The 144,179-nt window shown below is 45.1% G+C and overlaps 1 protein-coding gene across 2 annotated transcripts; it reads right to left on the bottom strand.

The window, feature by feature from the left end:
* Positions 1–2,523: 2,523 nt before the first annotated feature.
* Positions 2,524–102,694, bottom strand: ca9 (carbonic anhydrase IX). Of its 2 annotated transcripts, XM_078225987.1 has the most exons (12): positions 102,418–102,694; positions 72,575–72,604; positions 71,014–71,181; positions 65,596–65,738; positions 61,382–61,474; positions 56,163–56,229; positions 46,886–47,043; positions 41,050–41,179; positions 30,858–30,902; positions 13,457–13,480; positions 10,216–10,306; positions 2,524–2,975 (listed from the first exon to the last, which is right to left on the bottom strand). In XM_078225987.1, the coding sequence occupies exons 1-12, from the start codon at positions 102,521–102,523 to the stop codon at positions 2,915–2,917; spliced, it is 1,116 nt and encodes a 371-aa protein (XP_078082113.1). In that variant the 5' UTR covers positions 102,524–102,694; the 3' UTR covers positions 2,524–2,914. The 2 variants fall into 2 exon arrangements, with proteins under 2 accessions (XP_078082113.1, XP_078082171.1); XM_078226045.1 differs by lacking the exon at positions 13,457–13,480 and having other exon boundaries at positions 2,814–2,975.
* Between the last annotated feature and the right edge of the window lie 41,485 nt (positions 102,695–144,179).

Raw genomic sequence — 144,179 nt, forward strand, 5'->3', positions numbered from 1 at the left:
TCCATGTCAAATAAATTGTGGAAGCACCATGATTAATTAAATCTACTCCTAAGTCAAGCAATCACCCTGATTTCCAACTCCAAAATATTACATTTAAACTCCTGAACCCAATCCATCCTCAACTTTTCTGAACTTACCAATGTAACATTCTCCAGCCTTGTTTTGACCCGTACCCACCTGTCAAAGAACAAAGAAGAACAAAGAACAAAGAACAATACAGCACAGAAACAGGCCCTTTGGCCCTCCAAGCCCGTGCCACTCCCTGGTCCAAACTAGACCATTCTTTTGTATCCCTCCATTCCCACTCCGTTCATATGGCTATCTAGATAAGTCTTAAACGTTCCCCGTGTGTCCGCCTCCACCACCTTGCCTGGCAGCGCATTCCAGGCCCCCACCACCCTCTGTGTAAAATATGTCCTTCTGATATCTGTGTTAAACCTCCCCCCCTTCAGCTTGAACCTATGACCCCTCGTGAACGTCACCACCGACCTGGGGAAAAGCTTCCCACCGTTCACCCTATCTATGCCTTTCATAATTTTATACACCTCTATTAAGTCTCCCCTCATCCTCCGTCTTTCCAGGGAGAACAACCCCAGTTTACCCAATCTCTCCTCATAACTAAGCCCCTCCATACCAGGCAACATCCTGGTAAACCTCCTCTGTACTCTCTCCAAAGCCTTTTCGCAGCCAGGTCTGGCCTACTCAACTCCAGATCTCATTGTGAGATCTTGGGCAAAAGACATGGATTTCAGAGGCAAGGAGAATCTAACCGCCCTTGACATCAAGGTAGCATTTGACAAAAAGTGTGGCATCAAGGACCCCCCAAAAAACTGGAGTCAATGGGAGTCAAAAGGAAAAACTCTCCTCTGGTTGGAATCATACCTGGCACAAAGAAAGATGGTTGTGGCTGTTGGAAGCCAATAAATTCAGCCTGTGGCCGTTACTACAGCAGATCCTCAGGGATTCATCAACGACTCCAACAGAAGGTCAGAAGTGGAAATGTTCGCTGACGAATGCATAGTTCTATTTACAAGTCCTCAGATACTGAATAAGGTAATGCCCGCTTACAAAAAGACCTGTATAAAACTCAGTGGCAAGTAACATTTGCACCACACAAGTGTCAGGCAATGACTATCTCCAACGAGAAAATATAATCATCGCACCGATCCACTCCCCCCGCCCACTCTCCCACCATCCCCTTGACATTCAATGCCACGACCATCTCTGAATCCTCCACTATCAACATCCTGGGTTACAATTGACCAGAAACAGCAGCGAGTAACACACGTCCTGACTCCTCAAGCCTGTCGACTCTACAAGGCAAAAGTCAGGAGTGTGATGGAATACTCTCCACTTGCCTGGATGAATGCAGCTCCAACTACACTCAAGAGACTCGACAACATTCAAAGCAAAGCAGCCCACTTGATTGAAATCCCATTCACTCCCTCCATCATTGGTGCACAATGGCAGCAGTGTGCTCATCTACAAGATACATTGCAACACCTTGTCAAGCCTCCTTCAACAGTACATTATAAACCAATGACTTCGATCACCTTGAAAGACAAGTACAAGGGAGTACTAAATTCCAAATGTCACGTATCAGCCTGACTTGGAACAATGTCGCTGTTACTTCATTGACATTGTCAAATTCTTGAAATTCCTTTCCTGTAGACTGCTGTGGTTTGTGAAGGCAGCCCACTATCAACTTCTGAAGCATAGTTAGGGACAGAAAATAAATATTAGCCTTGCCATTGACACCACATGCCATTATTGAACTAAAAAAACCTCAAACTCCCTCCTTTAAATCATTCATTATATCACTTCTCCCTCTCTCTTTTTAAGCCCATTTTCATAATGAGGCCTGTGGTCAATCCTTCTAAAGATTGCCTCCTTGGAGTCTATTTCTGTGTCTAGTCAAATGTGTGAAGCCCTTTGTGACGTGTTGTCTTTGGTGGCGCTGTTGCTTTGGTGCCCTGAGGGACAGGGTCTTCCCTCTTGAATCATGATTATAATTTTCCTTTACTCCATAGATGCTGCCTCATTGCTGTCATTTTCAAAAGATCTACCCATGCCAACCTGCTACTTCTTCCAGCCTAGGACCTTACATCGTCAGTTCAAAGCTAAAATTAGTGCGACTTTAGTGGTAGTTATTGTGGGTGCAGACACAATGGACTGAAGGGCCTTTTCTGCGCTGTATGATCCTACGGCCGAAATTGTTATCACTGTTTGCACCGGCGGCATTTTCCCATCCCACTGCAGGGAACCGAGATTTGGCTGGGTGCCAAATTCTCCAACCCCGCTGCAGCGGGAGCGTGGCGTGAATGGCCGGTAAGACACACCCTGTAGTACAAGCAAATTTTTATGATCACGATTTTCCGCTCTGTCACAATATTACACTGAAGAGCCCATTTGTATAATCACGATCAGTGAATATGCCCAAGCGTTCTTCAACAATATTTCTTTTCCCACCACCAGCAAATGCGTGTGTGACATCCTGTGTCATATAATAGTGCAGATAATGTTACATAACCTGATATTTAATGTAGAAAAAAACCCATAAATAATTCATTTAAAGTTAACTGTGTTGTACAACTGATCAAAATTGTTTACCATCCATTTGGCATCTGAAAGATCATTCACCTCAGTGGAACGATTTTACTTTCCAGCACTGCTCCACTCTTTAGTGGCATTTTTTATTTTTTAACATTGCGCTCTGATCACACGTTACAATGAAGTATTTATTAATGCTTTTTACTAATACTGCACAGAATTATTGTTATTGAGAAGCAGTTTCAAACTGCACAGAGTCTCGTGAATTTCAGATAATAAACAGGCAATTTGTTCTCGAGGAATCAATAACTTCTGCTCTAATACCCATATTCATTTCCAACTGGTAAACTTCTTCGCTGCCGACTCATGCCTCCATTGTAGCAGCCGGTTTATAAATTACCTTCTGTCCTCTTTCAGTGCTTGATCTAGAAGAGGGAAGAAGAACAGAGTTCATAACAGGAAGAGAAAAATTGAGGGGGGCTTTTACAAAGGTTCGCCAAATTGAAAATCTGGCTTATACTCAAATTTTGAGTGCAAACTTTTAATTTCATTGCTCTTTCATAAGCAATGCTTCCAACAGATGAAGTGATGGTGACGATATCATTGGACTAGGGGCGGCAAGGGGAATAATCTAACTTCCTAACTCACAGTCCACAATCAGTAAGGATAGGCAACAACACCTCCTCCACGATCACCCTCAACACTGGTGTCCCACAAGGCTGTGTTCTTAGCCCCCTACTATACTCCTTATATACCTATGACTGTGTGGCCAAATTCCCCTCCAATTCGATTTTCAAGTTTGCTGACGACACCACCGTAGTAGGTCGGATCTCAAACAATGGCGAGATAGAGTACAGGAATGAGATAGTGAATCTGGTGAACTGGTGCAGCAACAATAATCTCTCCCTCAATGTCAACAAAATGAAGGAGATTGTCATCGATAAGTGTGTGGTGATCCATTTTGGCAGATCCAATGGGATGAAGCAGCAGTATAATATGAAGGGTACCATTCTTAGCAGTGTAGAGGATCAGAAGGACCTTGGGGTCCGGGTCCATAGGACTCTTAAATCGGCCTCGCAGGTGGAGGATGCGGTCAAGAAGGCGTACGGCGTACTGGCCTTCATTAATCGAGGGATTGAGTTTAGGAGTCGGGAGATAATGCTGCAGCTTTATAGGACCCTGGTTAGACCCCACTTGGAGTACTGCGCGCAGTTCTGGTCACCTCATTACAGGAAAGATGTTGAAGCCATTGAAAGGGTGCAGAGGAGATTTACAAGGATGTTGCCTGGATTGGGGGGCATGCCTTATGAGGATAGGTTGAGGGAGCTTGGTCTCTTCTCCCTGGAGAGACGAAGGATGAGAGGTGACCTGATAGAGGTTTACAAGATGTTGAGAGGTCTGGATAGGGTAGACTCTCAGAGGCTATTTCCAAGGGCTGAAATGGTTGCTACGAGAGGACACAGGTTTAAGGTGCTGGGGGGTAGGTACAGAGGAGATGTCAGGGGTAAGTTTTTCACTCAGAGGGTGGTGGGTGAGTGGAATCGGCTGACGTCGGTGGTGGTGGAGGCAAACTCGTTGGGGTCTTTTAAGAGACTTCTGGATGAGTACATGGGATTTAATGGGATTGAGGGCTATAGATAGGCCTAGAGGTGGGGATGTGATCGGCGCAACTTGTGGGCCGAAGGGCCTGTTTGTGCTGTGGCTTTCTATGTTCTATGTTCTATGTTCAGGAAGCATAAAGGAGAACATTCCCCTGTCTACATCAATGGGGACAAAGTAGAAAGGGTCAAGAGCTTCATGTTTTTAGGTGTCCAGATCACCAACAACCTGTCCTTGTCCCCCCATGTTGACACTATAGTTAAGAAAGCCCACCAAAGCCTCTACTTTCTCAGAAGACTAAGGAAATTTGGCACGTCAGCTACGACTCTCACAAACTTTTACAGATGCACCATAGAAAGCATTCTTTCTGGTTGTATCACAGCTTGGTATGGCTTCTGCTCTGCCCAAGACCGCAAGGAACTACAAAAGGTCGTGAATGTAGCCCAATCCATCACGCAAACCAGCTTCCCATCCATTGACTCTGTCTACACTTCCTGCTGCCTCGGCAAAGCAGCCAGCATAATTAAGGACTCCACGCAGCCCCGACATTCTCTCTTCCACCTTCTTCCTTCGGGAAAAAGATACAAAAGTCTGAGGTCACGTACCAACCGACTCAAGAACAGCTTCTTCCCTGCTGCCATCAGACTTTTGAATGGACCTACTTTGCATTAAGTTGATCTTTCTCTACACCCTAGCTATAACTGTAACACTACATTCTGCACTCTTTCGTTTCCTTCTTTATGAACGGTATGTTTTGTCTGTATAGCGTGCAAGAAACAATACTTTTCACTGTATGTTAATACATGTGACAATAATAAATTAAATTTAAAAAAAATTGGCGGCACAGTGGTTAGCACTGCTGCGTCACAGCGGCAGGGACCTGGGTTCGATTCCTGGCTTGGGTCATTGTCTGTGTGGAGTTTGCATATTCTTCTTTATTTGCATAAAGCTCGGCACAACATCGTGGGCCGAAGGGCCTGTTCTGTGCTGTACTGTTCTATGTTCTCCCCGTGTCTGCGTGGGTTTCCTCCAGGTGCTCCGGTTTCCTCCCACAATCCAAAGATGTGCAGGTTAGGTGCATTGGTCATGCTAAATTCTCCCTCAGTGTACCCGAATAGGTGCCGGACTGTGGCAACTGGGGGATTTTCACAGTAACTTCATTACAGGTGTGAACGTAAGACTACTTGTGACTAATAAATAAAGGGGATAATAAGGGGATCTTATAGATACGTTGGCTGAGTGCTGGGTAGGACTACAGCTCGCTTCAAATCAGCAACAGGCCGCAAAACATTCCTGCAGATTTTACCTATCCAGCTGGGAGGTGCTGTATGCCTGTATCTGGCAGAGCAGAGCAGAGATACAACATGCCAACATCGCCTTAAGGCCCCACTAATTTTCAGCAATACAGTAACTGGCTTTTGGATTGCCCTTCCTCTGAGAGGAAAGTGTGTGGTCACCAGACTGCATCCCCCCCTAGTGCCAGCATTCAGCATTGCACACTAAACTCAGCTGGCTGCACTGGGCAGTGCATAAAGAGACCAAATCCGAGTCCTGAACCCAAACTTGCTGGAAGCAAGACCAATGGTGCAATCCTTTGGGAGTCGGTCTCCCAATTGGCCACCTCCACACTCACTGTCCTATGAAGGATGGTGGACAGGCTCCTGATGCTCCAGGTCCAATTTGAAGCCTCAGCAGTTTAAAAAAATTTATTATTTCACGGGATGTGGGCATCGCTAGCTAAGCCAGCATTTTGTATGATGTTGGTGAGCCGCCTTCTTGAACCATCACAGTCCACATGGTGCGGGTAAACCCACAGTGCTGTGAGGGACAGAGTTGATTTGATTTTGGGGTCCATATCCACAGATCTCTAAAGGTTGCCACTCAAGTGGATAGAGCTGTGAAGAAGGCATATAGTGTGTTAGCTTTTATTAACAGGGGGTTGGAGTTTAAGAGCCGTGGGGTTATGCTGCAACTGTACAGGACCTTGGTGAGACCGCATTTGGAATATTGCGTGCAGTTCTGGTCACCTCACTATAGGAAGGATGTGGAAGCGCTGGAAAGAGTGCAGAGGAGATTTACCAGGATGCTGCCTGGTTTGGAGTGTCGGTCTTATGAGGAAAGGTTGAGGGAGCTGGGGCTGTTCTCTCTGGAGCGGAGGAGATTGAGGGGAGACTTAATAGAGGTTTATAAAATGATGAAGGGGATAGATCGAGTGAACGTTCAAAGACTATTTCCTCGGGTGGATGGAGCTATTACGAGGGGGCATAACTATAGGGTTCATGGTGGGAGATATAGGAAGGATATCAGAGGTAGGTTCTTCACGCAGAGAGTGGTTGGGGTGTGGAATGGACTGCCTGCAGTGATAGTGGAGTCAGACACTTTAGGAACATTTAAGCGGTTATTGGATAGGCACATGGAGCACACCAGGATGGTAGGGAGTGGGATAGCTTGATCTTGGTTTCAGATGAAGGTCGGCACAACATCGTGGGCCGAAGGGCCTGTTCTGTGCTGTACTGTTCTATGTTCTATTATTGTCACATATAGCGGTATACAGTGAAAAGTATTGTTTCTTGTGCGCTATATAGACAAAGCACACTATTCATAGAGAAGGAAAGGAGAGGGTGCACAATGTAGTGTTACAGTCATGGCTGGGGTGTAGAGAAAGATCAACTTAATGGAGATTAAATTAAAGCATTGCTACAGAGCTTAAAATAATTAGAATAGAGCTTTAATAGCATAGAACACGAGTAAAAGATAGAATTATAGAGAATGCTGGGCACAGCTCGCAAGAAGTCCCCATGCTCCAGCGCCATCTTGAATCTTGAAAACAGAAAATGCTTGAGATATGAAGGAAAGGAGAGTGTGTAGAATATAGTGTTGAAAAATGTTAGATTACAGTTGTAAGAGCATAGAACAATTGTAAAAAAATAGAATTAGAGGGTATGCTGGGGCACAGCTCGCAAGAAGTCCCCATGCTCCAGCGCCATCTTGGATTCCAGGAGTAGTGGTTGTTACTGAGACAAGCCATGGAACCTGAAGGTACATCCATTTGAGGCATCATCATTGCTGTGGATGGAGAGGGCCAAAGCTAGTAGGCTCCTCAGAGGGGAGGGGATGTAGGCATTGGCAGCAAGGGCACGGGGGGGGGATAGCTGTCAGTAGCCACCCTCTGCCCCATGCCCTTTTCCTCAATCATGAACAGATTTGTGTCCCTAGATCATGCACCCCCTCCAGCTGACATGCAACATGCACAGTCTTACCAGGCATGTAGACTGCTTGTTCACATTAGGTGATAACACAAGTACCAGGGGATTTAAGATTTGAGGCAAGAGATACAACGAGTGAGGAACAGTCATTTTACACAGCGTGTGGTATAATAACCCGGAGCTTCAGCCTGGGATATCCAGGAGAAAATGTGCGTGAATAGACTTGGGATAAGAACAGAGTCAGCTCTGATGCTCCTCGTTGTTTGATGACCTGGCTCACAAAATTATTTGACTATTCATTCATGGGATGCAGGTGTCGCTGTCTAGGCCAGCATCTATTGCCTGTCCTTAATTACCCTTGGGAAGGTGCCTTCAACCGCTGCAGTCCCTGTGGTGTAGGTACACCTACAGTGCTGGTAGGGAGGGAGTTCCAGAATTTTGAGCCAGCAACATTGAAGGAATGATGATAGAATTCCGAGTCAGTGAGTGACTCGAAGAGGAATTTCCATGTGGCAGCGCCCACATGATTCCGCTGTTCTTGTCCTTCTAGGTTGCGGTGGTGGTGGGTTTGGAAGGGGCTGTGGAAGAAGGTGTGGTGAGTTCCTGCAGTGCATCTGGAGAATGGTACACACTGCTGCTCCTGTGGAGGAGGGGTTGCATGTTTGTGAATGGGATGCCAATCAAGCGGGCTGCGTTGTCCTGGGTGGTGTCAAGTTTCCCGAGTGTTGTTGGAGCTGCCTTTTTCCAGGCAAGTGGAAAGTATCCCATCACATGCCTGACTTGTGCCTTTTAAATGGTGTGAAAGAACTAGCAGCTCCTTCTAGGAGGTTGATCTCTACTTCAGAGACTTTGGGGAGAATGGGTAGCCACAGCGGGATGTTTAGTTCACTTAATTTAATTATATTTCTCTATTGTGATGGAAAGATAGAATTCTATGGATGGACGACTATACCAGCATAATAGGTGGAATTTTCCTGCAGGCTTTGGGACTAAATGAGGGTTTTAGAAATGTTGAAACCTCTTCAGCAAATTTGCTGGCACTTCATGGGGTGCAGATGCTCAAACCTTAAGGACCTCAGCTTTTGCCATTGTTTACTTGACAGCAGTGTACTGTGCACCAGTCTGGTACAACTCTTCTCTTACCAGTCCTGTAGAAACCCAGCTCAACACAACAATTTGTATCATCTTGGATACCCTCTGATCAACTCAACTCCCCTTGTTCCCAGCCTGCTACAGCCTGCTACCTCACATAGAAGTAGGGAGGATGCAACAAGAAAGCTCCTGGAGAAAGTTGACATCAACCCAAGCCTGCCGCTACGCAAGGAACCTTAACAATCCAGTTGCTGCTCTCCTCCCATCTTAGCGTGTATGGCCAAGACCACAGTGCCAATGAATAAGAACAGGAATGGAACCAACACGCCACCATCAAATTCCACTTCCTCATCACAGATCTCACAGCCCACCACCCAACTGCCACACTAACATTGGACAATCCTCAACCACTTCCGCACTGGCCAAGGCCTTTGTGCAGCAAATTGGCACAAGTGGGGCCTTGCAGGGAGCCCGGATTGCAGCTGTGGTGCAGCCCAATCAGTAACTTACATCATTGAAAACTGTCCACTGACTAACTTCAGCAGCCGTCTCAGAGAGCTCCATTTAGCCACTGCAGAAGCTATTACCTGGCTTGGTAATTACTGTAAGAAGTCTCACAACACCAGGTTAAAGTCCAACAGGTTTATTTGGTAGCAAGTGGATTTTGCTACCAAATAAACCTGTTGGACTTTAACCTGGTGTTGTGAGACTTCTTACTGTGTTTACCCCAGTCCAACGCTGGCATCTCCACATCATTGGCAATTACCGCACATTGAAAAAGAAGAGGCATGTTTGTGGAGACTGCCTCCTAATTACCCGCCTCCGAATTGGCTATCCAATCACAAATGGTGAGTGTGTCTCTGATGCTTTTGGTCTAAACAGAGGGCCAGCAGATGTAGCTTCAGCAGCCGCACTCACAGACAAAGGCAGTGGGAAAATCCTCCGCTTGAATTGTTGGAGCAGTGGAAGTGTTCTTTGATGCTCATAACCTGTTCTTAGGTGGATGGAGCCTTTGGCTCCCCCTGGATTTCCACACAATGCAGCCTCCCTCAAGCTGGTGTTGTTGGGGGGAGGGTGGCCTGCTCCCATGCCAACAAGCACAGAAAATCATTCCGAACTCGGGCCTTAATTACATCAATTGATGTCACTGCTGCACTATTTTCCTGGGATTGGGAAAATTCATCCCAAAGGTTCCAAAAAGAGGCTGAAATTCAAGACAGATTTAGAAAATTGTATGCAAGTCTAAGATTGTTCCCCTGGAATCCACTGCCTGGGGAGATAGTGGAAGCAGATACGATAGTGACTTTTAAGCCGCGTCCTGACAAATACATGAATAGGATGGGAATGGAGGGATATGGTCCCCGGAAGGGTAGGGGGCTTTAGTTCAGTTGGGCAGCATGGTCGGTGCAGGCTTGGAGGGCCGAAGGGCCTGTTCCTGTGCTGTAATTTTCTTTGTTCTTTGAAACAGGATCAAGAAAATTACCCCGGTTCCGGTGTGAATTTATTTCGTGTAATAAACTTGACCTGAAGCTTAGCCTGAATTGCATTGTCTGACAATGCAGTATTTTCTTATCCATCATAAACACGAGTCTGGGATGAGTCAGGGTTTTCTTTCTCTGCTGCTTCAAATAGATATACATTTTTCAAAAATGTTACATAATTGTACCACTCTGCGCAATCCGAGTTGATACATTGTTTAATAAAAATGTTACGTTGCTGTTACAGATCTCTACTTATTTCTGATGTAAAGTGTTCTCATCATTCTTACCTTTGTCTTTTCCTTTGCCTTATCGCATAAATTACAAAGGCCAAAACAGTACAACCAAACAAGATCCCAAATATAACAGCCAGCGTATCACCTACAGGTACATAATGAATGTATTGGTTAGAACACTCATCTAAAAAAGGTGAAAGGTCCTCAGTTTCCTTGGGGCCAGTGGAGTTCTTGTGGAGGAAGCTGCCTTTTCAATCTCCTGACCTTGATCAAGCTTAAGTTTAAAGTTTATTTATTAGTGTCACAAGTAAGGCTTACATTAACGCTGCAATGAAGTTACTGTGAAAATCCCCTAGTCGCCACACTCCGGCGCCTGTTCGGGTGCATTGAGAGAGAATTTAGCATGGTCAATGCATCCAACCAGCATGTCTTTCTGAATGTGGGAGGAAACTGGAGCACCCAGAGGAAACCCACGCAGACATGGGGAGAATGCGCAGACTCCACACAGACAGTGACCCAAGCCGGGAATCGAACCTGAGTTCCTGGCGCTGTGCCGGCCGCATTCTGCATGATTCCCATTCACATTCTGCTTCTGAGTAAAATATGGCTCAACAATGCAATGTGGAACAGGGAACATGGTGGCCAATAACATCCAGTCCCTGAAAGTTAAATTACAAGAAGAGATTGCACAACTAGTGTTATATTCCCCTGGAATTTGGAAGGTTAAGTGACCATTTGAATAAAGCTTTCAAGATATTAAAAGGGCAAACAAACAGGGTTGAAACACTACTTCTGCAGGTTGGAGAGTCTAGGACTAGGGGCCATAGTCTAAAAAATAAAGCCAGACCTTTCAGGAGGGAAATTAGGAAACACTTCCTACACACAAAGGGTTGTAGAAGTCTCTTTTGAAAAACAACAATTGATCTTGGGTCAATTACTTATTTTAACTCTGAGATTGATAGATATTTCTTAATCAATTGTATTAAGGGATATGGGGGAAAGGCCCACATGAAGTTAGGTTCTCAGCCATGACCTCACTGAATAGCTGAGCAGGTTCAAGGTGCTTAGTAAGTAACCTGCTCCTGTGCTCCTACCTTTCTTTCCCTCAAACACAGTCCCTATCCCATACTCCCATCCCAAGCCCCATGTAAATTTCTTTACCAAGATATCCTCCTTTTTCTCTTCCATTAGTTCTGCCTCGAGCAGCAGCTTTCTCCAAGTCTCATTCTGCTGGCACTAAAAGAATTGTTTAACACCAGTTTTCAATAAAGGTTGCAGCTGCTTGGGGTAGTTGATGTGCCACACCACTCTCTATCGGTTTAGGATGGTATCAGGGATATGGATGTTTATGAAGATCTTGTCTGATTGAAGAAGGCAGCTCATAAGCCTGAAGTATCAGGCACCTTAAAATGGGAACAGGGCAGGAACCAAGTGAATAGTTCAACCACTTCAATCTGCCAAAAGGTTGTGGACCTGAAAGGTTAACTGTTTCTCTCTCCCAATGCGGTCATCCCTGGGAAATAATTCCAGCATTTTCCACTTTTAGTTTGCTTTCTGCAGTACCTTGCTTTTCTATCAAATTTAATATCTTTGTCCTTATTGGGTACTCTTCTCTCTGCCTCTACAATTCTCTTGCCCTTTCCAAACCTTCTCAATCCATCCTGTCCCACACCCTTTGGCTCTGGTCTTTCATTGGTGGCCATTTGGTAACAGAGCCTTCAGTAGACTCAGGTCCACTTGCTGGGACACTCTCTCTCTAAACCCCACCACCTTTCCTTTTCCACTTCTCTCTTTTCCTTTATGAAGTTCCATAAAGCCCATCTTTTAAAATCAGGTTAATCACCCTCATTTCTACCTCCGGGACTTGATGTCCCTATTTCCATTTTTGAATTGCTTTGGATGGTTTATGTTAAATGCACTATATAAATGTCAGCATTTGTTATTGGAAGAAACTTAGAGATGGCCATTACATTTCCCTGTGGTCATTTGAACAAACAATTCCTTCTTAATACACACAAAATGCTGGAAAATCTCAGCAGGCCTGACAGCATCTGTGGAGAGAGAATAGAGCCAACGTTTCAAGTCAGGACGACACTTCATCAGACCCTATGTCAACCTGACTCGAAACGTTGGCTCTATTCTCCCTCAGTAAGAAGTTTAACAACACCAGGTTAAAGTCCAACAGGTTTATTTGGTAGCAAAAGCCACACAAGCTTCCGGAGCCTTAAGCCCCTTCTTCAGGTGAATGGGAATTCTGTTCACAAACAAGGCATATAAAGACACAAACTCAATTTACATGAATAAATGGTTGGAATGCGAATACTTCCAGCTAGTCAAGTCTTTAAGATACAAACAATGTGAGTGGAGAGAGCATCAAGACAGGCTAAAGAGATGTGTATCATCTCCAGACAGGACAGTCAGTGAGACTCTGCAGGTCCAGGCAAGCTGTGGGGATTACAGATGGATATTGGGTTCATGTCACACTATCTGTAATCCCCACAGCTTGCCTGGACCTGCAGAGTCTCACTGACTGTCCTGTCTGGAGACGATACACATCTCTTTAGCCTGTCTTGATGCTCTCTCCACTCACATTGTTTGTATCTTAAAGACATGATTAGCTGGAAGTATTCGCATTCCAACCATTATTCATGTAAATTGAGTCTGTGTCTTTATATGCCCGGTTTGTGAACAGAATTCCCACTCACCTGAAGAAGGGGCTTAAGGCTCCGAAAGCTTGTGTGGCTTTAGCTACCAAATAAACCTGTTGGACTTTAACCTGGCGTTGTTAAACTTCTTATTGTGTTTACCCCAGTCCAACGCCGGCATCTCCACATCTACTCTCTCTCCACAGACGCTGTCAGACCTGCTGAGATTTTCCAGCATTTTCTGTTTTTGTGTGTATTAAGGAGGATAACTCAAATAACCAGATGGAAATGTAATGACCATTCTAAATTTCCTGTGTTTTTTTTTCCACATTCCAGCATCCGCCGTGTTTTGCTTTTATCTCGTCCCTCTTATTGTGCAGCCCAGTTTAAGGTTTCATCCTTTTCATCAAGTGTTGGCGCAGTCTTTCAGGTTGATGATGAAGATACTGTATAAAATTTGGATCATTTAACTATTAGCTCATTGAATAAACATTATCTGTCCTAACAAGAATTAATGAGACATCTGTTAATATTAGCTTTTAGTCAAATCAGAACTTGCAACATGGAGTAGAATCACAAGGACCGAAGGATTGTTTGCTAGCAATAAAAAAAGTCTTGGGAAGAAAAGCAGAACATTTAAAAATACTCACCCAAAGTGAAATGGCCACTATCGACTGAATTGAAAAAGGAAGAAAGAAACAGAAGTTACACATTGCCGAATTACACATGATAATATGCCACTTAATACTAAAAAGCACTGCCAAGACATAATTTATCAAGCTTTTATCTTGGAAAATAAAATACCCTTTTAACGCACCAATTTTGGAAGAAGTAAAGTCCCAATCTTGCCAGCTAATGACAGTTATAAATAACTACTGTGCTTGGGAACTGAGAGTACATTGTGGACTGAGTAAATGATGGCATCAAATAACAAGCTTAAAGTTCCACCCCTGTTGGAAATCAGAAAAATAAACAGTGTTTTCAGGCCAAGCTTTGGCCTGCTCCTATCTTCTATGTTTCAGACCCACAGTTTTGGTTCAGTAACTTGATACCCTTAAAGGTAAATTTTCCAGTTGGTCTACCAAGTTGTCAGATATTAATAGCAATGTTTTGAGAATTTTATGTTTAATTATTTGTGATGTGGGCTATTTATATAAATAAGTATACACATATTATGACTGACTCTCACTGGGTAAATGTATGACAGTGTGGGACTGAGCTATACAGATAAATAAGACCCCAAATTTTCTCACTGGCCTCTGTTGACCTAGTTCTTCACAGCTATGTTTGTTGTGGGGCTTCTAGAAGTGTGAAAGTACAGTACACACACACAAAAAAAACGTCCTCAAGCTTTCCCATTCTCGGTTATCGTCCAGGAATCCCTGACTCAACTTTGACACTTGGCTCCATCTCAGATTGTTTGGTTGGGATTTACAAACACAATCAAGTGTACAGTTCTAGCCACCCTATAACTAGAAAGAGTGCAGAAAAGATTTACTAGGATGCTACCGGGACTTGATGGTTTGAGTTATAAGGAGGGGCTGGATAGACTGGGACTTTATTCCCCTGGAGCGTAGAAGGCTGAGGGGTGATCTTATAGAAGTCGATAAAATAATGAGGGGCACAGATCAGCTAGATAGTCAACATCATTTCCCAAAGGTAGGGGAGTCTAAAATTAGAGGGCATAGGTTTAAGGTGCGAGGGGAGAGATACAAAAGGGTCCAGAGGGGCAATTTTTTCGCTCAGGGTGGTGAGTGTCTGAAACAAGCTGCCAGAGGTAGTAGTAGAGGCAGGTACAATTTTGTCTTTTAAAAAGCATTTCGACAGTTACATGGATAAGATGGGTATAGAGGGATATGGGCCAAACATGGGCAATCGGGACTAGCTTAGTGGTTAAAAAAAAGGCAGCATGAACAAGTTGGGCCGAAGGCCCTGTTTCCATGCTGTAAACCTCTAACTCTATGAATATGAATGAACCTGATCAGTGTAATATGTGGAGAGGTGTTGTGTTGGATCTCTGCTCACTTTATGTCACTTTATGGGAATTATGCTTAGAACCCAAGGACGTAGGTGAGGTCCTAAATGAATACTTTGCATCAGTGTTCACAAAGGAGAGGGACACGTTGATTGGTAGTGTCTCAGAGGGATGTGTAGATCCGTTAGAACAAATCGCAATTACAAGGGAGGAAGTGTTAGGTGTTTTAGGAAGCATTAAAGCAGACAAATCCCCAGGGCCAGATGGCATCTGTCCTAGATTACTGAGAGAGACAAGAGATGAAATTGCTGGGCCTCTAACTGAAATCTTTGTTTCTTCATTGGACACAGGTGAGGTCCCCGAGGATTGGAGGATAGCAAATGTGGTCCCGTTATTTAAGAAGGGTAGGAAGGATAACCCGGGTAATTATAGGCCAGTGAGCTTGACGTCCGTGGTAGGGAAATTGTTGGAGAAGATTCTTAGAGATAGGACCTATACACATTTAGAACTGGATAGTCTCATTAGTGATAGACAACTTGGTTTTGTACGAGGGAGGTCATGCCTCACAAATTTGGTTGAGTTTTTTGAGGAGGTGACGAAAATGATTGACGAGGGAAGGGCCGTGGATGTCGTCTACATGAATTTTAGTAAAGCATTTGACAAGGTCCCTCATGGCAGGCTGGTGCAAAAGGTTAAATCTCATGGGATCAAAGGTGAACTAGCTAGATGGGTACAGAACTGGCTTGGCCATAGAAGACAGAGAGTAGCAGTGGAGGGGTCTTTTTCTGATTGGAGGTCTGTGACTAGTGGTGTTCCGCAGGGCTCTGTACTGGGACCTCTGCTGTTTGTGATATATATAAATGATTTGGAAGAAGATGTAGCTGGTCTGATTAGTAAGTTTGCGGACGACACAAAGATTGCTGGAGTTGCGGATAGTGATGAACATTGTCAGAGAATACAGCAGGATATAGATAGCCTGGAAAATTGTCGGAGAAGTGGCAGATGGAATTTAATCCAAATAAATGCGAAGTAATGCATTTTGGTAGATCTAATGCAGGGGGGAGCTATACAATAAATGGCAGAACCATCAGGAGTATAGACACACAGAAGGATCTGGGTGTGCAAGTCCACAGAACCTTAAAGGTGGCAGCACAGGTGGAAAAGGTGGTGAAGAAGGCATATGGCATGCTTGCCTTTATTGGACGGGACATAGAGTATAAAAGTTGGCAAATGATGTTGCAGTTATATAGAACGTTGGTTAGGCCACATTTGGAATACTGCGTCCAGTTCTGGTCGCCACACTACCAGAAGGACGTGAAGGCTTTGGAGAGAGTGCAGAAAAGGTTTACCAGGATGTTGCCTTGTATGGAGGGTATTAGCTATGAGGTGAGATCGAGTAAACTCGGGTTGTTCTCCCTGGAAAGACGGAGGTTGAGGAGCGATCTAATAGAAGTTTATAAAATTATGAAGGGCATAGATAGGGTGAACAGTTGGAAGCTTTTTCCCAGGTCAGAAATGACAAACACAAGGGGTCACAAGTTCAAGGTAAGGGGGGCAAGGTTCAATACAGATATGAGGGGGACGTATTTTACACAGAGGGTGGTGGGGGCCTGGAATGCACTGCCAAGCAAGGTGGTTGAGGCAGACACGCTAGGATAATTTAAGACTTATCTAGATAGCCACATGAACAGACTGGGAATAGAGGGATACAAACGGATGGTCTAGTTAGGAACACATGATCGGTGTAGGCTTGGAGGGCCGAAGGGCCTGTGCCTGTGCTGTATTGTTCTTTGTTTCTTTGTTTCACTCAATTTGCCACTGGTGGCCAACCCTTTTATACAAAATAAAGGTGGGTTCAGGCATTTGATTTAACTATGAATTTGAATGTGGGGTATCCTGTAATTTAGTTATGCAGAACATCCATGCACAACCATGTGCATTCAATATGGATATTAGGTAGCAGGGCCATTTAAGACCTTAGGTCGTTCCTGTCAGTTTGAGAGTCATCACAGGCCCAGGTAAGGATCGAATGCTCAGAGTTATTGAGTCATTTCCAATAATGGAAGAGCTAGAACCTCAAGGGACAATGGCTTCTCACAGGCGGAGGATCCATTGGGAAGAGGACTTGTTTTTCCTTTAAGCATGACTGAGGAAGACAACCCCTAGTCAGGATGTACATTAAAATTGAAAATGGGAGGCTTGTCTGGGCAGAAAAGCACAAAACTGCATGGCATGGAGAACTGTGCAAAGGATCCACTCTTTGGTAGATCACCAGCACTAATCCAGGCTTGTTAGATAATGGTACTTATGTCATAAACACAACCAGGTTTGCATTTCTTCCTTTCCATAACCATTATTTTTCATTTTTTGTCTTTTTTATTTGTTAATTTTACAATGTTTTTGGATATAGGTCAGCCCTTTCAAGCGTTTATGGTTTTTGAACCTTCAAAAGGCCTGGATGATTGACACTTATTACCTTGTAGTCCAGACCTATTCTCTCATAGGAGGAAATGATCAATGGATTCCTTTTTTTAAAAAAAGAGCTTTGTTGTTGAACATTCCACTTTACATTGTGATGTTCATTGGTTGTAGACTGTGGGTCAATGGTCATGGAAGTGCCAGCAATTGGCACTGGGGCATGAGGGGACAGTGCGTGGGTTGAAGGGTACAACCTGGCAGAGTTTGTATTAGGGGACATGCAGGGTAGTGTAATGGTGCAGTTGGCTTGGGGGCATGAAGTAGACCTTTTGAACTTACCTTTTAAGAGGTCCCCTAATGCAAATTATGGTTCATGACTCCTCCAAGGGGATATGAGCCCTCTGGAGCACTAATTCAAGAGCTACTTCATAACTCCATGAAGAGTGGGGAGGAGTAGAAGATACCCATTTCTGCAATGGAGTCAGCCAGATTGGGAGTGCTGGACATAAGCTTCTGATAAGAAACAGCCTACATCCTTTCAAGGCACTCCCAAAAATTGCACAGCCTGGGAATAGGGTCTGCTATCCCAGAATCGGAACACCCACCCCATCCCACTGCTCCTGTTTAATACCCAGGGTCTGATAATCTAAATCCCAGGGTACTAAAGAAAGTGGCCATGGAAATAGTGGAGACATTATATATTGGTTATCATCTTCCAAAATTCTGTTGATTCTGGAACAGTCCCGGCAGATTGGAGGGTGGCAAATGTAACCCTGCTATTTAAAAAATAAAGGGAGAAAACGGAATTACAGACTGGTTAGCCTAACATCAATAGCAGGGAAAATGCTAGAATCCATTATAAAGGATGTGATAAGAACATAAGAACATAAGAAATAGGAGCAGGAGTAGGCCATCTCGCCCCTCGAGCCTGCCCCGCCATTCAATAAGATCATGGCTGATCTGACGTGGATCAGTACCACTTACCCGTCTGATCCCCATAACCCTTAATTCCCTTACCGATCAGGAATCCATCCATCCGCGCTTTAAACATATTCAGCGAGGTAGCCTCCACCACCTCAGTGGGCAGAGAATTCCAGAGATTCACCACCCTCTGGGAGAAGAAGTTCCTCCTCAACTCTGTCTTAAACCGACCCCCCTTTATTTTGAGGCTGTGTCCTCTAGTTTTAACTTCCTTACTAAGTGGAAAGAATCTCTCCGCCTCCACCCTATCCAGCCCCCGCATTATCTTATAAGTCTCCATAAGATCCCCCCTCATCCTTCTAAACTCCAACGAGTACAAACCCAATCTCCTCAGCCTCTCCTCATAATCCAAACCCCTCATCTCCGGTATCAACCTGGTGAACCTTCTCTGCACTCCCTCCAATGCCAATATATCCTTCCTCATATAAGGGGACCAATACTGCACACAGTATTCCAGCTGCGGCCTCACCAATGCCCTGTACAGGTGCATCAAGACATCCCTGCTTTTATATTCTATCCCCTACGCAATATAGGCCAACATCCCATTTGCCTTCTTGATCACCTGTTGTACCTGCAGACTGGGCTTTTGCGTCTCATGCACAAGGACCCCCAGGTCCCTTTGCACGGTAGCATGTTTTAATTTGTTTCCATTGAGATAGTAATCCCATTTGTTATTATTTCCTCCAAAGTGTATAACCTCGCATTTATCAACGTTATACTCCATTTGCCATATCCTCGCCCACTCACTCAGCCTGTCCAAATCTCTCTGCAGATCTTCTCCGTCCTCCACACGATTCACTTTTCCACTTATCTTTGTGTCGTCTGCAAACTTTGTTACCCTACACTCCGTCCCCTCCTCCAGATCATCTATATAAATGGTAAATAGTTGCGGCCCGAGTACCGATCCCTGCGGCACGCCACTAGTTACCTTCCTCCAACCGGAAAAACACCCATTTATTCCGACTCTTTGCTTCCTGTCGGATAGCCAGTCCCCAATCCACTTTAACACACTACCCCCAACTCCGTGTGCCCTAATCTTCTTCAGTAGCCTTTTATGGGGCACCTTATCAAACGCCTTTTGGAAATCCAAAAACACCGCATCCACCGGTTCTCCTCCATCAACCGCCCTAGTCACATCTTCATAAAAATCCAACATGTTCGTCAAGCACGACTTTCCCCTCATGAATCCATGCTGCGTCTGATTGATCGAACCATTTCTATCCAGATGCCCTGCTATCTCCTCTTTAATAATGGATTCCAGCATTTTCCCTACTACAGACGTTAAGCTGACCGACCTATAGTTACCCGCCTTTTGTCTCCTTCCTTTTTTAAACAGCGGCGTAACATTAGCCGTTTTCCAATCAACCGGCACTACCCCAGAATGCAACGAGTTTTGATAAATAATCACTAACGCATCCACTATTACCTCTGACATTTCTTTCAATACCCTGGGATGCATTCCATCCGGACCCGGGGACTTATCCACCTTCAGTCCCATTAGTCTACCCAGCACTGCCTCTCTGGTAACATTAATTGTATTAAGTATTTCTCCTGCTGCCAACCCTCTATCGTTAATATTTGGCAAACTATTTGTGTCCTCCACCGTGAAGACCGACACAAAAAACTTATTTAAAGACTCAGCCATATCCTCATTTCCCACTATTAACTCCCCCCTCTCGTCCTCCAAGGGTCCAACATTCACTCTAGCCACTCTATTCCTTTTTATATATTTATAAAAACTTTTACTATCATTTTTTATATTAATTGCTAGCCTAGCTTCATAGTCTATCCTTCCTTTCTTTATCGCTTTCTTAGTCTCTCTTTGTTGTTTCTTAAATTTTTCCCAATCACTTGTTTCTCCACTATTTTTGGCCACTCTGTACGCAGCTGTTTTTATTTTAATACTCTCCTTTATTTCCTTCGTTATCCACGGCTGGTTCTCCCTTTTCTTACGATCCTTGTTTTTTGCTGGAATATATTTTTGCTGAGAACTGAAAAGGATCTCCTTAAAAATCCTCCACTGTTCCTCAGCTATCCTACCTGCCAGCCTGCTCTCCCAGTCTACCTTAGCCAATTCATCCCTCATCCTATCATATTTCCCTCTGTTCAAACAGAGGACACTGGTTTGGGACCAAACTTTCTCCTCTTCCATCTGAATCAGAAATTCGACCATATTGTGGTCACTAGACCCAAGAGGGTCCTTCACAATAAGATCCTTAATTCTACCTACCTCGTTACACAATACCAGATCCAAAATAGCTCGTTCCCTCGTCGGTTCCGTAACATGCTGTTCAAGGAAACTATCCCGACAGCATTCTAAGAACTCTTCCTCCATTCCACCCTTACCGACTTGAGTCTGCCAGTCAATGTGCATGTTGAAGTCCCCCATGATTATTGCCGTTCCGTTTTTACACGCATCCCTTATCTGCTTGTTTATAGCCCTCCCTACCTCAACATTATTATTTGGGGGCCTATATACCACACCTACTAGTGTCTTTCTCCCTCTACTATTCCTCATCTCTACCCATAATGATTCCACGTTTTGTTCCTCAGAGCCTATGTCATCCCTCAGTACTACCCTGATATTATCTCTTATTAATAGCGCGACCCCACCACCTTTTCCTTCCTGTCTATTCTTCCTAAACGCCTGATACCCCTGGATATTCATCTCCCAGTCCTGGTCACCTTTCAGCCACGTTTCTGTAATGGCCACTAGATCGTACCCACTTGTGCTGATTTGCACCATCAACTCATTTACCTTGTTCCGAATGCTTCGTGCATTCAGGCAAAGTGTCCTTATTCCAGCTTTTATCTGGACCCGCTTTGATGAGTCGCGAACACCCTCTCCCTCTACTCCCTTATCTAAATTACCGCCTTCATTCACTTGCACCCTCTCCTCTACCATTAATTTTGTAATTCCCCTTACCCCTGCATCCTCCACCCCATCAATTAGTTCCTTGATCCTAGTCAACTCTTCTAGCTCCCCTCCCCCCAACCTATCTAGTTTAAATTCTCCCCAGTAACCTTAGCCAACCTACCGGCCAGGATATTGGTCCCCGTGTGATTCAAGTTCCACCCGTTTTTTGTATACAGATCACCCCTGCCCCTAAAGAGGTCCCAATGGTCCAGGAACCTGAATCCCTGCCCCCTGCACCAGTCCCTCAGCCACAAATTCATCTTCCACCTCACTCCATTCCTGCCCTCACCTTCCCGTGGCGCAGGCAGTAATCCTGAGATTACTACCTTTGCTTTCCTCTTTCTCAGCTGTCTCCCTAATTCCCTGTACTCCCTTTTCATGACCCCTTCTCCCTTCCTACCCACATCAGCGGTACCAATATGTACCGCTACCTCAGGCTCCTCTCCCTCCCACCTCAGGATTTCCGGGACGCGACTAGCGACATCCTGGATCCCGGCCCCAGGGAGGCAGACCACCATGCGAGAATCCCGCCTACCTCCGCAGAAACGCCTGTCGGTCCCCTTCACCATCGAGTCCCCGATTAATAGCGCCTTCCTCCTCTTTTCCTTAGCCCTCTGAGTTACAGGGCTGGACTCCACTGCGGAGACACGGCCACTGCTGCTTCCCCAGGCGGGCTGTCCCCCCCAGCAGTACTCAAGCAGGAGTACTTGTTGTGCAGGGGCAAATCCACTGGGGTGCTCTCAACCACCCTAGCCTTACCCTTCCTGGCCATCACCCACTTGGCCTCCTCCCGTTGCCCTGGTGTGACCACCTGATGATAGCTCTTGTCTATCACCTCCTCATTCTCCCTCATCAGCCTAAGATCCTCGAGCTGCAGTTCCAGCTCCCTAACACGGTCCCTCAGGAACCGCAGCTCGACACACCCCTCACAGATGTGAATGTCCGGGAGGCCAGATGCCTCCAGGACCTCCCACATCCTACACTGGGAACAACACACTGGTTTCACACTCATAACAGGACACTTAGAAAAGATCAAAGGGATTTGACAAAGTCAACATGGATTTAAGAAAGGGAAATTGTGTTTGACAAACCTACTGGAGTCTTGAGGATGTAACTAGCAGAATAGATAAGGGAGAACCAATGGGTGTGGTGTACTTGGATTTTCAGAAAGAAGTCCCACTAAGAGGTTAGTGTGCAAAATCAAACCACGTGGGATTGGAGTAATATATTGGCATAGCTTAAGAATTGGTTAGCAGACAGGAAATAGGCAGTAGGAATTTATGAGTCTGTCTCAAAGTGGTGGGCAGTGCCTAGTGGGATCAGTGCTTGGGTCCCACCTATTCACAATATATGTCAATGATTTGAGTCATAGAGGTTTACAGGTTGGAAACAGGCCCTTCGGCCTAACTTGTCCATGCCGCCCTTTTTTGTTTAAGCCCCTAAACTAATCCCAATTGCCTGCATTTGGCCCATATCCCTCTATACCCATCTTACCCATGTAACTGTCTAAATGCGTTTTAAAAGACAAAATTGTACCCGCCTCTACTACTATCTCTGGCAGCTTGTTCCAGACACTCACCACCCTCTGTGTGAAAAAATTGCCCCTCTGGACCCTTTTGTATCTCTCCCCTCTCACCTTAAACCTTAAATTTGGGTGAGGGAACCAGATGTAATATTTCCAAGTTTGCCGATGACATGAATCTTGGTGGGAATGTGAGTGGTGTGGAGGATGTTAAGAGGTTTCAGGGTGATGTAGACAATTAGTTGATTGAGTGCACAAATATATGGCAGGTGCAGTCTAACATGGTTAAGTGTGAAGTTATCTACTTCGGAAGGAGAAATAGAATGGCAGACTATTATTGTGGTGTTAGTGTATCTTTAAGAGATTTTTAAAAAGTCATGTTCTCTGCAGCTCTCACAGCCTCAGTTCTCATTGTTGCTGGGCTGTCTGTCGAAGTCCTTTCATTGCTACTTCAGTGGCTTCAATGGGGTTCGTTCATTTTTACTCTGGGATCTTTTGTTAGGAGGAAGACTGGTTGGTAGGTCGTGTGTTCTGGGCAGTTTTATTTCCTTCCTGGTGAATTTAAGATTTCACTTTCTGTTTGGCTGACAGCAGTTTAGTTTTAGAAGGGACATCAAGCTGAAAATAAGTGTTTCTCTCTCTCCCTGGTTTTGGAAGTTCTGCTGGTTAGCTGAATGCAAGGCCTCTTTGGCTTCCTGGAGTGGAAAATCTGCTGTTAGCAGCTAAGTTGCCCAGAGAATCTCTTTCTCTGCCTGGTGTTCCAGGAAGCTGTTCTGACTTCAAACTGTTTTGGGTGTATCCAGAAGGCTGCTAGAAGTTACAGGGCTGAGAAGTCAGGGTTTCAATTCTCCAACCAGTTCCAGTATCAAGAGTGTTAGTCTTTGCTGTGTTAAACCTGTGGAAAGATCTATGGGAAGTTTTCATAGAACAAGTATTTTCATAGAATCCCTACAGTACAGAAGGCGGCCATTTGGCCCATCGAGTCTGTACCGACCATAATCCCACCCAGGCCCTATTCCCACAACCCCACACATTTACCCTGCTAATCCCCTGACACTGGGGTCAATTTAGCATGGCCAATCAACCTCACCCGCACATCTTTGGACTGTGGGAAGAAACTGGAGCACCCAGAGGAAACCCATGCAGTCACAGAGAGAATGTGCAAACGCCGCACAGACAGTGATCCAAGCCGGAAATTGAACCCGGGTCCCTGGCGCTGTGAGGCAGCTAACCGCTATGCCACCGTGCTGCCCTATTAGTCCTATTCAAATTTATAGGTTTCTATGAGATCCCTCCTCATTCTTCTTAACTCCAGTGAATGCAATCATAACCAATTTAATCTCTTCTCATATGTCAGTCCTGCCATCCCAGGCATCAGTCTGGTAAACCTTCTCTGCACTCCCTCTAGAGCAAGAACATCCTTTCTCAGATAAGTAAACCAAACTGCACACAAAATCCAAATTTGAGTGCAGGAGCAGGAATGTCTTGCTGCAATTATGCAGGGCCTTGGTGAGGCCATACTTGGGATTTTGCGTTAGAAACGATGATGTCTTACTGCAGCTGTGCAGGGTGTTGGTGTGACGACACCTGGAGTATTGTGTGCAGTTTTTATTGTATAATCTAAGAAAGGATATATTTGACATACAGGGAGTGCAGCAACGATTCACCAGACTGATCCCTGGGGTGGCAAGATTGTCATATGAGGAGAGATTGGGTTGCTTGGGTCTGTATTCACTGGAATTTAGAAGAATGGGAGGAGATCTAATTGAAATATGTAAAATTCTGACAGGGTTGGACAGACTAGATGCAAGGATGTTGTTTCCTTTGGCTGGGGTTTCTAAAAGACGGGATCATAGTCTCAGGATATGGGGCAGGCCAATTCGGACTGAGAATAGGAGAAAGTTCTTCACTCAGGAGGGTGGTGAACCAATGGAATTCTCTAGTACAGAAGGCTGTGCAGGCCAAATCACTGAATACAGTCAAGGAGGAAATAGATTTCTAGACTCTAAGGGTGGCAAGGGGCACGAGGAGAGTGCTGGAGTATGATGTTGAGATAACAAATCAGCCATGATTGTGTTGAATAGTGGAGCAGCTCAGAGGGCCGAATAGCCTATTCTTGCTCCAATTTTCTATGTTTAGCCTGTCTCAAGTGAAAATCCAGGCCAGCATTTCAGGATCTGTGCTCAGCACCAGTGGGGACATTGGCGTACATGGAATTGACACTGGAGTTGCTGTTTAGCAGAGAGTGACATTCAACCCACTTTCTTAATCCCCTCGAGAATGGTTTCAGGTATGGGCTCCGTTATACCGCTGACAGGCAGTTGGAAACTGGTCCCTCTGGAGCACTAATTCAAGAGCTACTTCAGGTTTCTGAGGCTTGATGCAGGACAGCCAATGCAGTAAATCCTGGAACAGCACTGTGGGTGTACCTACATCACAGACTGCAGCAGTTCAACGAGGTGGCTCACCACAATCTTCCCAGAGGCAGTTAAGGATGGGCAATAAATGCTGGCCTAGCCAATGACACCCACATGTCATGAATGAATGAAAAACACCCACCACAATGCTTTATGTCATTCAATATGTACTTTGTAGGAGTGGTAGATTAGGGACCAGAATAAGCTGATACAAAGGTCAGTCACAATGTGAAGGAGATATACAAAAGGAGGAATGGATTTTGTTGATATTTTCTGACAAATGTTGTTCAAAGTAAAGCTAGCTAATCCCATGTAGCTAGGAGATTATTTTTCCATCTGTTTCATATTCAACTTTGTCTACATTCTTTATTTCTTACTTATAGGCACCATACTGCTCCCACAATGGGAGTGCTTCTTGTGCATGTGAAAGTCTGCACCAGGAACTGTGCATAATTCTTTTAATGAATTGACCACAGAAAGTCGCCGACGTCGGTTGGAGTCAGTGTAGCAGCCGTTTCAAACTATTTGCGTAGGCAGTGTATCCATAGCAGAGCATGTCTGGTTCACTATCTAAATGCAGGCTGGGCGAGATCCTACACAGTCATCACCCTACTTCAATAAGAGTTGACAAAAGGCAGAAGAGATAGGGGAAGGGGGAGAAAATCTGGGGGTTAAAAAAGACTTTACAAATCCCTTTGGCGAAGTCTGTAGAATATGATAAACCAATTTATCTAAACTGAGGGCGGTGAGCAGTTACAGGAAAACCTCTGGGAATTTTTAAAACTGTAATTAAGAAGTATTTCAGGACAGCAGCCTATCAGTCTCATATCGTTCGACTGAATGCACTACTGGGTCATTGAAATCGAATCATATCTCATGACCTGATGTCTCGTGCCCAATCAGAAATGACAGCATGTCTAATTTTCAGAGTTCCAGTTTGAAAGGGTTGTAAAACTGCACCTTGCACGATAACAGCCAACAGTAAAATTCTTTACAGAAGTTATAATCAATTATTAAAGCTGACATCAAGGCTGCAGAAACCACCAAACTAAACGTCTCGACCTCATTACATTGTTGATACCAATAGAAGTATCGCTATACTCAGCTTACCAAAAACACGATAAGGACATTGCTCTGACAGTGATGTATACTATCTAAATCAGCCCAGGTTTGCATTTAAAACAATAACATTCACTGAAGATCTACTTGTAGTGAATATGGTTTTCTTGCTAGATGTATTTTGAACATTACTTGGAGTTGTAATAAATTGTGTCGACAAAGTGATTCCAGCTTCAATTCTAACCTGAACTGAGTGCTGAATTTGCTTATGTGTTTGCAATGCAGCACCTGCCCTCAGTAGATTAGTGAGGGAGAAAATTAGTCAAAAATGATTTTGTAATAAATTCTATCAGTGACATAGTCAATAAAACATAGCTGACTTAAGAGATGATTCAGATAAAATAACTGAACATATTTCAGAAGGGTGGAAGTCCTGAAAGAGTGTGGGCAGCTATGCCAGAATTAAATCTTAAGAATCATAGAATCCTTCCAGTGCAGTAAGTGGCCATTGGGCTCATCAAGCCTGCACCGTCAACAATCCCACACAGGCTCTATCCCAGTTACCCTGCTAATCCCTCTGACAGTAAGGGGCAATTTAGCCTGGCCAATCCACATACCATGTACATCTTTGGACTGTGGGAGGAAACCGGAGCACCGAAAGGAAACCCATGCAGACACGGGGAGAATGTGCAGTCACCCGAAGCCAGCAATGAACCCAGGTCCCTGGCGCTGTGAGACAGCAGTGCTAACTACTGTGCCAACACAGTAAGAAGTTTAACAACACCAGGTTAAAGTCCAACAGGTTTATTTGGTAGCAAAAGCCACACGTGGCTTTTGCTACCAAATAAACCTGTTGGACTTTAACCCGGTGTTGCTAAACTTCTTACTGTGTTTACCCCAGTCCAACGCCGGCATCTCCACATCATAACTACTGTGCCACCCATGGCACCTTCCTGTGCCTTCAAGCATTGGCCCTGCTAGAGTCTGGGCAATATCCATAAGTAACTAAGCTCCTAATCTTCACAAGTCTGGGTTGCTCTCCCTTTCCACTACCCGACTCACAGTGCACCCCTCACACCTCTGAGACCAGTAAGCCTCATCTGTCTGAGCCTTTAATGCTACTCCAGGTCCAATAAAGGTGGAGGAAGTGGGAAATCCTGGTGGAAAGTCCTGACATCAGCTCCCTCCCCTTCATATCAGTGCTCTCCTAAGAAGTGAGCTTTTCCTAACTAAGAGCACGACCTGCCCTAGCTGGGTCCCAATTTTCAATCTGCCCAGTGGAGTATAGCGAAAGTCCAATGGGACAACCAAGGGGTAGTTGGTCCCAATATACTTTTTACTCACCAATTTTCAAAGTAAGACAATTGTGGAAAATGCAATTCAATTATAATTAATATTGTGCTTCACATTCCTGAAGGTTCTTTGAACTAAAATCCTCTGACTTGATGCATCTGATTCACCAGATTCTGAGTCTGCTAAAACATACCGGATTATTGCATTGAGGCTGGCAGGAGCTTTGAAAACTGATGATGATCAGTTTGAATGTTCAAAACATTTCACCCAGCAATAGCAATTCTTGTGCGGATGAGAATACTGGCAGAATGGGTTAGATTTTCTAATCCAGTCTGAATCCCACAGATCAAAGGCAGAACCTGCCCCAATGACCAATGCCCCTGACACATCATTCCCGTCTATAAAATTGAAATGGCTCGCTGGCGGTGTTCCAACAGGGTCATCTGCCTTTCAGTGAGAAGGGAAAAGGCCATTGGCTGGCTATGGTCACCTGCCGAGGAGTCATGTGACTGGCAGGCCCCAAAGCTGCAGGGAATCGTTTGTTTCACATTGCTTTCACAAACATGCCTCGTCTGGAGCTCCTCCTAAAGCTCCACCACCATGTTAGCAATGCCAGGAACATCACATCATTTAAACACGCCCAACTAAATTGGGATGGAAAAATTCTAGACTGGCCAATATCTCAGGAGCGGCAGTCGATACTGGAGATCCAGCAGGTGGCTACTTGGCCCTGCCCTAGCCCCACCTCTATGGAAAACTCTCATTCAACCCGTCAACCCTTGTACACCAACCTATTTCTCCATGGTTAATTAATTATGACTTAATGTATAGGTCTCAGCCCAAGGCTGAGAAAAAATGCCGACAGTAAACTTCTAACTGCTCCAACATCATAAAACTTTCAAACTCGTTTGATCTTGAGGCAAAGTCCAAGGTACATTTTACTGCCACAATTAGCTGAAATGAATAGGATGTCATATAAGTTATGGCACAGTAAACCAACTATATCATTTATAACAAAAAGGACTGAATGTGCCCAGCTCTTTCCTCATCCCTTTGACCTTGTACCTGAACACACAACTCCTAAGACATGTGAATACTTCTGCAAACAAATGACTGCCATCTCCATGCTGGATATATATTCCAAAAGAGTTAATTGCCATTAGGCTCCCTTTCATGGTAAATTTTAAGATTAGATGGCCAATTATTCAAATTGGTTTTTGGTTCAGTTGATAGAATTTTAATCTCCGACTCAGAGCAGCGAAGGTTGAAGTTTCTTGTTACTGTGATTCAGGTGATCCACATTAGACACGTTCAAACAAGAGCAGAGAATTTTCCCAGCATCCTGTTTAATATTCCCCCCCTAGTCAACTCCATAAAAAGATTATCTGGTCATTTAGCCAACTGCTGTGCACAAACGGCTGCTTTATTTCCCTGCGTAACAATAGTCAACGTTTCAAAAATAAGATTGTTTTAGTTGGATGATTGCTGTTTGGATGATTTGGAGGTATGTGCTAAAGGAGCTTTAAGAAGATAACTTGCTTCATAGGATCATAGAAATATAACAGCGTATGGAGTCCATTCAGTCCATTGTGTTCGTGCCAGCTTTCTGCAAAAGTTACTTCCACTTTCCATCCCTTACCCTGTAAATATTTTCTCTTCCCCAATTCTTTGTTGAAAGCACAATACAATCTCTCTCTATCTCACTCTCAAGCAGTGCATTTCAGGTCTTAACCACTCACTGCATAAAAAAAGATTTTCCATATGGCACTATTAGTTCTTCTGCCAATCATCTTACATCAAGGTCCTCTGGTTCTTGACCTTGCCACCAAAGGAAACAGTTTTCTCCAACTCTGTCCTTATTCCTGATGCTTGTCAATACCTCTTTCAGATCTCCCCACGGCCCTCTCTGAGGAGAACAATCAAAGTTTCTCCGATCTATCCATGTAACTAAAATCCCTCATCCCTGGAACCATTCTTGACCCTTGCTAAAACCTTCACATCCTTCCTGAAGTGTGGTGCCTAGAATTATTTTTTATTCATTTCAGAAGATGTGGGTGTCACTGGCTGGGTCAGCATTTACTGCCCATTCCCAATTGCCATTGAGAAAGTTAGTGGTAAGCTGCCCTTTTGAATTGCTGCAGTCTGTGTGGTGCAGGTACACCCACACTGCTGGTAGGGAGGGAGTTCCAGGATTTTGATCCAGCGACAGTGAAGGAATAGTGACATATTTCCAACTCTGGATGGTGAGTGGGGAACTTCCATCACTCAAATCCCTTCAGCCAGGATGACTTGCTCCCCTTACCTATTGATCTGCAACACATTTGTGGTGAAATTGGGTGGGTGGTGGTGTTCCCATATGTTTGCTGTCCTTGTCCTTCTAGGTGAAAGCAGTTGTTGGATTGGATTCTCCTACATAAGGAGCCTACGCGAGTTCCAGCAGTGCATCTTGCAGATGGCACACATGACTGCCACTGCATGTCGGTGGTGGAGGGAGTGAGTGTTTGTGGATGGGGTGCCGAGCAAGCGGGCTGCTTTGTTCTGAATGGTGTCAAGCTTCGAGTGTCATTGGGGTTGTACTAATCCTGTAGTTGCTGGACTTATCCTTGTACCCTCTTTTGACCAAAGGCATTGCATTTTTTAATTTGTCTGCATATCTGTAATTAATAATGTGCTCAGGGACGCAACCACATGTAAAGGTGCGGGGCAGATAAACTGAGATAATTTTGCAACTTGGAGACATTCTTGCCATAACACACGCGTGTGCCATGCTGCCCTTGTTCCCTTCCCTTCTTAGAGTATTTATATATTTGTGGGCTGGTTTAATTCACCCTAAAGGTGAAAGATGTATCAATAAAATAACTGGTTTTTTATAACAATTTTGACATTTTATGTGGATAAATTACATATTTATTACGTCAAAAATAAAAACAATGACCTGATCTTTTTATTACTCAAATACAGCGCAAATTCTGCAAATCATACACACCCTGTGGAGCCTCACAATCCCCTACTTCTAAAATGCACGCAATCTCTAACTCTTTGCAGTTGAATAAATTCATACTGCCCGTTAAAATTCATTCATGCGCCATTTTTCTTAATGTTTTTGGATGAACAAAAGGTACGCAAATTGACATTGGTATTCTAATTGACTGCAACTGGATAAAAACTCCTCGGTAAATCAAAACGTTTGACCTCAGTTCATTTTGAAGGTAACAAACTTGATGTGATATGTGGATCAGAGCAGAACAAAAAAATACTTGTCAGTAGTCAACTTAAAGACACTGTCATTATTTCAACAGAGATGATTGGCAGCGCAAAAAGAATATTCACGAGTTAAAACAGCAATGCATTTTTCTTACAGATTATACTCGCACACAGGAAAAAAACCCCAGAAAAATCCAAATGCTGCACAGACTAACAATGACTATTTCTGTTTTAGATTGACCAATTGATCTAGAAATTACCGTACCTGATTTGTTGGCTTCAGCTGGTGCATTAGAATCTTCCTTCGGAACTGGGGGCAAAAGAAGTTAGTATGTTATTCGAAGAGTGGGATGGTGCTTTCAACTTTCGAATTTGCACAGTCAAATTTGATTCAATTTGCTGAATATTTAATCTATTAAACATTCACAATGTCATTAATCTGCAATTATATCAGCACAGGTTCCATTTGGAGCCCTAGCCACTGTCATGTTTTCTTTCGACTAGTCTTGATAGACTAGGATCAGTGAAGCAAACTCTTAACAGGCAGACTTTCCTGACTCCATGCATTTGGTTTAAGACAAAATCGACGCAGATTAGACTTTGGTCCATATGTGACCTTATCAAGCCTATTATCTTCATCACTTCTCTGTTATGTCATCAAAAAACTCAATCAAATTGGTTGAACATAATTTGCTGTTAACAAATCCATGTTGGCTTTCCTTAAATGATCCACACCTTATCAAGCGACTGTTTAGTTGTATCCTGAATTTCCATTGCTAAAAAAAACTTTTTCACACCAAGGAATCTTCCCAATAGTGAATGGGCTCCCCGCAGAGGTTAACACCCAACAATTGCCTGGAAGCAGGTCAGGACATCCTTTAAATCCAGCCGCCCCCACCTCCCCCTTCCCATAGCTACAGGGGCCTAGTGGAACAAAGCCTCTGCCACAAACCAACCTGTGGAGCGGCTCCTCCTCTATAATGACCATCAATTAAGTCTCCATTTTAATGATTAAATCCCTCAGCAAGAGTGGACTCAATCCATGCTATGCCCAGTGAAAATGCAACTTTAAAGAAATGGCATCCTTCTGGCAATCCTATCCATTCTAACATTCCTCTGGCAACCCTGCCAGCTCTGCTCCTGTGGGGACCTGATAACTGTCATAACCATTTGGCAACCCCATTTGAGGCAGGTTCCCAGGTGCAGGTGAAAGACATGCTGCCAGCTCACCTGAGACATACTGATAAGGCTTAACCCGAGGACCTCCTTAGCTCAATGGCAGGAAATTGGACAGCTGCAGAGTCTACAGTGCTAACTTTAGATCGGATATCACCAAAGCAGAAAGGCCCAGTTAAGGTCCTTATATTTGGGCTTCCTGTGGTTGATGAGACTATTTAAGTCATTGTGCACTCAGTGGGGAACAGACGCAGCTCTCCTACCAGGTGAAGGCCAGTCAGAACCTGCTGGGAAGAAGAGAGGGCACAAAAGGTCTGATGTTGTTAAGCCAAGGGTACAAGGATGCTCTTCTGGAAGATTTTGGGGGGGGGGGGGCGATTCTCCCATTGCGACACGCACGTTTTTTTGGCGGATCGGGTCGGAAGATGCGCGTGTCAGCCACTTCGTGGGTTCCTCGAGAGCGTTTATGACCCGCGCGCATCTCCCAACTGGACAAAAATGGCGCCGCTGGGACAGCGCTGAAAACCGGTGTACCGCTGCTTTGCATTACTTACCATAGTTTAGCATTGCCATTATCAGGATCGACACGACAATCTCCGCCCACGTTAACGTCTCCCACTCTCTTTGCTGTGATGTCACTTTGGCACCAGAGTAGGTTTATAAAAGTCTCAACCTGGTGAGGCAGCCTTGAACTGCCGTGAGGAGGTAAGTGCTGCTAGCAGAGCGCGGGGGATGTTGCAAGAGATGCTTGGTGGGCTTCCTCCTGCTGTCTTCTGGTGCTGGCCCGTGGACCAGTGATATCTGGAGTGGCGGAGGGGTGGGTCTTCTATTTTCTCAGAGTTCTCTGGGTGAGAGTCCGTGAAGGATTCCTGCTCAGCCTTCCCCTCCAGGGCAGTGCTGTAACTCAGCGTGGGAGGGTCCCTGAAGGATTCCTGCTCAGCCTTCCCCTCCAGCGCAATGTGCAGTGACATTATCTTGCCACAGGGTGTGGTCAGGGACTGCACTGAGTGCTGGTGTTCCGGGGTGGGGGAGGAGTGCACCATGTGCTGACTGAGGCCTAACCAGATGAAGCAGCTGCTGCTCCAGGCCGGGGTGCAGAGGTTCAGACATGGACTGCAGGGAATCTGCTGTCACTGGGTGCACATCTGGTGCTGATTTGCAGTCTGTCCCTGCCCAGTGACACGGACCAGCAACACACGCCTGTAACGGATGCTGCAGTTGCACACATGGCAATGGCTCAAGGGTGCGCAGTGCCCACGGCTGCTCACCGACCTGCAGAATCTGTGCCAGCATTTGTCATGATGGGAATCGCACACAACCTATGGGCAGGGCAGTACATAAACTTCGATGTGGGCCGTGCACAGCAGGAGGCCCGGGCTCAAGGCTTCGCTGCCATTGCTGGGATTCCCAATGTCCAGGGAGCAGTGGACAGGACACACATCGCCTTGTGGGCCCCACATGCAGGACCGCAGCAATTTGTGAACAGGAAGGGGCTCCACTCCCTCAATGTGCAGATGTGTGACCATCTCATGCAGATCATGCAGGTCGATGCACGCCACCCAGGGAGTGTCCATGACAGCTTTGTCCTCAGGCAGTCGGACATCCCTGGGCTCTTTGAGGACCAGCCCAGGCTCCCGGGATGGCTACTGGGTGACAAAGGTTACCCGCTAAGGTCATGACTGATGATGCCTGTGCGGAGGCCCGAGACCGAGGCGGAGATCCGCTACAACGAGGTCCATGCAGCCACCCGGTCCGTCATAGAGCGGTACATCAGCCTGCTGAAGATATGGTTCCGCTGCTTGGACCGCTCTGAGGGGACCCTCCAGTATGGCCCTGTGCATGCTTCACGCATCATCATAGTTTGCTGCCCTCTGCACAACATCGGTCAGGGAGGTCAGCTGGAGCAGGAGGAGGAGGAGGAGGAAGAGGAGGAGCGGCTTTTGGGCGAGGGGGACGTCACAGTATATGAGGAGCCGGAGGAAAGAGGTTGGGTGGCGATGGCAGGTGTCCGGCAGGGAAGGGCAGCGAGGGACGCTTTGATTGCAGCCCGCTTCACCTAGCTGGTGCTGTGCAGTGAGGGGCTGCAACCACCACACATCCACCACACCGCTGGAGCAAGTGCAGCCGCTATTCCCCCTCCAAACTGACCTGGGTCCTCAAACAACCACATCACCCTTCCCCAGCTCCTCTCATCCCACCACCCTATTCCCCAGAAACATCCAAACTGTTAATGGGCCTGGGCTGGCAATGTTGTGAGTCTTGGTTGAAGGCTGGAGGATGATGACGACTCGCTGTTGTGCTCACTGGGATCCTGCCCCTGGTGCCACTCAAGTCTGACTCCTACCTGTACTCCGAATGCACGCTGTCACCCTGGCCCACGGAGCTGTAAGGGCTGGGGACACATATTTGTTGGCCAATTGGGGGAGGAGAGGTGGGGGGGGGGGGGGGGGGGCACTTGCACCAAGGGTCTGGTGGATGTTGGGGGAGGTAGGGCAGGCACTCTGTAACATGTGGCTGAGATTCCAAGGCACAACAGCGGCACGGGGCGGCACGGTAGCACAGTGGTTAGCACTGCTGCTTCACAGCTCCAGGTTCCCGGGTTCGATTCCTGGCTCGGGTCACTGTCTGTGTGGAGTTTGCACATTCTCCTCGTGTCTGCGTGGGTTTCCTCCGCGTGCTCCGGTTTCCTCCCACAGTCCAAAGATGTGCGGCTTAGGTTGATTGGCCAGGTTAAAAATTGCCCCTTAGAGTCCTGAGATGCATAGGTTAGAGGGATTAGCGGGTAAAATATGTGGGGGTAGGGCCTGGGTGGGATTGTGGTCGGTGCAGACTCGATGGGCCGAATGGCCTCCTTCTGCACTGTAGGGATTCTATGATTCTAACAGACAGCACCTCTATGCATGGGAATGGGGGCCACTCAGCCCTGTGTGGGAGGGGGGGGGGGGCAGAATCAGAGACACATTAGTTACAGATGTGAGGTGCAGATAAAAGTTTATTGTGCTCTTAATGTTAGTGATGAATAAACCCTGACTACACCTTCACCTGTGCCCTCTTAGTGAGCTACAACTTTCTAACTTTGTGCAGTCTACTGCTTCTTCTAGGTGCTACCCCAGGATGCACATCGGAGGTGAGGTGTCCAGCTGTGATGCACACCCCGTTCCTGTGATGCCCTTGGTGGACGTCCCTTGGGTGGCTGGGACCTGGAGAGCCCCAGCTCACTTGCGGATGGCACTGTTTTGGTGCCACCCTGTTCATCTTGCTGGCCCAGTATGAGAAAAGGGGGAAATTGGAAGGTCTCAGGACGTCTGGGATCTCCTGGGTGGAAGGCCCCGGCATGGGCTCGAGACCTTTCTCCTCCCGGGTGCCCAGAGGCCCCGGGGACACTCCACAGGACGCCAGTGTAGCTGGACTGAACTCCAAAAGCTCCGGCGTCACCTGGCTCTACCAGTCCTGGAGGCCCAGATGCATCTGCCCCATGATCTGTGATCCCTCAGCCCTGGCCCTCTGAGACTCCAAGCTCCAGAGCCCCTCTGCTACAGCATTCTGTGAGTGAGCCAAGCTCTGGAGCCCCTCAGCAGTAACCCTCTAAGCTTGGGCTAGGTTGTCGAGGCTCACAGCCATGGCCTGCTGTGTCTCCAGAATGCCAGCGGGAGTCCTAGCCATGGCCAGCAGTGTCTCCCACACGCCCCCGACACCCATGGCCATCGAACACTGACTCCTGGATGCCGGAAACACCCTCGCCCGTGGCCTGTTGTGTCTCCAGGATGGCCTGGACTCTGTCACCCATGAGGACAGACCCCTGAGCCAGACTTTCCACTGCGGTCACCACCCTTGGCCTGGTTTACACGCTGTGTCGGCACCACCTCCTGCAACAGCACTCTGTTGGACTCCCCTTGCAGTTGCAGCATGGTTGCTGATAGCCCTTCCACAACTCCCCAGGTTTCCTGATGCATCTCCACCAACCTTGGGAGGAACAAACACAGAGGCCCAGCAGCTGACTTGGGGACAGCTGAATCCTGACCTCCAGTTGACCTGCGTGTGCCCGAGCCCTCAGATGTGCCGTCTCCACCTGATGTGCATCAGTGTCACCAGTTCGTGACCCAGGAGCCTCAACACTAAAAAGGTACCCACCGTGGGAGGTAAAACATTCTACACAGCATCGCACTTACTTCGGGAGAGGACCTAGTTGAGGGCTACGTTGATGCTCATTTGCATGCTGGACGCTGACCTGACTGCCCGTCACCATTCAGGATGACCCATCGCCCCCTGCCAGCTCCATGGCACGCTCTTCAACGCTGGTCAGCTGCCACAGGTCAGGCCCACCACCACCAGTCTGTGCAGTTTCCTGCTTGTTATGCAGGCTTTTCTCCTGTGGGACCATAAGGTGGATAGCTAGCATTAATGTATTGAAATGCATGGTGTGCAATGCCTGTGTCTCGGGCGTTGCGCTGGCAGTTTCGGGTAAATGGGTCATCACTGAAGGGTGCTCGTTGAGGAGTGAGGGAAAGGGGGTTAGATTCTGTTCCTGGGAGAAGGGTGCCTTGTTGCCTGCCCTTCAGGTGTCTAAGCAGGGTTTGAGATCCGTGCCAAGTATGTGCGGGGTTCCAAGTGGGATGCTCACTCACTCTTGCTGATTGAACAAAGAATAACAAAGAAAATTACAGCACGGGAACAGGCCCTTCGGCCCTCCAAGCCTGCACCGACCATGCTGCCCGACTTAACTAAAACCCCCTACCCTTCCGGGGACCAAAGGAACAAAGAAAAAAGGCCATACAGTTTTTTGCGACACTGCCAGCCAGAGCACGGTGTCAGGCTCCTGGCATTCACCGCTTCTGCCACCTCCTCCCACAATGCCGTGGCGGCTGCACCCCTTGGGCGAGGCCCTGGCCGGGGAAAATCCGCTCACGCCTCTCCTCCACGGCATCAAGCAGGCGCTCCTGGTCGGCCTCAGTGAATCTTGGTGCTGCTTTCCTCAAAGACATCTTTGTGGCGTGACTGGCTGTGTGTCCATTCCTGCAGCTTATACACAGCTCTGGGTTATTAGGGGAGTGCAGGTGCAGTGACTTTGGCCAGTCAGCAACAAATCCTTGAGAAATTTTAAAGGCTGCTTTCATGGAGTGTCATGCATCCCTCGCGCTGCTATTCAATAAGCTGCTGTGTCCGGGGGGAATGCTATACTCACAACTCCCATTCAAGCGAGGGAATGATCACGAGCTGGTGTTGTGCATGTCAGCACAATGCAAGTTCTCTGTAGGGCAGCAGTGAGGTCAGTATGTTCAAGGGATGGGGGTACCTGCATTATCTGGATCCACGGGGACATGGGGTGAGCGGGCAGCCATGTCTGTGTGTGGGGGGGGCAGCGATGTCTGTATGGGGGCCAGCAATGTCTATATGGGGAAGGCAGCGAGGAAGCCAGCGATGCCTGTGGGGTTGAAGAGCAGTGATCTGGATGCTGGGAGGTCCTTTCAGTGATCACCCAGAGATGTGCGCATGTGCGGGTTTCTGCTCAGGCCACCGATGTCAGGCTCTTTGGACACCCCCCCCCCCCCCCCGTTCCAGAACCCCTCCCTCACATCGACCTCCATCCTTACAGGCATCCAAGGGCTGCTCAATTTTCCAAAGACTGACATCCACTTCCAGGCCACTTTCCACAGGGAGTCGACAGGTGACATGTTGATGAGGCCTAGCCATTAAAATTGTTGGAGTTTCATTCACAGTGATGGCCAGGCAGCAAATTGACTTGCCACTTTCCACTGGAAAAATCACAGAGTCAAAAAGATGTACCCAAGAGTGTTTTTCCCTCACCCTTAAAATTTAATTGTAGAAGTAACTGCATCTCATCCTGTTAGGTTGGTGTAGAATAGGAAATGGAAAACTGCAGAGTCTAGAACCAGTCACTGTGTTTGACACAGGAAAATACACATTGTCAGGTTTTTATGATGCTGATTAAAAGTTTGATTTTTTTTTTTAGGAGGATGATTCGATTTTGAATTGCTGGGAAAACTATTACATTGCCTTATTAAAACTTGCTAAAATTCTTTTCTGCTAGATTCCAAATTCTTGTTGTAATACTTTCAGTAAGCATGGTGCCTCGGACACAATAAATGTATCGCAAAGTATATTAAACAAATAGTATTAAAAAAAGCAAGCAGCAAGTTTCAAAAATAGTGATATGTCATACAATTGTAAGCATTTTAAAAAGCATTTTATGCTTTAAAAACCATTTTGCTTAAATATTTCTTCAAATTTCTGTTTCACAATTCTTCTCAGTAAATCAGGCCAACGGAAATATGTGTTATTAACTTAACTGGATAGGATCCATCTATCAATTTAGAAAAAGGATTGTTTTCAAAAACAAAAAGCAGATGTAAAGATCCATATCAATGAGAGGTGCATTTTGAAGGTGAACCGCCCATTATAAAACTGTAATGGTGAATCATTTTGAACCTTGTACAATTATATAGGCGGTAAATGAAAAGGGCATGGAATGGACGACTCTGAAATGTTACAAATATCTGGAAAAGGGGTTGGAATATTTCAAGGAGACTCGAGTTACTCATCCATCTTACAGTCTCCCCTTGCTCAACACACTCTTCTGGTCAAGAATCCTGTACAGAATCAAGATCAAGCGAGTTCCCTTTTGCCATGTAGTGACGACTAGCTTCAATATATATTTTGGACCGGATACATGGGGGTCAGCATCGCACTTGGCCCAGTATGCTTCAGCATTCAATATAATTGCAAGAAGCTAGGCAGGTTCATGTTAACGGAATGAAACGTACTGTAGCTTATGAGCAAGGCTTGTTGCAGCAATACTTCACTCCCAATGGGGCTCAATTACCCAGCGGAGGCAAGGGAGCCTGCCTCCAATCTGATCCCCAGGGCTAGAATACACGGGCAGAGGATGTCTATGGGGTCTTAGTGCATTTTCTTTGAAAGGCAAGGACACCTACTGGTTCATAGGAGATTCCTGGTCTATCTACAGGAGTTTCCCTTATTATGAAAATTGTGAAATATCCAGTGTCAAATTCAAAATGTTAGGCCCAATTTTAAATTTCCCGTGATTTGCAGAAAAGGGGACGTTAAAATGGCGATAGCCAGGAATGACATTTTAGCAAGTGTGTGTTTAGGCATTCAGCAAGGCCCACTTCCCAAACACCAAGGACCTCATCAAGTTTCTAATGTGTGGCGTCGATCAGACCCGGATTCTAATTTAACTTGGAATGGCGAGGTCAACATCTGGTCTGCCAGGAATACTTGGCACCATGAGAAGCTAAGAAGGCAAGGCACAACTTTTTTTTAAAATATGACTTCAGACAGCAGAAAACTGGTGCAATATAAAGCAAAGCAAACAGAGGCTTCCTGTAAATGAAGGCGATTTCGCAAGATGAAAAAGAAATGCCACTGAAATCTGGCAGCTGCTGTGCGAGTAAATAGTTATCAGTGATAGCAAATCCATGAAGTGTCACCGTTTCCTTTTATAGTTTAGGAGCCTAACCCAAAAATTGCAAAATATGTTTTTTTAAAAAAAGTGTAATGTTGGGATAAAGAGCACAGTTAATTCCCCAGTCTGTTGCCATAGTGCATAAATCAGACAACACTCCCAGTTAGTCAAGGTCAGCTTCCTTATAAGCATTATAAAAACGATAGATTCTGAGTTATATGAAGTGCAGGAATCATGAGGTCATTCAGACCTTAACCTGTACTAAATGATCAAGAAAGGGGCGTGGAAATGATATAATGCCTTATCATGGAAAGAAAATTTGAATTAATCATTTTTATTTCAATTACCCTTTATTACTATTAATGCCTTTATCATTTTTAGCTACTGACTAAACAAAGGTCCCATTAAGGGCCATATCTGATAACTGGCAATATTACTAATTGATTACATGTTAAATGATAAATGTTCAGTAATTATAACAGTGGAAATATTCTTACTGACACTCATCGACCGAAGGCATTTGTCCAGCATAGCACCAAAGGATTGAGTTTATTTGCCTTCCAAAGGCCTCCTTCTGACCGTAAACATTCTTGGATTCATTCTCTGAACTCTTGAACCAAGGTTGAAAGGGTAGCTTAAATCATATAGGCCAGAGGAACAAAGTCCAATTCCTGGTCCGTGCTAAGCATGTTTATCTCAATCACTGCAATAATTGAGGTTCTGGGCTTGGCTTCATCAACCCTGAGATAAGGAAGGAAAATTCAGCCAGAGTTTCCATGGAAAATTGGGACCGTCAACTGGAAGTATCCCGAAGCCCTACCAGCCTAATAAAATAATACCTGTAGAAGTCTTCAGCTCCCACTGCTGTCTTTCTGTCCCCAAAAAGTTTTAAAGTTGGGGGAAGGTTAGGGCATTCAAAATGTTCAGTTTGAATCCTGTCAAAATAATAAGCTGATATATCAATCTTCCAAGTGATAAAGGATCCAAAATGGGCTCCTGTTTTTAGTAACCGTTAGATTAGTTTATAACCCATCCTCCCCCACAATACCCGGGTCAACAAATTCTTTCTTGTGCATTCTGTTACATATGAGATTTATAGGACTGTTGTGTTTTGGGAATATGGGTAAGATTTTTCGGATGGAGGGGTTTCCCGCCCCGTCTTCTGAAGTTGATAGGGAATGCATCCTTGTCGATCACAACAGCTTCACACCCATTAATGCTTTGAGGACAATTAGCTGGAAACAAGCCTTCATCCCCTCACCCGGGCAGAGGTCGTGCTGGATAATCTGATTGGCTGGCAGCTCGGTAGTCTCAGCAGCGCCAATAGCAGCAGTGGCCAGGGTTGGGACTACAATCAGTCCCCAGATGCTAAGTTCCAGAGGCCAGGACCAGTAAATGCCAGGGTCTTATGGCAGGGAGGGGAAATTAAGCATGGGGGTGGTGGGAGGGCGCAATGTTGAAGGACACCACATTGGGCCTTGGGCATGCCAAAAGGGTGATCTGTAGGGTTCCCCCCCCCCCATCTCTGAATCCCTCCTAGTGTCAAAATTGAGGTTGGGGTGCAATTTGTGATGCATTGTAGCATTTGTTTTGACTGAAACATCTAAATGAGCACATTCATAAAATCTCCCCTCAGTGAGTCAGGGACAAATGTAGATTGGCAGTTGGGAGGAAATCCTTTATCACCAGTGACTAATTTCCATATCTAATATTTTCAGCTGATTCTTCCTCCCAGAAACCCGAGTGAGTGAGCGAGTCTCATTTGATATGGAAATGATCAGCAAACAGAAAGGGTGAAGAGCGAAAAGGTGTAATCATTAGCTAGTTGCTTATTTACCTATCCTCCGGGATGATGATAATGGTGAAAAGGAAGCAAACACAATCCTGCTGTTGAGTGGCTGAACATGCCTAAAATTAGAATCCAACGTGCCATGCGCTGTCTTTAAACTGTTCTCCAATTTGCCCAGCTAAAGAAAGGACAGAATGGACCTTCAGTAATCATGCTCAGATAAACTGACAGAAAATACAGTTGCAATTTGTGTGTAGAAACAATAAATCATCATCACTGTAATGGATTCTTGCTCAACAAGCGAATATTCTTTAGGAAAGGAAATCTGCTGCCCTTACCGGGTGTGGCCTATATGTGACTCCAGATCCACAGCAGTGTGGTTCATGCTTAAGTGTGTTCCGAAATGGCCTAGCAAGCCACTCAGTCTAAGGGAAATTAGGGATGGACAGTAAGTGCTGGCCCAGCAAGTGACACCCATATCCCATGCAAAAAAAAAATCCAACATCATTGTCCAAAAGGAGCCAGGTTTGTAAAGTTGGGTATGTGACTACATCATCAGATCATGGGGGTAATCCCAACCTCCAAAACTGCTAGGTTGGGAGTCAGGTGAGAGGTGAAAATGATTAAAAATCTCAAACTCAATTTAAACCCGAGTACAATGACACCTGGGTTTAACAGAGGCAGAGCAGTCGTCGGGCAGCCTCATATTCAACCTGCTTTACAGGTTTAATCCTGGCCAACTGAGTTTACCTGCCCTCATGGTCAGTGAAAATGAGGAGAAAGGCAAAGTGCCTTTCCAGCAGTGCTTGATGGCCTAGTGGTATTATTGCTAGACTCCAGAAACTCAGCTAATGTTCTGGGGACAAGGCAGATGGTGAAATTTGAATTCAATAAAAAATATCTGGAATTAAGAATCCATTGATGACCGTGAAACCATTGTCGAAAAACCCCATCTGGTTCACTAATGTCCTTTCGGGAAGGAAATCTGGCGTCCTTACCTGGTCTGGTCTACATTTGACTCCGGAGCCACAGCAATGTGGTTGACTCTCAACTGCCCTCAGGCAATTAGGGAAGGGGAATAAATGCTGGTCAGTGATGCCCATGTCCCACAAATGAACAAAATGGGAGAAGCAGGCATACTTCCTCATAGACACTCATTCAGCCTCATCTGGAGTAATGCACCCAGTTAAGGGCACGACACTTCAGGGAGGTGGTGAAAACATTCGAGAGGGTGCAGAGAAGATTCATGGGAAGGGTTCCAAGGATGAGGAACTTCAGTAACGTGTACAGACTGGAGAAACTGGAACTGTTTTCTTTGGAAGAAAGGTTTGATGGAAATATTCAAAATTCTCAGGTGCCTTGACAGAGCAGATAGGGAGAAACTGTTCCCATCAGTGGAAGGATCCAGAACCAAAGGGCACAGATTTAAGGTGATTGGAAAAAGAAGAAATGTGACATGAGCAAAACCTTATTTACGTAGCAATGATTTAGGATCTGGAATTCACTGCCCGACAGTGTGCTGGAGCCAGATTCAGCTCTGGCTTTTACCCGAAATCATTACCTGTAGAGGCAAGTTTTACAGGGATACAGAGAAACAGCAGGGGAGTGGCACTGAATTGCTCTAGCATTGAGTCAGACATATCAGGCCAAATGCCCTCCTTCTGTGCTGTAACCATTCTACTGGTACAAAATCCTGGAACTCCCTCCCTAATGTGGGTGTACCTACACCTCAGGGACTGCAGCGGTTCAAGAAGGCAGTTAACCACCACCCTCTCAAGGGTAACCAGAGATGGGCAATAAATACTGGCCTATCCAATGACGCCCACATCCTGTAAATTAGTAATTAAAAAACAACTATTGTGAACCTCACAGTAGTGGAATGTATCACTCACCTGATGAAGGAGAAGCGCTCCGAAAGCTCGTGATTCCAAATAATCCTGTTGGACTTTAACCTGGGTGTTGTGAGACTTCTTACTGTGCCCACCCCAGTCCAACGCCGGAGGCTCCACATCACAGCAGTGGAATGGTTCTTCCTTTAAGCTTTACCTCCTGTTGGTGGGTACCTGTGCCCATCAGGGGTATTGCCTCAATTGTGCTCCTGCTCTATCCTTCCCCGCCAATCTCTCTAACCCCCACAACACTCCTCCTTGGGGTTTCCCAGTCAGGCCCTCCCAAAATCCCTAAAGTCCTGGAAACATCTGCTCGTAGTCCCAGCAGCATTGGCCATTCCTCTCTTCTGATGCTGTTTGCACTGCAGGTTCCAGGGTGGAAGTCCCTCTATGATGAGGGTGGAAATCCCACTCTAACCCAAGTAAGGGTTGCTCCCAGTGTAATATCCCTGCGGGACAGCTGGATTTCTAGTTGGTCTGGTGCCAAGTGATTTGCAAAAGGCGCTATAGGAATACAAGTATCCCCTTCTTTATGGCAAAAAGTCAGGATTGGGGATGGCTGTGATGCCCGGGGTGGATTACGACAGACAGATTCACATGCGAAGACTGGCTAATAAAAGGCTTTAATACAAACTGAAGTTATGTGGACTTGGTGGGCCAGGTTCTCCAGTCTCACCAATGGCGAGCCCTGTTGTGAGTGAGAACGCAAAACTCAGCAACACTGGAAAATCACAGCTGTGAAACAAGGACAGAAGATTTCAGCCATAGAGCTGAAACGTTCAAAGAAATCTTGGAACAGAATTATATGGGGCACTGTGGTCCTCCTGGCTAAAAGGTGAATGGGGAGACTGCCCGGGGGAAAGAACGCCTTCCCCTGGAGAGCTGCAAGCCAATCCGATTCACCAGCCACTTTGCAGCGCAAACAGCTAATCGAGAGCTGCCTGCAAGCAGAGACTGGCAGCTCCCCATGTACTGGTAGCACTACCGGGAGTGGTGGCCACTGCCGGTACTGCACCCAGGCAAAAAAGAGATGACGTCCAATGGATTGGACCTTTCTAAATGTTCGTGGCGGGGGGGTGGGGGGGTGGGGGGGGGGGGGTGGTGAGACTGATTTTTGAGAAGCTAATGGGCGAGTGTAACCTGGAGGGAGTTACAAATTGGGAGGGGGGTTCACTCCAAGGGATCCAGATAAGGAGGTTCCCCCACTTGCTAACCACCAGCCCACTCTGTGTAGGCTGGCCACTTGATGTGGGCCTCTCTTACCACCAGTTAAATATTGGCACCATCAGGATTGCCCACTTGAGACCTCAATGGACCCATTGACAGTGGACTGGCTGACACCACACGCACTGCTGGTATAACTAGGTGCATTGACCCGAACAGGCACCGGACTGTGGTGACTAGGGGAATTTCACAGTAACTTCATTGCAGTGTTAATGGAAGCTTTACTTGTGACTAATAAATAAACTAAAAAAAAATAAAGTTTATTTATCAGTCACAAGTTAGGCTTACATTAAACACTGCAATGAAGTTACTGCACATCTTTCAGAATGTGGGAGGAAACCGGAGCACCCGGAGGAAACCCACGCAGACACGGGGAGGATGTGCAAACTCCACACAGACAGTGACCCAAGCCAGGAATCGAACCCAGGTCCCTGGCGCTGTGAGGCAGCAGTGTTAAGTAGCATTGTATTCAAATTAATTATCATTGTTGCCAAGTTGTTTAAAATAATACTTTACAGCATAGATAGAAAATAAAGACAACAGCAAGTGCTGTTGAAGCACTCAGAGCAGGAGTAAGCCATTCGGCCCCACGTTCTGTTCCTTTCTCAATGTGGAAACACACCACTGTTTTTTTAAGCATGAGCAGGCAGGGGTGAAACCATGATCATGCAGGGGACGAGATTAGTCCATTGCACGGGGTAGGGGTGCGGAGTGTGCTGACACCTGCGATCGTGGTTTGCTCAGGATAGGGTAGAGTAAAGGATCAGGGTAGGTTAAACCGAGGCTTTACCTGATGCAATTTTTCAAAGTCATCTCAGTCTTTAGGCTAAGATGAAGCATCAGATCAAGTCCAAGATAGGACACAATGTCTCATCCTGTCAGCTTGGATCCTGTTTGTCCCTCACGTGCGGACCATGAATTGTATTCAATTTGAACTTGGTTTTTTTGGTTGGAATAAAAGTACCGAAAGGTATCAAAAAAAGAGAGGCAGGAACTCATGGCAGATCACTCGACTGCTAAATGCATGTGTTAACGCATAGTTTTCCATTCAGTATTGTCTGAAGATAAACACTCGACTTTTGAGCTATTTCACTGTAACAAATCCTACCTCCAAAGGGCAGCACAGTGGTTAGCACTGCTGCCTCACAGCGCCAGGGACCCAGGTTCGATAGCCGGCTTGGGTCACTGTCTGTGTGGAGTTTGCACATTCTCCCCGTGTCTGCATGGGTTTCCTCCAGGTGCACCGGTTTCCTCCCACAGTCCAAAGATGTGCGGGTTAGGTGGGTTGGCCGTGCGAAATTGCCCTTTGTCAGGGGGACTAGCTAGGGTAAATGCATGGGGTTATGGGGGTAGGGCCTGAGTGGGATTGTAGTCGGTGTAGATTCAATGGGCTGTTTGTGATTTATATAAATGATCTGGAAGAAGGAGTAACTGGGGTGATCAGTAAGTTTGCGGACGACACAAAACTGGCAGGACTTGCAGATAGTGAGGAACATTGTCAGAGGCTACAGAAGGATATAGATAGGCTGGAAATTTGGGCAAGGAAATGGCAGATGGAGTTCAATCCTGATAAATGCGAAGTGATGCATTTTGGTGGGAATAATGTAGGGAGGAGCTACACTATAAATGGAAGAACCATAAAGGGTGTAGAGACGCAGAGGGACCTGGGTGTGCAAGTCCACAGATCTTTGAAGGTGACGTCACAGGTGGAGAAGGTGGTGAAGAAGGCATATGGCATGCTTGCCTTTATAGGACGGGGCATAGAGTATAAGAGTTGGGGTCTGATGTTGCAGATGTATAGAACGTTGGTTCGGCCGCATTTGGAATACTGCGTCCAGTTCTGGTCGCCACACTACCAGAAGGACGTGGAGGCTTTGGAGAGAGTACAGAGGAGGTTTACCAGGATGTTGCCTGGTATGGAGGGGCTTGGTTATGAGGAGAGATTGGGGAAACTGGGGTTGTTCTCCTTGGAAAGACGGAGGATGAGGGGAGACTTAATAGAGGTGTATAAAATTATGAAAGGCATAGATAGGGTGAACGGTGGGAAGCTTTTCCCCGGGTCGGTGGTGACGTTCACGAGGGGTCATAGGTTCAAGGTGAAGGGGGGGAGGTTTAACACAGATATCAGAAGGACATATTTCACACAGAGGGTCGTGGGGGCCTGGAATGTGTTGCCGGGCAAGGTGGTGGAGGCGGACACACTGGGAACGTTTAAGACTTATCTAGACAGCTATATGAACGGAGTGGGAATGGAGGGATACAAAAGAGTGGTCTAGTTTGGACCAGGGAGCGGCGCGGGCTAATTGTTCCTTGTTTCTCGTGGAAGTGGAAATGACTAGGGTTGGGAAGCATTTTCCGATCAGGGCCATTGTGATCTCCTGGACTCGTTTCGATCGCCTCAGGGGGTCGGAGAGGAATTTCCCAGATTTTTTTTCCCCATATTGGCCCTGGGGTTTTTCACTCTGGGTTTTCGCCTCTCCCTGGAGATCACATGGTCTGGAATGGGGGGGTGGGGGTGAGTTAATAGGTTGTAATGAACAAAGCATCGTAGCTGTGGGGGACAGCTCGGTGGATAGGATATTGGTATGTAGATAGGCTGGAAAATTGGGCGGGGATCCTGGATTCAGGATTCAATCCTGGACCGGGGAGCGGCGCGGGCTTGGAGGGCCGAAGGGCCTGTTCCTGTGCTGTATTGTTCTTTGTTCTTTGTTCTTTGGCCTCCTTCTGCACTGTAGGGATTCTATAAATTGCCCATTAAGTTGTACACGTACCTGTGCTTGGGAAATCTGGACAGTCTCATTGAATACAGTCCAGGTAACAGTCTGAAAGCAGGGTGGCGTTGTCAAAGATCCATCATAGCGAAAATAGCGATACAGCTGATCCGGTAACAATGTGCTGATGTCAAACCCAGGAATGTATACATGAGCATCTAAAATGGAACAAAAGCAACACAGTCTTACCAAAGGTAGGGACTTATTGCAATAGACAGTGGGTCTGTCTTCACAAGCAAATTTCAATGATTACTTGACCATCCACCCAAATTAATCAAAGTGTTTTAAAGTTACTCACATCAAATGGACTTTTATCTATTCAAAACAAATCTAAAATATAATTTTAAAGAATGCCACGATGGTTACTTTTTAAAAAAAAATAAATGGTTTGCGTGGAACAAACATGTAATAGAGATTTTAAAAATCCAATCTGGTGTGATACCCAATTGTCAGTTAGGTGTGCTAACATCTTTCATCTGAAATGCTAGATTTATAAGCAGAGTGTGGCAAGTGCTGAATGGCAAAATACATCTCCTGAGATGTAAGTGCGGCTGTATCCTCAGAGCTCCTGTTCATGTGCTTTGGCCAGGAATATTGCACACAGTTAGATTCCCAAGGGGAGCAGGGAGGGGAGTGGAACAAAAAGGAGGAAAGTAAACAATGAGAAAGGAAAGGTTTGAGAAGAGGAGAAGTGGCAGCTCGAAAATAGAGGGGGAGCTCGCTTTCTCTACAAGAATGGAGACAGAATCAGAGGCCAGTCACTTGAATTCCCTGGCTAAAGGCCAAGGTGGGCAAAGAGCCAGGAACAAATTCCAGCCAGACCTCTTGGTGAGGGAAGCTGCACCACAGGGGGACAAGGAGTTGGAAAAATGGTTGCAAAAATGTTAGGAGACATGGCAAGGAAAAGCCATTGAGATTGGAATAATATATCCAGATAGCAATGTCAATGCTCTACATTACCATAACAACAACTTAGATGTAATGAATCAACCGAGGCACTGCACAGCAGTGTTATAAAACTAATGACACCGAGCTACATGAGGAGATGTCAGGGCAGAAGCTCAAAAAAAAGGTCAAAAATGGTTTTAAGGTGCATCTTAAAGAAGGAAAGCCAGGTTGAGAGTGGAGAGATGGAGGGAGTAGGTTTTAGATATTTGGGCCTTGGCAACTGAAGGTACAATTTGGAATGCTCAAGAGGCCAGAATTAGAGGAGTGCAGATATCTCCGAGGGTTGTGGGTCTGAAGGAGATTACAGAGATAGGAAGGGACAAGGGATGGAGGGATTTGACAATGTGCTTGTGAATTTTAAAATGGAGGTGTTTCTCAAGAAGCCCAGTGTAGATCAACAAGCATAGGGGGAAATTAGAGTTTTGATGACATCAACTTAATGGAGGGTAAAATGTAGGAGGCTGGCCAAGAGTGTTGGAATAGTCATGTCTAGAGGGGATAAAGGTGCGGATGAGGGTGCGAGCAGCAGTTAAACTGAGGCAGGGACAAAGTTGGGCAAGCAGGTGGAAATGGGCGGCCTGGGTGATGGTGTGGATGTGTGTTCAGCAACTCATCTTACAGTCAAACATTATCTGACAGTTGCCAGGGTGAGAGATGGAGCTGGTGGTTAGGGAGCACTTGTTGTGGGATTGAAAACAGTGGAGGGTTGAGGGAACTGCTCGTGAGGTGGAGCTGGGCATACATGAGGAAACAGATGTGTTTTAGGAACACCTGTTAATTTGGACTACAGCCATATTTAGCTGGCAGGAATGTATCGAATTTCTGTTTAATTTTCTTAAGTCTGTTTCAGTTCATGAACAAAGCATACAACCAGAACCTGAACCTGAAAAAATTCAGTTGATCTTTCTGGAAATTGAATGTCTTTATCTCATGGCTATTGATGTCCAAGATAACATGTTGTTGGTCACATTATCACTGCTGCAATGCAGGCAGTTTCCATCAGCATTCTAAACCACAATGCATTTAAAACAGCTTTGACACATAGGCAGTGGGGCATGAGTGATATTATCAAAAACATATATGTTTGACTTGGCAACTGTATCAGTTCACTGGTGCATAGACAAAAAAAGTGCCAAGTTTGGAACCCCCTTTGTAAATCTACTCCCTCTGACAGACATCCATTTTGAATTGCTTTGCCAACTTAACTCAACACCAACAAGCACAATGGACACCTGGCAAGGGTGAAACCATAATCAGGCAGGGGAGGCGACTAGTCCATTGCACTTGGGGTGTGCTGATGCCTGCGATCACGGTTTTCCTGTGCTAGGGTAGAGCAAGCGATCAGGGTAGCCAGTGAGGTTAAACAGAGGCATTTACCTGTTCCATTTTTTAAATGATGTGAGACTTCTTACCATTTAAAGCCATCTTGGCCTCTTGGCTAAGATGAAGCCCAGATCAAGTCTGGGAGGGGGTGTAATGCTTCATCCTGTTGGCTTGGATATTGACCGAGCCAAAGATGGGATGTATGTTCTTGTCTTGTCAGTTTGGATCTGGTTTGACCCTCGTGTGGGGACTCTGAATGCACTTCAATGGCTTTTCTGATTAGGAATAAAGTAGCAAAAGCTACGGGGAAAAAAAAGACAAGCACTGCTTCTTCAACCAGTTCAGAAATTGTGCTTTCACAGTCTCTACTTGGGCAGGGTTTGACAGCACACGTCGGGTTTTTGTGTGCACTGTCCTAGGATGCAAGCTATGCGTTAAATTTACCCTCCGACTCATTTAGGGCCTTGGAAATTGATAGATTTCCTTCCTTTTTGAGATACTAACACGTACACACTTGCACAGGCTCATGTAGATTCTGTGGGAAAGAGCAACCATTGCATCAAAACAGGTAGAAGCAGCCAGTCCCAGACACAAACACAGTGCAGGCATTGCCAAATAGTTTGTAATTTCAGCATAATGGTCCCGAATTTCCATGGGGGCTCTCCTGATCTCAGTGCAACGCGGGTGAGAGATCAGCAGGAACTCCAGACAAGTAACACGAAAAACAAGTTAAGGTGGAAATTCAAGACTTTAACCTGGAAATTGATTTTTAAAAATTTGATGCCGCTTAATGGCACTTATGAGAAATATGTGCATGTGCTGGGCTATTCAAAAAAAGGAATTTTTATAGATTTACAAATGGTGGAAGTTTAAAAATCTGACATGCTAATACTGAAAAGATATAGGAAAGATTCACAGTAGGAAACAAATCCCATTGGAAAACTCAACACCACAGCTTGAAGAACAATGGGCTAATTCTCTGCTTTGAGATATGGAGCTGAATTATTGTCTCCCCAGCCTACGGAGACGGAATTGGATATTGGATATGGGAACCCCTGAAAACACTGGCACCAGGCAGCGCATCAACTTCAAGGCATGAGTCCTTGCATCAGCAATACTCATCAGGGCAAGATGAGGGTGGGACAGGAATAGCACTCTCCTCCCCACTGAGGCCAACTCAATTTGTTCGAAAGTTTAAGAGCTTGTTGGAGGGGGGAGTGTGGAATATTTAAAAAGGTGCATTGGTTTCAGAATCCTGGCAGTCTCGGAACAGCTGAGGAGAAGTGGGTACACAGTGGGGAGCCACTCAAGGCCACCCCAAGGAATCGCGCCAGCCCCATAAGAGGGTCAGCAGGGCAAAGAGGCACGTCCTTGGCACTACAGAGATGGCAGGAGAGTGGACACTCAACTCTCGGGGATTGAATGAGGTAATCTTCCCCCCCTCCCGGCATCACAGGAGCAGGAGAGAAGGAGAGCGGCCATTCACAATAGAACAAAGAACAAAGAAAATTACAACATAAGAACAGGTCCTTTGGCCCTCCAAGCTTGCACCGACCAAACTAAAACCCCTATCCTTCCAGGGACCATATCCCTCTATTCCCATCCTATTCATGTATTTGTCAAGTCGCCCCTTAAAAGTCACTACCGTATCCGCTTCCACTACCTCCCCCGGCAGTGAGTTCCAGGCATCCACCACTCTATGTAAAAAATCTGCCTCGTACGTTTCCTTTAAACCTTGTCCCTCGTACCTTAAATCTGTGTCCCCTAGTAATTGACTCTTCCACCCTGGGAAAAAGCTTCTGACTATCCACTCTGTCCATGCCTCTCATAATCTTGTAGACTTCTTTCAGGTCTCCCCTCAACCTCAGTCGTTCCAGTGAGAACAAACTAAGTTTCTCCAATAGAATAGCCACCCGTCCAAAAAGACTGTGGTTGGCAATGGGGGCACAGCTCTCAGATTGGGTCAGTAGCACTGAAAGACAATGTCCTCTGCAAGAAGGGAAGAACCCTGGGAATGCAGAGGGGCTCAGGAGATGAAAGGGAGGCAGGAAGGACCCAAAGGCCATATCCTCAATACAGCATCTGTCACTGAAGATGGAGTTAGCTGGAGATGATCGAGACCCAGTGCCACATCATCGATTGTCATAATTCCATCTGGTTCACTAATGTCCATTAGGGAAGGAAATCTGCCGTCCTTACCTGCTCTGGCCTACTTGTGCCTCCAAAGCCACAGCAATGTGGTTAACTACCCTCAAACAAACTCGCAAACCACCAAGTTCAAGGGCAATTCAGGATGGGCAACAAATGCTGGCCTTGCCACACATCCCAGGAAAGAGAAAAAAGCCCTCTGGAAATGTAGCATGTTTGCAGAAAACACTGGTTTTGAACAACAATAAGTGCTGGACACTTCTCGACCAAGCAGCTAGTCTATGCATTTGAGCTCCTGTGGGATCGGTTTAACAAAGTGTGGTTCCAGTTGAGCTGAAGAGATAAGACAGTGTCATGCAGCCTATCTGAAGCAGTTAGATGAGCACTTGAAACACCATAACATACAAGGCTGCGGACCAAGTGATGGAAAATAGGATTGGAATAGACTGGCGCAGACATGATGGGCTGAAGAGTAGCAGCAAGTTAATTTCTCTTGACTGTTGCATGAATCTATTGATGTTTTTCACTCTCTGTAGTTGTTTCAAGTTGTAAGAATCTACAGCAAACAGTGTGGCACAGGCTGACTTGCTAACTTCAAGGTTTTTGCACAATACCACTTGCTCCCAGACATGGTGCACTAGGTTGCTAGCACCAGTGGGGGGGCGGGGGCGGAGTGGGGGGGGGGGGGGGGCGGTATAGTGCAGCCAAGTGGCTCGGAGGGGACTGGATAGCACCAGTGGGGGAGGGGGGGGGGTATAGTGCAGCCAAGTGGCTCGGAGGGGACTGGACTCAGTTTTGACTTTGTCCAGCCTGAGATAGATCTGAAGAACCTTCTTCAAGAAAAAGAGTTAGAGAGAGGAGGAAAGCGGCACCTGAGAGGGGATTAGGTCTGAGGATATCACCGCCTTCAATGAGTTCCACCTGGTTACTGACCAGGACTCAGCAATGGCCCTTCCCTTTTGTTTTATTGTTTCATGGGATATGGGTGTCACTGGCGAGGCCAATATTTATTGCCCATCCTAGTTGCCCTCACGAAGGTGGCGGTGAGCCGCCGTCTTGAACCGCTGCAGTCCATGTGGTGTAGGTACACCCACCTTGCTGTTAGGGAGGGAATTTCAGGATTTTGACCCAGCGACTGTGAAGGAACGGTGATATATTTCCAAGTCAGGATGGTGAGTGACTTGGAGGGGAACATCCAGATGTTGTTCTCATGCATCTGCTCCCTTGGTCTTTCTAGGCGAGGGGTTGTGGGTTTGGAAAGTGTTGTCTAAGGAGCCTTAGTGAGTTGCTGCAGTGCATCTTGTAGATGGTACACAGCTGCTGCTGTGCATCACTGATGGAGGGAGTAAGTGTTGAAGGGGTGAATGGGGTGCCAAACTTTGTCCTGGATAGTGTCGAGCTTTTGTTGTTGGAGCTGCACTCATCCAAGCAAGTGGAGAGTATTCCATCACAGTGCTGACTTGTGCTTATAGATTGTGGACAGGCTTGAGAGTCAGAAGGGGAGTTACTCAGTGCAGCATGCCCAGCCTCTAACCTGCTGTTGTAGCTGCAGTATTTATATGGTTAATCCTGCAATGTACTCTCCATAGGCCGAGGGCATGCCGATGCGCTTTAACTAAGTGCATTGTCCAATGGTGTGACACCTTTTTACTGTAATAGAAAAGGAAAGGTTGTGCAGTCTGTTTGCAGGGTTGCTGTCACAGTTATAGTGGATTAGCTGGCAATGTGTGCAGGCTGAGAAATGTGGGCAGTAAGTTTGCAGCAGTCTTAATTCTGCAAAGGTGCAATGAAGCAGATGACTGTTTGTGTGAGGCTGGATCAATAGAGATTGTTAGGTGAGTAATGAGAGTGTGAGAAATGAGCAATGACGGAGGCTCATGGTGCGATATGGCATTTAATATATTCACTGACCTCGACAACTGTGTGAAGTCATTGAACTTCTTGTGATGTCACACCCAGGCCTGTCAGGATGTACACCTTGCATTGACTTCCACAACTACCTACTCACACTCCTTCCCAACATCTGTTTGATGGCCTCCTGTGGATATAGGCCACTGTTACTCCTTTCCACCTGCTCCCCGAAAGCCTGCAGTGCATTCTCCAAGAACCTTGGAGCCTGCTCACTCTCCCCCATTGTGCCAGTCTTCACTGTTGCCCAGGCCAGATTTTCTCAAACCATGACTGTCAGCACCTGCCTGAACCACGCTACACCTCCTCAGTTTACCTATCACCACACCAGGTCCACAGCAGATGCTATTTCCTTGGCCCTACACTCAACCCTGGAGCACCCAGATAACAAAGGCACCTATGTCAGACTCCTATTTATTGACTACAGCTCAGCCTTCAACATTATTCCCACAAAACTCATCTCCAAACTCCGTGGCCTGGGCCTCGGCACCTCACTCTGCGACTCGATCCTGAACTTCCTAACTCACAGACCACAATCAGTAAGGATAGGCAACAACACCACCTCCATGATCATCCTCAACACCGGTGCCCCACAAGGCTGTGTTCTCAGCCCCCTACTATACTCCTTATACACCCGACTGTGCGGCCAAATTCCCCTCCAATTCGATTTTCAAGTTTGCTGATGACACCAATGTAGTGGGTTGGATCTCAAACAATGATGAGACAGAGTACAGGAATGAGATAGTGAATCTGGTGAACTGGTGTGGCAACAATAATCTCTCCCTCAATGTCAAAAAAACGAAGGAGATGGTCATCGACTTCAGGAAGCATAAAGGAGAACATGCCCCTGTCTACATCAATGGGGACAAAGTAGAAAGGGTCAAGAACTTCAAGGTTTTAGGTGTCCAGATCACCAACAACCTGTCCTGGTCCCCCCATGCCGACACTATAGTTAAGAAAGCCCACCAATGCCTCTACTTTCTCAGAACACTGAGGAAATTTGGCATGTCAGGTACGACTCTCACCAACTTTTACAGATGCACCACAGAAAGCATTCTTTCTGGTTGTATCACAGCTTGGTATGACGCCTGCTCTGCCCAAGACCGCAAGGAACTACAAATGGTTGTGAATGCAGCCCAATCCATCACGCAAACCAGCCTCCCATCCATTCTGCACTTCCCGTTGCCTTGGCAAAACAGCCAGCATAATTAAGGACCCCACGCACCCCGGACATTCTCTCTTCCACCTCCTTCCTTCGGGAAAAAGATACAAAAGTTTGAGGTCACGTACCAACCGACTCAACAGCTTTTTCCCTGCTGCTGTCAGACTTTTGAATGGACCTACCTTGGATTAAGTTGATCTTTCTCTACACCCTAGCTATGACTGTAACACTACATTCTGCACTCTCTCCTTTCCCTCTCTATTAACAGTATGTTTTGTCTGTATAGCGCACAAGAAACAATACTTTTCATTATGCTAATACACCACTTTATTATACATAAAGGGGCTGCACCAGTGACTTGCAGCAAGACAAGTCCTAAACTTCGGACCTACAATGTCCGGTCCAGGCTGTAAACACGTGTTTTACACACCCACTGCTCGTTTCTCATTGGGCGAGCTCCCACTCACTTTGGGGAAACTCTTATTCTACAGAGCCCACAGGGAGATCGATTGATGACCCCGCGTCCTTCTTGGCCACTAACAGATTCCTTCGTCAAAAAAATCTATTGACTATTTCATTACACTCTTCACTTAGCAGCAATCCACCCAACGGGCCAGTAATTAGGCCAGGCCCCAGGTATACTTGATGACAAAGGATGTTGATAGGTGACATCAGGTGGAATTTTCCCATCCAACCCACTACGGGGGGAGGGGGGGGGGGTGCGTTGGTGCACCATGGAAATGGGTCTATTACCTTTGGGTGGAATTTTCTGGTCTTGGTGAGTGTGGCCAGAAACCCCTCCCATTTCTTTTGGGGGGGGGCAGGAGGAGTTGGTCTCATCTGAATGTCTTTCTCCACTTACTGTCCTTCAATGCATACTTAGGCTTTTCTTTACCCCTTCCACTTACGCTGTTCCTTTTAAAAAATGCCGTTGATCCATAATATCGTCCAACCGTAGGGAAGGATCCAATTCTGAAAATATCAAATCGGCTTTCTCCCCACTGACACTGCCAGGGGTTTTCTTAGCATTCGCTTCAGATTTCCAGCCTCTGCAGCAATGCAACTAAAGGGGCTGGAAAGTTAGGTACAGACCAGTCAGACATGTGGGCCGCGATTCTCCCATCCCGGGCCCGGAGAATCACACACGGGGGCAGAGGGTGCAGGATTCGCACAAGACTTTGCGCCCTGCTAGCATTTCCCAGCGCCAGATTTCCAGCGCTGTCTGCTTTTAAATGCTATTAGCAGGTCTGGGACTGGGCTTCTCTGGGCCCGCTAGCATCTCCCACCCCGCCAGGAGTGTTTTACTCCAGCGAAAATTACACCAGCTCCCCTTTCGGGGAACTAGCGGCCCGAGCCCATTGGAGTGAAGGGGGAGGCAATTGGTGCCCCCTGGGCATGGGCACCCTGGCAGTGCCAGCCTGTGACCCCTAGCACTGCCCATCAGGCATGGGGGCAATCCTGCTGCCACTCTGTCATTGGGGGCAGGAGGGAGACCAGCGATCGGGGCTGACAGTTCGGGGCCACTGGACCAGTGCCAACTAAGAAATAAACTGTTAATGTCTTGGATGAAATAGCAAGTAATATGAATTAAGCCCCTTTCCTGCCAGGAATCTGTAGACAAAAAAAAAAATTCAAGAAAGACACTGGTGCATTGGTGATCCTAGAATTAGGCGAATGCAACATCACTGTTAACTTGCCAACAATAATTCCAAATGTATTCCTTGACATAATATCTGAAGCATTTATCTATTTATGTATGATAGGTCGATTGTATAAGCAATCAATTACCTTCTGCAGCAATGTCTTGAAGTTTATCAAAAATAGGATTATAGTTTTTATTATCTTGTGCTCCAACCTGCAACATAAACACATTGGGCTGGAATCGGGATTGTGTCAAAAATTAAATGCAAAGAAAACTAGAACTAAACCCACCTCCGGTCCACCAACTTCCAGTTTTAGTGGGAGCAGTACGAAGAGTGGAGGACCAATCAGCATTCATTTCAACAGTCAGTCTATTTTTTAGCTACAGGCGGCTGGTTTTCTTGGACCTTAGGAAAGTCAACAGCTTAAAGAAGGTGAGAAAAGCTGAATCAATGAAGCAAGTGTCGATATAGCACAGCTTGTGGGCTGAGAGGGCAGAGTGTTTCTTTCAGGCAAAGAAATTCCCCTCGCTCCTCCACCTCACACTCCTGTGACCTGCCTGACCATCATTAAGCCCCTCAAGCACCACCAGGCCCACTGAAAATGTTACTTTTACTGTAAAGAGTTAAATAGATAATAGACATCAAATCCTGGCATCTTACAGACTTCCAGTAGTAAGACGTTGGAACATATCTTTTCCCAAAATTGCATCTATTAAATTTGAATTCATATTTTACATTTTGAACATTATGAAAAAGTAATTTAAACTGGACTTCTGGGAAGCAAGAGAAAATACACTAAGGCAGGTTGGATGTTAAAGTTTATTTATTAGTTACAAGTAAGGCTTACATTAACACTGCAATGAAGTTACTGTGAAATTCCCCTAGTCGCCACTCCGGCGCCTGTTCAGGTCAATACACCTAACCAGCACGTCTTTCAGACTGGGGGGGGGGAAACTGGAGCAAACCCACGCAGGCACAGGGAGAACGTGCAAACTCCACACAGACAGTGACCCAAGTCGGGAATCGAACCCAGGTCCCTGGCGCTGTGAGGCAGGAGCGATAACCACTGTGCCATTCTCACTAGACAGAGCAATGTCATTGTTGTGACCAGAATCAGAGCTAGTTGGTGACGCTAAATCCAAGACATGAAGCTTTTCTTTATTGAGAGAACTTATTAACCAGTTCAGTCTCACTGCTATCCTCAGAAACACCCAGCTAATCCCCATGGTTAGGTGCATTGACCTAAACAGGCGCCAGAGTGTGGCAACTAGGGGAATTTCTCAGTAACTTTATTGCAGTGTTATTGAAAGCCTTACTTGTGACTAATAAATTAACTCCTTTTGATAAGATAAAAATCAATAAGTTAAACAAAAACATCAATAATTGAGGTGGCAAACAGCACATGATGGGCCACTGTAAAAATAAAGTTTATTAGTCACAAGTAAGGCTTACATTAACACTGCAATGAAATTACTGTGAAATTCCCCTAGTCGCCACAGTCCAGCGCCTGTTCGGATCAATGCACCTAACCAGCATGTTTTTCAGACTGTGGGAGGAGACCGGAGCACCCAGAGGAAAACCTCACAGACACGGGAAGAATGTGCAAACTCCACACACAGACAGACAGTGACCCAAGTCGGGAATCGAACCCAGGTCCCTGGCACTGTGAGGCAGCAGTGCTAACCACTGTGCTGCCCCTGAAACTGAAACGAAGGAAGTTTAACAAACTATCCTTTCTGGGGCAATGATTTACCCCGGATGCCCCATTTATATGCTGCTTTGAAGAGCAAAATAAATGATCAACAGAACAATATCAAAAGGTGGTGCGGGGAGGATGGGGTTGGAACAGTGGTGACAAAGTGGGTGTGGACATATCCACTATTTATAATTTTTTAATAAAACAAAATGAGTGATAAATTAAACAAAAAAGAATGGGGTTTCCAGCCCCTGGTGGGGTACCGTAACCTAAATAAAACATTAAAGAGAAACTTAATGAACTAAACCAAAATATCATTTCTTCGAGTAATGATGCACCCCCAGATATTTGCTGAAAGAGAATCAGGACCCATCACCCGTCTCCCTTAACGTTAACAATGTCATTGACATTAACAAAAATATAATTGATAAGTCATTGACAATTATGAATATCTTGTCAATTAACCAGGAACAAACAGGATTCAGTTTCAAATAATTTTCTTGCATTTTTGCTTGTTTCATTCTGCCACAAGTAATTGCATTGAAACACTGCTGTTTCTAATTTAATCTCCATATCCGCAAAAGGAAATGAACGTGGCTTGGCTAATGGCAGACTCCCCTGTGAAATCTAGGTTTTCGGAGTTCGAAGTAGCTATGGGAATGTGATGTGAGCCACAAGCATGCAAGGTGCTTTATTCATGTAAAAAACTCAGGGATGTGGCCTATTGTCTGAAAATGTAGCCTATGCATTCTAGAACTTATGCAGTTGAAGAACTTTGCCCTTTGTACAAACTGTTCGCACAGTACTCAACACGAGCTGCTCCCAGTCACTGTAAAGCAACAATGACAGCTTGTGTTGATATAGCATCTTTAATGCAGTAAGACACCACCCAAGGCGCCTCACAGGGGCATTGTCAAACCAAATATTGGTGTTCAACCACTCCAGGAGATTTTCAGGCAGGTGAAAGAAAAGCTTGCTGAGAGGTTAGCTTTAGGAGGAGTATTTTACAGGAGGAAGGAAAATGGAGGCACAATAGAATGGTGAGTTAATAGAAGAATTATAGATAATTAAAGCAGATTCTGTGATCCAGCATTTCTATGAGGGAACAGTGTCCAGAGAGATTATAGGATCAGGTTATAAGCCACAACACTGTAGAATTATTCTTGGACTCATTTCTTGTAGTGTGATTTGGTGTAAGGCAAGGCCAGCATTTATTTCTGATTGTCCTCAAGGTGGTGGTGAGCTGCCTTCTTTAATCATTGCAGTCCAGGTACACTCACTATACTGTTAGGGGAGGAGTTCCAGGATGCTGCTCCACTGATAGTGAAGGAACAGTGATATATTTCCAAGTCAGGATGGTGGGTGGCTGAGGGAACCTTGCAGGTGGCGTTCCCAAATATCTGTTGCTCTTGTTCTAATTTAGTAGAGTTCAAGGATTTGAAAGGTGCTGTTGAAGGAGCTTTGGCAAGTTTCTGCAGTGCATCTTGTAGCTGGTACACTCTGCTGATACTGTATGCTTGTGTGGAAGTGTATGACTGCTCAAGGTGTTGGATGGGGTGCTAATCAAGCAGGCTGCTTTATCCTGGATGGTGCTGAACCACTAGAGTGTTGTTGAGACTGCACTCATCCAGGCAAGTGGAGAGTATCCTTGTAGATGGTGGACAGACTTTGCAGAGCCAGGACACGAGGCCTTTTCCACAGAATTCCCAGGTCCTAACCTACTCCTGTAGTCACAATATTTATATGGCTAGTCCAGTTCAGTTTCTGGTAAATGCTGACTTCTAGGATGTTGATGCTGGGTAGAAGGTTCAGCAATGGTAATTCCATTAAAAGTCAAAGGGAGATGGCCATTGCCTGTCACTTGAGACCCAGGTGTAATTTGTCACTTATTAAATCAAGCCTGAACAATGTGTAGTCATCAGCGAACATCCTCACTCCTGACCATGTAGTCAAAGGAAGCTTATTGGTGAAACAGTTGAAGATGGTTGGACCTAAAACACTACAATGAGGAACTCCTGCAACAAAGTCCTGGCCTGAGATGATCAATCTCCAACAACTACAACCATCTTTCTTCTGCTAATTAGACTCCAACTAGAGATAGTTTTCCTCTTAATTCCCATTGACGTCAATTTTACTTGGGCTCCTTGATGCTATATTGAATCAGATACCAAACTTGATGTTACAGTTGGCACCTATTAAGTCAGATCTTTGGTTCAGGTTTTGGCCAAGGAATTAGTGAGGTCGAGTCAAGTGGTCTTAGCAGAATTCAAACTGGTTATTGCTGAGAAAGGTTGGCAAGGTCATAATGTCAATCTGGCAATGCCAATCTGTGCCAAGGGGCAGTGCCAGGGGACATGTCCCTCTCCTTTGAGAGCTATACTCAATTTTAAGCCCCCAGGGAGGTCCCCATGACAAGTTCAGGTCTAGCTGAACCTGTCGTAAATAGCACCAGCATGATGACACGCCAGCGCCTGCCGAATATCCAGTGGGGGTTTTGAGGGGGAGGGGGAGTAAGATCGGAACCTTGCCGATGCAAATTGCGCCCTCTGGATTTTGAGAACATGCCATCATTCCCACAGACGGAGATTGCAGGCTCAAAATCATCTCCTCAGTCTCTTTCCTAGCATGTCTGTAGTTTCTTAGATGAGTTGATGCTTTGGTTGAAGTGAAAGCTTTGTAAAGCAGAGGGTTTTGAGCAAGCTGCAAAGTCTCTTGTACTTGAATTGCCAAGAGGTTGGTTCTCAAGTGAGTTTGAAGTTGGAACAGGTTGGGGAAAGCCTTCAATCCACTTTATTACCTTGGCTGCTTAGCTGACTTGCAGCTTGTCTGATGGATCTCAGTCTTTGTGCAGCTTGTTGAATTTTTAAAGTGAACCACAAAATGACTTCCTCACCATGTGGCTTCTACATGTCCAAAGTATTTTTTTTTTCAAAAGGGGTGGTATATTGATTATACATCCTGTGTTGTTGTTTGAAACTTTAAAATTCAGTAACTTCATTGCAGTGTTAATGTAAGCCTTACTTGTGACTAAATAAATAAACTTTAACATTAATTTGCCTTGTCTAATTTGAAAGAGAGATCATCATAATACAATGGAAGATCACCCCATTCACATTTTTCTAACACACAAGAGTCAAAGTGTTTTTGACGGTCCCTCCACAAACAAAGGGATGTGTGAATTTTCCAGATGGCTGTGAATGTTCATATTTAATTAGACATTTGCTTGAGACTCAGTACAGTCTGGAGCAACAGTGTGGGTTTGATTCCCTTTCCGGATGGAAGGCAATGGCAAACCACCAATGACAAAAACAAACTGCCAAGAAAGCAGCTCAAGATGAAGTATTACTGCCCGTGAGCCAAAGGACCCGTCTTTGGGCACAGCACACATGAATAAAGGTAAATGAGACTGCACTATTGCTAATTCAGATTTGTCCAGAACCTGGTGTCTGTACTTTGTTGTACAAGGCTTTTGGTGAAGGTTGAAAATGGTAAGTGAGAAGTTATGATAAATCAAAATGGAACAGCAAGCATGGATTTTAAAGTCATACGCATTGCAGGAAAGAGAGAGAGAATAAGTTCCAGAAACTGAATACAAGTACAAAGACAGAGGGAGAGATTTGCAATCTCTTCCTAATAAGGGAATGACCAAAACGTTGATGACATCTTACCTGAAATAATATCCCCAGCACAGCCAGACCGTCTGCTTTCTGTGCTGCCTCAATCAAATTTCCATATTTGGCAGCAAAGTGAACAATGTGCATCTGCAGCAATAAGAAGTGTAAATTACCAAAGTCAAGATTCCAGTTATTGGGTTCATTCTTATCACAAACAGGATTTCTGACCAATACTGTCCCCAAGAGCAGTCGGTTTACTGTGTAGCTCCAAGGTCTTGATGAACTTCTATCACATCTCACAGACTTTCCAGAAATTTCTGGAAAGGGGTCGGCACGGTAGCACAGTGGTTAGCACTGCTGCTTCACAGCTCCAGGGACCTGGGTTCGATTCCCGGCTCGGGTCACCGGGTTTCCTCCAGGTGCTCCGGTTTCCTCCCACAGTCCAAAAGGTGTGTGGGTTAGGTTGATTGGCCAAGCTAAATTGCCCCTTAGTGTCCCGGGATGTGTGGATTAGTGGGTAAATATGAGGGTTAGAGGGATTAGCAGGTAAATATGTAGGGATACGGGGATAGGGCCCGGGTGGGATTGTTGTCGGTGCAGACTCGATGGGCCGAATGGCCTCTTTCTGCACTGTAGGGTTTCTATGGTTTCTTTTATCTGCATTAACAAGTATTTGCTCTTGATAATCTCTATGTAGTAGCATTCCAGACTAGCCTAGACACTCCTGACATTCTTGTTCAGCCTCTTAATATGAAAGAAATGTCAGAGGTAATAGTGGATGCGTTAGTGATTATTTATCAAAACTCGTTGCATTCGGGGGTAGTGCCGGTTGATTGGAAAACGGCTAATGTTACGCCGCTGTTTAAAAAAGGAAGGAGACAAAAGGCGGGTAACTATAGGTCGGTCAGCTTAACGTCTGTAGTAGGGAAAATGCTGGAATCCATTATTAAAGAGGAGATAGCAGGGCATCTGGATAGAAATGGTTCGATCAATCAGACGCAGCATGGATTCATGAGGGGAAAGTCGTGCTTGACGAACATGTTGGATTTTTATGAAGATGTGACTAGGGCGGTTGATGGAGGAGAACCGGTGGATGCGGTGTTTTTGGATTTCCAAAAGGCGTTTGATAAGGTGCCCCATAAAAGGCTGCTGAAGAAGATTAGGGCACACGGAGTTGGGGGTAGTGTGTTAAAGTGGATTGGGGACTGGCTATCCGACAGGAAGCAAAGAGTCGGAATAAATGGGTGTTTTTCCGGTTGGAGGAAGGTAACTAGTGGCGTGCCGCAGGGATCGGTACTCGGGCCGCAACTGTTTACCATTTATATAGATGATCTGGAGGAGGGGACGGAGTGTAGGGTAACGAAGTTTGCAGACGACACAAAGATAAGTGGAAAAGTGAATCGTGTGGAGGACGGAGAAGATCTGCAGAGAGATTTGGACAGGCTGAGTGAGTGGGTGAGGATATGGCAAATGGAGTATAACGTTGAGAAATGCGAGGTTATACACTTGAGGAAATAATAACAAATGGGATTATTATCTCAATGGTAACAAATTAAAACATGCTACCGTGCATAGGGACCTGGGGGTCCTTGTGCATGAGACGCAAAAGCCCAGTCTGCAGGTACAACAGGTGATCAAGAAGGCAAATGGGATGTTGGCCTGTATTGCGAAGGGGATAGAATATAAAAGCAGGGATGTCTTGATGCACCTGTACAGGGCATTGGTGAGGCCGCAGCTGGAATACTGTGTGCAGTATTGGTCCCCTTATATGAGGAAGGATATATTGGCATTGGAGGGAGTGCAGAGAAGGTTCACCAGGTTGATACCGGAGATGAGGGGTTTGGATTATGAGGAGAGGCTGAGGAGATTGGGTTTGTACTCGTTGGAGTTTAGAAGGATGAGGGGGGATCTTATGGAGACTTATAAGATAATGCGGGGGCTGGATAGGGTGGAGGCAGAGAGATTCTTTCCACTTAGTAAGGAAGATAAAACTAGAGGACACAGTCTCAAAATAAAGGGGGGTCGGTTTAAGACAGAGTTGAGGAGGAACTTCTTCTCCCAGAGGGTGGTGAATCTCTGGAATTCTCTGCCCACTGAGGTGGTGGAGGCTACCTCGCTGAATATGTTTAAAGCGCGGATGGATGGATTCCTGATCGGTAAGGGAATTAAGGGTTATGGGGATCAGGCGGGTAAGTGGTACTGATCCACGTCAGATCAGCCATGATCTTATTGAATGGCGGGGCAGGCTCGAGGGGCTAGATGGCCTACTCCTGCTCCTATTTCTTATGTTCTTATGTTCTTAAGATGGATCATTTCAGCCCAACTCGGAGGTCTTACGACACAGCGATAGCATGTGCATGAAGATGTGCTTAAAAACATTAGACTCTGATTTATGGGGGAGACGAGAAAGGAGCATGCAACCCACTAATTGGATGGCGTATCTAGGAGGCCCAAGGCAGACACCTGGCTGATCTTTGTGGCTAGGATCATTTGAACAAATTTTGTTGGAGTCCTACCTAAACCCGACCAGATCCAATAGCGGGCCAGCAAGTTGGAGTGGGGCTTCGCTGGCAGAAAGTCACAGCTGAATACCTGTAGGAATGGCCCTCAGTTGAAGATGTTGGGCCTCGAGCCAGGATTGGGGTAAGGAATGGGTCTGTTTATGCAGCATTTACACTGCAAATCTGAGATGTGACCTGTTATTGTTCAGGATTTAAATGAAAGGGTTAAAACTTTAACTTGGCCAAAATAAACCTTTGCCAAGAGCAGAGAAAAAGAGGGAGAAAATTATAAACAGAACGCAAAGACCTTGAGAAGGCTTTCCCAGGCTTTTACCGGACAGGAGACAGATCCATGAAATTTCTTTGCATTTGAGGAAAACATATGTGACCTATCACAAATTCTCTCAAAAAGTCTCATGATATGGTAGGTAATTATGTTGCTTTTTTCCCCAAAAGCAACCGATTTTCTTTAAATTAGACTGATTTACATGGAGTTCATACCTGCAAGGCTGAATAGGGGTCTTTGCACTTTGATAGTAAGTATAAACTAGTCTGTTATTTGTTTGACTACATTTATTTCTATGTGGACTTGTATATTCCATTTACTTTTAGGTGAATTGACTTGTACTTTGCATTTATAATTGAGGTGAATTAGACTACCTTGCATTTACAATTTGTAATATTCCAACCATTATTATAATGTAATTTAAGCTTACAATTTCTCAAGAATTCTTTATTAGTTCTTCAGAAGAGTTATTTCCATTTTAATACACCTTGTACATTTTATTCAGCGATATATTTGTTTAGTCTAACTGCTCCTGGAAGCGAGGATATACGAGTTCAAATCCTACCACAGTAGCTGGTGAAAATTAAATTCAGTTAATAAAATCTGAAATTGAAAGCTAGTCTCAGTAATGCTGACTCTGAAACTATCATTGATTGTTGTAAAAACCCATTTGGCTCACTAACGTCCTTTAGGTAAGGAAATCTGCCATCCTTACCCAGTCTGGCCTACTTGTGACTCCAGACCCACAGCAATGTGGCTTGAAATGGCTGAGTGAGACACTTGGTTCAAGAGGCAATTAGGGATGGGCAACAGATGCTGTCTTTGCCAGGTGATACCCACATCCCATGAAAGAATGTGTGTGTTGAATACACTAGCATCGTATTCCGGTAATAACTATATTCAGAAACTGCTTTACCAATCCCGACTAGGGCTCCTTTAAATATTCTGTTCAGCTTCAATAAAAAGGGTAAACTGCTCAGTACAATTATACATACAAAATGTAGGGGAGCCAATAGTGGTATTATTGCTAGATTATTAATCCAGAAACTTGGCTAATATTCTGGACACCCGGGTTCGAATCCTGCCACAGCAGGTGGTGGAATTTGAATTCAACAACAAAAAAAATCTGAAATTAAGAATGTACTGATGATCATTGTTGGAAAACCCCATCTGATTCACTAATGTCCTTTAGGGAAGGAAATCTGCTGTCCTTACTTGGTCTGGCCTGCATGCGACTCCAGAGCCACAGCAATGTGGTTGACTCAACTGCCTTCTGAAATGGCCTAGCAAGCCACTCAGTTCAAGGGCAACTAGGGATGGGCAATAAATGCTGGCTGGCCAGCGACGCCCATGTCCCACAAGTGAATAAAAAAAAACCATTTAGCAGAAAAATCTAAGCATTCAATGTGAAATTCATTTCTCCTTCAATAAGGATGAAAATATTTACTATACAAAAATCAGTGACTAAACGAAGGTATTACCTCAGCAGCATACTGGATACCATCCACTGTATGTTCTGATCCTGAAGTGGTTGCTGAACCCCAGTGAAAGTGCAACTGATTTGCTAAGTATTTCTGCGTGAAACCACGGCTTATGCTCATTGAATCTGGGAGCGAAAGTTTCACTTGAGGAAAAACAAAAAGTATAAACACTGTTATCACCCTTTGCTACAAGGTTGGAGGGAACCATATGCAACTGCTCCATTCCACTTTCTAACAACATGGAGCAGGACTAATTGATGCCTGGAATTATGTTCCAGTCACATTGTTCACTTTAGTATTATTAAGTGTTTTGGGAAAGGGTAGAGAATATATTATCAGGAGAACAGACAAACAAGACAATTGCTGTGTTGGAACAAGAGATGTTTCCCAGAATTCAGAAAATATTCACCAACTGATGAAGTTTCACTCACTCCTGTATTTTGATCCATTAGCACAGAAACAGGTTATTTAGACTGAATAGTCTATCAATATTCATCATCCAAATGAGCCTCCTTGCACTTTACTGTACACAACTCTATATGCAGTGAATTCATTAAACGTACAAACATTGCCTTTAAAATCTGCTGTGTTACACAATACACTCTAATGACAAGTGCTATACATCTATACTCTGTAAAAATGTTAATTTATGGTTGGCTTCTTGTTACATTGCTCACAGGAATTAATGACCAAATGTAGTCTTTAGGTGAAGCAGAGTTAGAGGCTGGGGATAATTGAACCAGGGAGTGCCACTGTCCCCATTTTAAATTCACCCCTCACCTTGTAAAAAAAAACGTTGGTTTTATACAATCATTTGTAGCTAAATTGCAAAATTAACCACAGAACTAGATTTGACTGGAACAGAGGGTGCTGAGGGACGGAGACATACAACGGAGCTGTGATAGCACCATCACTGAGAAGAGGGTTCATCACAGTGTGACGCATTTACATAGCGGACTATCATTTTAAATAGGACTGTAGGATAGAAAAGCTAAAAGAAAACAAGTGATAGGATTTTGTCAGGACATGTGCACCGAAATAAGATTTTTAATACATTATATAGATTATGATCCATTCCATTTTAGAATGGTGTTTCTCATAGCAAATTGGAGATTACACAGTTAGAGAATTAGAGGCATTGTTGGGATTAAGGGAAAGGCGAACATCTACATTTAAATCATGTTTGTAGGAAATGGACTCCGAGACAGGATTTTTAAGTGGTTCGGAGAAAATAAATGTTCTTTACCCATCTCAGGATAGATAGAAGAATACATTTGGTTCCCTCATGCATCACAGTTACACAAATAGTCATATCTGTGCGTGTATGAAAGGGTGGGGGTGGGGTGTGAGAAGACACTTCTATTTTTCACTTTGCAAACTGACCGTGTGGGTGGTCGGAGTAACAGCTCGTCTATTCATTTTGAATGCAAAACATGTCTCTAACTTTCTCCAATACAATTAAATAGAGGAGTCAGATTGATGCAATTAAAACAGTTATATTTATTTGGCCACTAAGATGCTTTCATCAAAGCCAACCCATCACTGCCAGTTACAATATCAAATGGATGCATTGTTTAAACAGTAGATACTTGCTCTCTGGGCTGTATGAATGGTGTCGGACAGGAAAAGTCAGTGTTTCTGGTGAGGAGCACAGCACTTCCTGAGTACTGCATTAGAGTGTCTGGATAATCATTTGAACAGAAACTCTTCATAAACACCACCTTTACCAATTATATAACTTAAATGTGTGCCATATTTGTTCAAGGATTCAGGATTTTTATTTACCAATAAAGAAATACAAGTAGCAATAAAAAGGGTTAATAGACTTGTTAGCTAAGGATATCAAAGGCTTAAGAGCATAGGTGAGTGAATGAACTTAGAGTGCAGCTAGCCATAATCGAATTGAATGGTGTAACAGGCGAGAGGCTGAATGACCCACTTCTGTTCAAATCTACCCATTAAGTACTAAACTTGAATCTTTCCTTTACATTTAACCAAATACCTGCAGAACAGGTACACGGTTACTGCTTCAAGCAATATTTTCAAATTCAGAAATTTTATTCAGAACCTCCCTCCAAGATAGAGTAAAGACTCTTGTATATTAGCTAAATAAGTATTCCCTTACATTTTAATGACCTAGATTTTATGAATGTGCAATGCCAGCTCCACTGTGTAATTTGATGACATTTAGGTGCGAAATGTTTTCCCAGCAGGTGCACTGCCTCCTGGCAATTCTGGAAATGACAAGGGCACAAACAATGTCTGCCTGTACGCCATATATTAATAGTAAGGGAAATAGGTAATCCATTACCTATCACTGTAACTATAGCAGTGCTGAACATACAATAAAGTCTGCTTGTCCCTGGGGTCCAGTGTTTGTTGGCATGTTAATAAGTCTATGTAGTCAAATGCTTTTAAATTGATTACAAAGGCTCTGGCACAAGACTGAAGTTTTTCTGTGTGTGAAGTTATACCGAGGTTGGTAGCAGTGCCACACTGCATGATCTCAAAGGCTTACCATAGCCAATGTCTACTCACGCTCCTTGGAAGGCTGAAAATGAGGCTTATCCCCAAGGTTGGAAAATCATCTGGAGTCATGAATACATCTGCTTGGCAGCAAAATGCCTGCCAGCTGAAAAAGGCTACAATTCTGATAAAGCAGCACACCTGGCATTATAACATGCTTCTATTTTTCTCATGGTGGCACAGTGGTTAGCACTGCTGCCTCACAGCACCAGGAACCAGAGTTCAATTCCAGCTTCGGGTCACTGCCTGTGTGGAGTCTGTGCATTCTTCCTGCATCTGTGTGGGTTTCCTCCGGGTGCTCTGGTTACCTCCCACAGTTCAAAGATATACAGGTTAGATGGTTTGACCGTACTAAATTGCCCCTCAAGTATCTCAAGATGTGTAAGTTAGGGGGATTAGTGGGGTAAATATGTGAGGTTACAGGGATAGGTTATGGGGCTGGACCTGGGTGGGATGCTTTGAGAGTCAGTGCAGACTCAATGAGTCAAAATGGTCTCCTTCTGCACTGTCAGGATTCTATTTCTTCTGAAAGTTACCTCAGCTTTCAAAGTTCATAATTCAAACTGTTTTGACACTTTTTCACAGAAAATAAAATGATCTTAGCTCCTTGGAGTTACTTCAGTTTGTTTCTATCAAGGAACAAGGAAGGGTAGGATGCAAAGATAAAATTCTGGCCAATGTTTTTATTAGTCTTTTTAAAAAAAATCTGGAATTCCAGGTAGAGATGTACACAAGAACTCCGTCTACGATCTCTGGTTTTTTTCCGGCTATTAGTGAAAGCACTGGGAAGGCACAAGAACTAAAACTCTTAGTTTCCCAGAGCCTCTGATGGAATTAGAGACACTAAAAATTCATTTATGGGCTGTGGCGTCACTGGCTAGGCTAGCATTTAATGCCATCTCTAGTTGCCCTGCAGAAGGTGGTGGTGAGCTGCCTTCAACTGAGTGGTTTGCTAGGCCATTTAATAGTCAAGCACATTTCTGTGGGTCTGGAGTCACATGAGGACCAGGCCAGGCAAGGGCAACTGTTCTCCTTCCCCAAAGGGTATTCGTGAATCAGTTGGGTTTTTAACAATCTGCCATGGTTTCATGGTCATTTTTAAGGCACAAAAACTCACTCATTAAATTTGAAATGGTTTTACAAATCTTATTTCCAATGCTAGATTTTTTGGCTTTGTTAGATAGAGAAAGTTTCATGGTGCTTAATTCTATTCTTTATCGGTTGATTGCGAGTTTTCAGAAATTATATATGGCGGGGGGCAGGAGGTGTGGGGTAAGAAATTTTCCACTCCTGTTTTTGGTGGGAAGAAATGTGGACGGGATAGAGAATCGAGCGGGAGATCCAAAATGGCTTTTATGCCAAAGGGATTTCCCCGCTTGATTGTCCCCGTCGCAGTCAGTGGCGTATCAGGTCTCCTGCCATGCACAATGACAGGAAGACTATTGTAATACATTTAAATATAATTAGTGGGCCTCCTTGCAGTAACATCCCCCCCACCCAGCAATGTGACGTCACGTCGGTGCAGTTTACAACAGGTTTTTAAAAAGAGGGAACTGGCAAACAGAACCCGCTGGGGTACACAGGTGAGTGCAGCCTCCAGGTGGGAGGGGGTCATATCTGGGCAGTAACCTGGCACTGCAAAGCAGCACTGCTGGGGCAACCTGTAGGGAAATGCCAGGAGTTCCGTGTTCGTGGAGGTGTCAAGAGCCAAGGTTACTGCCAAACAGACTCATTGAGAACCCTATCCACCAGTGTGATGTTGTGGGACCCACCTACTTGATTTTTTGTCTTTTGATATATTAAACCTAGCAAAGGAATTATAGTTTGCATATATGTAAATGTGTCCCTTCCCAAAGTGTGACACAGGAAGTGTCACACCCAAAACTTGCAAATTTGTGGTGTTGCTCTCAAGTTAGAGGTCATATTGTTACAAAGGCAGCAATGATTGAGAGAGTGGGTGGAAGTCCAATTTGCCTGCCACTGAACAAAGAACAAAGAACAAAATTACAGCACAGGAATAGGCCCTTCGGCCCTCCCAGCCTGCACTGACCATGCTACCCAACTGAACTAAAACCCTCTGCCCTGCCGGGGACCATACCCCTCTATTCCTATCCTATTCATGTATTTGTCAAGATGCCCCTTAAAAGTCATTATCGTATCTGCTTACATCCCTGACAACAAGTTCCAGGCACCCACCACCCAGTGTAAAAAATTTGCCTTGTACATCTCTTTTAAACCTTGCCCCTCAAACCTGTGACCCCTAGTAATTGACTCTTCCACCCTGGGAAAAAGCTTCTGACTATCCACTGTTTTTATTATAATGTAGAGAAGCACAGATGGGTGCGAGATCTGGATGGTCAGATCTGTGGAAGCTTCTCAAGACACCATCAATGTTGCTTCAATCTGAAGCATGAGGAATATGATAGAGTTTCACAAATATATTAACCTCACTATCTATATGCTTGATGACAAAGATGATTCCAGTGATGAGAGAGTTGTCCCATGATGAAAGATTGAGTAGAATAAGCTTACATACTCAGGAATTGAGAAGAATGAGAGGTGATGGCGTTGAAATTTATAATACTTAGAGGGCTTGACTGGAGAGAGGTCGTTTCCCATGGCTGGAGAGTCGACGGCTGATTGTCTCAGGATAGGGGATTGGCCATTTAGGACTCAAAGGGTTTTGAATCTTTGGACATCTATATCCCAGAAAGTTGTTGATGCTCAGAGTGTATTCAAGACTGAGATAGACAAACTTATAGGGCAATCTGTGGAGTTAGTTGATGATTCTATTGAATAGTGGGGCATAATAAGGGGCCATATCATATTTCTTATGTTCCTATGATGAATGAAACAGATATGCCAAGAGATATATTGTGATTTCACACCTACCTGTGTGCCCATTATTAGATAATTCAAGCTGTTCTGTTTCTGGTAGGTTGTACCCTTCAGGAATGATTGAAGGAAATTTGTTGTTGAATGTGGTTTTACTGGTGTCGATATTGATAGGAGACTGTGAATTCTCCTTACAAAGCTTATAGCCTTTGCTCCAGTCTTGATCTGAGGAAAACAAAGCATGAGACACCAAACTAAACATAAATCATTGATACACGTCCAGTACATCCAATGTTGTCAGGAGTTTTGGTAGTTACATTGTACTTAATGGCCAGGATTTTGCCCTGTGTTTACCATGGGCGCAAAATCCAGTGAGGCCAAAACCAAGAATCCAGCGGCGAGATCTCGGGATGCGACTGATCCCCCACGCCACAGATAGAGGTTCTCGCACAGGAAGGACGGAAACCTCATTTCAAATATATTAACATATAATTAGAGAGCTTCCCTACTGTATCGCTCCCTCCGCCACCCACTGATGTCACACTGGTGACGTTTACCACAGGTTTTTCAAAATGACAACCAGGTGGACGGAATCTGCCAGGGACACACAGGGTAAGTATAGCCCCAAGGGGGAGAGAGGTATGCCCTGGCAGTACAGACACTGCCCCCCGACACCATAGTACTGTCCGCAGCATAGTCCCAGGCACCCTGACACCGCCCCCTGGAACCCTGGGGAGCTGCAAGCAAGGGAGATCCCCGTGTGTGTTTAGGGGAGGGGGGGTTAGGGGGAGGCACTATGATGGAAAAAAAAAATCAGGACTTTCTTGCCAGATTGTAACAAGGTGATTGGAGCAGCGATGGCCTAGTGGCATTATTGCTAAACTATTAATCCAGAAACTCAACTAATGATCTGGAGACCTGGGTTCAATTCCGGCCTCAAGTGACTGTCTGTGTGGAGTTTGCACATTCTCCCTGTATCTACGTGGGTTTCCTCTGGGTGCTCCAGTTTCCTACCACAGTCCAAAGATGTGCAGATTAGGTGGATTGACCATGCTAAATTGCCCCCGAATGTCTGGGGGAAACTGTAGGGTAAATATGTGGGATCATGGGAATGGACCTGGGTGGGATTGTTGTTGGTGCAGGCTTGATGGGCCGAATGACCCCCTTCTGCAATGTAGGGATTTTATGATCCTCCATATTTTACACTAACTGTCATTGACATGAAAGAAGCACTGCCCCAACGTCAATAGGTCAGACTGGCAATATGCCTGTTCTAGCACATTTCCTTTTTGAAACATATCTTGTCCATGACGGTAGACAACATTTGAGACTGGGTTGGCATGACAGAGAATTTCCTCAGGTCACCATCATTGGCCCAATTCATGTTCTCATAACTTTCTGCGATTCAGCCACTGAAGGCGCTGGTGGCTGATTGAGAGACAAGCCTCAGCAGGAAACCCCAGCCTGGCTCTTTACGGAGTAGCTGCTTGCTGCTTAGTCATGGGGACAGTACCAACTTGTGCCAAGCAAGCAGCTGTTGTCCATTAATTATTAATCTTTGATGTTACTGTTAAGATCAACAGCGAATCAGGTTGCGTATTCAAACAACTGTTATTACCTTTGTAAGTCCAATGATCAGGCATGTCACCTTGTGGGAGAAAAAAAATGGAAAAGTCAACAGCTGTTGCTAAGAAATATAACAATGGTTTTAAGAGTAGTTACAAACTAAAAACCTTTAAATATTTTGCACTTTTGCCCATTTTCAGCACAAAGGGCCCCACAGTGAATTACTCTGTTTACAAGACAAATATTAACTCTCCCAAACCCTTTTGTTATCTTTAGTTCCTTGGTGATAAAGATCTGGGGCGTGAAACGACCCACTACTGAGTATGTGTAATTGAGATGGATATTCACAAGTCCAGAAACTGAGCCTCTGTGGCAGAGAGTCAGGAAATGGGGCAAATTGACAATCGAGTGTTTCTGCTGCTTTTACTCTACTCAGCAGATTACACTACAGGGCAAGCATTTCCATCCCTTCTCCCCTGTGTGCTGTTATAGCACCACATTCAGGACGTTTCTGGGGTCATCCAGAAGCTATGCAGTGAATTCTGCCACGCGAGACCCCGATAAACAGCTACTGAAAGCAGGCTTGGCTACCATGTGGATTTACACTGAAACATAAAATCCAAAAGACAAAGTATAATCAATCGTGGAGACTGCTGTAAGGGGCAGACCTCACTTGTACACCCTCAGAGGTGTTGGAGCAATGGTAGGGATATGTTTCCTTAAATATGCCACAAAGGTCCAAATACATTTTAATTCCTACTCGGATTCTGCATCAAAACTAAGAATTCAAAAATTGATGTTGAGGTCGATGTACTTCTGACTTAATTTAATGGGAGGGAAAGTCTACAAGGGCTGCAGATCATCTAGGAATCACATTGGGTCAGGATGCTATGATTCCCTTCAACTTGCTTCTTTTGCCAGTATATTAAACAAATGTTAGCCTTTTATGATTGACACCTCCAAGAAAGACAAAGATTGCATTAAATGAGTCAAACAAAAACAGCCACTGAAAGTCCCATTGAAGAAATATCTAATCCACATATCACCTCTTAATCTTGTCCAAATAAGCACAGACATCGAGAAACACTTCAAAGAAGGATAAAACTATTGCAAGTTCATCTGCTAGTAAGTCAAATTGTAACTATGGCCTGTATCAACAGAAGCAGGCAAACAGATAGAGATATCGGTTTTGCCAGATCATCTCATTACGTCCCAGGGCAGCACGGTGGTTAACACTACTGCCTCTCAGCGCCAGGGACCCGGGTTCGATTCCCGGCCTCAGGTCACTGCCTGTGTGGAGTTTGCACATCCTCCCTGTGTCTGCGTGGGTTTCCTCCCACAGTCCGAAAGGTGTGCTGGTTAGATGCATTGGTCATGTTAAATTCTCCCTTAGTGTACCCGAACAGGCGCTGGAGTGTGGCAACTAGGGGAATTTCACAGCAACTTCATCGCAGTGTTAACTTAAGCCCACTTGTGACACTAATAAATAACCTTTAAAACTTTGAATCAGCTCTGATGAAGGGTTATCTAGACTTGAAACGTTGGCTCTATTCTCTCTCCACAGATACTGTCAGACCTGCTGAGATTTTCCAGCATTTTTCTGTTTTTGTTTGATGCCAACATCTGCAGCATTTTGCATTGATCTCATTATGAATGCTTGGTTCAGTCCATGTCTCACTGATATCCACAAGCTACTAGGCTGAGTCTACTATTCAAGCATTTCAAAGGTTCAGTAGATGTCAGGACATTAAATCAAAGGGTAAATCAAACAACAGGGTCCCCAACATATATTTATAGAATGACTCGCCTGATGAAGGAGCAGCGCTCCGAAAGCTCATGCTACCAAATAAACCTGTTGGACTTGAACCTGGTGCTGAGACTTTTTACTGTGCCCACCCCAGTCCAATGCTAATACCTCCACTTTATAGAATTCAGAAGACAACTTTAACTACTGGAGAAAGAACTTTAATGCATCTAAACTCTTACATAATTGTGGTCAATTTTAGGACAGGGCCTGATGATCAATTACTACACTGAAAACATACACAATCAAAAACCATGATGGGGTGCTCCCAAACAAATTCCAAGCGCCGAATTCATGTAAAAACTGGAGTAAATCCCACAAGCGTTTTCAGCGGGACTTTCAAAATAAATCTCCCACACTCTGGGCACTGTGCAGTGCCCTAGCATAAATCACGATGAAAAGCTGAGGACAATGCCTATTCTCGCTGGAGAGGCCGGCAGCATAGCGCTGAGCAGGTCACTGTGCATGTGCAGTAGCCTGCATTGCCGGCCTCCCGATCGCTGGCCAACAGAGCAACCCCGCCCCCCCCACCCCCTGATGTGTCAGGGCTAGCCCCAATCCCTACCCCAGACCCTCACAACCCAATGGCCAACCCCGATCAGCTACTTCCCACCCTCTGCTTGTGATTCCTGTGCAGGGTGACAGCGGGACCCTCCAACCCCCACAGGTGGTGCCCCCCTTGGCACTGCCTGGTGGGCATTGCCAAGGTGCCCCCAGGGCATTGCCACTTTGCCCCAGGCTGGTGGAGCACACCTCTCCTTACCCCCAACCTCGAGGGGCCTCCAGCTCCCTGTTAGTGGGGAGTAGGAGTAAACCCCACTGGAATGAAACACTCCTGGGGTGGGGAAACGGTGGGGACTGGAAAGAGGCTAGTGGCCCGGCCCCATTAAATTATATTAAAATTCTAATTTAAATATTTTCCGGTGCAGAGCTGATGATGCCGGTATTCCGGTGGCCAAAGATGCATGGAAGCCGTGGTACCTAGCGGGGAGTCCATTACACGGCCTGTGCTTATGTCTCCTGGCTTGCTGCACTACTAGAGAGAGAGAATCACTCCCCATTACATTACAACAGTTGAAGTTGGCAAAAGCCAAATATTTAAAGTCCAAAAGGTGTGTGGTTTAGGTTGATTAGCCATGCTAAATTGTCACTTAGTGTCCCGGGATGTGTAGATTAGAGGGATTAGTGGTGTAGATATATGGGATTGTGGGGATTGGGCCTGGGGTGGGATTGTGGTCGGGGCAGACTCGATGGGCCGAATGGCCTCCCTCTGCATTGTAGAGCTTCTATGAAAGTTTAAATTTCCCTGTCAAAAGGCTTTGGGGACAAGCATCTGGCAGAATTGAAAGCTAGTCTCAGTAAAGATGACCATGAAACTACAATTATTGTAAAAACCCATTTGGTTCACTAATGTCCTTTAGAGAAGGAACTCATCGATGCTCAACTGATCTGGCCTAACTGTGACTTCAGACCCACAGTGATGTGGTTGATTCTTTAACTGCACATTAATGGCCTTGTAAGCCACTCAGCTCAAGGGCAATTAAGAGCGGGTAACAATGCTGGCCTTGCCAACAACACCCATATCCCATGAAAGAATTAAGAAAGGTTTGGTCTGCATCGAAAGAAGGATATACTTACCTTGGAGATGGTAGAGTGAAGATTCACTAGATTGGTTCCCAGGGTGACAGGGTTGGCCTATCATGAGAGATTGATTAAATTGGGCCTATGTTCTCTGCAGTTGAGGGGAATGAGAGGTGAAGACTCTGAAGGGGTTTGAGAGAAATAACATTGAGAAGTTGCTTCTCCTGGCTAGGGAATCTAGAACAAGGGATCGAAGTCGCAGGATAAGAAACTGATCATTTAGGACTGAGAAGAGGAGAAATTGATTGACTCAAGAATTGTGAATCTTTGGAATTCTCTACTCCAGAACATAAGAACATAAGAAATAGGAGCAGGAGTAGGCCATCTAGCCCCTCGAGCCTGCCCCGCCATTCAATAAGATCATGGCTGATCTGACGTGGATCAGTACCACTTACCCGCCTGATCCCCATAACCCTTAATTCCCTTACCGATCAGGAATCCATCCATCCGCGCTTTAAACATATTCAGCGAGGTAGCCTCCACCACCTCAGTGGGCAGAGAATTCCAGAGATTCACCACCCTCTGGGAGAAGAAGTTCCTCCTCAACTCTGTCTTAAACCGACCCCCCTTTATTTTGAGGCTGTGTCCTCTAGTTTTAACTTCCTTACTAAGTGGAAAGAATCTCTCCGCCTCCACCCTATCCAGCCCCCGCATTATCTTATAAGTCTCCATAAGATCCCCCCTCATCCTTCTAAACTCCAACGAGTACAAACCCAATCTCCTCAGCCTCTCCTCATAATCCAAACCCCTCATCTCCGGTATCAACCTGGTGAACCTTCTCTGCACTCCCTCCAATGCCAATATATCCTTCCTCATATAAGGGGACCAATACTGCACACAGTATTCCAGCTGTGGCCTCACCAATGCCCTGTACAGGTGCATCAAGACATCCCTGCTTTTATATTCTATCCCCCTCGCGATATAGGCCACCATCCCATTTGCCTTCTTGATCACCTGTTGTACCTGCAGAATATTGTGGATGTTCCATTGCAGGCTGCATTTAAAGCTATATATGCTAAATTTTGGTCTCTTAGGGGAAAAGAGAGATATGGGAAGCAGGCAGGAAAGTAGGGTTAACGTAGAAACTCAGTCATGATCATATGGAATGGATTAGCAATCTCGAGGGGGCAGAGAGTCTATTGCTGCTCTGATACATTGGAAATGTCCCTTATCAATGTGTGATTCCCCCCAACTCAAATTTCCCCACTCAATGTTGTTCGTCGAGGGCAATTTCTTTTGCTCAACTATTTGGAATATTCTGAGATCATGAAAAGATAAAATTTAATTGCAAGTATTTTAAAATATATTTTGAGAACCATTTTCATTTTTAAAGGGCTCGTGAGTTCTTTGATCTCCACAGGGAAACAGACTAGTGCAGCAATGTTGTGACTTTTTGTTCTCAGGCTATGGAGTGAGATCCCCGCCTAAGAAAACACCCAGAAAAACTGCTGTGAATAAACAGTGTACATCTGGTCAGCAGAGAATCAGGGCAGAGCATCAAGCCATCTGCAGCAAGGACACTTGCAACTTACAACGTGGGAATATTACCACCTGGGATTGATAACGACATCACTACGTTAACTGTTATTGCAGTGGTTCCTTCACAGCTCCAATGCATCAGCAGGCTGTGTGAGTTAGTCAGCATGTTCAATTTCAGCACCTTCTAAACTAAGTACCTTATCATGGCTGACTTATCTTATCATATTGCTGACTTTCCCAAGGTACTGGATGTGGGATTGAACGGTATCAGAGAAAGCGCAAACAGTAGGAAATGTCACAGAGAGAAAAAAAGGAGGGAGGGAGCAGAGAGCGAGGGTGGACAGCACAGAGTGAGGTAGGATAGTAGAGGTTTAGGGCGGACAGCAGGAAAATGAGATTCACCTCTGCATTGTTGGATATATTCTTCTTTGGGATCTAGAAATGTCAAAAAAATGTAGGGAAATTTGCAGCAATCAGTTACACCCTGGTTAATTCCAAACTAAAAAATATTTTTTCTTATTCATACTTGGCACAGTCCAGGTTGAATTTGTCCAACACTAGTTTCTCTGGAAAGTTTCAAACAAAGGAGCTTGATGACATTCCTGAGGGAAGTAAAGCATTTAGATTCTTGCAATAATCCATCATCTGCATACTAACTGTAGTAGTTGGTCCCTTTAAGGTCATGTGACCCGATCACCCAATGGGAAATGAGTGGAGGGGTTTTGGTACAGAATGCAGAGTGCTGCCAGTGTAGATCCCGGAGCTGGAAGTGCTAGCATTGCGAAAGTACTCAGTATATTGTTATCTGCTTGTAAACAAACACTTAACAATTCTTTATACTAACTGGTGGTTGCCAATCCTTCCAGATACTACAGTCACTTTTACTGATTTTTTTGGAATATTTCCAGATTTATTGCAACTGAATTTAAATTCTCAAACTGCCATGGTGGAACTGAACTCAATAGTCCCTGGATTATTCACATCCCAACGTGCAGTTTGAGATTAAAAGTATAGACATACAGAACCTCGGCCAGGGTTTTCCATGTGGAAATGGGAAATGTTTGTTTCCCGTGCAAGCAAACAATCTGGCCGGTGTCCACGGGCGCGGTTGACGCCTTCTGTGCCCGCTGGGCACCGCAGGGGTTGGGGTGCGTTATCGACCCTAATAATCACATTTTAATTTGATGTTTTTAAGTTTCCTTTGTACTTTGATTTCTGTTCGGACTGTTCCCCCTCCTTTTTGGGGAGCTGCCCCTTTTACTTTGTCCTGACTTAATTTGAGTTTGTTTATTTGGTTTGACCTAAAAAGAGGGCAAACAATCTGGCGTAAATGTTGTCAACACGCCGGTTTTCCTTCATATGGTAGTGGGAAAGGTGCTGAAATTGGCAGCCTATTCGCCACTTTAAAATAAATCAACAGGTAATTGAATTTGTTGACAAGCTAATTGATGGGAATATTATGCTGCTCATCCAGTATTGCAGTTGGCCTTTATCAAAGTTGGTTGGTTCATGACTGATTTTTCTAACAGGGCTCGGGGCGGGGGAAGAATGTGCACCAAGTAATACCCTCCCCATCAAATCCAGCCTATAGAAACCAACGAAACACACTTGCATCCTTTACCCTGTGCTTACTTTGAAGCTTAGATTCTATTTTGGTTTGTGCTGCAAATCAGATGCCACGATAAACCTCTCGTGGTAGAGACCACAGAATATATGTGGAATGTATGTGACCACATATTTCACAAAAATGTGTTGTTGAAGATTAAATTTGATCATGTTCTTTAACTCTGAACTGAAAAATAATGCCACACGTCAGATAGAATGTGCTGCCTGGATCACAGAGCATCAAAGCATTCTGATAGCATCGTGAAATCATGAGCAAAATTATAAGCACTTTATCAGCATGATTTCTGAACAACGATCTGATTGCACTGGTAACTTGGGAGAAATGGGAACGTGCTGGATAATTCATACAAACTTTGTAACAATTTTATAAAATTTTCCCTCACACCATGTTGGGGTGAGGAGTTCAGTGTACCTTGTACAATTTTACATTCATAAATTTTAGCAGATGGAAAATGCAGGGCCCACTGATCTCTATGTCAGGACTTACACTATACAAGTCAGGCACATGGGAGTTCCACACTGGGAGCACAAATCCACCAACTAGACCCACAGGCTTTTATTGTCACAACCAAAGTGGGAAAAATGATTGGCCTCTGATTTATTGTCACATGTATTAATATACAGTGAAAAGTATTGTTCCTTGTGCGCTATACAGCTAAAGCATACCATTCATGGAGAAGGAAAGGAGAGAGTGCAGAATGTGGTGTTACAGTCATAGCTAGGGTGTAGAGAAAGAGCAACTTAATGCAAGGTAGGTCCATTCAAAAGTCTGACAGCAGCAGGGAGGAAGCTGTTCTTGAGTCGGTTGGTACGTGACCTCAGACTTGTATCTTTCTCCCAACAGAAGAAGTTGCAACAGAGAATGTCTGGGGGGTGTGGGTCCTTAATTATGCTGGCTGCTTTTACAAAGAACAATACAGCACAGGAACAGGCCCTTCGGCCCTCCAAGCCCGCGCCGCTCCCTGGTCCAAACTAGACCATTCTTTTGTATCCCTCCATTCCCACTCCGTTCATATGGCTATCTAGATAAGTCTTAAATGTTCCCAGCGTGTCCGCCTCCACCACCTTGCCCAACAGCGCATTCCAGGCCCCCCCACCCTGTGTAAAATACGTCCTTCTGATATCCATGTTAAACCTCCCCCCCCCCCTCACCTTGAACCTATGACCCCTCGTGAACATCACCACCGACCTGGGAAAAAGCTTCCCACCGTTCACCCTATCTATGCCTTTCATAATTTTATACACTTCTATTAGGTCACCCCTCATCCTCCGTCTTTCCAGTGAGAACAACCCCAGTTTACCCAATCTCTCCTCATAACTAAGCCCCTCCATACCAGGCAACATCCTGGTAAACCTCCTCTGCACTCTCTCTAAAGCCTCCGTGTCCTTCTGGTAGTGTGGCGACCAGAACTGGGCGCAGTATTCCAAATGCGGCCGAACCAACGTTCTACACAGCTGCAACATCAGACCCCAACTTTTATACTCTATGCCCCGTCCTATAAAGGCAAGCATGCCATATGCCTTCTTCACTACCTTCTCCATCTGTGACGTCACCTTCAAGGATCTGTGGACTTGCACACTCAGGTCCCTCTGCGTATCTACACCCTTTGAGGTAGCAGGAAAGTGTAGACAGACTGCTTGGTACACCCCCCTGTTTCTTCTCACTCTCCCCCCCCCACTAATATATTCTTGCTTCTAATAAAGGAAAAAAAATTACAAAGTTAGGAAAAACTTTAACATCTGCACAGACATTATTCTCCAGGATTCTCTGGTTTTGTCCTTGGTGTCACGAGCAAGAAACTTTGGCTATCCAGACAAGACCCCATTCACTCTTAGTAGCATGGGAAAATCCCAGCCATGAATAAGGACGGAAGATTTCAGTCAATCCTGCTCATTTCATGGAATTATAGATACGACACCACAGTAGGAGACCATTCATTCCATGAGAAGTGGGCAGCAAGGTAGCCCAGTGGTTAGCACTGCTGCTTCACAATGCCAGGGACCTGGGTTTGATTCCTGGCTTGGGCCACTGTCTGTGTGGACTTGCACATTCTCCATGTCTGCGTGCGGGTGATCTGGTTTCCTCCCACAGTCTGAAAGACGTGCTGGTTAGGTGCATTGACCCGAACAGGCAGAGTGTGGCGACTAGGGGAATTTCACAGTAACTTCATTGCAGTGTTAATGTAAGCCTTACTTGTGACTAATAAATAAACCTGAAGGATGTAGAAGTTAGATCTTCACTTTCTTTGCATTCCTTTTACCAATATCCTTTGATATTTTGTTAAACAATATATTAGCAGAATTCCCCAGCCATTTACACCCAGCCACTGCTGCCAATGGGAATGGAGAATTTGGTGCTCAGCCGAATTGTCATTCATTGCAGTAGGACTGAAGAAACCCAGCTGTGTGTGAGGTCGAAGAATTGTCCCTGCCTTAGTTACTTCTGGTGAAATATTATGAGATTGAAATTGTTTTTTTGCCAGCTGTACAAACTGCTAGCACTGTATTGCCAATACCTTGTGTTGCATTTTCCATGCACTACACAACGTGTTTTGCGGCATGGAAGATGGCATGCTGCTAGCTGACTGTGGAATCTTACGGTCCCAGGCTTCCCCCATGACCGCTACCACCTAGAAGGAAAGGACAGCAGACACATGGGAAAAACCACCACCTGAATATCCCCTCTCAGCCACTCAACATCCTGACTTAGAAATATACCGCCATTCATTCACTTGTCGCTGGGTCAAAATCCTGGAACTTCCTCTCTAACAGCACTGTGGGTGTACCTACACCACAAGTACTGCAGCGGTACAAGAAGGCAGCTCATCACCACTGTCGCAAGGGTAATTAGGATGGGCAATAAATGCTGGCCTAGTCAGTGATACACACATCCCATGATTGAAAAGTAAAAGTAATTTATATATGTGAGCCAGTTCAAACAAAGAGGAGCATCAAAGCTGATTCTGTTCTTATCCCAAGTCTATTCACACACATTTTCTCCTGGATAGACCAGGCTGAAGCTCCGGGTTATTATACCACACGTTGTGTAAAATGACTGTTCCTCACCCCTTGTATCTCTTGCCTCAAATCTTAAATCCCCTGGTATTGTCAGCTAATGAGAAGTGTTATTTTTTTCTCCCTAAACGTAATGTAGGCTGGAATCATCTGCACCCACAGGAGGCAAGGAACGTGGTGAGTGGGCCTTGGCTTGGCGTTGTCGACATTCCCACCCCATCTCCTCCCACTTTGGAGCCTCTTCCCACTTCTGCTGCAATATTTCCAACTCCAGGCATGCAATCTGCATGCCTGGTAAGACTGTGCGGGTTACATGTCAGCCAGAGGGGTGCATGATCCAAGGGCTCTAATCTGTGCACAAATGAGGATAGGGGTATGGGGCGGAGGCTGGCTGCTGACAGCTACCCACACTGTGCCTCCCCCCGCGCTCCCCATGTGAACCCTACACCCAATAGCACTTTGGGTGACTCCTCGATCCTGGGTTGTTGTTCCTGGCAGCAGCCTCCGCTTCCTCGTGGTGATGCCGCTTTCTCCATCATCCGAGTACAGACTTTGCTTTTCCCTATCATTGCAGTTTCTTGGAATGCACAAAACACCCACTCCTTCAGGATCACCCAGTATTCTGTCAATCTTCTGGTTCATTTCAATCTGGCTAATTCCCCTCTTGTCCCATTGAAATGAGCCCCCTTCCAATCTTGAAGTGTGAAATCTTGCTTGTTTCTTATTTTGGTGTGCCACCATAGAGACTTTAAAATATTGCAAAGCTTTTTTTAACAAATCAAATTTGGGGTGTGGAATGGACTGCCTGCAGGGATAGTGGAGTCAGACACTTTAGGAACATTTAAGCGGTTATTGGATAGGCACATGGAGCACACCAGGATGATAGGGAGTGGGATAGCTTGATCTTGGTTTCAGATAGAGCTCGGCACAACATCGTGGGCTGAAGGGCCTGTTCTGTGCTGTACTGTTCTATGTTCTAACTCAAATCACAGTACAGAGGACATTGGCCCTGAAGTAGATTATGATCAGTTATATCTCAGGCAGTTTGATCTGAGTAGCAGAGGGAGTGTCTCACTATCTGATGAGTGAATGGGGGTTCAGCAGGTTAATAAGCATTTTAATTTCCATTTCCCCACATGCTGCTCGTTTATTCCACAGCTTCTTCCACAGCAGATTTCAGAATTCCAGTTATTCCGTATCCTTTTTAGAGAACAAATAGTTTCTGTCTCTTAATCAGTAAAGACCATAAGACATAGGAGCAAAATTAGGCCACTCGGCCCATCGAGTGTGCTCGGCCAATCGTGGCTGATATTTTTCTCATCCCCATTCTCCAGCCTTTTCCCCCATAACCCCTGATCCCCTTTTCAATCAAGAACCTATCTCTGTCTTAAAGACACTCAATGACCTGGCCTCCACAACTTTGTGGCAAACAGTTCCACAGATTCATCACTCTCTGGTTGAGGAAATTCCTCCTCATCTTTGCATTAACGCATCGTCCGTTTAGCCTGATGTTGTGCCTTCTTATTGCTTAGGCATTAACACTTGGAGGTTCAAATCTCCATGTATTTCCATGAACACCACTATTGGGACTGTTGCAAAGATGACCCGTGTTGTTTTTCTATGTTGATTATTGGTTCCCTTTTAGCGCAAAGTGATTGAAGTTTAAGAAGTTACTCAAAGCTGTTTTCAGAAAATGGAATTATTAACGGTCCACAAAACAGTTCAGTAACTGCAGACCACTTTGTGCAAAACATGATTCTGAACAATCTTAAATGACAAAGGTCTAAGAATATTAGCAAGCAAAAGCTTTGCTAATACAGATGTAGCTGAATGTGAAACACACTGGGGAAATGTTGAACAAACGTGCTTCTGGATTTTTTTGGACCTCTGAATCTAATATCTGACTGGGGATTTCTTGACTGCCACAACACTGGCTGCATGCCCACCAGCAGCATGCAAGGTTGAATAGAACATTAATGAACCTTCTCTCAACCAATGGGAACCAAACAATTTCATGCCAATGTGTTTCATGATGTAATTGTAATTTTGCCAAGCTACATAGCATCTTCACTTCCAAGAAAAACCTGTTCATCTTTAAATGACAAACTAACACTGGATTCAATTCAAAAAATAAGATAGCCAGATTTTCATGGATCTATCCTAGCCTAGAGGCATCAGCCCTGGATTGGGGGGGACAGGGAGTTGACACTCAGCATAAATCAGAATTTGGTGGATTGAAGTCCCACTCCTGAAGTGTATAATCCAGAGCAGTACTGAGGGAATGCTGCACTATTGGAGATTCTGTCTTTTGAGGAGTTGTTAAAGAGAGAGATAGACTGCAGTCATGAGCCCAGACATTAGAATTGGTCTCTTTCAGGATAATCACCCAGAGATGGCAGGTAGTCCAGCTAAGAATGGTGGAGGGCCAATACATCTATAGTAATGGGCAACCTAGGCTAATGAGTGGGTTGCATGGGTAGCCCTCCTTTATCTCAGTGGGCTGCAAGATTTAAATCAAGCTTGTTCACTAACCGTGACCCCTTGAATAAGATAATACTCCATTTCACAATGGGTTATAGAAAATGTTTAGTCATTCATACAATTGAACTATTAACTTCAAATGGTTAAAAACCAAATGAAATATTTACACTTTGGATGCAGAGGGAGCGCACATGGCTCCCACAGTCTATATTGGTCTGCAATCAGCATGCACCTCACTTTACATGTGTATCACTTTGGTCATACATGTAGGAACAAAATGTGGATGGAAATCAGCAGAATGTGGCAACAGTCAAAATGCCAGGCGGGCCGCACTCAGAACCCAGATGGGTTGCATGTGGCCCCCAGGTTGCCCACCACTGGTCTAAAAAGTGAAGGGCAGCTGACACTGACCCACTGTCAATGTGGTGTTCTGCTGAAGTCATAGTCAGAAGTTTACAGCATGGAAACAGGCCCTTTGGCCCAATTTTGTTGAATGGAGAAGGAGTAGATGACACAAGATGGGAGGTGCCATCCTGCTGATGGGATAACAGTCAATCCCTGATGCCCAACGCTGTCCAGTGGATGACAAACAAGCAGTTGCAAGTATTTGGGTGTGCGGAGAATTGCTAATTTTGTTGTTTAAAATGACCACAATCTGAATCTCATGGTGCTCCGACCTCCCATTCTATCCTCACCTCCTGTGGGTAGCAGAGCTGGAGACATAGTGGGGTGATTGGGGAGGTCATCATTGCTACACCGTCTCCAGGAGTACTTTCATTGTCCTCCCACCACTGCTGGCCAAGTTGCTGTCATTGTTGTGAAGCCACCTCTGGTAAAAAGGAGAGGGGAACACCTAATGGAGCTGTTCCATTGCATTTTAGTCATTTTTCTGCTACCCCAACAAACCCATCCCTAAAGCATCGAGAAAATTCCTCCCCCATACCTGGACTGACAAGTGGATGTTTTTGATTTTATTTATTATTGTCACATTATTAGTATAATGTGAAAAGCATTGTTTCTTGCATGCTATACAGACAAAGCATACTGTTCATAGAGAAGGAACTAAAAGAGAGAGTGCAGAATGTAATGGTACAGTCATAGCTAGGGTGCAGAGAAAGATCAACTTAACGCGAGGTAGGCCCATTCAAAAGTCTGATGGCAGCAGGAAAGAAGCTGTTCTCGAGTCGGTTGGTACATGTCCTTAGACTTTTATCTTTTTCCTCGATGGAAGAGAGTATGTCCGGGGTGCGAGGGGTCCTTAATTATGCCATCTGCTTTGCTGAGGCAGTGGGAAGTGTAGACAGTGTCAATGCGTGGGAGACTGGTTGAGTGATTGACTGCTTCGTTCATGACCCTTTGAAATTTCTTGCAGTCTTGGACAGTGCAAGAGCCATACCAAGCGGTCTTCTGGTTGTCTGTAAAAGTTGGAGAGTCACAGCGGACATGCCAAATTTCCTTAATCTTCTGAGAAAGTAGAGGTGTTGGTGGGCTTTCTTAACTATAGTGTCGGCATGGGGGGAACCAGGACAGGTTGTTGGTGATCTGGACACCTAAAAACATGAAGCTCTCAACCCTTTCTACTTCGTCCCCATTGATGTAGCCAGAAACGTAAAAGATTCCATGCCACTATTTGAAGGACAGCCAAGTTGCCTGGCTAACATTTATTCCTCAAAATCAACAACTAAAACAGATTATCTGATCACTTATTTCATTGCTGTTTGTTGGACATTGCTTGGTGCAACTGTTAATTGCCCTGCATTGCAACAGGGCCTATTCTTCAAAAGTAAATCATTGACATGGATGTATTTTATGATGTCTTGAGGCCATGAGAAGTGTGATGTAAATGCAAGTTCTTTCTTTCAAGTTCTGATGTGCTCTGCTTTTAATTCACATATTAGATTCTTGATGTTGACAATGATTGGAGATCATGTCGCAAGTGAACAGTTACCTGTTAATCTTTGCGTACTACACAATTATTTATTCAGCTTTATTGATATTGTATTGAATTACATAGTATTTTGGTTCATGCTGAATACCACAAAATTCAAAATTATCTACTTTGACAATTAAAACTGTGAAGATAGTGCGTTTATTCCAAGTTTTAGGATTCGTCCTAATAATGAAGTGTACCAAACAATTTTCCACATCTTTAGTTTTATGTATCAAGTAGTACCTGGATCTTTGTTGCTGAACGTGTTGCAATATTTAGTAACATTGGGGCAGCACAGTGGTTAGCACTGCTGCCACACAGCACCAGGGACCCGGGTTCGATTCCCAGCTTGGGTCACTATCTGTGTGGAGTTTGTACATTCTCCCCGTGTTTGCATGGGTTTCCTCTGGGTTCTCCAGTTTCCTCCCACAGTCCAAAGATGTGCTGGTTAGGTGCATTGGCCATGCTAAATGCTCCCTCAGTGTACCCGAACAGGCACCGGAGTGAGGCGACTAGGGGATTTTCACAGCAACTTCATTGTAGTGTTAATGCAAGCCTACTTGTGACTAATAGATAAACAAACTTTAAACTTTAAGAAATAGGTGCAGGAGTCGGCCATTTGGCCCCTCGAGCTGATCTGATGTGGCCTCAACTCCACTTTTCTGCCTGTTTCTATAACCCTTGACTCCGTTATCAAAAATCTGTCTTACTCAAAATATATTAGACGATCCAATCTCCACAGTCTGTTGGGGAAGAGAATTCCAAACTTAACCACCTCCATGTTAGAACCATTGAATCCCTCCAGTGCAGGAGGCCATTGACTCGGAGTCTGCACTGAATCTCTGAAAGAGCATCCCACGCAAGCCATTCCATTACCCTTTTCCCACAACCATGTGAATTTTACCATGGCTAATCCACCTAACCTACACATCTTTGGACTATGGAAGGAAACCAGAGCATCTGGAGAAAGCCCATGCAGACACAGGGAGAACGTGCAAACTCCACACAGACAATCACCCAGGGCTGGAATTGAACCTGGGTCTCTGGCACTGAGGCAGCAGTGCTAACCGCCGTGCCATCCGGAGAAGAAATACCTCCTCATTAATGGGAGAACCTTATTCTGAAGTTGTGCTCGCGAGTTCTAGATTCCGCCAGGAGAGGAAACATCCTCTCGGCATCCGGCTTGCCAAGTCCCCTCAGAATCCTACATGCTTAAATAAGACCACTTCATTCTTTTAAACTCTATTGAGTGGGCCAAACTTTCTCATAAAACACCCTCTTCATCCCAGGAATCAGCCTCGTCACCATAGGAAGCAAATACTCTTCATCCTCCATTTCAAGCTAGAGAGAGAGAGAGCACCTCCACCTCTCATTGCTATTTACAAACTATTAAAGGCCTTGGCTGCTGGACAATTATTGTCGATGGGAAGCCTCTTAGCCTACAGCTGCAGTGGTGGCCGTGCTGGCATGGAGTTTAAAATTGATCCTGGACCATTCCCTCCCCAACACCACACCCCCACCACTGGGAAGCCAGATCCAAGCAGTTGCTGGGCTCCACATGCCATGCTCCCCACCCACTGAGTGAAGAGTTCCACTTCTCCCATTATAATGATTTCTAGTCACCCTGCCCCTTCTCCCTCTATCAAGCCTCAACTTGAAAGCAGCCTCTGCCGCTTCTACTAATCTGTGGCAGCAAGTGCCACATTCTCACGGCTTTCTGTAGTCACCCATGAATAAATACACAGGCTAAATGGGAGAGCAACCTACGTTGGTCAGTTCCATCTGTTATAGTGAACAGGTCAAGTGACATTATTATTACCTGGGATCGGCTGGATGCACACGGCTGGAGCAAAACAGAAAGGTTTATTGTTTTTGGTGCAGTCGTCATGTTTCAACTGATTGATGCCTGAAAATCTTAAGTATGCTCTTTGCACAGTGATTTTAATTATATTGATGAATAAAAGCGACAGCAGAATACCAAGTAAATGAAGAAGCACACAGTGGCAGTGGTTAGCACTGTTGCCTCACAGCGCCAGGGATCCAGGTCACAGTGTGTGTGGAGATTGCAAGTTTTCCCTGTGTCTGTGTGAATTTCCTCCAGGTGCTCCGGTTTCCTCACGCACTCCAAAAGATGTGCTGGTTAGGTGCATTGGCCATGCTAAATTCTCCCTCAGTGTAACCCGAACAGGTGCTGGAGTGTGGTGACTAGGGGATTTTAACAGTAACTTCATTGCAGTGTTAATGTCAGCTTACTTGTGACTAATAAATAAACCTTTACTATATAAAATACTTCATAAGCAACAAAATCCAAGTGGTACAAAGTTTTCCTCTCCCACATGTTAACCTTAATGGAGCTATTAAAGAAATGCAGAGTAATTTAATACTGTGTTTCACCAGTACTTGCAGAAACATTTTTTTGGTATTTATTTTTCTTCTCTTCCCTCTTTCTTGCCCTTTTGCATCATTCCCCGGTTGTAAAGACAGAAAGATTTTCCTGTTTGTGCAGCTGCACTGTCACATCCTGTATCAGGTTTGACTGAATCTCAGATCCAATGCTTCACACACCATTTACCCTGCCTGTCTCAAGCCTTCTTATCACCAGGCAATGTTGTTTGTGACTCTGCATCTGCGTCAGAAATTTAAAGGCTCAGCCATTAGTTGCTGAACCTGGGTTACTGGCATGTGGATTAGGCTTTCCTCCTAATCAGCTGCTGAGGGTCTAAGCTCTGGAATTCCTTCCCTACTCCTTTACATTCTACTGCTCTCTCAGCACCTTCGAGAAAAGTAACTTTCAGATGCAATACTGAACCACAAGTGTACGGTTGATACAGATGTTGCGATGGGACTCAAGTCATTCTATAATAAAATATTCTTGTGATTAACAATAGAACAACGTCATTTGGATGTGTACCAGGCTTCCCCTTGCCCATTTCACACCTTCTCACATCCAGTTTGCTGCAAGGATTCTGTCATTCTCCCAATGTCTCTGCCTAATAATGCAATCTTCCATTTCTTCACTTTTCGCAGAAGATGGTGACTTTGTGGAACTTGCTGTCCCATAGCATGGTGGAGTCTGAATCATTAAAATGATTTCAAAAAGGAAATAGATACATTTCCGATTATAAAATGGGTCACAGGGATATGGATTTGAGACCAGGAGATCAGCCATGATCTGATTGAATGGCGGACCAGACTCAAAGGGCTGAATTGCCTACTTTTGCTCCTAATTCCTATGTTCTTAATAGGTCTTTTTTTCTCAGCCTAGAATTATTCCCACGGTGGTTGACCTTGACCCAGTCTGTTCCATTTCCTGCACTTCTGCCCTCACCCATCCCCCAGTCCTGGGCCAGAGCAGGATATTGCTTGTCTGTACCTTCCTGTGCAAACAGAGGAGATGCCACATTTTCTCTTTCATCTCCTCCATTCTCACCGTCCAAGGCCCCAAGCATTCCTCCCAACACCGTCAAAGTTATTCATATCTCTTTCTACTTATTACAGTGTATTCACTACTTATTCTGTTGTCTGCCCTACATTGGGGAAAATCAAAGACAGACTGGGTAACTGCTTTGAGTAATATCTTCATTTATGCCTCAAACATGACCAAACTTCTGGTGGCCTGTCATTTTAATTCTTTACTCCACTTCCTGTACTGCTCTAATGAAGCTCCACACAAGCTAAAGGAACAACACCTTTGCCAGCAATTTTGGGTCCATAGCTGGAATCTACACCAATGGGATGGAAAATTTGACAGACCAGCCAAAGGTCCATTGACTTTAGTTGAGTATTTTCAATTCTGTGGTGGGTGGGACTGGAAAATCCCAGCCCTCATCTTTCAAATAGGCATTTTACAGCCTTCTTGGAGTTCAACAATTTTAGGTCAGGATCTCTGTCCACTCTTCTTTTTTTAATGCCAGTTGTTCGTGGTGACTCAGCTTTTCCCATTCACACGTCCACAAGACAATTGTTTCCTTACTTGCCCTAGTGCCATCTCTTTGAGCCATCAACTCCTTTGTCACTTAACCTCTCCTCGATCCGAGATCATGTTGCTTCTTCTTTCCTCCTCTCGCTATTATATCTCTAACTCTTTCTTTCACCATAGATACTGCCAGACCTGCTAAGCGTGTGCAGCATTTTCTGTTTTTATATAATCTTTATATTTCCCTTAGGAATTGTTGAATGAATGCATTGGCTGCTAAAACCTTGCCTCTGATTTGTTCTAATTTAACGACAAAGCACAATTTTAACTATTGGATGGGTGAGGCTGGCAGAGGGCAGAAGCAGGCAGCAAACTCCCATTCTAACTTCAGAGAGCGGCCAGGAGGTTTTATCACCCTGGTGTTATCTTCATGCTTGAGGTCAGCTTCCCTCTCATCACCATTGGAAGAGGCAGCAGGCCAGGAAACGAGAGTGTAACATTGGACAGAATTCCACCACTGAGTTATAGTTCCTGGCACTCCTGAGGTTGCTCAGAATGCCTGAACTTCCTCCTTGGGCAGTCTCCAGCCAGCTTTGGCTCAGCTCCTGGTTCTGCAATGGCCCAATTTTAAAAATCATCTTATCTTCAAATCCTTCCCATCTAGGGAATATCCTCCCACCCTAAAACCTTTTAAAATATTCTAACTCTGGAATCCTATCCCAAATCCTCTCCACCTCTAAACCTCTCTTTCCACAATGAACATGTTCTTTAAAACTTAACTGTTTAACCAAGCTGTTGAATATCTGCCCGAATATCATGTTTGCAGACGACACCACTGTAGTGGGTCGAATCTCAAACAATGATGAGACAGAGTATAGGAATGAGATAGATAATCTGGTGAACTGGTGTGGCAACAATAATCTCTCTCAATGTCAACAAAACGATGGAAATTGAACATGCCCCTGGCTACATCACTGAGGACGAAATAGAAGTGGTCAGGAGCTTCAGGTGTCCAGATCACCAGCAACCTGTCCTGGTCTCCCCATGCTGATACTATGGTTATGAAAGCTCCCCAACGCCTCTACTTTCACAGAAGACTAAGGAAATTTGGCATGTCAGCTATGACTCTCACCAACATTTACAGATGCATCATAGAAAGCATTCTTGGTATGGATTTTGCTCTGCCCAAGACCACAAGAAACTACAAAGGTGGTGAATATAACCCAATGCATCACGCAAACCAGCCTCAGTATCGATTGACTCACTTCCCACTGCCTTGGCAAAGCAGCCAGCATAATTAAGGATCCCACACATCCAGACATATTTGCTTCCACCTTCTTCTGTCAGGAAAAAGATACAAAAGTCTGAGGTTATGTATCAACCAACTCAAGAACAGCTTCTACCCTGCTGCTGTCATCAGACTTTTGAATGGACCTACCTCACATTAAGTTGATCTTTCTCTACACCCTAGCTATGACTGTAACACTACATTCTGCACTCTCAGTTCCTTCTCTATGAACGCAATGCTTGGTCTCTATCGTGCGCAGGAAACAATACTTTTCACTGTATACTAATACATGTGACAATAATAAATCAAATGTTATGTGGCTCACTGAAAATATTTGCTTTATAACACTCCTGGAGGCATGTTGGTGTCCTGGATGAGACAGGAAGGCAGATACAAATATATATCCATGTCAACCAGGCTACTCTATAAAATTATCATTTTTATCTTAAAATTGGACAAGGCTTTATCCTGACTAGCCATGACTCTTTGAACCACTGCTAACTTTGCATTAGCTTTTTAATAATTTGAAACTCTTTGGTAGATTTTAAGATATATAAAATAATAAAATAATGAGGAGCATAGAGAATGTAGATAGTCAATATCTTTTCCCAAATGTAGGGGAGTCTAAAACTAGAGGGCATAGGTTTAAAGTGAGAGGGGAGAGATACAAAAAGGGTCCAGAGGGGCAATTTTTTCACACAGAGGGTGGAGAGTGTCTGGAAAAAGCTGCCAGAGGTAGTAGTAGAGACGGATACAATTTTATCTTTTAAAAAGCATTTAGATAGTTACATGGGTACAGAGAGATATGGGCCAAATGCGGGCAATTGGGATTAGCTTAGGGGTTTTAAAAAAAAAGGGCAGCATTGTCAAGTTGGGCCAAAGGGCCTGTTTCCATGCTGTAAACCTCTATGACTCTCAGATCTTTAACTTTCAGAAAACCAGCTGAGCCCTCAACTTTCTTTAAGATCTTTCTTAAAATTGCTAATCTTCAGAAAGCCCTCATTATCTTTGAAGAGTTGCTATTGCCCTCTGACTGCTGGCTAAATAAATTCCAAAGAAATATACCAACCCTTTTTGATTACCAAGTCAGAGCTTCAGCCACCAACGATGATGGCTTGAATTCTCCCAAAAGTTTTCTAATTGCCGATTTTGCGTGAAAATTGGAGTAAATCACATTGTTTTTTTAGTGGAAGTTCAGAGAAAAATCTCCCACGCTCTGAACTGCAGAGGTCAATAATGTGAATAGCATTAAAATTCAGTGGCCGGGGCCTATTCCCATCCAGGAGGCCGGCAGCATAGTGCTGAGCGGAGCACTGCATATGCACTGATCTGTCAGTGCCGAAATCGGGGCATGTGCGGTGGCCCCGCACTGCCAGCCTCCCAATTGCTGGCCAGCTCCGCAATGCTGGGCCTCCATCCTCATCCCTCTCGCCACCCCCCCGACAATTCCCAGGCCATCTCCGAACACCACCCTCCTGGTCCGTCCCAATCTCCAGCCCTCCCCCCCCCAACCCGATTCCCCACTTCCCCTCAGCCCGCCCCAATTGCTGGCCTTCCTCCTATCCCCCACCGATCCTGTCTGCACAGTGGCAGTGGAACCACCCATCCCCACCCAATGGGCAGTGCCAAAATGCCAATGCCCAGGGGGCAGCCCCCACCACTCAACACCCACCCCCCCCAAATTGCCCACCCTCCATTCCAGTGGGGTCAGGATGCCAGCTCCGAATGTGAGAAGCTCTTGTAAACCCCGCGGGAGTGAATACTCCTGATGGGGGGGGGGGGGGATGATGTGCGGCAAAAGATACTCATGGTACCTCGGGTTGACTAACGAAAACCATGGTTCTCGTTAGTCAACCCGAAAGCACCCTGTCACATGATCACAGATTTGAGCTGTCTGAATTCCTTTAAATTTTAACTGTCAGTTACTGCTTGACCTCCAAGGAGAAACAGTACTTCAAGCGAGCAGTTACCATCTTCCTATCAGACAGGTAGCAACAGAAAGAACTCTGTCCCTCATCTATACGGTGAACTACTGGAACGTTGGAACTTGTGCCTTCAAGATTAATTCAACTGTATGTGCCTTTTCCTATCATGGAAGTCCTCACTTCTGGAGCACCACGCAAAGGCCAACCACCCTCTGAAGGAATACGCCATTGGACTTCTGATTTTGAAATCCAGACTTGTGCAAACTCGTATTTTTATCGTGGTCTCACCCAGAACCACCCTTTCTCCTTATCTCTCTTTATATTATACGAGTGCAACCTGCGTTCATTTGGGTGTGTGAAATAAACCAATCCTTTTATTTTATCCTATCTTGAGTTTGCTCTGTGAGTTGTTCATAGAGAATTGGAACACTCGAAATTTTGGCTTGGGGGAAATCAAAAATACCTTTCAGTTTAATTGATGGGTAGAGAGGGGAGAAATCAGGGCTGTTTAAATTAATCTCCCTCCTGTCCGTTAAATATACATCATTGCTTAGTTGTATTAATCTTGAAAAACAGGATAGTATGGCTATTTCAATAATTATTCTTCTACAATTTGTGCTACTTGGGCCCCTCTCAATTGAAATGTGACATTAATAAGGAGGTGGAAAATCCATTTGCCATTAATTTCCAAAATAGTGGTTCTGAAGAAGGCATATTAGACTTCATCGAAGCTGCCAAATCTGCTGAGATTTTCTAGCACTTTGAATATGGGGTGGGTGGAGCTTCTGTTCCTACTAATAAATCCCAAATTCCCAAGGTGGAATTTCTTGTGCCTTGCCCGGTTTACTACCTAGTGGGCTGCACACCAGAAACATTCAGCACCCAGGTTTGTCAAGGGGCTTCCCCTTGGTTTGGGAATCTGGCAAGTCCTGGACTGGCAGTTCCTTCAACCTTGCTCTTGTTCCACTGGTAGGTGCTCAGAGTGACATCACAATGTTTAAATTAATCCCCTTACTCTGATTCCAGATATTCTGACTGGATAAGGAAGAGAAGTTTATTGTTCTCAGTCCATTGTACATCCAGTGATGTAGTGGGACCTTTGGTGCGATTCTAAGTACCGGCATCAGAAAAGGTCGGAAAAGCTCTTAGCAACCTGCTTGGCCAGTTTCTGGCAAATATCATCTCCCTCCACACCTGTCATACAGCAACTTCCCCTCCAAGCCATGTGTCAACTGGACTTAGAACTATATCACTGTTCCTTCACTATCGCTGGGTCAAAATCCAGGAGCTGCCTCCCTAAAAGCACTGAATATACCAGACCACACGGACTGCAGTGGTTCAAGAAGGCAGCTTACCACCAAATTCTCTAGCACAATTAGGGATGGGCAATAAATGCTGGCCTTGCAGTGCCACTCCCACAACAGAAATAAAAGAAACTGGTTTCTCAATTTTTTGGCAGATACTTATCCAGTTCTGCTAAATTTGCTGATAAATCAATCTGTACCGTCCCTCTTGGCAGCCTCCTGTACACACTCACCATACTCTGCAACCAATATAATTTCTTTCCTCTTTGATATGCACTTTTCAATAATCATAGAAGTTACTCTGTACCAAATGTACAATGGGATATCTTAGTTCTAAGGAGTTATTTTAAATGCAAAGATATTGGCCCTGTGACTGTTAAGGAGAGCCAATTGATAGTTTTAAAACACTGTTGGAAAGATATGAATAAGTTTTAAGTATTGAAAGGCATGTACTTGTGAAAAAGTTCGAACATTTGTTAATAGAAGGTATATATGGAGAATAATTCCTGTAATGAAAGGAATTACTGCTGTGCTGACCGCCAGTATTTCTAGCAGCAGGATTTGTTCAGCAATTATCTGATGGGCTGGAATGTTTCAGGGACCCAGGTTTGATTCCCAGCTTGGGTCGCTGTCTGTGCAGAGTCTGGACGTTCTCCCAGTGTCTGCATGGGTTTCCTCCGGGTGCTCTGGCTTCTTCACACAGTCCGAAAGACGTGCTGGTTAGGTGCATTGGCCATGCTAAATTTTCCCTCAGTGTACCCGAAGAGGCACCGGAGTGTGGCGATTAGGGGATTTTCAGTGACTTCATTGCAGTATTAATGCAAGCCTACATGTAACACTAATAAAATCGGTTTTAATTACTTGATCACCAACAGCATCAGTTGACTTATTTTCTGAGCCTCTATGACTGCCCTCCATACAAAGACCAGTACAGCACACTTACAGGCCCTTCAAGCTTGCGCCGATCACGTTGTCCTATCTAAACCAACCACTTATATCCCTCTATTCATGTGTCTATCCAGATAAGTCTTAAATGTTGCTAACGTATCTGCCTCAACCACCTCACTTGGCAGGCATTCCAGGCCCCCACCACCCTTTGTGTAAAAAACGTCCCCCGCACATCTCCACTGAACCTTTCCCCCCCTTATCTTGAACTTGTGCCCCTTTGTAATTGTCATTTCTGCCCTGGGAAAAAGCTTCCAACTGGTCACCCTATCCATACCCCTCAATTTTACAAAACTTCTGTCAGGTCACCCCTCAGCCTCAGTCTTTCCAGGAAGAAAAATCCCAGTTTATGCAATCTCTCCTCATAGCTAATACTCTCCATACTAGGCAACATCCTGGTAAACCTTTTCTGTACTCTCTCCAAAGCATCCACATCCTTCTGAATTGTGATGACCAGAATTGGACACCGTATTCCAAATATGGCCTAACCAGTGTTTTATACAACTAACTTAATTTGTTAACTTTTGTACTCAATGCCCCAATGAAGGCAAGCATGCCAGATGCTTTCTTCATCACCTTTTCCACCTGTGCTGCCACTTTTAAGGATCTGTACTCCCAGATCTGTGTGTCAATGCTCCTGATAGTTCTACCATTTATTTTATAGCTCTCACCTGAATTAGATCTACCAAAATACATCACACCTCATTTGTCCGGATTAAATTCCATCTGCCATTTCTCTACCCAATTTTCCAGCCTATCTATATCCTGCTGTATTCTCTGACAATCGTCATCACTATCCGCAACTCCACCGATCTTAGTATCATCCGCAAATTTGCTAATCAGACCATCTACGTTTTCTTCCAAGTCATTTATATATATTACAAACAGCAGAGGTCCCAACACTGATCCCTGCAGAACATCACTAGTTACAGACCCCCATTCAGAAAAACATCCTTCCATTGCTACCCTCTGTCTTCTATGGCCAAGCCTGTTCTGAATCCATCTAGCTAATTCACCCCAATACCGTGAAATTTAATCTTTTGCACCAGCCTGCCATGAAGGATCTTGTCAAGTGCGTTACTAAAGTCCATGTAGACAAAATCCACAGCCCTTCCCTCAATCATTTTTGTCACCTCCTCAAAAAACTCAATTACATTCGTGAGAAACAAAATCGCAATTAAATTAGAGACATGAGCTCCCTCATCCATACATCTTTTATATGGCACAAACCTGAACCCTGGTGTTGTGTTTCAGATAGTCCATAGTCATCCTTCCATTGACTTATTAGAAACTGCAGCTGTAACATCGCTGCCCATTCTAAGGATCATTTCATCACTTTATGATGTTTCCGCCATTAAGCATCGCATTAACCACCAACACCTCTACTTTCTCACAAGACTAAAGAAATTTGGCACGTCAGCTATGACTCTCACCAACTTTTACAGATGAACCTTTCTGGCTGTATCACAGCTTGGTATGGCTCCTGTTCTGCCCAAGACCGCAAGGAACTACAAAAGGTCATGAATGTAACCCAATCCATCATGCAAACCAGCCTCCCGTCCATTGACTCTGTCTACACTTCCTGCTGCCTCGGCAAAGCAGCCAGCATAATTAAGGACCCCACACAACACGGACATTCTGTCTTCCACCTTCTTCCTTCGGGAAAAAGATACAAAAGTCTGAGGCCAGGTACCAACCGACTCAAGAATAGCTTCTTCCCTGCTGCTGTCAGACTTTTGAATGGACCTACCTTGCATTAAGTTGATCTTTCTCTACATCCTAGCTATAACTGTAACACTACATTCTGCACTCTCTCGTCTTCTCTATGAATGGTATGCTTTGTCTGTATAGCGTGCGAGAAACAATACTTTTCACTGTATGCTAATACACGTGACAATAATAAGTCAAATCGTATTCCCCTCCTCCAGGTCCTCAGCCGGTAAAAGCACATTTCACAGAATTGTTATGGGCAGAAGTTGGCCAATTGGCCCAACATTTCAGCATCGGCTCTCCAAATGAGCATCATGACTTAGTGCCACTCCCCTGCCTGTTCCCCGGATCCCGGCACATTGTTTGTTTCTATTCAAAATCATCTAATGTCCTCTCAAATGCCTCAATTGAACCTGCCTCCACATCACACTTGCGGGCAGTGCATTCCAGAACTTAACCTCTCGTCGTGTGAAAAAGTTCTTTCTCACATCTGTTTCTTTTTCATAGAAACCCTAGAAACATAGAAACCCTACAGTGCAGAAGGAGGCCATTCGGCCCATCAAGTCTGCACCGACCACAATCCCACCCAGGCCCTACCCCCACATATTTACCCGCTAATCCCTCTAACCTACGCATCTCAGGACACTAAGGGGCAATTTTTAACCTGGCCAATCAACCTAACCTGCACATCTTTGGACTGTGGGAGGAAACCGGAGCACCTGGAGGAAACCCACGCAGACACGAGGAGAATGTACAAACTCCACACAGACAGTGACCCGAGCTGGGAATCGAACCCGGGACCCTGGAGCTGTGAAGCAGCAGTGCTAACCACTGTGCTACCGTGCCGCCCTAACCACTGTGCTACCGTGCCGCCCTAATCAAATCACTTTAAATCTGTGCCCTCTCATTCTTGATCCTTTTACGAGTGATGCGCGATTAAATCACTCGGGAGGCTAGATTGTACCCAGGAAATAAAGGCTTTTATTACTAACAAGAATGGAGCACGCTATATACAATACAATCCCAGACTAAAGGGTCACCAGGCAGTGCAGTGACCTTTATACTTCCCCAGGTAGGCGGAGCCAACTGGAGTGTACCATAGAACAACATCAACAGGTAGAACAGCCCAACCTTAACCCCAACAGTGACAACAGTAACATATCTACAAACACTCATAGTGCTGACCATCCATGGCTCAGCACTCAGTGGTAACCAACTATGGTTCACCACAACGAGCGGGAACAGCTTTCCTCCTCTGTACTCCGTCCAGCCCCCTCATGGTTTTGAGCACCTCTATCAAATTTTGTCTCAGCTCTTCTCTCCCCACAGAGAACAGTCCCAACCTTTCTAAATCTATCTTCGTAACTAAAGTTTCTCATCTCGGGAACCATTCTTGTAAACCTCTTCTGCCCTCCCCCAATGCATTCACATCTCTCCCAAACCAGAACTGTGCACAATATTCCAGCCGAGGTCTAAATTGTGTCTCGTATTAGTTCAGCATAATCCTTACTCCTGTACTCTATGTCTCTATTAATAAAGCCCAGGATACTATATACTTTATTATTAATTGTTCTCTCCACCTCTCCTGATGTGGAGATGCTGGCGTTGGACTGGGGTAAACACAGTCAGAAGTCTCACAACACCAGGTTAAAGTCCAACAGGTTTATTTGGTAGCACAAGCTTTTGGAGCGCTGCTCCTTCATCCATCTCTCCTGCTATTTTCAAAGATCTACACACATATACACCCAGGTCCACCTGCTCCCCTTTAAGAATTTTTTCTATTTTGTCACTCCTGTTCCTACCAAAATACATCACCTCACTTCTCCACATTGAACTTCATCTGCCACCTATCTTTATCCACTCCACCAACTTGTCCATGTCATTTTGAAGTTCCACCGTCCTCGTCACTGTTTGCAATGCTTTCAAGCTTTGCGTCTTCCAAACTTTGACATTGTTCCCTGCACACCAAAATCTAGATTAAATATATATCAGGAAAAACAAGGATCCCAATACCGACCCCTGGGAACTGCATTACTAACCTTCCTCCAGCCGGAAAAATATCCATTGGCCATTTATCTCTGCATCCTATTATTCAGACAGTTTTGTATCCATTGGCACTTTCTGGGGGTGGCCAAATTTAATAATTGCCCGTCACTCAGCATCGACCAGTCACAGGTCAAGACATAACATAATAACTTGCATTTATATAGTGCCAAACATCAATCGCCTCAGGCTATTTTCAAGGCACTTTGCAGCCAATGAAATGCAGCACTGCTTGCTGCCATTACGGTAACACAATTTAACATCTGGCTTGATTGAGGTAACTATCAGCTACTAAACTCATGATGGGATAATTCGATTAAGTTTTGATGCCACCATAACTCTGAGTGTTCTGCAATATCAATTGATTGCTTATAAAGAGTAAGAAAAATGTAATTATAATTAATGTTCAGGCTATTCCAATTTTTGATGATTTTAACTCTCAGGTTTGCATTTCTCTTTTAATAATTTGAAAACTCTTTGCATCATTTAAGGAAGATCTTAAAATCTAACAATGTTTGGTGGGGTGTGTGGTTGCACATCATTCCCAGATAGTTTCCATCGCTATCCCCCACAGTGCACTCTCCCGTCCCCCACTCGCTGCCCCCACCATTGTAACATACCCGAGACCAGGGAAGGTGTGTTGGACCCTTCTGCACATTTGGAAAGCCAGTGCGGTGAAGTATTTATCACTTTAATAACATTTTTGACTTTCCAATTCAGATAGCCCACTCAGGGGCCCATGGCAGGAGCCACAGCAAGATCAGAGGAAAACAAGTGAACTGTTAAAAAAGAAATGTAACTTGTGGAAATGTAAATGTGGAAACCTCGAGCCAGGAGGAGCTGGTGTAGTCCCATCGGTTCTGCAAGGTTTCCTGGGCCTCCGCAGCCCTGATCTTGTATTACCCTCCCCTCCATGGCATCATAGAAACACATCAGCTGCCAACTGTCCTCCCCAGCACTATCTTTTTCCCAGGAACCAATTCCACAGCATTCTTGGGCTCCCACACAATTTATTTCTCCTGTCAGCCTCCTCACACTCAGTCACTCCTCACGGTTTTGTGTGGGAAACTGCCCTGCATTATCCAAATGAGATCAAAGGTAAAATGATCCAGACCTCTCACTGAGCTCTCCATAGGTCCTGCACCAGGTCCCTGCTGCCTCCACAGTTAAATTCAACTACTCTACATTAACATCCCAGCATTCAACTATCAAATGGAAGATGAGAGAAGGACAAGTGAGGAGAGCGATGTGAAAAAGAATATGACAAGTCCTCCATGATTTTTTCAAAACAGCTCAAGAGTTCAAGATTTGCTGAGGACGTACAACATTAAAAAAAAGACTACAGATTTTCCAAGAAATTCAGTGACTACTTTTAAGTTGCCAGGATCTTACTCCATCAATCTGGGGCTTCGAATTGGAGAGAGATCCAAGTAAGAAAAGGAAAACATAGAAAGAGAGAGAGGTAGAGAAAGAAAGTGTAATGAAAAGAAAGCGTTGCCAGAGAAAAGCATTAAGGAAGGAAGGGAATGTATGCTATGTGTAGTGTCATACAATATATTGCGTTTATTAATAGGGGGTTTGAGCTTAAGAGCCGTGGGGTTATGCTGCAACTGTACAGGACCTTGGTGAGACCACATTTGGAATATTGTGTGCAGTTCTGGTCACCTCACTATAACAAGGATGTGGAAGCATTGGAAAGAGTGCAAAGGAGATTTACCAGGATGCTGCCTGGTTTGGAGGGTAGGTCTTATGAGGAAAGGTTGAAGGAGCTGGGGCTTTTCTCTTTAGAGCGGAGGAGGATGAGAGGCGAATTAATGGAGGTTTATAAGATGATGAGGGGGATAGATAGAGTGGACGTTCAGGGACTATTTCCTCGGGTGGATGTAGCTATTACTAGGTGGCATAACTATCAGGTTCATGGTGGGAGATACAGGAAGGATGTCTGAGGTAGGTTCTTTACGCAGAGTGGTTGGGGTGTGGAATAGACTGCTTGCTTTGATAGTGGAGTCAGACACTTTAGAAACATTTAAGCGGTTATTGGATAGGCACATGGAGCACACCAGAATGATAGGGAGTGGGATAGCTTGATCTTGGTTTCGGACAAAGCTCGGCACAACATCGAGGGCCGAAGGGCCTGTACTGTGCTGTTCTATGGTTTATATACACAAATTTGATTTATATATTTACCTCAAGACATCTCAATGCTTCACAGCCAATTAATTACATTGGAGTGTAGTCATTGTTGTGGCCATTGACAAAAAGTGATTATGGGAACACAAGCACATATTGCATGTGGTTGGAAACAAGTAATTATGGCAAATATTAGCAAAGAAATGGTCATTTGTACATGACTAAACACATTTGCACTCATAGACTCAATTTACATTCTAGAGCTTGATACTTGAATCTGAACAAACTGGAATGATTAAGTGTGGAAAAACTATATACAAAGATCCTGTCAGACTGTTTTATACTCTTTGGATGTCAGACAACCTTTGAATACTGTATCCAGCAGGATAGCTTGGTAACTGAGTACTTTAAACCCCTAGTTAAAGTTTACTGAAAAATCCCAAAATATAATTGAAAAAGCATTTAAATGTCATTAGAGTTTCACTCCTTTTCATTTGAAAATATGTTGACATTGTAAGCAAATAACTAATTACAAAGTGGATTTCTGAGATTGCAGAAGCAAGTACAGGAAATCAATTTATTCCTCCTTGTACAATTGTTTAAATCAATCAATCAATATATATATAACCTTTCCTGTCCTTAGATCGAGTCCTCTTACCTTCATCATTTTCTTCACTTTCAGAATCAGGATCTATATCACATGTAGCAGTTGTTAAAAGCTGAGCCAATATCAGGAACAATAATCTCTCCATTCTACAAGACATTCTACAATTTTGACTTGATATAAAAGCTTCGGGTGAGCTCACAGTCAACTCTTACAGCTCTCCCAATTCTATACTGCTAACTTGCAGCCTCACTAACATGAAGAACTGCAGTAAGCAGCCTTCTGCAAGACTGTTTCAATGACTCTGCCTCCTCTAATGCTTTCTGTGTGAAACGTCAAGTGAATGGCATGCTGTCTTAAATACCTATCAACAATTAAAGGTGATAGCAAGTCCTTGTGTCCACATTGCATTATTTTGCCAGGCAGAAAATAAGCCTTTGCTGGAGTGTTGAAGCCTGTAATGCGATTCCGCTGATAGAATGGTGGGAACAAAGTGCAGGATTAAAGGTAATATTCTGTTGCAGGGTGTCTTAAAGAGGAATAGCAGACTTCCATGTCTTGTTCCTTCATTTTACTTACATTTTAAAAATTAATGAACGTGTTGCAAAAGAAATGTCATAACAATTATTTTGATAGCATGTTACTGAATACTTTAAATGTAAAAAAGAAATGCTCATCATTAGATCTTTAGGGGAGATAGTGGCTTGGTGGTATTGTCACTAGTCTTGTAATCCAGGAACCCAATGTAATGCTTTGGGAACTCAGGTTCGAATCCCACCACGGCACATGGTGAAATTTGAATTCAATACAAATCTGGAATTAAAGTTTAATGATCACCATAAAACCATTGTCAATTGTTGTAAAAACCCATTTGATACATTAATGTCTCTTAGGGAAGGAAATCTGCTGTCATTGGGCACAATCTTACTGGCCGTTCATGCCGCGCTCCTGCTACAGTGAAGTCGGAGAATTTGGCACCCAGCCAACACTCCGTTTGGGATGGGAAAATCCTGCCGGCGTGAACAACCGCAGCATTCCGGCCATTATCTTACATGTGATTCCAGACCCATAGTGATTTTTAAAAAATTGATGTATGGGATATGGGCTGTGCTGGCTAGACCAGCATTTATTGTCCATCCCAAGTTGCCCTTGAGAAGGTCGTGGTATGCTGCCTTCTTGAACCACTGCAGTTCCTGATGCGTAGGTACACACACAGTGCTTTTAGAGAGGGGGTTTCCAGGATTTTGACCCAGCAACAGTGAATGAGTGGCGATATATTTCCAAGTCAGGGTGAAGAGTGGCTTGGAGAGGAACTTCCAGATGGTGGTGTTCCCATTTATCTGCTGTCCTTATCCTTCTAGGTGGTAGTGGTTGTGGGTTTGGAAGTTATCACCTAAGGAGCTTTAGTTAGTTCCTGCAGCATATCTTATAGATGGTACACACGGCTGCCACTGTTTGTCAGTGGTGGAGGGATTGAATGTTTATGGAAGGGATATCAATTAAGCGGGTTGCTTTGTCCTGGATGTTGTTGGAGCGCCATTTATTCAGGCAAGTGGAGTGTATTCCAATTACATTACTGACTTGTGCCTTGTAGATAGTGGGCAAGCTTTGTGGAGTCAGAAAGTGAGTTATTCGGTGTAGGATTCCTAGCCTTTGACCTGTCCTGGTAGTCACTGTATTTATATGGCCAGTCCAATTCAGTTTTTGGTCAATGGTAACCACCAGGATGTTGATAGTGGGGGGTTCAGCTATAGTAATGCCACTGAATTTCAAGGGGTGATGGTTGGATTCTCTTTTGTTGGTGATGATCATTGCCTGACACTTGCATGTTACGAATATTACTTGCCACTTATCCAGCCCAAGCCTGGATATTATACAGATCTTTCTGCATTTGTATGCAAACTGCTTTATTTTCTGAGGAGTCACAATTGGTAGTGAGCATTGCATAATCGTCAGCAAACATCCCCACTTCTGATCATATGATGGAAGGAAGATTACGATTGAAGCAACTGAAGATGGTTGGGCCTGGGACACCACCTTGAGGAACTCCTGCAGTGATGTCTTGAAGCTGAGATGATTGACCTCCAACCACCACCATCTTCCTTTGTGCCAGGTATGACTCCAACCAGCAGAGAGTTTTCTCCCTCGGTTACCACTGACTCCAGTTTTGTTGCTAGTGTTCCTTGATGCCACACTCGGTGGAATGCGGCCTTGATGTCAAGGCAGTCACTCTCGCCTGACCTCTGGTGTTCAACTCCTTTGTCCATGTTTGACCCAAGGCTGTATTGAGGTCAGGAGCTGAGTGACCCTGGAGGAACCCAAACCAAGCATCAATGAGCAGGTTATTGCTAAGCTCTGTTGAAGATCCCTTTACTGATAATCTAGAGTAGATTGATGGTGTGGTAATTGGGTTTATTGGATTTATTCTTTTTTTGTGTACAGGGCATATTTGGGCAATTTTCCACATTGCTGGGTAGATGCCAGTGTTGTAGCTGTATTGAAAAAAGCTTGGGTAGGGGCGCTGCAAGTTCTGGAACACAAGTCTTCAGTACTATTGCTGCAATGTTATCAGGGGCCGTTGCATTTGCAGTATCCAGTGCCTCCAACCATTTCTTGATATCATGTGGAGTGAATCGAATTGACTGAAGATTGACATCTGTGATGCAGGGGACCTCCGGAGGTGGCCAAGATGGATCATCTACTTGGCACTTCTGGCTGAACATTGTTGCAAATGCCTCAGCCTTATCTTTTGCACTGATGTTCTGGGCTCCCCCATCATTGAGGATGAGGATATTTGTGGAGCCTCCTCTTCCAGTGAGTTGGTTAATTGTTCACCACCATTCATTCATGGCTGCACGTGGCAGGACTGCAGAGCTTAATCTGATCCATTGATTGTGGAATTGTTTAGATCTGCCTATTACTTGCTGCTTATGCTGGTTGGCATGCAAGTAGTCCTGTTGTAGCTTCACCAGGTTGACACCTCATTTTTAAGTAATTGTGGTGTTGCTCCTGGCATGCCCTCCTGCACTCTACATTGAACCAGGATTAGCCCCTTGGCTTGGTGGTAATGTTTGAGTGGGGGATATGCTGGGCCATGAGATTACACATTGTGTTTGATTACAATTCTGCTGCTGCCAAAGGCCCATAGTGCCTCGTGGATGCCTTATCTTGAGTTGTTAGATCTGTTTGAAATCTATTCCATTTAGCATGCCACAGAACACGATGGAAGGTATCCTCAATGTGAAGATGGAATTTTGCCTCCACAAGGATTGTGCAGTGGTCACTCCTACTGATACTGACATGGATGGATGCATCTAGGACAAAGAGCAAAGAACAAAGAAAATTGCAACAGAGGAACAGGCCCTTCGGCCCTCCAAACCTGCACCGACCATGCTGCCCCACTGAAGTAAAGCCCTCTACCCTTTCCAGGACTATATCACTCTATTCCCATCCTATTCATGTATTTGTCAAGACGCCTCTTAAAAGTCACTATCGTATCTGCTTCCACTACCTCCCCCAGCAGTGAGTTCCAGGCACCCACCATTCTCTGTATAAAAAACTTGCCTCATACATCTCCTTTAAACCTTGGCCCTCGCACCTTAAACCTATGCCCCCTACTAATTGACTCCTCCATCCTGGGAAAAATCTTCTGACTATCCACTCTGTCCATGCCCCTCATAATCTTGTAGACTTCTATCAGGAAATCTGTGACAGGTAAATTAGTAAATTCAAGTTTTTAGGTGCCCAGATCACCACAACCTGTCCTGGTCCCCTCATTCCGAAGCTATAATTAAGAAAGCCCATCAACACCTTTACTTTCTCAGAAGACTAAGGAATTTGGCATGTCAGCTACGACTCTCACCAACTTTTACAGATGCAACATAGAAAGCATTCTTTCTGGTTGTACCACAGCTTGGTATGGCTCCTGCTCTGCCCAAGACCGCAAGAAACTACAAAGGGTCATGAATGTAGCCCAATCCATCACTCAAACCAGCCTCCCATCCATTGATTCTGTCTACACTTCCTGCTGCCTCGGCAAAGCAGCCAGCATAATTAAGGACCCCACGCACCCCGGACATTCTCTCTTCCACCTTCTCCCGTCAGGAAAAAGATACAAGAATCTGAGGTCACATACCAATCGACTCAAGAACAGCTTCTTCCCTGCTGCCGTCAGACTTTTGAATGGACCTACCTCATATTAAGCTACACCCTAGCTATGACTATATTCTACACAATATATATATATATTATATTCTGCATTCCCTTGTTTTCTTCTCTATGAACGGTATGCTTTGTCTGTATAGCACGCAAGAAACAATACTTTTAACTGTATGCTAATACATATGACAATAATAAATCAAATCAAATGATGAGGTCAAGTATGTTTTTCCCTCTTCTTGGGGTCCAGGATCACATATAAGGGCAGCAGGTTTCCTTCCCTAAAGGGCATTAGTGAACCAGTTGGTTTATATGACAATCAACAATGGTTTCACGGTCATTTCAGATGTTTTTTTAAATTGAGTTTAAATTCCACCATCTGTCATGTGGGATTTGAACCCAGGTCCCCAGAGCATCATCATCTCGGTCTCTGAATTACAAGTCAATTGGCAATACCACTCGGTCACCCCCTCCCCCTGACTCTTAAATGCCCTCTGAGATGGCCTCAGTTCAAGAGCATTTAGGGATGGACAATAAATGCTGGCCCAGGCCGCAATGCCCATACGCATTGAATAATTTTAAAAATCACAAATGGCAAGGGATAGAAAATACAGATACCAAACCAAGGAGAGAATGAATTGGAGGCTGAAAACTCAATGAATCATAGAGTTCCTACAGTGCAGAAGGAGGCCACTTGGCCCATAGGGTCTGCACCGACTCTCCAAAAGAGCGTTTTACCCAGGCCCACCCCATCCCAATAACCCCACATATTTACCCTGCTAATCCCCCAACCTACACTAAAGGCATGTCTTTGGACTGTGGGGGGAGACCGGAGCACCCGGAGGAAACCCACGCATACATGGGGAGAACGGTGAAAAGGTAAGTTTTCTGTAAATCGTTTTAACAAGAAGAAAACAACGGAAAGTAATAGGAGCTAGGAAGGATGCTCCGGGTGCTCCGGTATTGCCACATATGGTGACACGGATAGGTCCTGGGTGGGGTTGTTGTTGGTGCAGACTAGATGGGCCAAATGGCCTCCTTCTGCACTATAGGGTTTCTATGATTCTATAATAGTTTTGAGTAGCTGAAACGATGCTGGAAGTGAACGGATACAGGTAGATTTAGTGGTGGAATAGAATATAGGATTGGAAGTTTAGGTTTGTGATGAACAGAGTACCAATGTTATCCATAGTTTGGTCCAAGTTGAGCAGACTTAGGGAAATGGATTCAGGGGCAATGGCATGACATATATTGCAGAAGTCCAAAATAATATTGTCCTAGTTTCTTCTTTTGTGCAACATTTCCTTTCTCCCCACATTCAGTTGGAGGAAGCTGTGACTTATTAGAGACTAATGGGAGGAATTTAACTCTCTGCGCCTGGCAAGGCAGTCAACTCAAAGCTGGTTTTCCATCCTGCTGCCATCTTTCATGAGCCACAGTTTTAATCTCTGGTTAAGGTTCTTGTCTGACTCAGGCAGGGACCTCAAGAATAGGTTTAAATTGGAGCATTATTCCACAGATGCACAGGCGCACTCTGCCAAGACATGACAAGAATAAAACAACTCTTAGTGCAATTGGATGAGAACATTTCTAAAGAGTCCTTTGGTGTGGATGGTTGTACATCAGGCCCAGGTTCAAAGATCCAAAGGTCCAAAGATGTGCGGGTTAGGTTGATTGGCCATGCTAAAATTGCCCTTAGTGTCCTGAGATGCGTAGGTTAGAGGGATTAGTGGGTAAATATTTAGGGATATGGGGGTAGGGCCTGGGTGGGATTGTGGTCGGTGCAGACTCGATGGGCCGAATGGCCTCTTTCTGTGCTGTAGGGTTTCTATGATTCTATGATCAGTCCAGACTTCGTTTTTATTCATTCATGGGACATGGGTGTCATTGGCTGACCAGCATTTATTGCCCATCCCTAGTTGCCCTTGGAGGGCAGCTGAAAGTCAACCACATTGTTGTGGCTCTGGAGTTACATGAAGGCCAGACCAGATAAGGATGTCAGATTTCCTTTCCTAAAGGACATTAATGAACCAGAGGGTTTTTTTCGACAATCGACAATGATTTCATGGTCATCAGTAGATTCTTAATTCCAGATATTTTTTATTGGGTTCAAATCCCATCCTCTGCCGTGATGGGATTCGAACCCGGGTCCCCTGACCATTAGCTCAGTTTCTGGATTAATAGTCTAGTGATAATACAACTAAGCCATGACCTCTCCGGTGTCTGGTCAAGGCCATGGCAAATGTGAGGGGCGCACAAATGGGGACATAAATCAAAGGAATCTATGATTCTATCTATGATTGAAAGGAAAGTGTAAGAATGGGAACCAAGGTGGACTGAGGGTGAACCTAAGGAATAGGTTGAGAATATACTTTTTCATGATGGGGAAATCTAAAGGATTGCTGCACTTTAATTAACCAGTAAGGCCATCGGACAATATCCAGAAGCCTGCTGTCTATGACAGGTGGTATGCCCAAACCTGCAGGCATTAGGTCTGGCTGAGCTCAATCTGCTCTGACTGGGCTCTTTTCCAGTGTATCTGGATTGAGGCAGGTTTTGTTGGCAGCCCTGTTTGTTCTGTACAAGTTGGCATGCAGCTCCATTCAACAAGTGGATGAAGGTCAACCAAATCACTCACAGCAGCATCTAACAGGATCTCCAGTGTGACTTCTGATGTACAATCATATTAAGCTGTGGCCTGAATGGCGAAGGTGGGTGGCACGGTGGCACAGCGGTTAGCACCGCTGCCTCATAGCGCCAGGGACCCGGGTTCGATTCCCGGCTTGAGTCATTGTCCATGTGGAGTTTGCATGTTCTCCCTGTGTCTACGTGGGTTTCCTCCGGGTGCTCTGGTTTCCTCCCACAGTCCGAAAGATGTACTGGTTAGGTGCAGTCACCCAAACAGGTGCCGGAGTGTGGCGACTAGGGGAATTTCACAATAACTTCATTGCAGTGTCAATGTAAGCCTTGCTTGTGACTAATAAATAAAATAAATAAACTTTAGAAAGTCATTCAACAATGGTGGGAATACAGTTGAATTTGTTTGTGTATCTCACTCCGGCTGCCCATATATAACACTTTCCAACAAGCTTCACCGCACCAAGATCAGGAGCAAGGCCTTGAGAGATTTTCCTCTCATTTCCCCAAAATAATTTCATTTTACATTTACGTGGTAAATTCAATACAATAAAAATATTTCAGATCTTAACTCGCTGCATATAAAATCCTCTCTTCACCTTCCCTCTGGCTCTTCTGTCAATTAACTTCGAATCTTACCTGCCGGGAGAATTCCACCGGCGTGAATGGTGATAAAGAATTTAGCCACCAGATTTTTCTGTAATTTTGACACTCGAGGAGTTAGTTAGTTATTGGTGATGCTGCTGTGTAAGATATGGAGAGCACCAACTGGCTCTTCCTGCTCATACTTATGTACATTTGTGTGTATTCATGGCTAAAACAAAAATAGATATTTTAGTCCCAAAATTTGCTTCATAAAAGCCACATCAGCGCCAGCAGACACAGATTTCACTTTGTAAGTGAGAGCGAACCTGTAATACGTGGTAATCATGACAGGATCCTGGCTGACCACAAAAGAGTGAAGATTCTAAGGGAAACAAACATGAGGGTGGAATTTTCCGATAATTTGTCAAAGTGTCGGTTTCAGTGAGAAGTCCAGGAGGAATCCCATCAGAAAAATAATTGTATCTTCAGCCACTTTGAAATTTTTTTCACGAGTTTCACGTCATGCTCGTGATGGCCTGCCTCTGATCTGTGAATCGCTCACCCCAGCATCACTTGACATCAACAGTCAGGGAGGGTGGGACTCCTTTTAAACATCTCCCCAGCATTCCCCATCACTTGTTCCAGTTCAATTGGAGAGCGGGGAGGCATAGCGGCAGCAATCTGGAGGTATGGTGTTCTCCTCTGGTAGATACATGCCCACTATTGCCTCCTCTGAGCCACCTCAATGTATGCCCCTGCCCCTGGTAATGGGGACCCTTCTACATTTTCCTCTGCAGGGCACTGGTCTTGCCCCTGATAATTCAGTGGGCACTGCCACCCTCTCCTCTGCAGGGCACTGGTCCTGTCCATGTGCAGCCTCACCCTGCCCCAGTGCAATCAGAAGAACACAACTCCACCGGCTCCATCATCCTCACACTCCAGGAACTGGAAGGGAGGAAACAGAGCTGGGAGCCAGGAGGAGTCCTGTCAATGATCCAGACCCACCGCCGTATCAATACATGGGATATCCACCTTATGTGAGCACCTTTTCAATGAGCTTCACTCTTTACTCTCAAACACAATGACCATGTCCCCACATGAGCCTCTCCCAACTCAATGTGACAAATGGGCATCTACCTGAGATAGCATTCATTGCTCACAGAACTCCCAAGGGTGAGGACTGAGGGTACATACATTCAATGACTTGATCTGTGTGCTGACTCCCTGGGGCGGTGGGGGGAGTGGGAAGGGTGTGCTGAATAACTGATGCAACACTTCTCATTTCCGGGTTGCTTGCTGAGCTCTGTTGCCTTTGCCTTTCGTATTGGGGGTTAATCCTGTGTCACTGTTCTCTTATCGAGAGGTGAGTACAAGCCGTGGACTTCAATGCTCGAGGGTTCAGGTCTCAACTATTTTAAGTCAAAACAAATCATCAACTAAACTAAATCGAATAAACTGAGGGAAAAGTAAAAGAAGCAGCCCTTTAAAGGGATACTGCCCTGAACAAAAACAAGCCACAAAGGGTTAACAAGTGGGTGCCAATCAGTGGCAGAAGCATGCATAACAATATTAACTTGATGGACATAATTGACTCGTTAAGGAAGGATCAGGGATGTTATTAGGGAAGTGGCTTCCTCCTGTGGCAGGCAAGGCTCACCTGATTTATATCAAGCCTCCAGATTAGACTCAACTTAAAGTTAAAGTTTCTTTATTAGTCGCAAGTAAGGCTTACATTAACGCTGCAATGAAGTTACTGTGAAATTTCCCTAGTCGCCACATTCCGGCACCTGTTCGGGTCAATACATCTAACCAGCACATCTTTCAGATGTGAGAGGAAACCGGAGCACCTGGAGGAAACCCACGCAGACACGGGGAGAACGTGCAAACTCCACACAGACAGTGACCCAAGCCGAGAATCATACTCAGGTCCCTGGCACTGTGAGGCAGCAGTGCTAACCACTGTGTTACCGTGCCACCCCTAATCTTTAACTTTAACCTGCAATCCCCCAGCTGTCATCAATGCCCTGGAAAAGATAGCATAAAGCCAACCCTTTCTTAATGAAGGGTAGTACTTGTATGTTATTGGTTAATGGATGGCATTAGCCATCGGTAATGTTTGTACAGAAGTTTGCTGGCTTATATGCTGTTGCGAGTTGTCTGCAGCTTTGAAGGCAGGCTGTGGACAACTTGCAACACATGCCAGCTATCCATCATGGTGCTTTGTTTGTTAAATGTAATTAACATGGTCATTTGTTGATTGTTAAGTGCAATCTTAATAACTTGTAATGTATTTTTGTATCTGTATTTTGTACTGTTTTGTAATAAAAAGAGTCCCCCAGCTGTCATGAGTTGTGGATCATACAAGCTTTCCATCTTGTACATCCTTCCATGCAGGATAACATTCCTGAAGGCCTGGCCCCCCAGACTATAGGCAGTGCTCATGCCCAACAGCTGGCCCTTTCCTCCTGAGTGTGGAAGACAAATATGACTGGCCTCATTGTCCCCTCTGTGTCAGGATCCTATTGCCCTCATGGAGCTAATCACCGCCCCATGTCATAGACCCCCACATTGCCTGTCCAACTTAGAGTGCCACCGGATCCCACCTTGGGACCTCACAGTTGCCCCCTGTGCTGACCCAGTGAATCTTTCCTCTTCCATCCACTTCCAGCTGCCAACGCAGAAAGGCAACCCCTCAGAGGAACCATCACTTAGATCCCAGCAAGGACGACCCAAGGTGTGCAAAGTCCACACTAAACCATCTACCCCACCAGGCACCAGTCCCATTGAAAATGAAGAGCATTACAATAACGGAGGCCTGTAATAGCCTGCGAGTAGCAAACCCACCTCCCCACCCCTCCAAACCCTGGCCAAACTGCTGGGATTCAACCCCTCATCCTCGAGAATGACTTAACCAGTTCCCCGACTTCCACTTCGGTGCCCCCTTTCCATTAGACTCCTCATGGTTGGTGGTGACCTGTGCGCTCACCTCCAATTTCCCATTCGGAGGTGGGGTTGACAGGCTCACATTTTTATAGAGCTGTTACAAACCACGCCAACATGCTTTGAATAACCAATGCAGGTGGAAGTGTCGTTGGGACAGCTTGCTAATGATATTATAACAGAGCTGCCGAGGAGGTTTACCAGGATGTTGCCTGGACTGGAGCATCTGAGCTATGCAGAAAGATTAAATAGCCTGGGGCTGTTTACCTTGGAGTAGCAAAGGCTGAGACGGGACCTGATACATTTATATGATTTTATGAGGCACAGATAAGGTGGATGGAAGGCACTTTTTCCATTAATAGATGAATCAATAACCAGGGACATAGATTCAAGGTAAGAGGTAGAAGCTAAGAGGGGAGTTGAGGAGAAACTAAGATGGTGGGAATCTGGAACTCACTGCCTGAAAGATTAGTCAAGTTAGAAACTCTCGTACCACTTAAGGAATAATTAGAAATTTACTTGCTCTGCCATAACTCCAGGGCCAGGGGCTGGAGAATGGGATTGGTGTAGTCAGATCTTTGTTGACTGGTGTGGACACGATGGGCCAAATTACCTTGTTTTGTGCTGAAAACTCTATGAATCTATAAATCTATGAATATTAGTTTCCTCAGGATGTCTGGCATTCTACCCTGTTCCTCTATGGTGAAATAATTATGCAACGTGTCTGTAATTTCCTTATTTTCATTGAATATTTTACCATTCACATTGCTCTTTATCTGTTCACTGCCCTCTTTATCGTAATAGAATTGTAAAATCTCTTTGCGTTGGTTTGGATATCTCTTGCAGGTTGACATTTATACGATCTGTTTTGTCATTTCTTGACCTTGTTTGCATCTTTCCCGTCTCCAAAATCTGTGCTTTCTTTTACATGTCTGTATGGTTTTTTTCTTTGAACTTTATGACCGCTTTAGTCAGCCATGCCTTTTTGGCATGTACGGGTCTTGTTCCTTCAAGATACAAGCTGCTTCTGTATCACACTAAATTATTTTTTGAACATCCCACTGATCTAACAGATTTGTCTAGTTTACTGCGATAACATTGGAGTTGGCTTAACTAAAAGTAGAATCTTAGGAGATATTTTGGTGTTTCTCCTTATCGAACACTATGGCTCAGAGTTTTGCTCCTCCAGTCCTGGTTCGTCGAGACGGGAGATTTCCTGTCTCAATGAACCCGACCTTTAAAACTAGCCGCCTGCAGGGTGGATTTTTGCTTGGAGACTGGGCGACCCCAGAATGAATGTACAGGCTTCAGAATACACAGAATGCAAGACCTGCCTCTTAGTTCCGGCACTGTGCTTAAATAAATACATAATAAAACAAAATATTCCCCTCCAGTCCTCACCCCTCAAACCCCCACACACTCCTTATACCCCATCCATGCCAACCTCTATGCTATCCACCTACATGGTACCCATATGCCTTGCCAGCTGAGCGCCATTTTATCCATTACATTGTCCAATACCCCCATGCCAAATTAGTGCCCCTCTACTCATCCCATTGCCCATATATTGATTGCCTTTGCCAACTTAGCACCAAATCATGCTAATCCATGCCTCCCAACCACCACCTTTTGCCTGTACCCTGTCCATACCAACTTGCCCTTGGACTGTTCCTTGGCAGCTTTGAAATTTCTTGGCTGGAATTGAACCCTCTTTTGGAGAGTCGGTGCTGACTTGATGGGTTAAATGACCTCCTTCTGCACCGTACGGATTCTATGGATATGTCTGTAAATTAATATCATACAGTTTCGCGACAAAAGCTTCCAAAATCACTTATTATTGTCTAAGAGTGTACCTCTGCCATGCTTGGAAATGCCTGGCAAGTGAATGAACTATAACTAATCTTCAAAGTGCACCAACATTAGAGTGGAAACTTAACTTTATTGTGAAGGTAATTGTGTGCTATGAGTTGACAGAAAGGGTGGGGTTAATTAAAGTAGGATTTTGCTAAACCATGGCAAATAAAAGAATGTTAATCCTCAATCTTATTGCAGCTCGTAAAGTAATTACGGTTGAACTGTGTAGAAATGATTTGCCGAAGTTACTACTCAGGCAGGAATACAAAAAGCCAAGGTTTGTGAAAGTACAAAAGAGACAATGCCAGGACTCTTCGGATGGTGGGGTTTCCCTCCCTGCCACCCAAGGAATCGATGGCGCACACGTTGATTCCAAAACTTCCGGCCCCACAAGCATTCAGCACTCCAACAAGCCTTAATTAGCTGGAGGCAGGAATTCCAACCTACACTCCATCCGGCCATAAGATATAGGAGCAGAATTAGGCCATTCAGCCCATCGAGCTGCTCTGCCATTCAATCATGGCTGATAAGTTTTTCAACCCCGTTCTCCTGCTTTTTCTCCGTAACTTTTGATCCCTTTACCAATCAAGAACCTAGCTATCCCTATCTTAAATGCACCTAATGACTTGGCCTCCACAGCCTTCGGTGGCAATAAAGTCCATTGATTCACCACTCTCCAGCTGAAGAAATTTCTCCTCATCGCAGTTCTAAAGGTAAAAGGTAAAAGTTCTAAACCCTTTACTCTGAGGCTGCATCCTCAAATGGAAGTCCCATCAGTGCCAGAAATTGCAAAAGACAGGACTGGGATTGCAAATAGTCTCCAGAGTCAGAGTCCCAGGAGTCCAAGACCAATGTGGAGGGGCGGAGGCTGGTGGTGGTCTCAGCATGGAGAAAGGGGGTGTAACTGAGCACTGGGGGTTGGGCAGAGGGTAAGAATTTTGGGTTTCAATGGCTTTCTCTACCTTAGTCTCCAAGGTGATGTTGAACTCAAAATCTCTCAAAATCATACCACAGAAGCCGTGGTAAAACTGTGCCAACAAAATCTCAGAATTTCCAACTTTTATTGCTGCTCCTCATTATTCTGGAATCCCTGTTTCAAAATAGTACAAATTCACCTCCTCCATTTGCTTAAGGTGCTTAGAACTCCTCAAACCAAGGCTCTCAGGCAATTTAATGTCATGAATCCACGAGGGGTAGTTTCTCACAAGCAACACCTACCATCCTGTAAAGTAAACCATCCAGTAGCAATTCTTACTGAGCTATTCAAGAACTGATTAAAAATAAAATCCGTAGATGTTATGTCAGACTGACAGCAAACCTAAAAATTAGTTGCGTTATCAAAATCATACCAGGATGTTGTGGAAAGGTTTCAGGGGGTGGGGAGCACTCACAGAGGCAAGACATTTTGGGGAGTGGGGTGGGGGAGCAATGTTGAAAGGCGTTAGTTGATGGAGGTTCTTCCCACCCCTACCCACACGAGGCTTGAGCAGGGTCGATTTTTGGGTTTCCTCCTTGCTCCTGATCTGCTGCTCCTGCCAGCCTGGAATGGGAAATGGCTGGATGGGAAATGGCCCTTAAGAAATTATTAATTGGCCAATTAAGGGCCTCGATTGGAGAAACTAGAACTAGAGGGCACAGCCTCAAAATAAAGGGGGGTCAGTTTAGGACAGAGTTGAGGAGGAACTTCTTCTCTCAGAGGGTGGTGAATCTCTGGAATTCTCTGCCCACTGAAGTGGTGGAGGCTACCTCGTTGAATATGTTTAAATCACGGATAGATGGATTCCTGATCGGTAAGGGAATTAGGGGTTATAGGGATCAGGCGGGTAAGTGGAACTGATCCACTTCAGATCAGCCATGGTTTTATTGAATGGCGGGGCAGGCTCGAGGGGCTGGATGGCCTACTCCTGCTCCTATTTCTTATGTTCTTATGTTCTTATGATTGGGACATGGTTGGCAGGGTGTGCGACCTGTCCTGTCTATCCCACAAAAGTAATTTTATCAATGATTATTGTTGATGTAAATTTAATATCTGAGAATTCAAATAGAATAATACAATGCTGAGTTATTAATATGGATACAATTGACAGATAGAGTGACAACAGTATACTGGAGAACAGAAAACCTCAGTGCTTTATAGCTATTATCGAACACTGGAGATTAGATTACAGCATTGTCATTGTGCTCTAATATACTGTTTATTATTATTTATGATATTTGCTTGGTCAGTATTATTGGAGAATTAAGAACATAAGAAGATAAGAAATAGGAGCAGGAGTAGGCCATCTAGCCCCTCGAGCCTGCCCCGCCATTCAATAAGATCATGGCTGATCTGACGTGGATCAGTACCACTTACCCGCCTGATCCCCATAACCCTTAATTCCCTTACCGATCAGGAATCCATCCATCCGCGCTTTAAACATATTCAGCGAGGTAGCCTCCACCACCTCAGTGGGCAGAGAATTCCAGAGATTCACCACCCTCTGGGAGAAGAAGTTCCTCCTCAACTCTGTCTTAAACCGACCCCCCTTTATTTTGAGGCTGTGTCCTCTAGTTTTAACTTCCTTACTAAGTGGAAAGAATCTCTCCGCCTCCACCCTATCCAGCCCCCGCATTATCTTATAAGTCTCCATAAGATCCCCCCTCATCCTTCTAAACTCCAACGAGTACAAACCCAATCTCCTCAGCCTCTCCTCATAATCCAAACCACTCATCTCCGGTATCAACCTGGTGAACCTTCTCTGCACTCCCTCCAATGCCAATATATCCTTCCTCATATAAGGGGACCAATACTGCACACAGTATTCCAGCTGCGGCCTCACCAATGCCCTGTACAGGTGCATCAAGACATCCCTGCTTTTATATTCTATCCCCCTCGCGATATAGGCCAACACCCCATTTGCCTTCTTGATCACCTGTTGTACCTGCAGACTGGGCTTTTGCGTCTCATGCACAAGGACCCCCAGGTCCCTTTGCACGGTAGCATGTTTTAATTTGTTTCCATTGAGATAGTAATCCCATTTGTTATTATTTCCTCCAAAGTGTATAACCTCGCATTTATCAACGTTATACTCCATTTGCCATATCCTCGCCCACTCACTCAGCCTGTCCAAATCTCTCTGCAGATCTTCTCTGTCCTCCACACGATTCACTTTTCCACTTACCTTTGTGTCGTCTGCAAACTTCGTTACCCTACACTCCGTCCCCTCCTCCAGATCATCTATATAAATGGTAAATAGTTGCGGCCCGAGTACCGATCCCTGCGGCACGCCACTAGTTACCTTCCTCCAACCGGAAAAACACCCATTTATTCCGACTCTTTGCTTCCTGTCGGATAGCCAGTCCCCAATCCACTTTAACACACTACCCCCAACTCCGTGTGCCCTAATCTTCTTCAGCAGCCTTTTATGGGGCACCTTATCAAACGCCTTTTGGAAATCCAAAAACACCGCATCCACCGGTTCTCCTCCATCAACCGCCCGAGTCACATCTTCATAAAAATCCAACATGTTCGTCAAGCACGACTTTCCCCTCATGAATCCATGCTGCGTCTGATTGATCGAACCATTTCTATCCAGATGCCCTGCTATCTCCTCTTTAATAATGGATTCCAGCATTTTCCCTACTACAGACGTTAAGCTGACCGGCCTATAGTTACCCGCCTTTTGTCTCCTTCCTTTTTTAAACAGCGGCGTAACATTAGCCGTTTTCCAATCAACCGGCACTACCCCAGAATGCAACGAGTTTTGATAAATAATCACTAACGCATCCACTATTACCTCTGACATTTCTTTCAATACCCTGGGATGCATTCCATCCGGACCCGGGGACTTGTCCACCTTCAGTCCCATTAGTCTACCCAGCACTGCCTCTCTGGTAACATTAATTGTATTAAGTATTTCTCCTGCTGCCAACCCTCTATCGTTAATATTTGGCAAACTATTTGTGTCCTCCACCGTGAAGACCGACACAAAAAACTTATTTAAAGACTCAGCCATATCCTCATTTCCCACTATTAACTCCCCCCTCTCGTCCTCCAAGGGTCCAACATTCACTCTAGCCACTCTATTCCTTTTTATATATTTATAAAAACTTTTACTATCATTTTTTATATTAATTGCTAGCCTAGCTTCATAGTCTATCCTTCCTTTCTTTATCGCTTTCTTAGTCTCTCTTTGTTGTTTCTTAAATTTTTCCCAATCACTTGTTTCTCCACTATTTTTGGCCACTCTGTACGCAGCTGTTTTTATTTTAATACTCTCCTTTATTTCCTTCGTTATCCACGGCTGGTTCTCCCTTTTCTTACAATCCTTGTTTTTTGCTGGAATATATTTTTGCTGGAATATATATTTTAAGGAGAACTGAAAAGGATCTCCTTAAAAATCCTCAGCTATCCTACCTGCCAGCCTGCTCTCCCAGTCTACCTTAGCCAATTCATCCCTCATCCTATCATATTTCCCTCTGTTCAAACAGAGGACACTGGTTTGGGACCAAACTTTCTCCTCTTCCATCTGAATCAGAAATTCGACCATATTGTGGTCACTAGACCCAAGAGGGTCCTTCACAGTAAGATCCTTAATTCTACCTACCTCGTTACACAATACCAGATCCAAAATAGCCCGTTCCCTCGTCGGTTCTGTAACATGCTGTTCAAGGAAACTATCCCGACAGCATTCTAAGAACTCTTCCTCCATTCCACCCTTACCGACTTGAGTCTGCCAGTCAATGTGCATGTTGAAGTCCCCCATGATTATTGCCGTTCCGTTTTTACACGCATCCCTTATCTGCTTGTTTATAGCCCTCCCTACCTCAACATTATTATTTGGGGGCCTATATACCACACCTACTAGTGTCTTTCTCCCTCTACTACTCCTCATCTCTACCCATAATGATTCCACGTTTTGTTCCTCAGAGCCTATGTCATCCCTCAGTACTACCCTGATATTATCTCTTATTAATAGCGCGACCCCACCACCTTTTCCTTCCTGTCTATTCTTCCTAAACGCCTGATACCCCTGGATATTCATCTCCCAGTCCTGGTCACCTTTCAGCCACGTTTCTGTAATGGCCACTAGATCGTACCCACTTGTGCTGATTTGCACCATCAACTCATTTACCTTGTTCCGAATGCTTCGTGCATTCAGGCAAAGTGTCCTTTTTTTCAGTTGACAGTTGCACAGATGTCAGCTCTTGGCCGATTCATGGTGCGCAGCTCTTGGTGTGTAACAGCGTTCCCACAGGTTGTATCTAATAATCTGGACCCTCCCCAATCAATTGTGCATTATGGTTTTACATTTTAATATTTATTTTTCAAGACATCTTAATGTAATTGGTTATAGTTACCATCGAAATGCCTTATGACACAGATAAGGACCATTGATAAGCACAGATAAATGCCTTATGACACAGATAAGGACCATTGGGACCTCTTTAAGGGCAGGTGTGACCTGTACACAAGAAACGGGTGGCACTTGAATCCTAGGGGGACCAATGTCCTGGCGGGAAGTATGGCTAAGGCTACTGGGGAGAGTTTAAGCTGGATAGGTTGGGGGGAGGGGATCGAGATGAGGAGACTGGGAGCGAGGAAGTTAGCTCGCAAACAGAGAAGGGTTATAGACAGTGCAAGAGGGAGGATGGACGGGGGATAGAGAAGGGGAGAGCTCAGACCAAAGGATTGAGATGTGTTTACTTTAATGCCAGGAGTATAGTGAATAAAGGGGATGAGCTCAGAGCGTAGATCGATGCCTGGAAGTGTGATGTAGTGGCCATTACGGAGACTTGGATGGCTCAGGGACAGGACTGGATACTCCAGGTGCCGGGATTCAGATGTTTCAGGAAGGACAGGGAGGGAGGCAAGAGAGGGGGTGGAGTGGCACTGCTGATCAGGGATAGTATCACAGCTGTAGAGAAGGTGTATGCTGTGGAGGGATTGTCCGCAGAGTCTCTGTGGGTGGAAGTTCGGAGTGGGAAGGGGTCGATCACTTTGGTGGGAGTTTTCTATAGGCTGCCCAATAGTAACAAGGGAGGTGGAGGAGAAGATAGGGAAACAGACCCTGGAGAGATGCAGTAATAGCAGAGTTGTTGTGATGGGAGACTTTAATTTCCCAAACATAGATTGGAATATCCCTAGGGTAAGGGGATTGGATGGGGATGAGTTCATTAAGTGTGTTCAGGAGGGTTTCCTGACACAGCATGTGGACAAGCCTACAAGAGGAGAGGCTGTACTTGATCTGATACTGACCAATGAACCTGGACAGGTGTCAGATCTCTCAGTGGGAGAGCATCTTGGGGATAGCGATCATAACTCTATCTCCTTTATGCTTGCATTGGAAAAAGAGAGGATCAGGCAAGCTAGGAAAGCGTTTATATGGAGTAAGGGGAAATATGAAGACATAAGGCAGCAAATTAGAGGAGTAAATTGGAAGGAGGTATTCTCGGGGAAATGTACTGAAGAGAGGTGGCAGTTTTTCAAGGAATGTCTGTCTAGAGTTCTACAGGACAACGTTCCGAGCAGACAGGGAGGTGTTGGTAGGTTAAAGGAACCGTGGTGCTCGAAAGCTGTGCGGGACCTAGTCGAGAAGAAAAGGAAAGCATACAAAAGATTCAGAGAGCTTGGCGAAGATAGGGATCTAGATGAGTATACGGCTTGGAGGAAGGGACTAAAGAAGGAAATTAGGAGAGCCAGAAGGGGTCACGAGAAGGCCTTGGCAGGTAGGATTAAGGAAAACGCTAAGGCATTCTATAAATATGTGAAGAGTAAAAGAATGAGACGTGAAGGAATAGGGCCTATAAAAGGTGAAGGCGGGAAAGTCTGTATGAACCACTAGAAATGGCAGAGGTGCTTAATGAGTATTTTGCCTCGGTTTTCACAGAGGAGAAGGACCTGGGTGGATGTACTGCGGGCTTGCGGTGGACTGAAAAGATTGAGTATGTGGACTTTAAGAAAGAGGTTGTGCTGGAATCTTTGAATGGCATCAAGATAGATAAGTCACCGGGTCCGGATGGGATGTACCCCAGGTTACTGTGGGAGGCAAGAGAAGAGATTGCAGAGCCTCTGGCGATGATCTTTGCGTCGGCGATGGAGACGGGAGAGGTGCCGGAGGATTGGAGGATTGCGGATGTGGTTCCTATTTTCAAGAAGGGGAATAGGGATAGCCCAGGAAATTACTGACCGGTGAGTCTAACCTCAGTGGTTGGTAAGCTGACGGAGAAGATCCTGAGGGACAAGATTTATGAGCATTTAGAGGGGTTTAGTATGCTCAAGAATACTCAGCATGGCTTTGGCAAAGGCAGATCGTGCCTTACGCGCCTGGTGGAGTTCTTTGAAAATGTGACTAAACACATTGACGAAGGGAAAGCGGTAAATGTGGTTTATATGGATTTTAGCAAGGCATTCGATAAGGTCCCCCATGCAAGGCTTCTAGAAAAAGTGAGAGGGCATGGGATCCAAGGGGCTGCTGCCCTGTGGATCCAGAACTGGCTTGCCCAAAGGAGGTAGAGAGTGGGTATAGATGGGTCTTTTTCTAAATGGAGGTCGGTCACCAGTGGTGTACCCCAGGGATCTGTTCTGGGACCCTTGCTGTTTGTCATTTTCATAAATGACCTGGATGAGGAAGTGGAGGGATGGGTTGGTAAGTTTGCCGACGACACGAAGGTTGGTGGGGTTGTGGATAGTCTGGAGGGATGTCAGAAGTTACAGAGGGACATAGATAGGATGCAAGACTGGGTGGAGAAGTGGCAGATGGACTTCAACCTAGATAAATGCGTAGTGGTCCATTTTGGCAGGTCAAATGGGATGAAGGAGTACAATATAAAGGGAAAGACTCTTAGTACTGTGGAGGATCAGAAGGACCTTGGGGTCTGGGTCCATAGGACTCTAAAATCGGCCCTGCAGGTGGAGGAGGTGGTTAAGAAGGCGTATGGTGTGCTGGCCTTTATCAATCGAGGGATTGAGTTTAGGAGTCCGGGGATAATGATGCAGCTATATAAGACCCTCGTCAGACCCCACTTGGAGTACTGTGCTCAGTTCTGGTCGCCTCATTACAGGAAAGATGTGGAAAAGATTGAAAGGGTGCAGAGGAGATTTACAAGGATGTTGCCTGGATTGAGTGGCATGCCTTATGAGGATAGGCTGAGGGAGCTCGGTCTTTTCTCCTTGGACAGACGTAGGATGAGAAGAGACCTAATAGAGGTATATAAGATGTTGAGAGGCATAGATCGGGTGGACTCTCAGAGGCTTTTTCCCAGTGGAAATGGCTGCTATGAGAGGACACAGGTTTAAGGTGCTGGAGGGGTAGGTACAGGGGAGATGTTAGGGGGAAGTTTTTCACACAGAGGGTGGTGGGCGAGTGGAATCGGCTGCTGTCAGTGGTGGTGGAGGCAAACTCAATAGGGTCTTTTAAGAGACTCCTGGATGAGTACATGGGACTTAATAGGATGGAGGGTTATAGGTAGGCTTAGAAGGTAGGGATATGTTCGGCACAACTTCTGGGGCCGAAGGGCCTGTTTTGTGCTGTGGTTTTTCTATGTTTCTATGTTTCTATAGTAGTAAATGACTATTAACCTGTTACAAAGATTTAGCCCGTGTTCAATATTCTCCCAGCATTTTCATCTGTGATCTGTCCTGTGATTGCTGGCGGCATGGTAGCACAGTGGTTAGCATTGCTGCCTTACAGTGCGCAGGGACCTGGGTTCGATTCCTGGTTTGAGTCACTGTCCATGTGGAGTTTTCATGTTCTTCCCCGTGTCTGCATGGGTTTCCTCCCACAGTCTGAAAGACATGCTGGTTGGATGCATTGACCCGAACAGGCACTGGAGTGTGGCGACTAGGTGAATTTCATAGTAACTTCATTGCAGTGTTAACGTAAGCCTTACTTATGACTAATAAATAAACTTTAAAACTTTGTTATGATCAGAAGTTTACCTTTACTGCCCATTATCTCCATGGGTATCAGTAGCTCTCTAGAATTTCATTCTTCATCTGAGAGTTTCGATAAATATCAGGAGGTTGGTAACTGGGCAGGGAGTGCAGAATAGCTGCACCCATCCCTCGCTTCACGTGACATAGTCGCATTCCTGCTAGCTCACTCGATAGAGATAGCCAAACCCATGGATAATTGTCTTTCCCCCATCCTCAGCACGGTGGCACAGCTCCCTCACAGCACCGGGTTCAATTCTGGCCATGGGTGACTATGTGAAGTCTGCACATTCTCCCCATGTCTGCATGGGTTTCCTCCAGCTGCTCCGGTTTCCTCCCACAGTCTAAAGATGTGTAGGTTAGGTGGAGTAGACATGGTAAATGCATGGGGTTATTGCACTGCATGAATCTACGATTCTATAAAGTACCTGGATGAGCACCTGGCATGTCATACATTCTATGATTGGTGTTGAGGCCAATTGTCATATTGGTACTGTATTCCTGGCTGGGATTGGCAAACAGCTCAGAACAACCTTCCTAGAGTGCATGACTGAGCACCCAAGTACCTGAAGTACATTAGTACCCCAAAACAAATATCCTGTTCACATGCGAATACCAAAAGTAAAACATTGAGCTCTGGACAATGGCCACATCATCGGGTTTCATACGATCCCGTCCCAGGCCAATAGAGAACGTTGTTCTCCAAGCCTCGTCTGCCCCTGGAATTGGGGCAGGCGTGCCAGTAAAATTCCAGCCATAGAGTCATAGAGGTTTACAGCATGAAAACAGGCCCTTCAGACCAATTTGTCCATGCTGCCCAGTTTTTACCACTAAGCTAGTCCCAATTGCCCACATTTGGTCCATATCCGTCTATACCCATCGTACCCATGTAACTGTCAATATGCTGTTTAAAAGACAAAATTGTACCCATCTCTACTCCTGCCTCTAGTAGCTCATTCCAGACACTCACCACCCTCTGTGTGAAAAAATTGCCTCTCTGGACCCTTTTGTATCTCTCCCTTCTCACCTTAAACCTATGCCCTCTAGTTTTAGACTCCCGTACCTTAGGGAAAAGATGTTGACTATCTACCTTATCTATGCCCCTCTTATTTTATAGACCTCTATAAGATCACTCCTAAGCCTTCTACACTCCAGGGAAAAAAGTCCCAGTCTTTCTGGCCTTTCCTTATTACTCAAGCCATCAAGTTCCGGTAGCATCCTAGCAAATCTTTTCTGCACCCTTTCTAGTTTAATAATATCCTTTCTATAATAGGGTGACCAGAACTGTACACAGTATTCCAAGTGTGCCCTTACTAATGTCTTGTACAACTTCAACAAGACGTCCCAACTCCTGTATTCAATGGCCATTGCAGGAGGTTAATCTGTATTAATTTTATTTTTATTGTTCCATGGGATATAAGTGTCACTGATAAGGACAGATATTGTTGCCCATCCTTGTCTGTCTTTGGTGGTGAACTACTTTCTTGAACCACTGCAGTCCACCCGTGTCGCATTGGTGGATGTATCTGAACAATGGGCATCCCTCCAGAGAAATGGGTGACAGAGGAAATCAGACGAACTTTGTGGACACTGTCTTTGGAGTTTGATGATTTGCAAAGTTGCTGCTTGTGTCTGACTAACATCCTGGAGAGTCAGCTTCTGGTTCTTTAGTTTCAGAGGCTGTTCATGATCCCTCTTTTACTCAGGTCCGAGGTTATGTTATTTTGTAACAAGTTAGTGTACAATATTACTATGTACAAAACAAAGCATTTAGTTGGTTTAAGGTGCTTTGTTCAGCTCTATGCAGTGTTAAACCTGCTAAAACAGGCTGGTATCATCATTCTAATCTGGTATATGAACTGTTGTACTCGCTGTGAACCTGCCTCCATGTCTCAATCAACATTTTAATAAAATTCAACACTGTCTCGATGACCTTGTTGATGTAAAAGACTAGTCAGGAACTGAGGCTCGAACACTCATGGCCTAGAAATCTTAGAAGAAATCTTAGAAACCCTACAGCACAGAAAGAGGCCATTCGGCCCATCGAGACTGCACTTTCCTTATATCCACTGCAACGAGTCATTATTGATGACAAATGGTATGTTTCGGAGTGCTGTGTTCCTCAATTCTCCAGTGGCGACTTTAAACCATAATTTCCTGGAAAATTAATTGGAATAATTAGCCGTGAGCATAGTGATTGGGGCGAAATGGTTAAAGTAAAAACCCATTGCAATGTGACGCTACTCTGGCTGAGAGATGAGAGAACTGCCTTTGACATCAAGGCAGCATTTGTCCGAATGTGGCATCACGGAGCTCTAGCAAAACTGGAGTCAATAGGAATCAGACTGGAAACTCTCTGAAGGTTGGGGTCAGTTTAGCTCAGTTGGCTGGACAGCTGGTTCGTAATGCAGAGAAACACCAACAGCGTGGGTTCAATTCCTGTATTGACTGAGGTTATTTATGAAGGGCTTGCTTTCTCAACCTTGCCCCGCACCTGAGACGTGGTGATCCTCACGCTAAATCACCACCAGTCACCAAATCAACACCACCTTTTGAGGGGAAGAGCAGCCACCCTGTAGTGGGTGCAAATGTCTCACTGCATCAACTCTTGAGAGAAACAAGTTTTAGTGACTTTTAAGGGGCGTCTTGACAAGTACATGAATAGGATGGGAATAGAGGGATATGGTCCCGGAAGGGTAGGGGGTTTTAGTTTAGTCGGGCAGCGTGGTCGGTGCAGGCTTGGAGGGCCGAAGGGCCTGTTCCTGTGCTGTAATTTTCTTTGTTCTTTGTTCTTTGTTCTCTGTCGGTTGGAATCATGCCTAGCGTAAAGGAAGATGGTTGTCATCTTAGGGTCCCATACCACTGTCCTCTGTTTGAACAGAGGGAAGTACGATAGGATGAGGGCTGAATTGGCTAAGGTGGACTGGGAGAGCAGACTTGTAGGTAGGACAGCTGAGGAACAGTGGAGGATTTTTAAGGAGATCCTTTTCAGTACCCAGCAACAATATATTCTGATGATAAAGAAGGGCTGTAAGAAAAGGGATAACCAGCCGTGGATAACGAAGGAAATTAAGGAGAGTATTAAATTAAAGACCGATGCGTACAGAGTGGCCAAAAATAGTGGAGAATCGGAAGATTGGGAAAACTTTAAGAGACAACAAAGAATGACTAAGAAAGCGATAAAGAAAGGAAAGATAGGTTATGAAGCTAGGCTAGCCCTAAATATAAAAAATGATAGTAAAAGCTTTTACAAATATATAAAAAGAAATACAGTGGCAAGAGTGAATGTTGGACTCTTGGAGGACGAGAGGGGGGATTTAATAGTGGGAAATGAGGAAATGGCTGAAACTTTAAATAAGTTTTTTGTGTCGGTCTTCATGGTGGAAGACACAAATAGTTTACCGAATATTAACGATGGAGGGTTGGGAGGAGGAGAGGTACTCAATACAATTAATGTTAGCAGGGAGGCAGTGCTTGGTAGACTAACGGGACTGAAGGTGGACAAGTCCCCGGGCCTGGATGGAATGCATCCCAGGGTACTGAAAGAAATGTCAGAGGTAATAACGGATGCGTTAGTGGTTATTTATCAAAATTTGTTGGATTCTGGGGTAGTGCCGGCGGATTGGAAAACGGCTAATGTTACACCGCTGTTTAAAAAAGGAAATAGACAAAAGGCGGGTAACTACAGGCCGGTTAGCTTAACGTCTGTAGTTGGGAAAATGCTGGAATCCATCATTAAAGAAGAAATAGCAGGCCATCTGGATAAGAATGGTTCGATTAAGCAGATGCAGCATGGATTCATGAGGGGAAAGTCGTGCTTGATGAACATGTTGGACTTTTATGAAGATGTGACAAGTGCGGTTGACGGAGGGGAACCGGGGGATGCGGTGTTTTTGGATTTCCAAAAGGAGTTTGATAAGGTGCCTCACAAAAGGTTGCTGAAGAAGATTGGGTCACACGGAATTGGGGGTAGGGTGTTAGCGTGGATTGGGGATTGGCAATCCGACAGGAAGCAGAGAGTCGGAATAAATGGGTGCTTTTCTGGTTGGTGGATGGTAACTAGTGGCGTGCCGCAGGGATCGGTACTGGGGCCTCAACTATTTGCCATTTATATAGGCGATCTGGAGGAGGGGACGGAGTGTAGGGTAACAAAGTTTACAGACGACACAAAGATAAGTGGAAAAGTGAATCGTGTGGAGGGCATAAAAGGTCTGCAGAGAGATTTGGACAGGCTGAGTGAGTGGGCGAGGATCTGGCAGATGGAGTATAACGTTAACAAATGCGAGGTTATTCACTTTGGAAGAAATAATAGCAAATTGGATTATTATCTAAATGGAACGAAATTACAACATGCTGCTGTGCAGAGGGACCTGGGGGTCCTTGTGCATGAGACGCAAAAACACAGTCTGCAGGTGCAACAGGTGATCAAGAAGGCAAGTGGGATGTTGGCCTATATCGCAAGGGGGATAGAATATAAAAGCAGAGATGTCTTGCTGCATCTGTAAGAAGTTTAACAACACCAGGTTAAAGTCCAACAGGTTTATTTGGTAGCAAAAGCCACACAAGCTTTCGAGGCTCTGAGCCCCTTCTTCAGGTGAGTGGGAATTCTGTTCACAAACAGAACTTATAAGACACAGACTCAATTTACATGAATAATGGTTGGAATGCGAATACTTACAACTAATCCAGTCTTTAAGAAACAAAACAATGGGAGTGGAGAGAGCATCAAGACAGGCTAAAAAGATGTGTATTGTCTCCAGACAAGACAGCCAGTGAAACTCTGCAGGTCCACGCAACTGTGGGAGTTACAAATAGTGTGACATAAATTCTGATTCTAGGATCGCATGATAAAGACTCAGGAGGAAAAAAGCAGAAATATTTATGTGAAATAGTGTGACATAAACCCAATATCCCGGTTGAGGCCGTCCTTGTGTGTGCGGAACCTGGCTATCAGTTTCTGCTCCGCGACTCTGCGCTGTCGTGTGTCGCGAAGGCCGCCTTGGAGAACGCTTACCCGAATATCAGAGGCCGAATGCCCGTGACCGCTGAAGTGCTCCCCAACAGGAAGAGAACAGTCTTGCCTGGTGATTGTCGAGCGGTGTTCATTCATCCGTTGTCGCAGCGTCTGCATGGTCTCCCCAATGTACCATGCCTCGGGACATCCTTTCTTGCAGCGTATCAGGTAGACAACGTTGGCCGAGTTGCAAGAGTATGTACCGTGTACCTGGTGGATGGTGTTCTCACGTGAGATGATGGCATCTGTGTCGATGATCCGGCACGTCTTGCAGAGGTTGCTGTGGCAGGGTTGTGTGGTGTCTTGGTCACTGTTCTCCTGAAGGCTGGGTAGTTTGCTGCGGACAATGGTCTGTTTGAGGTTGTGCGGTTGTTTGAAGGCAAGAAGTGGGGGTGTGGGGATGGCCTTGGCGAGATGTTCGTCTTCATCAATGACATGTTGAAGGCTCCGGAGGAGATGCCGTAGCTTCTCCGCTCCGGGGAAGTACTGGACAACGAAGGGTACTCTGTCCACTGTGTCCCGTGTTTGTCTTCTGAGGAGGTCGGTGCGGTTTTTCGCTGTGGCGCGTTGGAACTGTTGATCAATGAGTCTAGCGCCATATCCTGTTCTTATGAGCTCATGAGTCATATGGGTTTATGACTCATAAGAACAGGATATGGCGCTAGACTCATTGATCAACAGTTCCAACGCGCCACAGCGAAAAACCGCACCGACCTCCTCAGAAGACAAACACGGGACACAGTGGACAGAGTACCCTTCGTTGTCCAGTACTTCCCCGGAGCGGAGAAGCTACGGCATCTCCTCCGGAGCCTTCAACATGTCATTGATGAAGACGAACATCTCGCCAAGGCCATCCCCACACCCCCACTTCTTGCCTTCAAACAACCGCACAACCTCAAACAGACCATTGTCCGCAGCAAACTACCCAGCCTTCAGGAGAACAGTGACCAAGACACCACACAACCCTGCCACAGCAACCTCTGCAAGACGTGCCGGATCATCGACACAGATGCCATCATCTCACGTGAGAACACCATCCACCAGGTACACGGTACATACTCTTGCAACTCGGCCAACGTTGTCTACCTGATACGCTGCAAGAAAGGATGTCCCGAGGCATGGTACATTGGGGAGACCATGCAGACGCTGCGACAACGGATGAATGAACACCGCTCGACAATCACCAGGCAAGACTGTTCTCTTCCTGTTGGGGAGCACTTCAGCGGTCACGGGCATTCGGCCTCTGATATTCGGGTAAGCGTTCTCCAAGGCGGCCTTCGCGACACACGACAGCGCAGAGTCGCGGAGCAGAAACTGATAGCCAGGTTCCGCACACACAAGGACGGCCTCAACCGGGATATTGGGTTTATGTCACACTATTTCACATAAATATTTCTGCTTTTTTCCTCCTGAGTCTTTATCATGCGATCCTAGAATCAGAATTTATGTCACACTATTTGTAACTCCCACAGTTGCGTGGACCTGCAGAGTTTCACTGGCTGTCTTGTCTGGAGACAATACACATCTTTTTAGCCTGTCTTGATGCTCTCTCCACTCCCATTGTTTTGTTTCTTAAAGACTGGATTAGTTGTAAGTATTCGCATTCCAACCATTATTCATGTAAATTGAGTCTGTGTCTTATAAGTTCTGTTTGTGAACAGAATTCCCACTCACCTGAAGAAGGGGCTCAGAGCCTCGAAAGCTTGTGTGGCTTTTGCTACCAAATAAACCTGTTGGACTTTAACCTGGTGTTGTTAAACTTCTTACTGTGTTTACCCCAGTCCAACGCCGGCATCTCCACATCATTGCTGCATCTGTACAGGGCATTGGTGAGGTCGCAGATGGAATACTGTGTGCAGTATTGGTCCCCTTATTTGCGGAAGGATATATTGGCCTTGGAGGGAGTGCAGAGAAGGTTCACCAGGTTGATACCCGAGATGAGGGGTGTTGATTATGAGGAGAGACTGAGCAGATTGGGTTTGTATTCGTTGGAATTTAGAAGGCTGAGTGGGGATCTTATAGAGACCTGTAAGATAATGAAGGGGCTGGCTAGGGTAGAGGTGGAGAGATTCTTTCCACTTAGAAAGGAAACTAGAACTAGAGGGCACAGCCTCAAAATAAAGGGGGGTCAGTTTAGGACAGAGTTGAGGAGGAACTTCTTCTCTCAGAGGGTGGTGAATCTCTGGAATTCTCTGTCCACTGAAGTGGTGGAGGCTACCTCGTTGAATATGTTTAAATCACGGATAGATGGATTCCTGATCAGTAAGGGAATTAAGGGTTATAGGGATCAGGCGGGTAAGTGGAACTGATCCACTTCAGATCAGCCATGATCTTATTGAATGGCGGGGCAGGCTCGAGGGGCTAGATGGCCTATTCCTGCTCCTATTTCTTATGTTCTTATGTCATGTTGGAGGTCAATCATCTCAATGCCAGAACAGCATGCTCTATCAAAATCCTGGTGGTTACCATTGACCAGAAACTGAACTGGGCCAGCCAGCCCAAAGCATTAAAAAAATCTCTTGAGAAAATATTTATTTCCAACTGCTTTTATGGCGCAAGTGGACTCTTTAGCAGTGACACCCAAGATGGAGGATACAATGCCAGCAGCTTTTGAGACTGTTGGACTATGAGGCCAAAATGTTTGTACGAAAGAGGAATTACAAACAGTCTGTGGACAGAGACCCTTTTGGGAGTTATAGCAGGTGGCAGGAGCTGTGAAATTATGGAAGGAGGATGAATCCCCGGAATAGCCAAGAGGTTGTCAATAGGTGCTTGAAATGTGACTCTAAGTATCATTATGCATTGAATTGCCCAGAAATGAAAAACAGGGCTTCTGAGACCCTCCATGATACATAAAGTATGGAAGGTGAGGGGGATGATATTGACTAATCAGAAGGAATCATATCAATCACCAGAAGCTTCAGACCAGTAATGAGTATTCTAGTCACAGATTCATTTAATTGAGCAGTTCTAGATATTGGGTGTACTTCCATGGTAAATGGAGGGGACTGGTGAAAATGACACATGGATTCTTTAAGTAAGGAAAACTGAAGTAAAGTCAAAGAATGTGACAAAGAAAGAACAGAGAACAAAGAAAATTACCACAGGAACAGGCCCTTCGGCCCTCCAAGTCTGCACCGACCATGCTGCCCGACTTAACTAAAACCCACTACCCCTCTGGGGACCATATCCCTCTATTCCCGTCCTATTCATGTATTTGTCAAGACGCCCCTTAAAAGTCACTACCGTATCCGCTTTCCCCCCGGCAACGAGTTCCAGGCACCCACTACTCTCTGTGTAAAACATCTGCCTCATACATCTCCTTTAAACATTGCCCCTCGCACCTTAAACCTGTGCCCCATAGTAATTGACTCTTCCACCCTGGGAAAAAACTTCTGACTATCCACTCTGTCCATGCCTCTCATAATCTTGTAGACTTCTATCAGGTCGCCCCTCAATCTCCGTCGTTCCAGTGAGAACAAACCAAATTTCTCCAACCTCTCCTCGTAGCTAATGCCCTCCATACCAGGCAACATCCTGGTAAATCTTTTCTGTACCTTCTCCAAAGCCTCCACATCCTTCTGGTAGTGTGGCGACCAGAATTGAACACTACATTCCAAGTGCGGCCTAACTAAAGTTCTATAAAGCTGCAACATGACTTGCCAATTTTTAAACTCAATGCCCTGGCCGATGAAGGCAAGCATGCCGTATGCCTTCTTGACTACCTTCTCCACCTGCATTGCCACTTTCAGTGACCTGTGTACCTGTACACCCAGATCCCTTTGCCGCTCATTACTCTTAAAGGTTCTGCCATTTACTGTATATTTCCTATCTGCATTAGACCTTCCAAAATGCATTACCTCACATTTGTCCGGATTAAACTCCATCTGCCATCTCTCTGTCCAAGTCTCCAACCGATCTATATCCTGCTGTATCCTCTGATGGTTCTCATCGCTATCCGCAAATCCACCAACCTTTGTGTCGTCCGCAAACTTACTAATCAAACCAGTTACATTTTCCTCCAAATCATTTATATATATTACAAACAGCAAAGGTCCCAGCACTGATCCGTGAGGAACGCCACTTGTCACAGCCCTCCATTCAGAAACGCACCTATCCACTGCTACCCTGTCTTCTTTGACCGAGCCAATTTTGTATCCACCTTGCCAGCTCACATCTGATTCCATGCGACTTCACCTTCTGCATCAGTCTACCATGAGGGACCTTGTCAAAGGCCTTACTGAAGTCCATGTAGACAACATCCACTGCCCTACCCTCATCAATTATCTTCGTCACTTCCTCAAAAAACTCAATCAAGTTCATGAGGCACGACATCCCCTTCACAAAACCATGTTGCCTCTCACTAATACGTCCGCTTATTTCCAAGTGGGAATAAATCCTGTCTCGAAAAATCCTCTCCAATAATTTCCCTACCACTGATGTAAGGCTCACCGGCCTGTAATTACCTGGATTATTCTTGCTACCCTTCGTAAACAAAGGAACAACATTGGCTATTCTCCAATACTCTGGGACGCTGCGACAACGGATGAATGAACACCGCTCGACAATCACCAGGCAAGACTGTTCTCTTCCTGTTGGGGAGCACTTCAGTGGTCACGGGCATTCGGCCTCTGATATTCGGGTAAGCGTTCTCCAAGGCGGCCTTCGCGACACACGGCGGCGCAGAGTCGCTGAGCAGAAACTGATAGCCAAGTTCCGCACACATGAGGACGGCCTCAACCGGGATATTGGGTTCATGGCACACTATTTGTAACCCCCACAGAGTTTCACTGGCTGTCTTGTCTGGAGACAATACACATCTTTTTAGCCTGTCTTGATGCTCTCTCCACTCACATTGTTTTGTTTCTTAAAGACTTGATTAGTTGTAAGTATTCGCATTCCAACCATTATTCATGTAAATTAAGTCTGTGTCTTTATATGCTCTGTTTGTGAACAGAATTCCCACTCACCTGAAGAAGGGGCTTGCAGCTCCGAAAGCTTGTGTGGCTTTTGCTACCAAATAAACCTGTTGGACTTTAACCTGGTGTTGTTAAACTTCTTACTGTGACCTCCCCTGTAGCCAGTGATGATACCAAGATTTCTCTCCAGGCCCCAGCAATTTCCTCCCTTGCCTCTCTCAGTATTCTGGGATATATCCCATCAGGCCCTGGGGACTTGTCTACCTTAATGTTTCTCAAGAATCCCAATACCTCCTCCTTTTTGATCTCAACATGACTCAAACTGTCTACACATCCTTTCCCAGACTCATCATCCACCAAGCCCTTCTCTTTGGTGAATACTGACACAAAGTACTTATTTAATACCTCGCTCATTTCCTCTGGCTCCATGCATAGATTCCCTCCCTTGTCCTTGAGTGGGCCTCTGGCTACCCTCTTGCTCTTTATATATGTATAAAAAGCCTTGGGAGTTTCCTTAATCCTGCTGGCCAATGCTTTTTCATGACCCCTTTTAACCCTCCTTACTCCTTGCTTAAGTTTCTTTCTACTTTCCTTGTATTCCACACTTGCTTCCTGTGTTCCCGCCTTCTAGCTTTGACAAATGCTTCCTTTTTCTTTGACTATGCTCACAATATCTCTCGTTATCCAAGGTTCCCAAAACTTGCCATACTTATCCTTCATCCTTACAGGAATGTGCCGGTCCTGAATCCCTGTCAACTTACACTTGAAAGCCTCCCACATGCCAGATGTTGATTTGTCCTCAAACATCTGCCCCCAATCTACATTCTTCAGTTCCTGCCTAATATTATTATAATTAGCCTTCCCTCAATTTAGCATCTTAACTTGAGGACTACACTTATCTTTATCCATCAGTACCTTAAAGCTTACTGAATTGTGGTCACTGTTCCCAAACTGCTCCCCTACTGAAACATCGACCACCTGAACAAAGAACAAAGAACAATACAGCACAGGAATAGGCCCTTCGGCCCTCCAAGCCCGTGCCGCTCCCTGGTCCAAACTAGACCATTCTTTTGTATCCCTCCATTCCCACTCCGTTCATGTGGCTATCTAGATAAGTCTTAAACGTTCCCAGTGTGTCCGCCTCCACCACCTTGCCTGGCAGCGCATTCCAGGCCCCCACCACCCTCTGTGTAAAATATGTCCGTCTGATATCTGTGTTAAACCTCCCCCCCTTCACCTTGAACCTATGACCCCTCGTGAACGTCACCACCGACCTGGGGAAAAGCTTCCCACCGTTCACCCTAGCTATGCCTTTCATAAATTTATACACCTCTATTAAGTCTCCCCTCATCCTCCGTCTTTCCAGCGAGAACAACCCCAGTTTCCCCAATCTCTCCTCATAACCAAGCCCCTCCATACCAGGCAACATCCTGGTAAACCTCCTCTGTACTCTCTCCAAAGCCTCCACGTCCTTCTGGTAGTGTGGCGACCAGAACTGGACGCAGTATTCCAAATGCGGCCAGACCAACGTTCTATACAGCTGCAACATCAGACCCCAACTTTTATACTCTATGCCCCATCCTATAAAGGCAAGCATGCCATATGCCTTCTTCACCACCTTCTCCACCTGTGACGTCACCTTCAAGGATCTGTGGACTTGCACACCCAGGTCTCTCTGCGTATCTACACCCTTTATGGTTCTGCCATTTATCGTATAGCTCCTCCCTACATTAGTTCTACCAAAATGCATCACTTCGCATTTATCAGGATTGAACTCCATCTGCCATTTCTTTGCCCAAATTTCCAGCCTATCTATATCCTTCTGTAGCCTCTGACAATGCTCCTCACTATCTGCAAGTCCTGCCAATTTTGTGTCGTCCGCAAACTTACTGATCACCCCAGTTACACCTTCTTCCAGATCATTTATATAAATCACAAACAGCAGAGGTCCCAATACAGAGCCCTGCGGAACACCACTAGTCACAGGCCTCCAGCCCGAAAAAGACCCTTCCACTACCACCCTCTGTCTTCTGTGACCAAGCCAGTTCTCCACCCATCTAGCCACCTCCCCCTTTATCCCATGAGATCCAACCTTTTGCACCAGCCTACCATGAGGGACTTTGTCAAACGCTTTACCAAAGTCCATATAGACGACAGCCACGGCCCTTCCCTCGTCAACCATTCTGGTCACTTCTTCAAAAAACTCCACCAGGTTAGTGAGGCATGACCTCCCTCTCACAAAACCATGCTGACTATCGTTAATGAGTTTATTCCTTTCTAAATGCGCATACATCCTATCTCTAAGAATCTTCTCCAACAACTTCCCCATCACGGACGTCAAGCTCACCGGCCTATAATTACCCGGGTTATCCTTCCTACCCTTCTTAAATAACGGGACCACATTAGCTATCCTCCAATCCTCTGGGACCTCACCTGTGTCCAGTGACGAGACAAAGATTTGCGTCAGAGGCCCAGCGATTTCATCTCTCGTCTCCCTGAGCAGCCTTGGATAGATTCCATCAGGCCCTGGGGATTTGTCAGTCTTTATATTCTCTAACAAACATAACACTTCCTCCCTTGTAATGGAGATTTTCTCCAACGGTTCAACACTCCCCTCCGAGACACTCCCAGTCAACACATCCCTCTCCTTTGTGAATACCGACGCAAAGTATTCATTTTGGATCTCCCCTACTTCTTTGGGCTCTAAGCATAATTCCCCACTTTTGTCCCTGAGAAGTCCGATTTTTTCCCTGACAACCCTTTTGTTCCTAACGTATGAATAAAATGCCTTGGGATTCTCCTTACTCCTGTCTGCCAAGGACATTTCGTGACCCCTTTTTGCCCTTCTAATTCCCCGTTTGAGTTCTTTCCTACTTTCTTTGTACTCCTCCAGAGCTCCCTCCGGAGCCGGGCTCATTCCCCAATACCAGGTCCAGTATGGCCCCTTCCCTAGTTGGACTATCTACATATTGTTTCAAGAAGCCCTCCTAGATGCTCCTTACAAATTCTGCCCCATCCATGTCCCTAGCACTAAGTGAGTCCCAGTCAATATAGGGGAAGTTAAAATCTCCCACCACAACAACTCTGTTACTTTTACACCTTGCCAAAATCTGCCTACATATCTGTTCCTCTATCTCCCGCTGGCAGTTGGGTGGCCTATAGTAAACCCCCAACATTGTGACTACACGTTTCCTATTCCTGAGCTCTACCTATATTGCCTCGCTCTATGAGCCCACCGAGGTGTCCTCCCGGAGTACAGCTGTGATATTCTCCTTAACCAGTCGTGCAACTCCCCCAACACTTTTACATCCCCCTCTATCCCGTTTGAAACATCTGTATCCTGGAATGTTAAGCTGCCAATCCTGTCCTTCCCTTAACCAAGTCTCCGTAATGGCAACAATATCATAGTTCCTAGTACTAATCCAAGCTCTAAGTTCATCTGCCTTACCTGTTAAACTTCTCGCATTGAAACAATTGCACTTCAGTCCACCAGACCCTCTCTGATTAGCAACCACACCCTGCCTGTTCTTTCTCTGAGTCTTACTGGCCCTACTCTCTGGTTCCCCTTCAGCTAATTCACCTTTGCTTTGGTTCCCACCCCCCTGCCAAATTAGTTTAAATCCTCCCGTGTGACACTAGCAAACCTCCCGGCCAGAATATTTATGCCCCTCCAGTTTAGATGCAACCCGTCCTTCTTGTACAGATCCCATCTGCCCCGGAAGAGACCCCAATGGTCCAGATATCTGAAACCTTCCCTCCTACACCAGCTGTTTAGCCACATGTTGAGCTGCACTATCTTCCTATTCCCAGCCTCACTAGCACGTGGCACAGTGAGTAATCCTGAGATTACAATCTTTGAGGTCCTGCTTTTTAACTTCCAACCTAACTCCCTAAACTGCTGCTGCAGGACCTCATCACACTTCCTGATGCACTATCAATTACGACGCAAAGACTTCTGAGAGTGAGGGAAACTAATAGGCTTTTATTCACAGAGAACAGGAGCACACCCTTGTAGCTGACCTGGTCTAGACTGAGGCAAGGAGGAGGGACCATCACCTTTATACCCCACTCTGGGTGGAAAGGGAGGGGTCTCAGGTGGAAAGGGAGGAGTCTCGGGCCAGGTGCAGCATGGGTGTGTCCAGGCACATACATGTAGTAACAGTGGTTCACCACACTTCCTACCTATGTCATTAGTACCAATATGTACCACAACCTCTGGCTGTTCACCCTCTCCCTTCAGAATGCTTTCTGTCCATTCAGAGACATCCTGGACCCTGGCACCAGGGAGGCAACATACCATCCTGGAGTCTCTTTCACGTCCACAGAAGCGCCTGTCTGCACTCCTCACTATAGAATCCCCACAGTTCTACTTGTTTCAGGTTTGGTTATGGTAACACCTTAAAATCACTGAAAAAAATGGTAAATCTGTAAAATAGCAAGGGTGAATCACTTGATCAGTACTGATATGGTCGCAAGTGAAATACCTTTACTGTTAAGTTAGCTTTTAATGAAAAAGGCCCAAATGAAGTTGGACATGCAGCATGATAATGCAATTGTTTATGGTAGATTTGCAATTTACACATTTGGCACATTATTATATTCCTTTAAGGCCTATCATCTCTAGATAGAATATTAATGAGGTATTAATGGCAGGTGGGGATAGGGAAGAAGGGAATTATTACCAAAGTATGTTGGCAAGTTACACATCCCTTTGACCATAGGCTGTTGATTCTGTTGAACAATGCAAGGATACTGGAGACGGTCTACACTAGACCTGTCAAGAATATTAATGCAAACAGTGATATTTGTAAAAAGTACAGGAGAATGCCATTGTGACACCAGCTGTAAGCCTTCAACTAGCGAAAGACATTAAGAAACAATAGTGATGGACCTAAAAGTATGGAATAAGGAATAAATAATTTTACCATCAACATTTTTTTGATAACTGCTCTAGCATGAGCGCTACATGTGAACAACACACTCCTGGTGGTTGGGGGGCGACAAATCCTATCAATTAGCTTATGGCAAAAATCCAAAACTACCTTCAATAATGTAGGACCATTCCCTGGCTTTGAAGCGGGCTGTTCAATGTTTGCAGAACATTTGAATGCCATGCACGCAGGGAGGACAGCATTTATTAAGGCAGAGGTCCCAGAAATAAATCAGGATAACTTTGAGGTATCGAATCAGGCTGTAAGAAATGAATTTTAAGCCCGGGGTCATCGGGTAACATAAAAGAGAGGGGCAGAAAGAATAGAGGTGCCCAGGAAAAGTCATTGACATTGATGGTAAAATGATAATCTTGCAACATGGTGACCAAACTGTTAGAGTAAATTCCACCCAGCTTACTGGCACTGATTACACATTGATTAGAACTGAACAGAGGCTGGAAAGTGAATGTGTACCATGTATTTTTACACACAGATATATGTCGGATCTGTAGGAACAACAGCTTTGTGGCAGATAACAAGGTATCTGAGAGTAGATCAAATGGTAGTGAAGATCAGAATAGAGTCATTTATCATAAAGATCTACTATCTTTCAGCTACATTTACCAGCCCTGGGAGATTTGGGGCAATCTTGGGAGACTCCCAGCCATTCCAGGAGGGTCGCCAACCCTATTTGTTTCCCATGGGCCAATTAAGGAGGTCGCTATCCTTAGAGAAGAAGAATGTTTGGTTCTCTAAAAGCACCTACATATAAGCTTGATTCAAGTCTCATTGAATAATCGCATGGTGAAAATGAGCATTCTCCAATCCAAACCACTGAGAATTGTTTTCCACCATTTTGGATGACGGCATACATTTTTCCTAGGATGTCAAAGACCCATTTCCTTTTCTTCATGTTACCATTTCCAGAAAATGAGTTTTTCATATTTCAGTTACAATGTGGGCTTCATATCCTCCCCAGTCGGGGGGACTAGCTGTAATAATGCTGCCAGGATAAGTCACCTTTGGGACAATCCACAGATTATCCACCTTTGGGACTGTTTCCCTGGCTGACATTTTCCAGCCTTTCCCACCGACAGGATCTTCCATCAATGCAGTACCTTCGTGGCACATTCCCTGGAAGCGGAGGGTGCAGGGCACACAAAACGGTGGGTCAGTGGGTCCGGAAGGGCACCCAGACTCTGAGGAGCCAGCCTTGCCGGTGACTTTGGTTTCACACATCTCTTTGCTGGTGGGAATTCCCCCAAACTCCAAAAAATATATAAGGGGGAGATTCACTGACTCTGTTCACTGATGGTTGGAATCCCGATTGCCCGCTGAATTGGATGTCAGGGCTAAAATTGGAATTCCCGCTGGGAATGAGGACTGTAGGGATTCACCCGACCCGCCAACCTGGCCCCGATCGGATCCTCACCCAGAGCGGGCGGCAACCCGATTAACATGCAAACCCATTAATTATAATACAATTATCGGCTTTGACGGCCCCCAACGATGGCCCCTGCCATGCACTGGGAGAAGTGAACCAGGTTGGCTTTGGTGTCAGGCATCACCAACGTGGACCTGGCATGCTGGAGCCCCAGGGTCCGGGGAGCACCAGCAACTCCTCAATAAAGTGGGGTATCCTCCCCTCCCACCACTCAAATAAGAGGTCACCTCCCTAAACCATGTAGGCACGAGAATGACTTGACTTGACTGTCCCTCAGCTCTACTCCTCCTCAGTACCCCCTTCAGAACCCTCCTTTTAAAACCCCCAGTCAGACCACCCTCAGTCTCCCTTTCCCCTCAGACCCCTACTCAGCCCCCTCCTCCTCACAGATCCCCCTCAGCCCACCTGCCCCCAAACCCCCACTCACACCCCGCTCAACCCCCTCTCCCTCTCAGATCCCCCACCGCCCCCTTAGACTTCCAGTCAGGCTCACTTTCAGGCCACTCACCTTGGCATTACCCAGGGTGCACTGCCCCCTGGTACCCTAGCTCTGAGATCCTGGCCTGGCACCTTGGGCCCTGAGGGAGGAGGGGGGGGGTTAAGTCGGCAAGTCCAATGGCCATTTGCTCCTCTGCCACTCTCAGGCTGCAGAGGAAGGGTCCTTCAAGGATCCTGGGGGTTGGGTGGGCTCAGGCTAGGATGGGAGTCTCATGCCTGGCTGCCAATGCCAATAATTTGCACTATCACATTATTTTAGTGACAGTGATCTCATTGCATATATGATGCTTCTCTGGTGGTTCAATCCTCAGTAGAGTCATAAACCAGGACTGCATGAAATAATCCTGATCACTGTTCAGCTTAGTGGATTGCTGTCCCGAGTCAATGCTCCAATCTTGTTCGCCCACCTGAACTCTTTCTGAACCCAACTGGGTCTAAACAGGGCAAAGGTCTAAACTGTGTCTTTGACCTCCTGCAAGTGCTTCAGATCCCCAATCATGTTTTACCCACTCTCTCCTTGCCACGATCCCCATCCACTGTAACCATGTGGAATTTGAAGAACCTCACCCAAACCCCTCACCATAACTCCCCTCCCCCCCCCTCACCCCTATCCCCCACCCCCCACCTCCAACCCGACCCCCCGGAAACCTTGCCCAAGTGAATATTTTAAAAATTCATTCCTGGGACATGGGTGTCGCTGGCTGGGCCAGCATTTATTGTCCATCCCTAGTTGCCCGAGGGGGCAGTTGAGAGTCAACCATATTGCTGTGGATCTGGAGCCACATGGAGGCCAGACCAGGTAAGGACAGCAGATTTCCTTCCCTAAAGGGCATTAGTGAACCAAATGGGTTTTTCTGCCAATCGGCAATGGTTTCACAGTCATCAGTAAATTCTTAATTTCAGATTTTTAAAAAATTGAATTCAAATTCCACCATCTTCTGTGGTGGGATTTGAACCCAGGTCCCCAGATCATTAACTGAGTTTCTGGATTAAACATGTAGCGATAATGCCACTAGGCCATCGCCTCCTCTATATGGTGACCTTGATCACTGTTCCATTTAAGCATTTCCTTTTGTAAAAGAGGAAAGAATATCTTGTATTTATATTTATTGTCTTCATATCTCCCAATTGTTATGACTAATGAAGTACCTTTAAATACTCCATTGGCTTTTAAATGCTTTGGAGCATCCTGACGTGTTGAAGGTGTGATGATACTGTGCCTTTAAGAAATGTATTTTAATCATGTTTCTCTGCAGGCTGTTTTCGCAGTCCCTGGGGTTTTGTAGCACTGCATTGTCTGTAGCCGGTGTCCTTTATTGTTACTGAAGCAGTATAATTGACATCATGGTTGTTTTAACCTGAACTAATGCGGTGTTGTATGGTTTTAACGTTCCCCTGGGATTTCAGAGTAGAACTTGATTTTGGGTAAATTGCCAGGTCGGGTGATATGACTGGGAACAGTTATTTTTCATTGAGCATTCCTGTTTAGTTTTGATTATCAGGAGCTGCTTTTTGAGTTGGGAGAGCAGTGTCTCTATTGTCCCTTCTCTAAAGTTGGAGACTGGAATCTGTCAGGAAATAAATCTCTTTTTTGGAGATTCTGCTGTTTGAGAGCTGCTGCTTTGGAAACTACAGAGGGAGAGGTATCCTTTTCTGTCTCTGGGGTCTGGAGACTGAGAACTGCCAGAGGCTGGGGTTGCTTCTCTGTGGTTTTACTGTTTTGAGGATATATCCTTCACTGAAAATTGCTGCCTGGACTTTTGTCTAGAATTGTTAAAAAGCTGAAAATCCTGCATCACGTGAGCACATTTGTTTTTGTGCTAATTCTGAAGAAGGGTGTATGTCTATGGGGTATCACTTGAAATTGGAACAACAGAGATAGCTAGCTGTTAAGAAATATACTGTGTTCTCTTTAAGTCTTGTAATTGATAAAAGTTACGCTAATTATTTTTGTTAAATTTTAACTGTATTCTTAAATAAACTTTGTTTGATATAAGCTTCCAATAGGTCACTTAAATCATACCTGGAGTGAAACATCTTATGCTCACCCATGCCAAAGTCAAATGTAAAACTTAGGGTCCAGGCTAAGTTCATTAAACATTTTGGAGTCTCTGGCCTGTGTCTTAACAAAGTACACAATATAAAAGCAAGGTCTTGTTTCCTTTCTTTGAACACTTACGTAAATTCAGGGAAACTTAATGGATGGAATTTTAAATTTAATGAGTTAGACAGTGTGCATGCGATTCCCTCCTACATCTGGACAAAGTTTCTGCTGGCAGTGTGAACTCAGAAAATCATCTCAGATACGTTACAACATGCTTATTCGGTTAAGGCTATAATATGTAACTTTATACAAAACTGTTTATATTCTGTGTACATTGTGGGTCTTTTATTAGGTCAGTAAACTGAGGGACCAGCCCTTCCACCAATTCCCACAGAGAATGACAGAGTATTTGCACTCTCTGATGCAGCTGTTCCTACAGTATGAAGGACTATCCTTTTTATTACAGTTTGGATGAGTGAAGTCTATCAAAACCGCACCGTAAAATGATGTCATGAATATAGTCTAGTTACATTTGTTTGCTCGGTGTTTACAGCACAGAGTTACAATGTTTGCAATATTGGGATATCGTGCAGGTTCTTAGCTCAGTAATTTGATAAAGATGAAACAGTCATTAACCTGCTTCCTGTATGTGGCTCTGTTTACCTATGTGTCTGACTTGTTTTGTGTTCTCTTCTATCTGACTTTATCTGCCTACACCACTTGAGTTGTCATGAAAGCAAAATACTGTGGATGCTGGAGATGAAAGCAAAATAGCTGGAAATATTCAGCAGGTCAACTTTATCCAAGGGACCATGGATGGATTAGAAAACTAGAATAAGAATTGTCAAAACCATGTGTCTTTTGCACAGAGGTGCTGGACTTTCCCTTCCTTGAAGGTGCAGGTATTTGATTTGATTTGATGTAATGGGATACAAGGAGAAGTGGCTAGATGGGTGGAGAACTGGCTTGGCCATAGGAGACAGAGGGTAGTGGTCGAAGGGTCTTTTTCCGGCTGGAGGTCTGTGACCAGTGGTGTTCCGCAGGGCTCTGTACTGGGACCTCTGCTATTTGTGATATATATAAATGATTTGGAAGAAGGTGTAACTGGTGTAATCAGCAAGTTTGCGGATGACATGAAGATGGCTGGACTTGCGGATAGCGAAGAGCATTGTCGGGCAATACAGCAGGATATAAATAGGCTGGAAAATTGGGCAGAGAGGTGGCAGATGGAGTTTAATCCGGATAAATGCGAAGTGATGCATTTTGGAAGAAATAATGTAGGGAGGAGTTATACAATAAATGGCAGAGTCATCAGGAGTATAGAAACACAGAGGGACCTAGGTGTGCAACTCCACAAATCCTTGAAGGTGGCAACACAGGTGGAGAAGGTGGTGAAGAAGGCATATGGTATGCTTGCCTTTATAGGACGGGGTATAGGGTATAAAAGCTGGAGTCTGATGATGCAGCTGTATAGAACGCTGGTTAGGCCACATTTGGAGTACTGCGTCCAGTTCTGGTCGCCGCACTACCAGAAGGACGTGGAGGCGTTAGAGAGAGTGCAGAGAAGGTTTACCAGGATGTTGCCTGGTATGGAGGGTCTTAGCTATGAGGAGAGATTGGGTAGACTGGGGTTGTTCTCCTTGGAAAGACGGAGAATGAGGGGAGATCTAATAGAGGTGTACAAGATTATGAAGGGTATAGATAGGGTGAACAGTGGGAAGCTTTTTCCCAGGTCGGAGGTGAAGATCACGAGGGGTCACGGGCTCAAGCTGAGAGGGGCGAAGTATAACTCAGATATCAGAGGGACGTTTTTTACACAGAGGGTGGTGGGGGCCTGGAATGCGCTGCCAAGTAGGGTGGTGGAGGCAGGCACGCTGA

Source organism: Mustelus asterias, chromosome 1 (assembly GCF_964213995.1).
Source record: "Mustelus asterias chromosome 1, sMusAst1.hap1.1, whole genome shotgun sequence".
Taxonomy (NCBI): Eukaryota; Metazoa; Chordata; class Chondrichthyes; order Carcharhiniformes; family Triakidae; genus Mustelus; species Mustelus asterias.

Excerpts from the sequence above, each read along its gene's own strand:
- ca9 (XM_078225987.1), bottom strand. The coding sequence starts at position 102,523 with ATGTCTTGTAGAATGGAGAGATTATTGTTCCTGATATTGGCTCAGCTT. Across the intron at positions 72,605-102,417 it reads AAGTGAAGAAAATGATGAAG|GTGACATGCCTGATCATTGG; the intron begins GTAAGAGGACTC and ends TTCTCCCACAAG. Across the intron at positions 65,739-71,013 it reads ATCTAATAATGGGCACACAG|TGAAACTTTCGCTCCCAGAT; the intron begins GTAGGTGTGAAA and ends TTTTTCCTCAAG.